This window comes from Engystomops pustulosus, chromosome 11 (genome assembly GCF_040894005.1).
Source record: "Engystomops pustulosus chromosome 11, aEngPut4.maternal, whole genome shotgun sequence".
Taxonomy (NCBI): domain Eukaryota; kingdom Metazoa; phylum Chordata; class Amphibia; order Anura; family Leptodactylidae; genus Engystomops; species Engystomops pustulosus.
The window spans coordinates 75471467-75592190 of NC_092421.1; the positions used below are offsets into that span (position 1 = coordinate 75471467).

The 120724-nt window shown below is 49.2% G+C and overlaps 6 protein-coding genes and 2 non-coding genes across 12 annotated transcripts; 1 reads left to right on the top strand and 7 right to left on the bottom strand.

Moving 5' to 3' along the window:
- Nucleotides 1–1751: 1751 nt before the first annotated feature.
- On the bottom strand, nt 1752–14728 carry CACUL1 (CDK2 associated cullin domain 1). Its single transcript, XM_072131186.1, has 9 exons — nt 14442–14728; nt 11438–11564; nt 11261–11363; nt 11062–11157; nt 10866–10968; nt 10404–10493; nt 9542–9680; nt 2977–3020; nt 1752–2496 (listed from the first exon to the last, which is right to left on the bottom strand). The coding sequence occupies exons 1-9, from the start codon at nt 14599–14601 to the stop codon at nt 2477–2479; spliced, it is 882 nt and encodes a 293-aa protein (XP_071987287.1). The 5' UTR covers nt 14602–14728; the 3' UTR covers nt 1752–2476.
- Nucleotides 14729–26546: 11818 nt separating this feature from the next.
- Nucleotides 26547–38478, bottom strand: EIF3A (eukaryotic translation initiation factor 3 subunit A). Its single transcript, XM_072130660.1, has 23 exons — nt 38320–38478; nt 34641–34831; nt 34410–34546; nt 34032–34195; nt 33749–33948; nt 33445–33653; nt 33036–33207; nt 32825–32929; nt 32641–32739; nt 32438–32554; nt 32046–32231; nt 31440–31787; nt 31219–31323; nt 31024–31137; nt 30736–30858; nt 29990–30143; nt 29679–29860; nt 29438–29520; nt 28232–29310; nt 27663–27789; nt 27476–27582; nt 27199–27371; nt 26547–26916 (listed from the first exon to the last, which is right to left on the bottom strand). The coding sequence occupies exons 1-22, from the start codon at nt 38366–38368 to the stop codon at nt 27199–27201; spliced, it is 4224 nt and encodes a 1407-aa protein (XP_071986761.1). The 5' UTR covers nt 38369–38478; the 3' UTR covers nt 26547–26916.
- Nucleotides 31883–32013, bottom strand: LOC140106804 (small nucleolar RNA SNORA19). The gene has a single exon (XR_011850863.1). It is a non-coding gene; the product is annotated as a small nucleolar RNA SNORA19 (small nucleolar RNA).
- On the bottom strand, nt 32280–32411 carry LOC140106802 (small nucleolar RNA SNORA19). The gene has a single exon (XR_011850862.1). It is a non-coding gene; the product is annotated as a small nucleolar RNA SNORA19 (small nucleolar RNA).
- Nucleotides 38479–41888: 3410 nt separating the features above from the next.
- SFXN4 (sideroflexin 4) lies at nt 41889–53188 on the bottom strand. Of its 2 annotated transcripts, none has more exons than XM_072130070.1 (14): nt 53091–53188; nt 51118–51183; nt 50950–51020; nt 49163–49189; nt 48981–49035; nt 44364–44389; nt 44232–44285; nt 44099–44158; nt 43971–44027; nt 43807–43894; nt 43614–43729; nt 42719–42792; nt 42519–42636; nt 41889–42429 (listed from the first exon to the last, which is right to left on the bottom strand). In XM_072130070.1, the coding sequence occupies exons 2-14, from the start codon at nt 51167–51169 to the stop codon at nt 42352–42354; spliced, it is 876 nt and encodes a 291-aa protein (XP_071986171.1). In that variant the 5' UTR covers nt 51170–51183; nt 53091–53188; the 3' UTR covers nt 41889–42351. The 2 variants fall into 2 exon arrangements, with proteins under 2 accessions (XP_071986171.1, XP_071986170.1); XM_072130069.1 differs by having other exon boundaries at nt 50950–51024; nt 53091–53182.
- Nucleotides 53189–55972: 2784 nt separating this feature from the next.
- On the bottom strand, nt 55973–63780 carry PRDX3 (peroxiredoxin 3). The gene is given in 7 exon segments (XM_072130793.1): nt 55973–56073; nt 56257–56422; nt 56562–56665; nt 56762–56900; nt 57140–57281; nt 57503–57584; nt 63661–63780. Coding segments are annotated over 7 exon segments (720 nt in total). The 5' UTR covers nt 63697–63780; the 3' UTR covers nt 55973–56022.
- A 4101-nt stretch (nt 63781–67881) lies between these two features.
- Nucleotides 67882–102262, top strand: GRK5 (G protein-coupled receptor kinase 5). 3 transcript variants are annotated; one of them, XM_072130790.1, is made up of 16 exons: nt 67882–68131; nt 75961–76056; nt 79515–79627; nt 82074–82151; nt 84042–84142; nt 86072–86164; nt 86241–86304; nt 89036–89176; nt 90914–91104; nt 91191–91228; nt 91475–91564; nt 91640–91848; nt 93045–93182; nt 95868–96005; nt 96754–96885; nt 101814–102262. In XM_072130790.1, the coding sequence occupies exons 1-16, from the start codon at nt 68080–68082 to the stop codon at nt 101910–101912; spliced, it is 1773 nt and encodes a 590-aa protein (XP_071986891.1). In that variant the 5' UTR covers nt 67882–68079; the 3' UTR covers nt 101913–102262. The 3 variants fall into 3 exon arrangements, with proteins under 3 accessions (XP_071986891.1, XP_071986892.1, XP_071986893.1); XM_072130791.1 differs by lacking the exons at nt 67882–68131; nt 75961–76056 and having other exon boundaries at nt 79566–79627; nt 86068–86164; XM_072130792.1 differs by lacking the exons at nt 67882–68131; nt 75961–76056; nt 79515–79627; nt 84042–84142 and having other exon boundaries at nt 82073–82151.
- Nucleotides 102263–106972: 4710 nt separating this feature from the next.
- TIAL1 (TIA1 cytotoxic granule associated RNA binding protein like 1) lies at nt 106973–115829 on the bottom strand. 2 transcript variants are annotated; one of them, XM_072131220.1, is made up of 12 exons: nt 115646–115829; nt 113727–113823; nt 112795–112944; nt 111796–111850; nt 111380–111467; nt 110142–110217; nt 109143–109251; nt 108963–109058; nt 108742–108826; nt 108539–108662; nt 107861–108000; nt 106973–107778 (listed from the first exon to the last, which is right to left on the bottom strand). In XM_072131220.1, the coding sequence occupies exons 1-12, from the start codon at nt 115672–115674 to the stop codon at nt 107658–107660; spliced, it is 1170 nt and encodes a 389-aa protein (XP_071987321.1). In that variant the 5' UTR covers nt 115675–115829; the 3' UTR covers nt 106973–107657. The 2 variants fall into 2 exon arrangements, with proteins under 2 accessions (XP_071987321.1, XP_071987320.1); XM_072131219.1 differs by having other exon boundaries at nt 108963–109076.
- Nucleotides 115830–120724: the final 4895 nt, after the last annotated feature.

Sequence of the window (120724 nt, forward strand, 5' to 3'; positions counted from 1 at the left end):
TAAATTGGGGGAGAAAAACTGAAGGGACGTGAATAAATTAGATTCTGACAGATCGGTGGTGCTCAATATTTCGAGCATACGTTTCCACCCAAGAAAGTCTCCAGTTTTTTCAGGTTCACTTAAAATGAAAAACACATTAAAAAAAAAAAAAATGTGTATTATATGTGGATTTCCAAGCAATTTTCTGCATGGCAATCTGCAACTTGTGTAGATCGCCTTATGGTATCAGCGTTTCGAGAAAACCTGTGAGTACTTCCCTTGCTCCCCTGTTGTGCCAGACAACCTTTGCCTAGAAATTTTGGCAAATCAATAGCCTCTTTGGACCCCAAGTTGTCACACAGATAAAAAAAAAAAAAAGTGACATTCAACCTGGAGCAGGGAACTGGCACCCACCAGCTCATTGTAGCCATTCTTAGGTGCCTCTTTGTTCTTAGAGGCCATGTCCCACCCAGTAACAAGGGATTGGGACCCAATCACAATAGTCAAGCAGAAACATTGTCTACACCAGTGATTTTCAACTAGTGTGCCGCGACACATGGTCAGGTGTGCCGCGGGGAAAGTTCCCCAAACTATGGTGCCCCCTGTGTTTTGTTTCCCGGCAATGTGCAGCGATGCGCAGTCACGGCTTCTTACAATGTAGTAGACGTGTACAATAACACATGCGCAAGCTTTGAAACTCGCGCGACAAAATGACGTCACCAAGACCGGCGCATCATCCTGAGAGCGGAGAGACTCTCGCATTTGCCCATCTCCAAGGTAATGCCTACCAATAATGCTGACTATATGAGCTTTTGCCTGAGTATATGAACTGTTGGCAGAATACTCAGCATATGAGCTGGTACTTGTAGTACTCCAGCAGTATACTGCATATAACAATGAGAAATGTAAAATAAGAAATACTATAGTCATGAGGCTGGAGTACTACAAGTACCAGCTCCTATGCTGAGTATATGAGCTGGCACTCGTACTCTGGCCTCATGGCCATAGTACTTCTCATTGTACCCCTTTATTTTGCAGTATATGAGCCACATAATAATCAGCACCATATAGCTTCGTGTGTGTCTTTCCACCATTTCTGCCAGGATATCCCTTTGTGTTTATCGAAACAGGCCCAGGTTTCACACTGAGTGAGTAAAATAAATTTAGAATCTATATTATTAACTATATGTATAATCAGACTGTTTCAGTGTCATTTTGTGCTATTTTGGTTGGTGGTGTGCCCCAGGATTTTCTAAGTATAAAAAGTGTGCCGCGGCTCAAAAAAGGTTGAAAATCACTGGTCTACACAGACCTAACACAAAGCCACATCATCAGAACTATATTAGGGCTCGTTCATGTGCATGGACCTCTGGACCACTTCATCAGGCAACACAAATACAGATGCCACCATATGGACCCTCAACCAAAAACACCAGAACTTGAGTTCACAGGTGCAAGCTCTTTGCTTGTTTAATGGAAAGATCCCTGCCCTAACAGCAGTGAGTTGTCACAATGAGCAGTACAGGAGGAGGAAATATGCTGCAGCTATGAGCTAACACAGCAGGTCTACAGTCCATTGAGCCCACGCACTTTCCCCAACGATAGCCCCTTATATAGTTCTATCTGTATAAGCCATGAAGAGTTGTAGACGGTGCATGCTTATCTGTAGACACAGGGGGGCGCTCTGGGGGCAGTGGTGCAGAGAGTCTTCTATCCCAGCCTCGAGCTAAGCAGAGCCTGCAGTATTTTGCAGACACACGACCGCAGCGGTACACGCTCAACAAGTTGGAGTTTAATTATGGTCCAGAGTGAGAAGTACAAGGATAAAAATATCAAACCTGAGAAGAAAAGAAAAAGCAAATTCTTAAAATAGGAAAAAGGGAAAGTAATGGCCCAGTGCAGAGGAAAGACTAAAACAGAAGATGTAACAGCCCTGACCCCAAGAATGGGGGATGAAACGTCCCAGAGCCCAGGAGACACAGGAACAGGGGAAGCAACGGCCCAAACCCCAGGGCACAAAAAAGACACAATACTGGGGGATATAACAGCCCAAACCATAAGTAAGAAACGAACAAGGAAAACAAAGGGGGGGGGGAATTAAAGCCCAGGCTTCAGGGAGCAGAAAACACATATGAATGGTGGCAGGGACAATACAAAGCAGCAGGACAATAAGAGACCACGGCCCGGGAAACACGTTTCTTTCTTTTCCGTTTTTTTACAATTTTTATACAAATGAAAAAGCAGCTGAAATGAGGCGGCACCAGGAGTGTGGAGCGCGCTGCCGGAAAGGGCGCCTCACAGTCCCGCACCCATCTGTTAGCAGCAACAGTTCAAGTCTTCTTCAAAACAAACAAAAATATATATATATATATTTATATGTTCCTATGTATATATACAGCCGGAGCGCCCGGCACTGGGGAAAAGTCCACATGGCTCCACAGAAGCCTCGGCACTCCAGTCCTCCAGGGGGAGCTGTACAGGACAACCCAAAACAGCCTTATCTGCTGCACGAACCATCTGCAAAACAGAATGGGGCGACCGTGAGGAAACAAAACTGAATGCATTCACATTCATCCGATATTGATATCTGGAATATTACTCTTCCCAAAAGATCTCCCAATGAATTCCCAGGTGTCGACAATGCCCCTGCTAAAACCTCTCTAATATTGCTTGTTCGGCAGACTCCCGCGCTAGTGCCTGCGCCTCCTCTCCTCCTGCACCTACACCACCCGCACCGCCTCGTCCCCCCCTTCCAACGCCCGCACCACTGCCGCCTCCTCCCGCACTGCCACAACCTCCCCTCCTGCACCACATCTGATATTGATGTCTGGAATAGCAATATTTGGCAGGCTCCCGCACTGGTGCATGTGCCTCCTCCCACACCTGCACCGCCTCCTCTCCCATTCTCACTGGACCTGCTCCTCTTCCTCCTCTCCTGCACTAAGAGCTCAGATTCCTTATAGTGTGCCTACATGGGTATCACACCCAGATACTTACTATAGGACAACTCCTCTCCTGCCCTTTTCCGGGACTGGTCGCCCCTGAGGAGGGAAAGAAAAAGAGTGGTGATACCAGGGTGAACAAGGCAGCACCACCACATCAGTCGCACCTTGATGGAGGAGATGCAGTTGCAGAACCTATTTTAGATGAGGTGGCTCAGGATCTAGGGTTCACTTTCAATGTGTGGCCCAGATTACACACCCCTGTATTCTTTTTGTCAGTATGAACACAGACACCAAAATTATATAGCTCTAGTAGGACTTAAAGGGAACCTGTCACCAGGAGACCCCTTTTTAGCATCCCCATAGAGAATTGCACATACACCGCTAAACATTTGTCTGAAAAAAAACAGTAGTTACTTACCGGTAATGATGTTTCCTCGAACCACGACGGCACCAACCAGAGAGAGGGATCCGCCCCCAGGGACAGGAAACCTGAGCATAAAAACATGCTCCTCCTATTCTGCCTCAGTGTTTACAGAGACTTGGAAGAGCCATATCATTAGTACATCAGAAACATATAATCTATATATCGTTTTCCATGTATGCGTAATATATATATATATATATATATATATATATATATATATATATATATATATATATATATATATAATATATATGTGTTTTTTTTGTTTTTTTTTTTTTTGTATGCAACACCCGTGAATTATCCTATAGAAACATAGATTTTAGGAAAGAACACCCTGGGTGGGAATATACCAGGTGCCGTCGTGGTTCGAGGAAACATCATTACCGGTAAGTAACTACTGTTTTCCCCTTCACCACGACGGCACCAACCAGAGAGATTTTCAGAGAAAAAGTATTAGGGAGGGATAACAGAGGAGAGAACCTTCCTCCCAAAAGAAAGTTCAGATGACCCCGCCACATTCACCCGATAATGTTTGAAGAAGGTGTGGGGGGTAGTCCAACATGCAGCCTGACAAATTTGGTCCAAGGAGGCATGTCTGAATTCTGCCCAAGAGGTGGCTAGTGCCCGGACAGAATGGGCGTGAATATTCTCTGGGGCAGATTTCTCAGCCAGTTCGTAAGCCAATTGTATAGTGACTCTAATCCATCTGGCGATGGTTGCAGATGAAGCCTTGGAGCCTTTGTTTCTTCCTGAAAAGAGAACAAATAAACTATCTGATTTTCTCCAGGATTTTGAAACCTCTAAGTATTGGAGAATACTGCGTCTAACATCAAGGTTATGAAAAGATTTTTCACCTTCTGACCTAGGATTTGTGCAAAATGATGGAAGTATTACCTCTTGGGACCTATGAAAATTAGAGACCACTTTTGGAAGAAACTCAGGGTCGGGTCTTAGAATAATCCTATCATGTAGGACAGAAAAGTAGGGGGGTCTACATGACAATGCCGCTACTTCACCTACTCTCTTTGCCGAGGTGATGGCTGTTAAAAATACTGATTTTAATGTAAGAAGCTTAATTGGGATACTTTCTAAAGGCTCAAATGGGGGACCAGATAATGATTTCAGGACCAAAGACAGGTCCCAAGGGGGGAGTCTAGATCTAATAGAAGGACGAAGTTTCACTGAGGCCTTAATAAATCTAGATATCCAGGGATGACTAGCTATATCCTGGTCATAAAGAGCTGCTAGGGCTGACACCTGAACCTTCAAAGTTGCTGGTTTTAACCCTTTTTCAAGCCCCAACTGTAAGAAGCCTAGAATAAGCTTAAAGTCTGGGTGATCTATGTATATGTCATGATTTCCTACAAATGAAAAGAAAGCCTTCCATGTTCTAAAATAAATTTTGTAGGTGATAGGCTTCCTGCTATTCTGCAGAGTGGATATTACCCGAGAAGAAAGTCCCCTCTTTTGTAAGATTAACCTTTCAAGAGCCATGCCGTTAAATGAAGCCCTTTCACTTGAGGATGACAGATAGGACCCTGGAATAACAAGTCTTTCCTGTCGGGCAGTATCCACGGGTCTGCGATTGACATATCCCTGAGACTTGAAAACCAAGCACGGCGTGGCCAAAACGGGGCAATGAGAATCACTCTTGCTTTGTCCCGTTTTATCTTCCCCACCGTTCTTGGTATTAACACCATGGGAGGGAAGGCATAGAGTAGATGGTAGTGTCCCCAATTTTGGGAGAATGCATCTATGGCCAGGGGATGGTCTCTGCGATTCAGGGAAAAGAAGTTTTTTACTTTTCGATTCCCTTTGTTGGCGAAGAGGTCCACTTCTGGATACCCCCACAATTTTGTTATCATGTGGAAAATTTTTTCGTTCAGAGCCCAATCTCCCTGGGAGATGAAATTTCGGCTCAGAAAGTCTGCCTGGACATTTTCTGTACCCCTTATATGTACTGCACTTAGGGATTTGAAGTGAACTTCTGCCAACTGAAAGATCTGGGAAGTAATTTGCATTAGGTGTAACCCTCTTGTGCCTCCCTGTTTGTTTATGTAGGCCACAGTAGTGGTGTTGTCTGACCTTACTAACACCCTCTGTTCCCGTAAGAGTGGAAGTGCTGCTTTTAGCCCTTTTAGTACTGCCAATAACTCTTTTGCATTGGAAGATAGGCCGTCTTCTTGTGGTTCCCAGTTGCCTTGAAAAGACTGATCTACTACTTGAGCCCCCCATCCCCAGGGGCTGGCATCTGTAGTAATTATTCTTTCCCAGTCTAACACCCATGGGAGACCTTGTGTTAAGTTTTGGGGAACTAACCACCAGTCTAGAGATTTTAGTACTATGTCGGGAATTCTTATTTTCTTGTCTAGGGATGTTGGACGCTTGTCCCATGTGATGAGGAGAAAATTTTGGAGTTCCCTTGTATAATACTGAGCCCAGGGGACCGCCTGAATGCTTGCCACTAAACAACCCAGAAGAGACATGGCCCCTCTGATGGAGATTTCGGGAGTGGAGATTAGGTCGGTTACTCCTTTTGTAATTTTCTCTTGCTTTTCTAGAGGAAGGAAAGTTTTTTGACACTGGGAATCCAGCAGCACCCCCAGGAAACTTTTTTGTGTTGACGGGGTTGTACAAGACTTTTCTAGGTTTCTGACCCAACCCAAGAAATCTAGGATTTTGCATACCCTGTCTACCTGGTTCCTTACTGCATGTTCTGAGGCGCCAACTAGTAGGAAATCGTCTAAGTACGGGATGAACAGACCTGGCTCTTTTCTTATAAAGGTTGCCATTTCTGAAATAACCTTTGTAAAAACCCTTGGTGCGATGGCTATGCCAAAGGGAAGTGCTCTGAATTGGAAATGCAAGATCCTTTGACCTACTTGAACCGCAAGTCTTAGGTACTTCTGGTATTCCGGATGAATTGGAATATGGTAATAAGCGTCTGCCAGGTCTATTGACGCCATGAAACATCCTGGGAATAGCAGATTTACCGCAGACTTTAAAGTTTCCATTTTGAAACTTGGGATCTGAAGATGTGAATTTAAACCTTTTAAGTTTATTATAGCTCTTAATGACCCGTTGGGTTTTTTCACCCAGAAAAGAGTTGAATAAAAACCTTGACCCTTTTCCCCCGATGGTACCTGACACAGTACCTTTTTGGAAAGAAGAGTAGCAATTTCTGACATCATTGCTAGTCCACCTTTTCCGGACGGGACTTTTGTAATTCTGAATCTCTGAGGAGGGAGCGTTGTAAAGTCCCAGGTTATGCCTTGTGAGATGGTACTTAGGATCCAGTTGCTGTCTGATATTGTTTTCCAGGCCGGGAGGAAAAAGGAAAGTCTTCCTCCTACCTGGGGCCTTATGTCATTGTGGATGGGAACGGGCCGGTTTGGACTGATTCCTAGACTGGTTAAATAAGAACCCTCTATTCCTCTGTGGTCTGGAGGAATTTGGTCTGGAGTCTTTCTCTCTCCTTTCAAACCTTGCCCTACGAAAGGACCGAAAGGATCTTGATTTATAAGGAACATAAGGGGAAGGGAATCCTTTCCTCTTATCCCCCGCTTTTTCTAGCAAATCATCCAGGACGGGACCGAATAAAAAATCTCCATTACAGGGTATATTACACAGTCTGCTCCTAGAGGCCAAATCACCCGACCAGTCTTTTAGCCAGAGGGCTCTTCTTGCAGAGTTTGATAGTGCCGCAGATCTTGCTGATAGTCTCAGACTATCAATCGAGGCGTCTGCTAAAAGAGCCGCTCCTTTCTGTATATTTGCAATAGAGGACTGCAGACTTTCTCTAGGGACTTTATTTTGTATATCATTCCCCAATTGGCCTAACCACATCAATACTGCTCGGGCCGTGCAAGCGGCTGCCACAGCTGGTTTGAACGCATTTGTCGAAGATTCCCAAGTTTTTTTAAGGTATCCATCCGCTTTCCTATCTAAAGGATCCTTTAGGGAACTAATATCTTCAAAGGGTAGGAAAGCCCCACGGCCCATTTTTATGATCGAAGCATCCACTTTAGGTGGAGGGCCCCAGGATGAAGTATTATCCAAATCAAAAGGGTATTTCCTTTTAATTGCTCTGGAAATAAAGGATTTCTTGTCAGGGTTTTCCCACTCCTTTGAAATTAATGTGGAAATAGTGTTATGAATGGGAAAAGTGCGTTTTTTCTTTTCCGCTAAACTTTCAAACATAATGTCCTGGACTGACTTTGGCTCTCTCTTTTCCTCAATGTCCATAGTGGCTCTAATCATTTTTAACAATTGATCAGTGTCCTCCGTTAGGAATAAAGGACGCCCCGTCAATTCCTCCTCAGAGAGCGAAGAGGTTGTTTCATCCTGAATAATACCCTCTTCTTCAGAGTTTGAAGGGTCTTCCGGGGCTGTTACAGTGGAAGGACCCGGAAAATTTTTATCCGGTAATATAGGTGCCGGATTAATCGTTTCTTTTACTGTCAATTGGACCTCTTCTCTAATTACCGAACGAAGGGTCTCCAGCCATGAGGAGGATTCCTCTGAGATAATCTTTCCAATACAGGAAGCACACGTATTTTTTTCATAACCAGACGGCAACTTCCTACCGCACATCCTACATTCCCTGTGGTGTGTTTTCCTAGTGGCTTTCTTGGGAGTTTCTTCTCCCTAAAACCATTAAGAATCAGAACATTAGTGTGTGTAAGTAAAAATGCCCCATCGGGTAACTCACCACACCTTCATTACCGGAGTTGGGTTCTTCAGGGGTTCAGGGAGCTCACGCTTATCCGCCATTCTCCTGGCCTGAGCTGCAAAGCACCAAATGCTTACTCCTGCATGGCGCTTAAATGTGAAGAGAATCCAGCCAGGCCACGCCCCCTTCCGGTTCCAGCTTTGCCGGCTCGTTCTTCTATTGCATATACACATATGCACAGAACGAGCCCAGCCAGCTCCACAAATACCCCGGTGGATATCTCACCGGTGGGTTTTCTCTTCTTTTCCTCCTGTCTTCACGCTGCCCACTCCGTTCCAGGCAGCGCCGATGCGACCCGGAAGTGAAGAGCAAGCGCTTCCGGTCGCGCGCATCAGCCACCACAGCGAGGCGCAACACAGGAGGAGAAGGACCACGTGGAGCCAGCCTTCTCCAGAGAGACGCGACGCGCCCCCCCGGTAAGTCAGAACTGCGGGCACCCGACGGAACCAACCAGAGGTTCCCTCAGCCCACGCTCAGGTCCCTTCCAGGGACAGGAAACCACTGAGGCAGAATAGGAGGAGCATGTTTTTATGCTCAGGTTTCCTGTCCCTGGGGGCGGATCCCTCTCTCTGGTTGGTGCCGTCGTGGTGAAGGGGAAAAATCGGTTTTACAGAACAAAAGATAACTTATATATTACCTTTGAATGACATGTGATGTGTGACTAGTGAAGTTAGGCGGGGCTGAAGAGGAGTAGTTTTCCACCCCCATCCTCAGGAAATTGCTCCTCCATGTGAGAATTTCAAGAGAATACGCCTGCCCCTCACGCTCCCTTCTCCATTCTTACGCCACCCTCCAACCCCCGACACACATCACCTCCCCACATCCCGCCCGCTGTCCCGATTTCTCGCTGACCTCGCATTCAGCATGTCTCGTAAAGTGCACACAGCTGTGCACCGGCCGCAAGGTCCCCGCATTAGTCTGCGCTTCACTGTACTGCCGACTCAGAGTAGCTACGTAGTTTGCGTAGCTACTCCAAGTCGGCAGTGTGGCGCCGATTTGTGCGCGCCGTGCTACGGTACGGCGGGCACACATTCATGTGAATTTAGCCTTAGAGTTTTCAACCTCTTATTTCGTTGTACCCCACTGTTTGTAACCTTTCATTTTCGGCAGGATGAACAGACGCTTTCATTGATACATGATTTTTTAATAAAATTATATGAAGCAATAGATGCGAATTGAACATTTAAACGTTATGTTCTGTTGCAGTGTTCACAACAAGTGATAAACTAAATTATATGTTGATTATGATGGCATTTTGTTATTCTTTTACCTGTGCTCTAGGAGGGTCACAGGGTGCGCAGATTTTTCAGTAAAATATATGATGATACTTGTGTCTTCCCACTTCCCCCCTACACGTGTCTCCCTGCTTGAATATTGAAGGTCAATATATTTAAGAAGCTGCCTCCAAAGTCAGGTCACTCATCCTGGTCATGTGACCCTGTGATACCCTGACTCACTTACCTATTGAATCCATTCTGCATGAGGTCCTGCTGCAGCTTCTGGTCCTGTGCCGCATAATCCTGCAGCTCCGACTCCATGGCTGGTGGCAGAATATTGGGGATGAACTTTGAGAACAGCGTCGGTGCGAGCTGGACCCATTCTGAAAGAGGATGGAGAGAGCATTCTAGGTACAGAAGCCCAGCACTGACCCCTACACACAGAAGCACCCATCACCACCTAGGTAATACAAGGGCCCAGCACTGACCACTACACACAGGAGCACCCATCACCACCCAGGTAATACAAGGGCCCAGCACTGACCCCTACACACAGGAGCACCCATCACCACCCAGGTAATACAAGGGCCCAGCACTGACCACTACACACAGGAGCACCCATCACCACCCAGGTAATACAAGGGCCCAGCACTGACCCCTACACACAGGAGCACCCATCACCACCCAGGTAATACAAGGGCCCAGCACTGACCCCTACACACATGAGCACCCATCACCACCCAGGTAATACAAGGGCCCAGCACTGACCCCTACACACAGGAGCACCCATCACCACCCAGGTAATACAAGGGCCCAGCACTGACCACTACACACAGGAGCACCCATCACCACCCAGGTAATACAAGGTCCCAGCACTGACCACTACACACAGGAGCACCCATCACCACCCAGGTAATACAGGGGCCCAGCACTGACCACTACACACAGGAGCACCCATCACCACCCAGGTAATACAGGGGCCCAGCACTGACCCAAACACACAGGAGCACCCATCACCACCCAGGTAATACAGGGGCCCAGCACTGACCACTATACACAAGGACCCCCAATCAGGTGACATGGGGTACTCCGCAGGCTGCAGTTACCTGGTCTCAGTGTGTACAGCCCCTTTATTATACTCGCCATGGTGGACGGAGTGATCTGGAACGGTGTGGACTGCGCCTCCAGTAACAGGGCTGCAAGAAGAAACAGATGGATGAACCTCCAGGACTGACCCCAGGCATAGCCGATGTCCAACAACAACCCCCAGCCATGCCCTGGATGCCCAGTAAAGAAGTCACTAAGCCCTTATCCTCTGCCATAGCTCCGGGAAGGATGTCACCAAGCCCCGCCCTCCCCATAACCCCCGGGACTGATTTCACTAAGCCCCGCCCTCCCCATAACCCCCGGGACGGATGTCACCAAGCCCCGCCCTCCCCATAACCCCCGGGACTGATTTCACTAAGCCCCGCCCTCCCCATAACCCCCGGGACGGATTTCACTAAGCTCCGCCCTCCCCATAATCCACAGGAAGGGAAGGATGTCACTAAGGTTCTCCCTTATCTTACGCATTAGGCTGTAGATGTGCTTCTCGGCCACGTGCTCAGTGAAGAGTTGGATGAGGTCGTCCTTCAGGTCCCTGTTCAGTTTTGTTTCTATATAAAACTTGTTCTGGTAAAAAGGTTTTAAAAAAAAAAAATAAAAACAAAAAACAGTCGGTGGCTGCAGGGGGCGGGGCCAGGAGCTGTTAGTGAGTGGACTTACCATATAGATGAAGAGGGGGACAATGCTGTGCAGCGCCCCCATATACTGGCTCAGAGCAAGATTAAATTTCTCTATATAATGTTCTGGAGAGGTCGCCTGCAACACAGGGAGGAAAGGGTTACTGCAGAATACAGGCCACCAATCGCCAGAGAGCAGCGGCGCCATCAAAGCCTGCAGCAGCGGGGTGAGGGCCACTTACCTGCAGCTCCAATGACACCTTCTCCAGGTGAGCGGTGATCTTGCACATGAGGTCGCTGTACATCTGCTCCGAGTGCTGCTGACACACACACTTATACACACAGCTGTAATCAGAGACACAGATCAGAGGGCGAAAGGGGGAGGAAGGGCAAGTAAGGGGGCCCCGCCATGACGTTACCTATAGATCTGCTCATACGAGATGGGGATATAGTCCCCCGGGCTCTGAGTCAGCAGCTGGTCAATGGCGCTATCCAGCTTCGGCCAATACGTATTCTTATAATCATCCACTGTAATCACATTCATCACTGCAAGAGCAGAATTATCCAATCAGATGAGGAGGAGGAGTCTGCAAATATTTTATACCACCACTCACATACACACTAATATAATATATATATATTATACACACACAATCACCAGATTACGTACAAGATAGGTTCTGTAGGTTTGTTCTTAACTTGAATTTGTATGTAAGTCGGAACTGTATATTTTAGAATTGTAGCTCCAGCCAAATTGTTTTCGGCCTGTGTGACAATGGGATTTTAAAAATGTTGGGTTGTCATAAGGTTTAACAAAAAAATCTTAAATTCAGACGCCTGTGATAACTGTTACAGCTGCTTATTGTAGCCTAGGACTAAAGTGCTGTTACTTACCAATTACCAGAGGTCCGTTTGTGACTAGGGGTTGTCTGTAAGTTGAGTGTTCTTAAGTAGGGGACCGTCTGTATCTGTCTTAGCACCAATACTGTGCCTGCACCTCGCAGGATCACACCATCTCTGCAGGCCTGATGGGCGCTCTGACCTCTCTGTGACTACAGCCCCCCATACACAGCAAGTTGCCATGTCCTGTGTGTCCTGACACCTTTCTATCATAGCCAGCAGTGGTCAGGGGTCAGCATGGGTGCTCTGACCCCTCTGTGACTACACCCCCCATACACAGAGAGCTGCCATGTCCTGTGTGTCCTGACACCTTTCTATCATAGCCAGCAGTGGTCAGCATGGGTGCTCTGACCCCTCTGTGACTACACCCCCCATACACAGCGAGCTGCCATGTCCTGTGTGTCCTGACACCTTTCTATCATAGCCAGCAGTGGTCAGGGGTCAGCATGGGCGCTCTGACCCCTCTGTGACTACACCCCCCATACACAGCGAGCTGCCATGTCCTGTGTGTCCTGACACCTTTCTATCATAGCCAGCAGTGGTCAGGGGTCAGCATGGGCGCTCTGACCCCTCTGTGACTACACCCCCATACACAGCGAGCTGCCATGTCCTGTGTGTCCTGACACCTTTCTATCATAGCCAGCAGTGGTCAGGGGTCAGCATGGGTGCTCTGACCCCTCTGTGACTACACCCCCCCATTCACAGCGAGCTGCCATGTCCTGTGTGTCCTGACACCTTTCTATCATAGCCAGCAGTGGTCAGGGGTCAGCATGGGCGCTCTGACCCCTCTGTGACTACACCCTCTATACACAGCAAGCTGCCATGTCCTGTGTGTCCTGACACCTTTCTATCATAACCAGCAGTGGTCAGGGGTCAGCATGGGTGCTCTGACCTCTCTGTGACTACACCCCCCATACACAGCGAGCTGCCATGTCCTGTATGTCCTGACACCTTTCTATCATAGCCAGCAGTGGTCAGGGGTCAGCATGGGCGCTCTGACTCCTCTGTGACTTCACCCACCATACACAGCGAGCTGCCATGTCATGTGTGTCCTGACACCTTTCTATCATAGCCAGCAGTGGTCAGCATGGGTGCTCTGACCCCTCTGTGACTACACCCCCCATACACAGCGAGCTGCCATGTCCTGTGTCCTGACACCTTTCTATCATAGCCAGTAGTGGTCAGGGGTCAGCATGGGCGCCCTGACCCCTCTGTGACTACCCCCCATACACAGCGAGCTGCCATGTCCTGTGTCCTGACACCTTTCTATCATAGCCAGCAGTGGTCAGCATGGGTGCTCTGACCCCTCTGTGACTACACCCCCTATACACAGCGAGCTGCCATGTCCTGTGTGTCCTGACACCTTTCTATCATAACCAGCAGTGGTCAGCATGGGTGCTCTGACCTCTCTGTGACTACACCCCCCCATACACAGCGAGCTGCCATGTCCTGTATGTCCTGACACCTTTCTATCATAGCCAGCAGTGGTCAGGGGTCAGCATGGGCGCTCTGACCCCTCTGTGACTACACCCCCCATACACAGCGAGCTGCCATGTCCTGTGTGTCCTGACACCTTTCTATCATAGCCAGCAGTGGTCAGGGGTCAGCATGGGCGCTCTGACCCCTCTGTGACTACACCCCCTATACACAGCAAGCTGCCATGTCCTGTGTGTCCTGACACCTTTCTATCATAGCCAGCAGTGGTCAGGGGTCAGCATGGGTGCTCTGACCCCTCTGTGACTACACCCCCCATACACAGCGAGCTGCCATGTCCTGTGTGTCCTGACACCTTTCTATCATAGCAAGCAGTGGTCAGGGGTCAGCATGGGCACTCTGACCCCTCTGTGACTACACCCCCCATACACAGGGAGCTGCCATGTCCTGTGTGTCCTGACACCTTTCTATAATAGCCAGCAGTGGTCAGGGGTCAGCATGGGCGCTCTGACCTCTCTGTGACTACACCCCCCATACACAGCGAGCTGCCATGTCCTGTGTGTCCTGACACCTCTCTATCATAGCCAGCAGTGGTCAGGGGTCAGCATGGGTGCTCTGACCCCTCTGTGACTACACCCCCCATACACAGCGAGCTGCCATGTCCTGTGTGTCCTGACACCTTTCTATCATAGCCAGCAGTGGTCAGGGGTCAGCATGGGCGCTCTGACCCCTCTGTGACTACACCCCCCATACACAGCGAGCCCCCATGTCCTGTGTGTCCTGACACCTTTCTATCATAGCCAGCAGTGGTCAGGGGTCAGCATGGGTGCTCTGACCCCTCTGTGACTACACCCCCCATACACAGCATGCTGCCATGTCCTGTGTCCTGACACCTTTCTATCATAGCCAGCAGTGGTCAGGGGTCAGCATGGGCGCTCTGACCCCTCTGTGACTACACCCCCCATACACAGCGAGCTGCCATGTCATGTGTGTCCTGACACCTTTCTATCATAGCCAGCAGTGGTCAGGGGTCAGCGGTGGTCAGGGCTCGGGGGTCACACATCTAGAGCCTGGTGCGGTGACACTCACAGAACTTGGAGGCGCTGGAGCTGATGCCCGGGAGTCCTCCTCCTCCGCTGCTGCTGCTTCCCCTAGCGGCCCCGTCCCTTCCCTTGCGGCAGACCTCGGTGGCCGGGGCGCAGTCAGGCCGCAGCTGCCAGTGATTGTGGTTCGGGTCCTCCTCCTCCATGTATCCGGCTCCGTCCTACCATCCTCGGCCCAGAAGCAACCACTTCCGGTTCGGCAGCAGTGTACGCCGGGACATGTAGTCTTCCGCTTTAGCAGCTCTGTAATAAGCCGTCACTGTACCGGAAGTAACATTTGTTGATTCCTGTGAATATGGCAGGTGCATGAATGGATCTGTGCGCCGTGACGTCACCCGGTCACGTGCCTGCACCTGTCACCATCATCAGCGCGGGAATACGAGCAGAGGCGGCAAATGGCTGAAGGAGCAGTAAGAGCGGCTGTGCTCCTGAGGTAACGGGGAGAAGAGGAGATGAGAGGGTGGTATACAGGAGGGGATGAGGAGCTGAGGGGGTGGTATACAGGAGGGGATGAGGAGCTGAGGGGGTTATACAGGATGGGATGAGGAGCTGAAGGGGGGTATACAGGATGGGATGAGGAGCTGAGGGGGTGGTATACAGGAGGGGGATGAGGGGGTGTGGTATACAGGAGGGGGATGAGGGGGGGTGGTATACAGGAGGGGATGAGGAGCTGAGGGGGTGGTATACAGGAAGGGATGAGGAGCTGAGGGGGTGGTATACAGGAGGGATGAGGAGCTGAGGGGGTGGTATACAGGAAGGGATGAGGAGCTGAGGGGGGTATACAGGAGGGGGATGAGGAGCTGAGGGGGTGGTATACAGGAGGGGGTGTGGTATACAGGAGGGGGATGAGGGAGGGTGGTATACAGGAGGGGGATGAGGGGGGGTGGTATACAGGAGGGGGATGAGGAGCTGAGGGGGGTGTGGTATACAGGAGGGGATGAGGAGCTGAGGGGGGGGTGGTATACAGGAGGGGGATGAGGAGCTGAGGGGGGTGGTATACAGGAGGGGGATGAGCTGAGGGGGGGTGGTATACAGGAGGGGGATGAGGAGCTGAGGGGGGGGGTATACAGGAGGGGATGAGGAGCTGAGGGGGGGTGGTATACAGGAGGGGATGAGGAGCTGAGGGGGGGTGGTATACAGGAGGGGGATGAGGAGCTGAGGGGGGTGGTATACAGGAGGGGGATGAGGAGCTGAGGGGGGGTGGTATACAGGAGGGGGATGAGGAGCTGAGGGGGGGTATACAGGAGGGGATGAGGAGCTGAGGGGGGGTGGTATACAGGAGGGGATGAGGAGCTGAGGGGGGGTGGTATACAGGAGGGGATGAGGAGCTGAGGGGGGGTGGTATACAGGAGGGGATGAGGAGCTGAGGGGGGGTGGTATACAGGAGGGGATGAGGAGCTGAGGGGGGGTGGTATACAGGAGGGGATGAGGAGCTGAGGGGGGGTGGTATACAGGAGGGGATGAGGAGCTGAGGGGGGGGTATACAGGAGGGGATGAGGGGGGGTGGTATACAGGAGGGGATGAGGAGCTGAGGGGGGGGTATACAGGAGGGGATGAGGAGCTGAGGGGGGGGTATACAGGAGGGGATGAGGAGCTGAGGGGGGGTATACAGGAGGGGATGAGGAGCTGAGGGGGGGGGGGTATACAGGAGGGGATGAGGAGCTGAGGGGGGGGGGTATACAGGAGGGGATGAGGAGCTGAGGGGGGGGTGGTATACAGGAGGGGATGAGGAGCTGAGGGGGGGGTGGTATACAGGAGGGGATGAGGAGCTAAGGGGGGTGGTATACAGGAGGGGATGAGGAGCTAAGGGGGGTGGTATACAGGAGGGGATGAGGAGCTGAGGGGGGGTGGTATACAGGAGGGGGATGAGGAGCTGAGGGGGGGTGGTATACAGGAGGGGGATGAGGGGGTGTGGTATACAGGAGGGGGATGAGGGGGTGTGGTATACAGGAGGGGGATGAGGGGGTGTGGTATACAGGAGGGGGATGAGGGGGTGTGGTATACAGGAGGGGGATGAGGGGGGGGTGGTATACAGGAGGGGGATGGGGGGGGGTGGTATACAGGAGGGGGATGAGGGGGGGGTGGTATACAGGAGGGGGATGAGGGGGGTGGTATACAGGAGGGGGATGAGGGGGGGGTGGTATACAGGAGGGGGATGAGGGGGGGGGTGGTATACAGGAGGGGGATGAGGGGGGGTGGTATACAGGAGGGGGATGAGGGGGGGTGGTATACAGGAGGGGGATGAGGGGGGGTGGTATACAGGAGGGGGATGAGGGGGGGTGGTATACAGGAGGGGGATGAGGGGGGGTGGTATACAGGAGGGGGATGAGGGGGGGTGGTATACAGGAGGGGGATGAGGGGGGGTGGTATACAGGAGGGGGATGAGGGGGGGTGGTATACAGGAGGGGATGAGGAGCTGAGGGGGGGGGTATACAGGAGGGGATGAGGAGCTGAGGGGGGGTGGGGGTGGTATACAGGAGGGGATGAGGAGCTGAGGGGGGGTGGTATACAGGAGGGGGATGAGGAGCTGAGGGGGGGTATACAGGAGGGGATGAGGAGCTGAGGGGGGGTATACAGGAGGGGGATGAGGAGCTGAGGGGGGGTGGTATACAGGAGGGGGATGAGGAGCTGAGGGGGGGTGGTATACAGGAGGGGGATGAGGAGCTGAGGGGGGGTGGTATACAGGAGGGGGATGAGGAGCTGAGGGGGGGTGGTATACAGGAGGGGGATGAGGAGCTGAGGGGGGGTGGTATACAGGAGGGGGATGAGGAGCTGAGGGGGGGTGGTATACAGGAGGGGGATGAGGAGCTGAGGGGGGGTGGTATACAGGAGGGGGATGAGGAGCTGAGGGGGGGTGGTATACAGGAGGGGGATGAGGAGCTGAGGGGGGGTGGTATACAGGAGGGGGATGAGGAGCTGAGGGGGGGTGGTATACAGGAGGGGGATGAGGAGCTGAGGGGGGGTGGTATACAGGAGGGGGATGAGGAGCTGAGGGGGGGTGGTATACAGGAGGGGGATGAGGAGCTGAGGGGGGGTGGTATACAGGAGGGGGATGAGGAGCTGAGGGGGGGTGGTATACAGGAGGGGGATGAGGAGCTGAGGGGGGGTGGTATACAGGAGGGGGATGAGGAGCTGAGGGGGGGTGGTATACAGGAGGGGGATGAGGAGCTGAGGGGGGGTGGTATACAGGAGGGGGATGAGGAGCTGAGGGGGGGTGGTATACAGGAGGGGGATGAGGAGCTGAGGGGGGGTGGTATACAGGAGGGGGATGAGGAGCTGAGGGGGGGTGGTATACAGGAGGGGGATGAGGAGCTGAGGGGGGGTGGTATACAGGAGGGGGATGAGGAGCTGAGGGGGGGTGGTATACAGGAGGGGGATGAGGAGCTGAGGGGGGGTGGTATACAGGAGGGGGATGAGGAGCTGAGGGGGGGTGGTATACAGGAGGGGGATGAGGAGCTGAGGGGGGGTGGTATACAGGAGGGGGATGAGGAGCTGAGGGGGGGTGGTATACAGGAGGGGGATGAGGAGCTGAGGGGGGGTGGTATACAGGAGGGGGATGAGGAGCTGAGGGGGGGTGGTATACAGGAGGGGGATGAGGAGCTGAGGGGGGGTGGTATACAGGAGGGGGATGAGGAGCTGAGGGGGGGTGGTATACAGGAGGGGGATGAGGAGCTGAGGGGGGGTGGTATACAGGAGGGGGATGAGGAGCTGAGGGGGGGTGGTATACAGGAGGGGGATGAGGAGCTGAGGGGGGGTGGTATACAGGAGGGGGATGAGGAGCTGAGGGGGGGTGGTATACAGGAGGGGGATGAGGAGCTGAGGGGGGGTGGTATACAGGAGGGGGATGAGGAGCTGAGGGGGGGTGGTATACAGGAGGGGGATGAGGAGCTGAGGGGGGAGGGGATGAGGAGCTGAGGGGGAGGGGATGAGGAGCTGAGGGGGAGGGGATGAGGAGCTGAGGGGGAGGGGATGAGGAGCTGAGGGGGAGGGGATGAGGAGCTGAGGGGGGGTGGTATACAGGAGGGGATGAGGAGCTGAGGGGGGGGGGTATACAGGAGGGGATGAGGAGCTGAGGGGGGGGGGTATACAGGAGGGGATGAGGAGCTGAGGGGGGGGGGTATACAGGAGGGGATGAGGAGCTGAGGGGGGGGGGGTATACAGGAGGGGATGAGGAGCTGAGGGGGGGTGGTATACAGGAGGGGATGAGGAGCTAAGGGGGGTGGTATACAGGAGGGGGATGAGGAGCTGAGGGGGGTGTGGTATACAGGAGGGGATGAGGAGCTGAGGGGGGGGGTATACAGGAGGGGATGAGGAGCTGAGGGGGGGTGGTATACAGGAGGGGGATGAGGAGCTGAGGGGGTGGTATACAGGAGGGGATGAGGAGCTGAGGGGGGGGTGGTATACAGGAGGGGATGAGGAGCTGAGGGGTGGTATACAGGAGGGGATGAGGAGCTGAGGGGGGGTGGTATACAGGAGGGGATGAGGAGCTGAGGGGGGGTGGTATACAGGAGGGGATGAGGAGCTGAGGGGGGGGTGGTATACAGGAGGGGATGAGGAGCTGAGGGGGGGTGGTATACAGGAGGGGATGAGGAGCTGAGGGGGGGGGTATACGGGAGGGGATGAGGAGCTGAGGGGGGGGTATACGGGAGGGGGATGAGGAGTCTCTGTACAGGGAGAATGGTGGGTCCAGCAGGATGACCTCCATAGATAATGCAGTTCTGTCCACACCTTTTTTTTCCCCCCCGCAGTTCCAAACAGTCAATGAATCGTCGCTTTACAATAGCGCTGAGAGCAGCATCTCTTAAGTTGCCTGGTACTGCAGGAAGATTCGGTAGATTTGTTGAACTCTGTCCTGGGGCGATGACCTGAGTGCCATCTCTGGCGCCCGTGCCATAGGCTCGCCACCACTGCCCTAGGGGGTGGTCTATAAAATAGTTTAAACAAACCTGCTTCCCAGTACACGGCATGGACAAGGACAATGTGTTACGTAGAAAACGAGCCTCATATAGCTCTGTACACGGAAAATAATAATAATCGTACTGACGCATAGAATAAAAATAAGACGTTTATTAGGCTATAAGGTGGTATACAGGAGGTGAACACTAAAAAAATAAAGTAAAAAAATCAATTACATAATTAATGGTTTTCTACTCTTCAACCCCCAAAAGAAGTTAATATGTTTTCAATAATAGGGGAAACCAACCCCAAAATGGCATCACTGGAAAATATATCTCATCCCGGAAAAAAAAATGCCCACACATGGCGCCAATAACGGAAAAACTAAAATGTTATAGCCTAGAAGAGGGCACCAATGTCTATAGGACCAAACGGGCAGCTGCAGGGCGCTCCAACGCTTCTGTGCCATAGAACATACATACAAGTGGCTGTGGGCACCGGAAAATCGCAGAGAAGACGGAAGAAGAGCCACGCCGAACATCGGGACCGCCTGAAGGTGAGATGTGTACTACAGGGGGGCTGGCCGGCCGTGTACTACAGGGGGGCTGGCCGGCCGTGTACTACAGGGGGGCTGTGACCAATGCATCTCCCACCATCGGCTTATACTCAAGTCAATAGGTTTTCCCTTGTATTGGTGGTAAAGTTGGGGGCCTCGGCTTATACTCGAGTATATACGGTAACAAGCTCATAATTAAAGGGGTTGTCCGAGTTTTTGAAAAAAAGCTAAAAGTGGCCGGGACAGGGCTGCTTAAAAAAAAATAAAGCTGTACTTACCTCCCGGTGCCCTCCCGTATCCAGCGCTGCTGTCACTCCATTCCGGGCGCCATGTAAACAAACCGGGCACGCCTATCCGTCCCTATACACAGCATTGTGTATGGGGGCCGGAAGGTTGTCGGAGTCCAGCGCTGCTCCGGCGGCCATGTTTGTTTACATGGCGCCCGGACCGGAGTGACAGCAGCGCTGGATACGGGAGGGCACCGGGAGGTAAGTACATCTTTATTTGTTTTTAAGCAGCCCTGTCCCGGCCACTTTTAGTTTTTTTTCAAAAACTCGGACAACCCCTTTAATTTTTTTTTTGAGAAATCACAGCCTACCATGTACACAAAAATAACTTCATCCACACTACCACCTTCATGCAACTTCACAGCAAGAAAAGCAAAATGCAAAAATGACACGAAGATTCAAAATTTCTTATAAAATATGTATAAATCCAAAATACTTATATACTTTCCTTAAAACAGTAAGATGTGGGGTATGTGTGATCTCCTCACATGTGTATATTCGCCAAAATATGTAGGGAACGTTAAATCTACAGGGGGCACCAAACATTTTTTGCAGAGTATTATTGTACTCTACTTTATACAACAGTAACCCGAATAACAAAACTAAATATCCATAATCCAAGCTGAGATAACAAAAGTCACGTTTAGATGTGCGCCATTGTATTATCCGCACAATAACAGAACCCTCCGCACTTCATAAGAATCTGAGTGAGAACGTCATAACATGGGTGTAAGTAATGGAGGATGGTGTGCAATACAAACTTTATTCAGGAATGTGTGAGTGTTCTTGGTGTTACATATAACTTTATGGACATGTTCTGGTTTGCGCTGTTAATATGTAGCCACATTAGGCGAAGAGGATCCAATGTTCATTGTTTTGCTCAATTTTTGTAAAACAAAAAAAAATGATCACGCCGTCAGAGAGCGAATGTGTTGATATTATCCTTATCAAAATTTAGTAACATATAAAGTCAATATTTACATTATCTATAAGGTGCAGCAGCTCTCCCTGCAGCCTGCTGGCCAAAAATCTGGAAAGGGGGGTAGGGGGTCTCAGAGAGCACCTATCCTAAAAACCAGGATTCGCCAGTCTGTGTCCAGCACTCCGATAGATGTGAATGGAGAGTGGCGCATGTTCCGGCCGTGGAAAGGAAGTCTTGAGACCTTTGTTTTCAATACGCGGCCATGTGACAGGTTATGGGATACTTAGACGTTGTGTATGGACCCTATTGTCAGATCAGTCAAAGAATCTACCACCAAAGTGCACAGTAAGGACATGTGTCAGTACTGGGAAATATGGAGGAAGTTGCCCAGGTCTATCATAGGGCAGTGACAATGGACTTTTCTGAAAGTTAATGTTCGCCAAAACACAGTTATTTATCACAAAGAGCAAACACAGCCATTTAACCTGCCAAATACTTGGCCACCCAATATTGTGTCTTTGTTGTATCTAACCGACTATGTAAAATTGGGAAAAAGACTTTCTGAAGCCCCCTGGTTGACCATTTAATTAAAAAAAAAAAATCCTCATCCGGAAACTAGTGCACGGATCTGAACATGAAAAGATTTAAAAAGTTAATAAAATTAACAAGGGGAAGTGGCTTGCAATGCAAGGTGGTGGATGCTGGTGAAGAGAGCTACATTTTGGGCTTCAGCAATAGGGACTTCTATCCTTCTAAAGGGGAAATCTGGTTCTAGAATGTCTACTAAATGCCTTCTGAACCAATCGGTATCTATCACACCAATATTTAACTACTTCACGCCGCTACAATATCACTGCATCCCTTGACTGAAGTGTCCAGCCACCGTGCACCAACCAGCTCACCTGCCTCAGCACCCGGCAAGGAGAACACAGGGCGGTCGCAAGCCATTAAATCTTCTCAGGAGTAAACCTCCTCTCCCCAGAAGTGCAAGACTTCTGCCTCAACTACACCTTGTGCTGCCCTGACTCTGCCTCAGACACCGGAGTGCCATCCTCCCTTGCCTAATTCCACAACCCGCCTGGATCCTCCTCAACAGGCATACCGCGGCTTTCACTATTTTGACCTCCAGTGAATCTGCACCCACAATTTGTTCCTGCGACAGGGAAAGGGGAAAACAGTGCAGCACCATGATGTCTCCTATTCCTTAAACTCCAGGCTTGGTGACCCAGCTAACAGCCCCCTACAAGTGATCTTTATTTAAACCTGAGAAGAGGTCTTCTCCCAGACCACCAACCACAGAGGCTAAACCATTCTCTTTCCAGACTACCCCTGTAACATGTCCGTTCAACAACTAACTATTGCCAACAGTCCTGCTGAATTTGCCTGTTTACACTCCAATCTACCACCAGAGGTCGCTGTCCTCACCCCTAAGGGAAATCTTAACCTTCAAGCGCCCTACTTCCCTCTAAGAGGGACATGGACACTGTTGCAATGGATCCCAAAGGAATAAATACCAGGAATAAATGTAGAAATGGACGTTATCTTCACCAGGACAGAATTGAGGCCTAGATCTGAAATCTCTGCAGATCTTGAAATCAAGGAGAAGGCTGATGTTGAGGGTGCGTTCACACGTTGCAGTTAAAACTGCATCGCAATCAGCTTTGAGGTGGTTTTAGGTGCAGTTTTGTCAATTGAACAGGTGAAAGACATGAACTGAATGAGTGAATGACATTTGTGGGGCAGGTTTCTCCTTCAAAATCACATTCACCCATTCAGTTCAGGTCTTTCACCTGTTCAATTGACAAAACTGCACCTAATACCACCTCAAAGCTGATTGCGATGCAGTTTTAACTGCAACGTGTGAACGCACCCTGAAGCTGTTCACCAACGTCAATTGGCTTCACACCTAGATTGATTTGGATGAATAGGAACAGATGGAACAACATCCTGCTATTCCCTGAAGGCTACAAGGAGAGGAGCTTTGGACTGATGGAGCAAAGATGTCTTTATTCCTAGACTTATCATCTGCCCTCCTCTCACTCTACTCCAAGAAAGGAACATCTCCTTCAGATCGGGTTTTTCCTTTGCACTCCATGCCCACTTTGGAAGCGGCCAAGTATCTCTGGTTCACCCCGAAAGACAACATACACAGAAAAGGTCCATGAATGGTCAAATAGCTACATATACATAATAAATAGATGACAGAAACCTGTATAGAGGTGTAGAAGGTCTAGTCCTCAGAACAAGTCAAGGTATTTGCTTACAAAAAAAAAAGTACTGCCCATTTCCTAGAGGAATAACTCAGGACACATACACAGGTATATACACACATACCCCTGATGAAGACAAAACATGTGTTAGGTGGAGCCCACCCTTGGTCTCTATATACCTATGTAAGTGTTTCTTGTCCTCTTCTGGATAAGGTGCAATACTTGTTTTTGAGAAAATACCTTGAATGTTTCTGAGGACTAGACCTTCTACACCTCTATACAGGTTACTGTGATCTATTTATTATGTATATTTAGTTATTTGACCATTGAAGGACTTTTTCTGTGTATGTTGTCTTTTTAGTAAGAGCTAGTGCTGTTTAAGAGCTGGCTCTTGTTTGTGAATGGAGGGAGCCGGCTCCCCTTAGTGAGCTGATGGCTACCTAAGCACTGCCCCTAACCATCTCACCACACCCCCTTTAACTCGATACAATTGGGTTATAAGTGGAGTGGCGTGAGATGATTGACTGGCCTGTGGCTCCCTATTATATATTTCATTGGGAGCCAGAAGAGCCGGCTCTTCTTAGTGAGCGGAGCCTGAGGTGCCAGCTCACTAAGAAGAGCCGAAATTCCCATTACTAGTTAAGGCTCGTGGCAGGATATGGCAGCCATGAGGCAAACAGCTGAGAGCAGGGAGGGTGGGTGTCTCACATGTACATTCTCACTACATATTCAGCCCAGTGAGGGCGGGAAGTGCCTAACAACATCCATCTGAGGCATCACTGATAACAGGGGGAGGTTTGCTGAATAGCAAAGAACAGAGCAAGATTAAAGAATCCAATTGCAAAAGGGCTCAAAATTGGCTGCCCTACAACATGCAAGACCAGCTCTGCCAGACTAAACTCAAGCAAATAACCCTGCAGTTCATCAAAGGGAGATATTGAAACATAACCTCCGGGGAACATTGATCAAACACAGGTCGTGTCTTAAAAATCCATCTGGTTCTTAGTGACATTCCCTCCTATCTTATCCTTCATAGCCTGGAGGCTAATCACACGCAGTCCGTGCAGCATTTTACCGTCCGGGAATTTACGAGTCAGACGTGAACTCAAAAGCCTCATTGATACCAAACAACAAATACTCCACACACTTATCATTCTATCAATGCGGGAACAAACCAGGTAGACAGATAGCACGAGCCCTCCGAGACAGAAAAGCCTCTCCATGTATTGTACTGGGTAAGAACCAAGCAGGGATCCCAGTCCATAACAGCAGCTTCGCAAATTATTACCACTCTTTATATAACCTCTCTCCATCTTTAACCTCAGCCTCCTCGAACCCGAGCGCAATGTATTCCGGAAACTGCTCTGCCTACTCTGGCCCAGGCACATTCAGCATGAACACACTTTTACACTTGTGGAACTCCAACCAAGTCACTATTTTCATTAGTAATGGAACCAGACACGGATTTCTCCTGTCCCCCCTCTTATACGCCTTGGTGATTGAGCACTTGCGGACAGCAATGCACTTTTGTGCAGATATCACTGGTGTGTCAATAGGTGGGCAAGCCTGTAAGTGCTCAACAAACCTGTCTACTTCCCTTCCCCCCTCATTAAGGTTCTTGAGACCTTTGGCCATTTTCCCAATCGTTAAGTTAATGTCCCCAAAAGCATTGCCATGAGGCTTGGCCTCCCCAACTCTATCATCTGAGATTTATGTAGTCAATACCCTCACCTGGATCTCGACAGCTCCTACCCTTGTGTAACCTCCTCTGTACTTACCATTCCCCTGCATATAATCTCCCTCTGTACTCATCCCATCCCCGTGTATTATCATCCTCGGTACTCAATCCTTCCCTGCATATTATGCTCCATACTCCTCATCCTGTTCCTGCGTTTTTTCTCTGTTCTCCACATCCCATCCCTTTATTATCCTCCAAAGTACAAATCCCATCCAAGCCTATTATCCTGTATTCCCTTATCCCATTCCTGCGTATTATCTTAAGTACTCCAAGTATTATTGTCCTTGCTCATCCCACTCCTTGTGTATTATACGCACTACTCATCCCTTAATATTAACCTCCACACTCACCCTGTCCCTGCATATTTTCCCTAGTACTCATTCCTTTCCCGCGTACTATCCTCTGTAGGCATCCCAACACATTATCCTCCATACTCTTCCCATCTCCACATTTTATCCTCTGTACTCCTTATCCCATCCCATCATATTATCCTCAGTATTCCTCATCCTGTTCTTGCAGATTCTCCTCTATACTCATCTCATTGCCGCACATTATCCTCTCTACTCCTTATCCCATCCCTGCGTATTATCCTTCATACCACTTATCTCACCCCCGCAGATCCTTTATAGTACAGATCCTACCCTTGTGTGATATCATCTATACTAACCCAACCCTGCGTATTATCCTCCTCCATACTCGTCACATCCTCATGTATTATTCTCAGTTTTCCTTTCCTGCGTACCATCAGTATTCCTCATCCAGTCGCCAAGTATTTCCCTTACTCCTCACCCTGTCCCTGTGTATTATCTTCTGTATTCCTTAACACATTCCTTATTACTATCTTCTATACTCCTCATCCAGTCCCTGTGTATTATTGACCTTACACTATCCCATTTCTGAGTATTCTCCGTACTCATTCTGTCCCCACGTATTATCACCTGTACTCCTCATCCCATTCCAGTGTATTATCCTCCAAACTCATCCTGTTCCCGCACATTTTCCTCCATACTCCTGTCGTAGTATTATTGCCCTTACTCCTCATCCCATCCCCACGTATTAACCTCTTCCTGTCCCTGTATTATTCTTCTGCCTCCTCATCCTGTACCTGCATTTTATCCTCCATACTCCTCATCCCATCCCCATATATTACCCACCACAGTTCCTGTGTAGTATCCAATGTACTCCTCAGCCAGTCCCACTTTATTATCTTTCAAACATGTGAAGACAAATCCCAAATTTCTCTTTTTCTGTATCTGGGCCCCTGTAGGATTTGTCTGGAAGAAGCATTTTTTTTGCAGGGAGTGTATAGATAATCCTGGGTGCTGCAAATACTTATCCAGCGGGGAATACAGATTCAAGTCAGTTTGATTTAGGAATATTTATTGAACCATATGACCATGCAAACTGCTTATATGAACCCAACAGCAAAAATAGAACATACCAAAAGCAGTAGCAACCTCATCGTGAATGAGACAAAAGACACATTTTTGCCAGCCTTTATTTCTTCAATAAGCAGCACAAAGTCCTCCATTGGCCAAATGACATTAAATTGTATAACTACGTGATACAAGCCAACAAAAGGACCCGTAGGCAAAGGCTAAAATCTTAAACTAGAATTCCCGCACACAGATGATTATGTGAGGACTTCAGTCTCTTGCGGGAAACATGGAGAAGCTCAGCAGAAAACCTGCCGAGTCAGAGATGTCGCTCCAGTAAAATGAGAGAAGTCATGATGGGATGTTTTTCACACCACAAGCAGTTAAGGCTCTTCATGATGTTCATGTCTCTTCTGGGTGCAAATCGTTGAAGAGCCGCAATGCAACAAAACTTAGTAAATTGTGACCACACAGCCCTAGAAAATTAAAAAGAACAGGAGGTTATTAATGGAGAAAGGACCTTATCCTGCCATCATGGAGCATACGTACATGAAGAGGAAAGACCTGCTGGGACCAGAGCGACACAGGCTCTAGTGATTCCACCCACGCTGCCAGGAGCATTGTCATCACCGAGATAGATACTACTAACTTAAGCAATATACAGAGGACCTCTGTATGTCTCTTAGGTGTAATCACTGGGTCTGGTCTACAATTTATTAAACACATCTATAGGACTAGCAGAGCATGACGAGATTTACCTAGCGGCGTACGGTCGTCCAGCCTTCCTCATCTGTCTCGTTTTTGGTACGACGAGCAGCTTCTTTCTCGTCTTTCTTGTCTGTGCGCCATGCACTCTTCTCCTTTTCTGGAGCTGGTGCTCGTCGTGGAGTGCTGCGTTCTTCTTTATCCTCTCCTCTTCGCCACTGACTCGCTGGAACAGAGAAAGCCGGAACGTAAACACTGGGAACTCCCCCAAAACACCAAGTGGTACTAACGTGTCAGAATTAAGCCTATAAAACTAAGCAATTGACTTACGTTCATCCCTTAGTGGGCGTCGTCGCTCCTCTTTCTTGTCTTCATCCTCAGGTGAGCCTTTTCTGGCAGACAAACCACCTTCCCCGCGCCTCCATGCAGTCTCCTCTCTAAAACATATAGAAGAAATTAGCAACTAATTCTAACCACAGGGAAGGTTCATCTCTTCACCATTGGCCACCAGACTCACCGGACTGGTTGTCTCTCGCGCTCAGCATCTGGATCTCTCTCAGTCCGTGACCGTTCTTCAGAAGGCTTAGCTTCCCGAGGAGGCCCCCAGCTGTCTTCACGAGCTTTCTCACGTTCACGCCAGCCCCCTAAAAAGAGAACACATTGCTTAAGTATATGCGAGAGGCTTCACAATTCACTCCCACTCCTTCTAGAAGGTTTCTACATGCCACTGCTACCTTTGGGGTCCCATAATGTATTTTTTATAAAAGGAACAGCACAGAGTTCCAGCACAGCCCTGTAATTATACAGCACAGCGTTTGACTTCCTGTAATTATACCCAGATCTTCCTCTAAATGATTTCCCTGAATCATCACTTAGAGATAAGGAGTGGAGGCTGAACCCACAGATCTATATTAAAATACCTTTCTTGATGGTCAATTAAATCCAACACTACACCACCAGCAAAAAGATGGCCAAATAACTTATCCCCACGTGCCCCCTCACATTCTCATTTTAACGATCTATAGGCGGTCAATTATCTTTCCAGGCTAATCCTTTTAACAATCATCTTAAAGGCCAGAATTTTACCTGGACGAGTTGACCCATAAGGTTTCCAGGGAGTTTGTTCATCATCATCCTCGTCATCACCACCACGCCTGAGGCCTCTGTCTTCATCTGCACCTCTTCTCTGAACTCTGTCATCTTCTCCACTCCTCCATGAACCACGGTCTTCTTCAAATCCCCTACGAGGAGTCCTATCATCGTCAAAGCCACGTCGAGGGCCACGATCATCGTCAAAGCCGCGTCGAGGGCCACGATCATCATCAAGGCCTCTCCGGGGCCCGCGATCCTCGTCAAAGCCTCGTCGAGGCCCGCGATCCTCGTCAAAGCCTCTGCGGGGCCCGCGGTCATCGTCAAACCCTCGTCGAGGTCCACGATCCTCGTCAAAGCCCCGTCGGGGCCCGCGGTCATCGTCAAAGCCCCGTCGGGGCCCGCGGTCATCGTCAAAGCCTCGTCGGGGCCCGCGGTCATCGTCAAAGCCTCGCCTGGGGCCACGATCTTCATCGAAACCTCTCCTGGGCCCACGATCTTCATCAAAGCCACGCCTGGGGCCACGATCTTCGTCAAAACCTCTTCTGGGGCCCCGATCTTCGTCAAAACCTCTCCTGGGGCCCCGATCTTCGTCAAAGCCACGTCTAGGGGCACGATCTTCGTCAAAGCCACGTCTAGGGGCACGATCTTCGTCAAAACCTCTCCTGGGCCCACGATCTTCGTCAAAGCCGCGTCTGGGCCCACGATCTTCGTCAAAACCTCTCCGGGGCCCGCGATCTTCGTCCAAGCCACGCCTGGGTCCGCGATCTTCATCAAAACCGCGCCTGGGGCCGCGATCTTCATCAATGCCGCGCCTGGGTTCATCGTCAAAGCCCCTCTTTGGAACACGATCCTCTTCTGCCCCTCTCCACAACCCTTTGTCTTCTTCAGTATCCCGCTTTGGTCCTCTCTCGTCTGTTGGCCCACGGCGTGGAGTTGCACGATCCTCCTCATATCGTCCTCTACCCTTGTCTACAGCATCCTTTTTGAAAGAAGGACCGTCTTCATGGGTAGGAACATGCTCATCATCCTCTGCCTTGGCCGATTTGTTAGGCTCCTGTTCTTTGCGCCATTCTCTGAAAAAATTAAAAATTTAATTACCACCAGAACTTTACTTTAGATCATTTATATCACTGGGTATGACTCAAAGAGCAGAGGAGAATGCATTCACTAAATATGTCTGACAAAAGGTGGATGACTTACTTTTCCAATGGCTTACTGCGGTCATCACCTTCTGCTCGTCTCCAGCCACTGTCAGCCTCCCTATCAGCCCAACGACTAGAATCCTAAAATAAAGAACAATACTGATCTGTGAGACAATGTGAAGATGCCCCAGAGCCAGGACATGAAAAGTCACTTCAGATAAGCAATAAATTAGTTTCTACAGATCTGGGTGTGACTTGAGCACATATATAATCTACCACATTAATAAGAAAGTACTCGCCTTCCTGAATGTATCATCGCCTCCTCGCCGCTCCTCATCTCGCCGCCGCTCTCGCTCTTCAATCTCCAGTTCTCGTTGCCGTTTCTTGCGCTCCTGCTCTTCAAGCTTCTTGATGCGCTCTTGATATTCTCGCTGCTCGGCCTCTCTCTTTTCATTTTCAATTCGCTCTCGCTCTTCTCGCTCTGGAACAAGGAAGGTTAAAAGGAGGATGAGTTGTATTGCAAATAAAGAAAACCCCGAATTCTCTGCTCTCCCCCAGGTAGTAGGTGATCTGGACATATAGTGACGGCTACCAGGACCCTGGCACACACCTTTATTGAGCTGTTCCTCCTCTATCCTCTGCTTCTCCTCCTCTTTCCTCTGGTAGTAAGCGATGCGCCTCTCCTCTTTGCGCTGTCTTTTGCGCTCCTCCAGACGCGCCTTCTTTTCCTCTGACAGTCTCTCATTGAACTGCTTTAATTTTTCCTAAAGTTTAAAAAAATAAATAAATCTAAGTATAATGGAGATCAAATCTTATAAAGTACGGCTGCAGCATATCGAACCAGCTCAAGCGTCCACATGGAGAGAATCGCTTGTGGAGACATTGAGGGAGATGTATTAAACAGTCTATGCCAAAAAAAAAAAACTTGAGTAATTTCACCCTTAATGCTGTGCACCACATTTACTGAAGGCTTTAGACCATTTTTACGCGGTTTTCCAAATCGACGTAAAATGGGGCGTGGCCTTAGTAATTAGGGGGAATTACTGGACATTAAAGGGCATCTACCATCAGGATGAAGGACTGTATGCAAATGAGCCTGAAGGGCTCCAGGTTCCATTAACACCTATGGAGTCTGGAGCCCTTCAGGCTCATTTACATAAAGTCCTTCATCCTGTTGGTAGATGCCCTTTAAATTATTGTGGTGCAGCAACTAATGGGAGGCGTAACCAGCCTTCTACTGCACCAGAACAATGACACATTATTGCATCTCCCCCACTGACACAATTTTACACTGGCCAAGATGTAACATCTGTATGGCGGCCACTGGTGACCAGCAGAAAACAGATGGAGACTAACCTCATACACCGAGCGCCGGGCAGACTTCAATTTAGAAACAAAAGCATCTCGATCTTCCAGCATCCTAGACATCCTGTTCTTGTGCTCCACCGCTTTCTCCCTCTCCAACATGAGGGTGTTAATCTATTGGGCAGAGAAGAACGTCAACTCTATAGATGGAGCCATGACCTCCATTGGCACATGACGCCCCACACCTAGACAATGTTTTGTAGGAGACTGATGGAGCGAAGTTATCCCCACACAACATCAGAAAAGTCTCCTACAAAGAATAACCTCAGAGGTCCATACCCGCTCAGCCTCCTGCTGCTCCCACAGCTCCATGTCCATGATCCTTTGCTCCTCATAAGCCTTCTTAATGAGGGGAATTTCTTCCAAGCGTTTTGCTCTCTCAAAATAATCAATCTGCACAGACAAGCAGGAAACCAAGGTCAGTACCTTAACTCAACCACAGACTTTGTCACAACCAAGAGCACAGTCACTTACCTTCTTTTCTTGATTCTTAAGACGCTCCTGCAGCTCCTTCTTCTCCTTCTCCAGCTGTTCGACCTGTTTGGCCATAATGAAGTCTGGATCGAGCTCCTCCAGGTTCTGCAGAAGGTTTAGAGAAACAAAAATGGTGAGGAATAAAGACATCAACAAAAGGTGCAGCACAGGCGGTAATGTGAGAAGGTTCCCACAGGCTGTGGGACTACAATCATCTCTACCTCAATGTCTATATCCTTGAAGGCTTTGGCGCCCAGCTCGGTTTTCTTGATCTGTTCCAGTCTCTCTCGCACAGTCTTCTTCTTGATCTGTTCATGTTCCTGAAGGATCCTCTCCTTCTCCCTCTCTTTGGCCTCCTGGCGCAGGCGCTCCTCCTCTGCCTTGCGGACCTTCTGGAGTTCAGCTTCTCGCTGCTCCAACTCTTCCTTCTCTCTCTGGATATTGAGATTTTCCAGACGTTCCTTTCTCTCTTCGATGGTCTGACGACGGGCCAGGATGCGCTGATGTTCTTTCCTTGAGTTCTTCAGGTAGGAGGTGATGGCAATCTGCTGCTGCTCCTCTTTTTCTTGCTGAAAAGAAAAAAACAGATCTGGTTAGATTTGTGACAGCTATTACTGGAAATGAACGCTTTAGACACCCAGCTGAGGTCTCAATATACATGGAAAGATGTTTGAAGGAGACTGGCAGCAGTGACTACATTGGAGTCACACTGCTAATTTGCCTTCAGCTTGGTCTGGCACATAAGAAATAACTTGGCTCCTTGAGAATGGAAGAGCAAGTCAATGAAATGTGCCGCAGGTGACGTAAACAGAGTGAAAGACACTAACCAGGATATGAGCAGGCTTAATGGTGGCCACAGCCTTGGATAGGACTGAAGACATGGCGGTCAGCTGGTTTCGGATATGCTCTGAGGGCATATTCTGCAGGAAAGGACCAACTGGGGCGTCCTCCCGCGTAGAGTAATTCAGATCTGAGCCAAAACTCAGCGTCCTGGAGGAATGATCTATACGGACCTGTAGAGAGCAAAGATGTAAGAACAAGAGCCGCCAGAAAAGGTCAGGACATGTATGAAGGGGACTGGCAGCAGTAACAATGTAACACGTTACACTGCTAATTAACCTTCAATCTGTTCTAGCACATCAGAAATAACATTGCTCATCAGAGCATAGAGAGCAAGTCAATGAGATGTGCATGGAGCCCGACGTCCCTAATCACCTACCTGCAGGTCACAATGACGGGCAGCATCAACGATGGCTCTCTCCAACAGGAAGGCATCCACAAAAGGCACGAGTGATGTGAGGCGCGAGAACTCGATGCTCTGATAGATCTGAGCCACCTGGGAGAAAAAGGAGAAGAACAGATGTGTCCCGAGTTCATTGTGTGTCACCAAAGAGTAGACAAGGACACCGGGCGATGTATCACCTGCTGAAGGAGACGCAGGATGGTGTTGTTCTGGAGTTGTGCCACATACTGCTGAAGCTCGGGCTCCTTCTCCGCTTGTTCTTTAACCCAGTCCAAAACCTTCAGGGAGATAAACCGTTAATAGGTGGGCACCAATGATACAATGGTGGCAGCACAGGACATCATAGCCAAGCAGTATAGGTACCTTAGTGACCCGGCCAGAAAGCTTCAGAGGGTGAAAATCCACTTCCAACCAATTATACAGCTCCTTCACCTCCGGGACTACATGCTGGAGAACATTGAACCGAACCTACAATGGAAGATACATTAGGTCATCGGCACATCACTACATACACAAAGGTGACCATGACCCCCCAGGCATCTAATCAAAAACCTGCCCCCAAAATCCTCCTTACCATGTCATTGATGAGGGCAACACGGGTTGGTGGAGCTTGCAATCCCAATAGTGTGGCCAGACGCCTCTGCTTCTCCACAATGATCCCATCCATATCCAATAGACGAGCAATGTCGGTGCGTTCGGGTGTGATGGGGATAGACAGCGTGGCCAGCAGGACCCTGGTCGACATCCTGAGAGGTAAAAGAAAACATGACCCGTTTATCAGCCGGTGCTACAGCTTTCCTCAGATGCATCATACATCCCACGAGATACCGGCCTTGTATGAAGGTGACTGACAGTGCGGAGCACCACGCCTGCTGCACTGCTAATTGTCCTTCCATTTTTCTGTGGCACATACATCCCTTCAACCTCATGGGAAGAGGAGAAGACAAAGAGATGTGCCAACACCACAGATGCACGGCCCTTACCTCTGCATCTCCTCCTGGGTCAGGTTCTTCCTCATCTCCCTGGACAGGTGGTACAGTCTGTGCAGGGTGGAAGCATGAAACAGGGCATTTCCAGACTTCCAGAAGACTGTGGACACCTTGTTGTAGTAATTTGCCATCAGCTGAGGTTTTGGTGGCTTTTTGGACAAGGCAAAGAGTCCATGAATGTCCTCCACAGCTTTAAAGGCCTCCTGCAGAAGGAATGAGACAGAAAGGCATGAAACCAGAAGATCCCACAGATTCCCATCACCTTCTAAGACAAAAGTGTGCAGGGGTAACGCCGTACCTGCCAGAGCTCCATGCTGATGGCACTGTCTAGCTGAACTAGCCGGGTCTCCAGGTGCATGGACTGACTCTCAGGATTGTTCAGGTTAATGGCCGTGCTCTGATTGTGGTGGCGCTGGATCTGCCCCAGGTGCATCCTAAGATTATCACACAGCTTCCGGAACTCGGCCTTCCTGGTGTACAGCAGGCAGAACTTGAAAGCTGCAGAAAGAAAAAGGATAAAACATGAGTGTTGCTCTCGTCACATCAACTCCCCCCTAACCATCCCAGACAGCAGCACTCACCTTGCTGGGCAATATCATGGTATAAACGCTCCACCTTAGAGTTATTCCTCAGCAGGTCCAGACATTGTCTGTAAGATTCCCAGAGGAACTTCACCCATGGAGTCAACAGCAGACGGTCAGTACGGTCCTGGGTGTCCTCTCCGCTCACCGCGCTCAGAAGAACACTGTCAAACAGAAGATTCAAAAAAATGAGAGCACATTCACCCATCCTTCCCGTGAAGAGATGGAGCCGGCTCATCCCCCTGCAGCCAGCATCCTAACCCCACCGCATTGCTCCCACTGCATCCTCAAATTCTCACTTTCCCTCCTAAACACGTTGCAGGAACACATAACCTGTCTACAAATGTGCCACAAGAGCGCACAATCTCTCATAATCACCTCTCTGGAGTCTGGATGTTGTCCAGGTCTTCGATGTCCAGGACCATTTGCTGTGAAGATTCCTTGGCAGCCTCTGTCCTCTCCTCGGCCAGCTTCAGATAGGCTCTGACTACATCTTCCAGGGATTTGATGTTAACCTAGAACAGGAACCAGGAATAAAGTCAGCACCACAAACTGCAAGGCCATCATGGGAATCAGAATTTGGGAGCTCTGCGCTGCTTCACCCCTCACCTGCTGGCAGATGTTCTTGTACTGGTACAAGCCCTCCTTGGCCAGATGGCTCTTGCGTAGATCCACGCACAGCTCCAGGTACTTGAGCATTATGGGCTCGTGAATCTTCTGCCATGTTCGATGCTTCTTGCTCTTTATCACGTCATATAACACGTCTAGAGCTGGCTGCTTCTTCCCAACCTCAAGGAATTCTGTAACAAGAAGAAAAATATTAATCACGAGAAGCCAAAAAAAACTCCAAGAACTGGAAAGGGAAAAAAATTAGATCGAAGAGTCAGTCTGTCAGTGCTCAAGATCATATCTAGTGGGTGTATGCAGCAATGCTGGGGGCTCTCAGAGGTTACAGGGGTAAGAGGTCAGCCTGGCAGTGCTCAGCATCAGATCTAAGGGTTGTATGAGAGGCCCCAGCATTGCTGCAGAGGTGAAAGGTCAGTCTCTCAGTGCTCAAACCATAGGCTGCACATTGCATGGCTGTTATCTCAGAAGGAGCCTCTTCTGTATGTGATGCACAAGAAGCTGTAGACAAGCAGAGACTGAGCATGGATTACAAGACCCACAGCAAGATCTGAGGAGACCAAGAGAAACTTATTTGGTTCAGATGGTGTCAGGCCTAAGGCAGCTGAGGGTTCTTGTGTCACCCCCTCATCCTCATAGACTGTAAGCTCTTGTGTCACCCCCTCATCCTCATAGACTGTAAGCTCTTGTGTCACCCCCTCATCGACTATAAGCTCTTGTGTCAGCCCCTCATCCTCATAGACTGTAAGCTCTTGTGTCAGCCCCTCATCCTCATAGACTGTAAGCTCTTGTGTCAGCCCCTCATCCTCATAGACTGTAAGCTCTTGTGTCAGCCCCTCATCCTCATAGACTGTAAGCTCTTGTGTCAGCCCCTCATCCTCATAGACTGTAAGCTCTTGTGTCAGCCCCTCATCCTCATAGACTGTAAGCTCTTGTGTCCCCCCTCATCCTCATAGACTGTAAGCTCTTGTGTCACCCCCTCATCCTCATAGACTGTAAGCTCTTGTGTCACCCCCTCATCCTCATAGACTGTAAGCTCTTGTGTCACCCCCTCATCCTCATAGACTGTAAGGTCTTGTGTCACCCCCTCATCCTCATAGACTGTAAGGTCTTGTGTCACCCCCTCATCCTCATAGACTGTAAGCTCTTGTGTCACCCCCTCATCCTCATACACTATAAGCTCTTGTGATCAGGGCCCCCACTCCTGTGGTTCCATATGACTGTCTGTACTCTGATGTAATATTATATTTGTATATTTCCCTATGATTTGTAAAGCTGCAGAATATGATGGCGCTATACAAATAAAGATTATTATTATGGACCAGTGTTTCCTCCCTACAATCCAGGATGATATGGGGGGGCGCTACAGGTCATTGAGGGAACTGAAAACCACAATGTCTAGTGATATACTGAAGCAGAGCAGGGCCGCCACTACCCTGGTAAAAAGAGTAAAGATTCTGGACTCCCCTTCTGTGTCCCCAGACCTAAACCCTTTGGAGCTCCTGTGGGGCCTCCTCATATCCAGCAGCTCCAGGATTGTGTCATTTATGGAGGAGAAGAAGAGAATCCATAAGATGGAGTCGTGCCTGGAGCTTCCACAATACAGGATGGACCCTGCAGGCAGAACCTCAGCCCCAGGGGTCGTGTTCTCTGATGAGGTTTAACCCCTTATACCCAATACTAGAATTGTCTCAATTGTCACAGACACACAGAAAAGATTTCCTTGTATAAACATCTGTAGTAACACTATATTCAGCCACGAGTTACTTCTATTATCATTTCATACTACTCCGCAGGAGGATTATTGCCCGAGAAACAGTTTGTGCGACCTCTAGCGCCCCCTATCGTCCAGCACAACCAATCATGGACAGGGAGAGTTGGATTCTGGACATTCAGCAGAAGGTGAGGGCGGCCGCCCACGTCCTCAGACTGAAGGGGAAGGGGTTATCAAACTCTTTGTCTGTACCTCTTTCGTGCGACTTTTTAGCATCTGATTTAACAAAACTTTCAGATGACGCCTGAAATTGTAAATTTTTGTGCAAAAAACCCCCCACATAACTCCATAGCAGACGCAGGCAAGGAGTCACTCAAATATTTGCAACTTCTGTGCAACTTCCCAGACAAAAGTCTCAAAAAAAACAACAAACGCACCGGCCTCATGTATCCACCATGAAGATAATCAGCCACAAAAGCAAAACTAGCAGAGCAGGAGGGAAACAAATACTGATGTGTGGATTCACTACTCCCTGATGTTACCAACTTGTCTGTTAAAAGTTTTAATGAGAATTCATCCCTGTGGACTTGCTGGTTCATTTCAACAAGCTTCTCCTACAAGTACCTATGTCACAGATCACATGATATACATAGAGGAGGCGGGGGGTCAGTGTATATAACGTGATCTGTGACATCACAGTCTTGTAAGTGGTGGGCAGTGTATAAACCGTATTTGTGACATCACAGTCCTGTAAAGGGGAGGGGGCAGTAAATATCACATGATCTGTGACATCACAGGCCTATGGAGGGGCAGTATATAACAAGTGATCTGTGACATCACAGTGCTGCAGAGGAGGCAGGGGGTAGTATACATCAGGTGATCTGTGACATCACAGTGCTGCAGAGGAGGCAGTATACACCAGGAGATCACAGTCCTGTATGGGGGGGCAGTATATATCAGGTGATCTGTGACATCACAGGCCTGTAGAGTGGAGCAGTGTATAACATGTGATCTGTTGCATCACAGTCCTGTATGGGGGGGGGAGGCAGTAAATATCAAGTGATCTGTGACATCACAGTGCTGCAGAGGAGGCAGGGGGTAGTATACATCAGGTGAACTGTGACATCACAGTGCTGCAGAGGAGGCAGTATACACCAGGCGATCACAGTCCTGTATGGGGGGGCAGTATATAACAGGTGATCTGTGACATCACAGTGCTGCAGAGGAGGCAGTATACACCAGGAGATCACAGTCCTGTATGGGGGGGGGGGGGGGCAGTATATATCAGGTGATCTGTGACATCACAGTCCTGTATGGGGGGGGCAGTATATATCAGGTGATCTGTGACATCACAGTGCTGCAGCGGAGGCAGTATACACCAGGAGATCACAGTCCTGTATGGGGGGGGGGCAGTATATATCAGGTGATCTGTGACATCACAGTCCTGTATGGGGGGGCAGTATATATCAGGTGATCTGTGACATCACAGTGCTGCAGCGGAGGCAGTATACACCAGGAGATCACAGTCCTGTATGCGGGGGGGGGGGGGGGGGGGGGGCAGTATATATCAGGTGATCTGTGACATCACAGTGCTGCAGCGGAGGCAGTATACACCAGGAGATCTGTGACATCACAGTCCTGTATGGGGAGGCAGTATATATATCAGGTGATCTGTGACATCACAGGCCTGTAGAGTGGAGCAATGTATAACATGTGATCTGTTGCATCACAGTCCTATATAATGTAAGTACCCGGGTGGGAAGGTGGTGCCTCTCCTGTATGGGGGGGGGCAGTAAATATTAAGTGATCTGTTGTATCACAGTCCCATATAATATAAGTATGACGTGTAGATGAGCGCGCTGTGCCCGGGCGGGTAGGTGGCGCCTCCTCCGTGTGAGGAGCGGGGGCAGACACATGGGGCGGATTAGGGAATTTTGCGTCTTTACTCACCGTTCGCCCTTTTCAGGGCGTTCTCGGGGCGCTGGAAGTAGGCCGGCATGTCTGCGGGGGAAGAGCGACGGGAACCAGACGGAGGAGAACCGGGAACAGCAGCTACAGCATGGCCGCCGCGCTACAGAGAAAGAACGAGGGCGGAGCCGGGGACACGTCACTTCCGCCAGCGACGTCACTAACCAGGAAACAGTTACCGCTCCCAGCGGCCACACAGAGAACTGCACCTCTATACTGCTGCCTCCAGTGTACACACAGAGAACTGCACCTCTGTACTGCCTCCAGTGTACACACAGAGAACTGCACCTCTATACTTCCCCCAGTGTACACACAGAGAACTGCACCTCTGTACTGCCCCCAATGTACACACAAAGAACTGCACCTCTATACTTCCCCCAGTGTATAAACAGAGAACTGCACCTCTGTACTGCCCCCAGTGTATACACAGAGAACTGCACCTCTGTACTGCCCCCAATGTACACACAAAGAACTGCACCTCTATACTTCCCCCAGTGTATAAACAGAGAACTGCACCTCTGTACTTCCCCCAGTGTATACACAGAGAACTGCACCTCTGTACTGCCCCCAGTGTACACACAGAGAACTGCACCTCTATACTGCTGCCTCCAGTGTACACACAGAGAACTGCACCTCTGTACTGCCCCCAGTGTACACACAGAGAACTGCACCTCTATACTTCCCCCAGTGTACACACAGAGAACTGCACCTCTGTACTGCCCCCAATGTACACACAAAGAACTGCACCTCTATACTTCCCCCAGTGTATAAACAGAGAACTGCACCTCTGTACTGCCCCCAGTGTATACACAGAGAACTGCACCTCTGTACTGCCCCAATGTACACACAAAGAACTGCACCTCTATACTTCCCCCAGTGTATAAACAGAGAACTGCACCTCTGTACTTCCCCCAGTGTATACACAGAGAACTGCACCTCTGTACTGCCCCCAGTGTACACACAGAGAACTGCACCTCTGTACTGCCCCCAGTGTACACACAGAGATCTGCACCTCTGTACTGCCCCCAGTGTACACATAAAGAACTGCACCTCTATACTGCCCCCAGTGTACACACAGAGAACTGCACCTCTGTACTGCCCCCAGTGTACACATAAAGAACTGCACCTCTATACTGCCCCCAGTGTATACACAGATAACTGCACCTCTATACTGCCCCCAGTGTATACACAGAGAACTGCACCTCTATACTGCCCCCAGTGTATACACAGAGAACTGCACCTCTATACTGCCCCCAGTGTATACACAGAGAACTTCACCTCTATACTGCCCCCAGTGTATACACAGAGAACTTCACCTCTATACTGCCCCCAGTGTATACACAGAGAACTTTACCTCTATACTGCCCCCAGTGAAGCCAGAGCGCAACACCCCAGCTTCATTCTACACGTACCGCAACTATGGCGTATGCGCAGTAATCCCAGGTGTAGTCGCCGGCTTCACTGCAGGACTATGCAGGCGTGGGAAGCAACGGAACACCGGAATGAAGTAAGCATAAAGTTGTAAAAGTGTAAAATAAAGGGGCTGTTTAGGACACTAAACCGCTGCTCCATAAGGACATGTGGGTGGTTTAGTGTCCCAAATCCCCCCTGATAGATCTTCTTTAAAGAGAACCCGTCATGCAAAATAACCCCCCTAAACTAAATATATTTTCATAAACTGCCATTAGAGAGCATTGCCTGTATCCCTTCATTGTCCCTCTACATGCCTGTAAACCTAAGCAATGAGGTCCTAAAGCTGTATGCAAATGACCTGTGAAATGTCCAATGAAGCATTAGCATATTCAAGCTGTCCACTCTATTCATGAGTGGGAGGCACAGCCACACCCCCAGCGCTTGACTGACAGCCTGTATAATGATGTGAGGCTGTATAATGATGTGCTTCCTGGTGATGGTGGCCACGCCCCCAGTGCATGACTGACAGCCTGTATAATGATGTGAGGCTGTATAATGATGTGCTTCCTGTTGCTGGTGGCCACGCCCCCTGCAGCCTGTGTGTGTGTATAGGAGATATACAGCAGCTCCAGGCAGCCATGTTACAGCAGAACATGTCAGATTCATGTGTAGCTGATGTCTGTGTCTCTCACCTGTATATTAGGAAGATGCAGCATGTCAGCAGATGCAGCACTCACACTAGCCATGCTTTACTATACATTACACACAGACCTGAGCAGGGGGAGGAGAGGGGAGGGGTAACCGGGGTGACATCACTGCCTCTGACCATGTGACCAGCCTCATTTACATGATAAAGAATAGATGATTTTACAATGAATAATGTATGAAATAACTAGATAAACGCTGGGATGGGATCCTTGTGAGCTGCTCCAACAGGTAGAGGTGACAGGACAAGTGACACAGACCTGATGACAGGTGTCCTTTAAGGTAGATCTGATGGTAGGTTCCCAGTGACCCTCTAAACCAGTCATGGCAAACCTTTTAGAGACAGAGTGCCCAAGCTGCAAAGCAAAATCCACTTAATTACCGTTAAGCGCCAACATGGCATTTTAAGCTGCAACCTATTGCTACCAGTTCTTCCACATCATTCAATCGTATCAGCCCCTGAGGACACCAATACAGTTGAAGGAAGGAGGACAAATTCAAACTCTTGTTGTAGCTTCTCTCCAGGGTCTCTGTGCAGGAAGAATGGCAGGTCCAGCAGGAGGACCTCCAAAGATAATGCACTTCTGTCATCACCTGGGGCGATGGCCCGAGTGCCCACAGAAAGGGCTCTGAGTGCCACCTCTGGCACCCGCGCCATAGTTTCGCCACCACTGCACTAAACCCTATTCTATATTAAGCTAATCCTAGGATACTTTCTACAGTTTATCTACTTAATATGAAAAGGCTACTGGGGGGTGGAGTAGCCTCTCCAGACAGCGGGAGCAAAGGCTACTCCACGCTCCCATAGCTTCTGCTGTCCTTGGGCGCTGGTGCTCTGCTTACACATCCTCAGCTCTTCTGGATCTCTGCGGATGCCTAGTAGATCCAACTTTGGAGTCGACAGAGCTCCGCCATGCAAGTCTATGCACGCATATAGCAGCGCCAGGAGGATAGATCGACCTTGATGGCGAGTGATCATTTCTATCCAGTTCCGATATCTCCAAAATGTTTAGAAATGCGTCAGGTCTTTCCAACATATATTTTGGGACTCATTGCTGAATATACAACATTCTCTGGTTTACAATGAAGCGTCTTATCTCACACCTACTACCAACAATCTCGAATCGATTTTGGGTTTCGGGTTTGTCCCGAGGGTTTTGGCCACATCTAAATGTTACATTTGACCATCTGATCAAATGATTTCAAGACTTTAAAGGATATGAAGAAGTCTTTGTTAATAATCTTAGCCCAATACCTCTGAAGGAGACGCCGCACATCATTGGTGTCCATCGTATGGACCAATACACCTTGTTTTGAGCATCAAACTTTATCGACAAATAAACCGATACTGACAAACACAATAAGGTGTATCGGCTGTATACAATGGGCAAACCAATGTGCGGAGGAGGAGGAGCCACCAATGAAGTTTGACGTGGAGAAAAAGAACTTTTATTAGGACTTATTCATCTTTTCCTTGACATGATGGGACCTTGAGTCACATGACTTGATATGAGGCCTCTCTATCGTGTCGTCCGGATACTTCCCCTCCTGAGTAATACTATATAGGCCAGGTGTGCTTAAGGTCTGAGATATTATAAGTAGTGATTATCATTTTTGTCCATGTTTTTATAGTTTTAATGACTTGTGAATAAATCCAGGAGTATATGAAGCAGAAGGAACCTCCTGAGGGCATGACCGTGCACCACACAATCCCACCGCCGGGACCTGAGAAGACCCTATTGGGGTGAATCCAGGCCTGTACTTCTGGTTATAGAGGGGGGTCGCATCCATTTGGGACAGAGTAGATTCTCTCTTCCAGCCTCATAGAAGCTAATTACATTTTATAGGAAAATCTAGCAGCAGCAGCGCCCCATCTGGTGCCCGGGCCACCCAGTATCACAGCCCACGGTTATAGAAGACAATAGGTTCTGACGTCTTCTCCTTCAGTTCTTCCTCCAGGTCCTCTCGACTGATCTGTAATACATTGTCATTAGACATAAAGCGTTTGTGAATTGTGTACCCCTCCGGCCCAGCGTCACTTGGTTCCAGTAACAGATACGCACCGATCCTTTATGTGGGAAGAGGCTGAAGGACACAGGGACCATCATTCCAAAAGTGACAACAGCAGCTAGGTTTCTGAGCAGCGTGAGCATCCGTGGGTTCCTGAGCATATGGGGAGAACTACAGAGAGACTCAGGGTTACTCCCCCAGAACTATGATACTGCCCCAACCCCAGGCAGGGGCATAAGAGGATAGTACTCACTGCCGCATCAGAGAGGGGACCAACGCCGTCACTCCAAACAATGCTGACCGGGACAGCACCGTCTCCTTCATGGCCTGAAAGATGGGAGGAGATGGGGGGCGGGGGGGGGGAGACTATTATTCTGTATTCTGCCATGGCCTTCTGTATGTCCCCAATATCAATTGTGTCCTCTAGTAAGATCTCCATATTCCTTATTAATACTGCTTGGAGTAACTTGTCTCATGTCCTACATTAGAAAAGACTAGGTGTCCTGTAGCGTCTCCCTTAGCGCCCCCCCCCCCCTTTTCATGTAGCGTCTGCTTGAGCCCCCCCGTCCTGTAGCGTCTCCCTTGAGCGCCCCCCCCCCCCCCCGGTCCTGTAGGGTCTCCCTTGAGCGCCCCCCCCCCCTGTCCTGTAGGGTCTCCCTTGAGCGCCGCCCCCCCTCCCCCCCCCCCCCCCGTCCTGTAGCGTCTCCATCCCCGTTTCCCTGAAAGTAGGACACCCCCAAAAAATAAAACCTAGTGCAATTTCTTTTCAGGCTTAGAAATATAAGGCCTCCACTGTAAACAAAGCCTAGCAGCAGTCATTGCTACAGCACCCTATACATTAGTATTAGTAGGGCATTAAGACACTACAAGAGGTTGTGACATGGGTGAAGAATTCATAGGATCAAATGAATTGCTTTGAAAATGAGTAGGCTGCCTAAGTCACATGAAATTCAGGGTTCGGAGAGTTATCCAACCATCTTAAAAAGCTGGGATCCTATGTGCCACTTGTCTTGTGTCCTGTAGCGTCTCCCATGTGCCATGTGTCCTTTAGTGTCGCCCTTGTGTCCTGTAGTGTCTCCCTTGTGTCATGGTCATGTACACAGCATGGGGGTGGGGGTGGGGGGGGTCTTGAGACTTGCAGAATTTACCTTCTCTGCAGCTTTGTGGGAGACTCCCAGTACATTTCCCTCTTGATCCATGATCTGAACCCCACGATCCACTTCAGAAAATCTCACGAGAGCCACGCTAAGTCCTCCGAGCAGCGCTGCAATTCACACAGATGCCTATTAGACATCCCTTGCGGTCACAGCTGGGGAGGAGACTGATCCTCTGGTTACTTACCGTAGAGCGGAGGTGAAAGAATTCTTAAGACACTGCGAGCAGACTGACTGCTGATCCCGAGTCTCTTCATGGCAAGGGCTGGAGCTGCCTGTAGGGGAAGACCACAATGAGGGACTTCTATAATGATGGGGCATGGGATGTGACCTCCTGACACCAATACGTACCCCCATACTGGTGAGGTAGAGCACGGAAGCGGACAGGTAGAGGGGATGGTCGGCCTTCTGCAAGAAATAGAGAGAAATATATTCTCCTTCCTTATGGACCAGGCCTGTCCCTCATGCCAAGAACCTACCTGCATCGAGAGGTTTCTGTTCACCAGACTGAAGCCAACATTGTACGTTTGGAAGGGAAGCTGCAGGACATCAACATGATTACAGGATGAAGAGCAGCCGAGCGCTGGAGCCTGGAACCAGGAGACGACTTACCTGACAGATGAAACTGGATGCGACCCTCACATGTGGAATCAGCGCTGCCATCGCCTGTTACACATATGACACGTGTCATCCATTGTGTGTGCAGGAAGCAGCCAGAACCCACCCATGTACCAAGCAACTCACCAGCGGAGCCCCCAGCAATACATACACTGCAATACAGAAAAAAGACTTCTTACAACAGGCAACGACAACGTGGGAACAAAACGTGATAAAATAAGTGGATATAATATCCTGTATTCCCCTTAACCAGATGTCTCATTGCGATTTACATAGGAGGCTGCCCTCAACGTAGTGGTAGGTGTCGTGTAGCAGCGTTAGTAGTGGAGGGCGTCCGTAGTGTTGGGTGTCAGCTTCAGTAGTGGAGAGCGTCCGTAGTGTTGGGTCTCAGCTTCAGTAGTGGAGGGCGTCCGTAGTGTTGGGTCTCAGCTTCAGTAGTGGAGGGCGTCCGTAGTGTTGGGTCTCAGCTTCAGTAGTGGAGGGCGTCCGTAGTGTTGGGTCTCAGCTTCAGTAGTGGAGGGTGTCCGTAGTGTTGGGTCTCAGCTTTAGTAGTGGAGGGCGTCCGTAGAGTTTGGTGTCAGCTTCAGTAATGAAGGGCGTCCGTAGTGTTGGGTCTCAGCTTCAGTAGTGGAGGGTGTCCGTAGAGTTTGGTGTCAGCTTCAGTAATGAAGGGTGTCCGTAGTGTTGGGTCTCAGCTTTAGTAGTGGAGGGCGTCCGTAGAGTTTGGTGTCAGCTTCAGTAATGAAGGGCGTCCGTAGTGTTGGGTCTCAGCTTCAGTAGTGGAGGGTGTCCGTAGAGTTTGGTGTCAGCTTCAGTAATGAAGGGTGTCCGTAGTGTTGGGTCTCAGCTTTAGTAGTGGAGGGTGTCCGTAGTGTTGGGTCTCAGCTTCAGTAGTGGAGGGAGTCCGTAGTGTTGGGTCTCAGCTTCAGTAGTGGAGGGCGTCCGTAGTGTTGGGTGTCAGCTTCAGTAATGAAGGGTGTCCGTAGAGTTTGGTGTCAGCTTCAGTAATGAAGGGTGTCCGTAGTGTTGGGTCTCAGCTTCAGTAGTGGAGGGTGTCCGTAGAGTTTGGTGTCAGCTTCAGTAATGAAGGGTGTCCGTAGTGTTGGGTCTCAGCTTCAGTAGTGGAGGGCGTCCGTAGTGTTGGGTCTCAGCTTCAGTAGTGGAGGGCGTCCGTAGTGTTGGGTGTCAGCTTCAGTAATGAAGGGTGTCCGTAGAGTTTGGTGTCAGCTTCAGTAATGAAGGGTGTCCGTAGTGTTGGGTCTCAGCTTCAGTAGTGGAGGGCGTCCGTAGTGTTGGGTCTCAGCTTCAGAAGTGGAGGGTGTCCGTAGAGTTGGGTCTCAGCTTCAGAAGTGGAGGGTGTCCGTAGTGTTGGGTCTCAGCTTCAGTAGTGGAGGGCGTCCGTAGTGTTGGGTCTCAGCTTCAGAAGTGGAGGGCGTCCGTAGTGTTGGGTCTCAGCTTCAGTAGTGGAGGGCGTCCGTAGTGTTGGGTCTCAGCTTCAGTAGTGGAGGGTGTCCGTAAAGTTTGGTGTCAGCTTCAGTAATGAAGGGCGTCCGTAGTGTTGGGTCTCAGCTTCAGTAGTGGAGGGTGTCCGTAGAGTTTGGTGTCAGCTTCAGTAATGAAGGGTGTCCGTAGTGTTGGGTCTCAGCTTTAGTAGTGGAGGGCGTCCGTAGAGTTTGGTGTCAGCTTCAGTAATGAAGGGCGTCCGTAGTGTTGGGTCTCAGCTTCAGTAGTGGAGGGTGTCCGTAGAGTTTGGTGTCAGCTTCAGTAATGAAGGGTGTCCGTAGTGTTGGGTCTCAGCTTTAGTAGTGGAGGGCGTCCGTAGAGTTTGGTGTCAGCTTCAGTAATGAAGGGCGTCCGTAGTGTTGGGTCTCAGCTTCAGTAGTGGAGGGTGTCCGTAGAGTTTGGTGTCAGCTTCAGTAATGAAGGGTGTCCGTAGTGTTGGGTCTCAGCTTCAGTAGTGGAGGGAGTCCGTAGTGTTGGGTCTCAGCTTCAGTAGTGGAGGGCGTCCGTAGTGTTGGGTGTCAGCTTCAGTAATGAAGGGTGTCCGTAGAGTTTGGTGTCAGCTTCAGTAATGAAGGGTGTCCGTAGTGTTGGGTGTCAGCTTCAGTAATGAAGGGTGTCCGTAGAGTTTGGTGTCAGCTTCAGTAATGAAGGGTGTCCGTAGTGTTGGGTCTCAGCTTCAGTAGTGGAGGGCGTCCGTAGTGTTGGGTCTCAGCTTCAGAAGTGGAGGGTGTCCGTAGAGTTGGGTCTCAGCTTCAGAAGTGGAGGGTGTCCGTAGTGTTGGGTCTCAGCTTCAGTAGTGGAGGGCGTCCGTAGTGTTGGGTCTCAGCTTCAGAAGTGGAGGGCGTCCGTAGTGTTGGGTCTCAGCTTCAGTAGTGGAGGGCGTCCGTAGTGTTGGGTCTCAGCTTCAGTAGTGGAGGGTGTCCGTAAAGTTTGGTGTCAGCTTCAGTAATGAAGGGTGTCCGTAGTGTTGGGTCTCAGCTTCAGTAATGAAGGGTGTCCGTAGTGTTGGGTCTCAGCTTCAGTAGTGGAGGGTGTCCAGTATCAGGAGTGGTCAGTGTCAGTAGTGGATCCTGGCTGGCTTCTGACACCCAAACCATCTCAGATGCACAAGAATTGGTGTAAATGGATTCCAGCTTTATCGGAACAAAGGAAGACATTTTTAAAAGGATCAACGTAACTCAGCTCTCAACTGGACGCTCCAACGGCTCATAAACCATTTTTCTTTATTACAACATTAAAAAGTAGACTCAGACTTTGATCAACGTGCGAGTCTTATAATCACAAGTAATATTTAACACTCCCGGCTTGTTATGTCACACAAGAGCGCAATGACATTGTGACACGGACCCCTCCCGTGTGACTACAAGACTGGGTAACAGTAAATATAAACATGTGGGACAATGATAACTGAACTATTATAAACAAAACAGAAATCTTGACATTTATCATAAATGATCACTTCATGTATTTCCTTTGTGGATGTTATACAGGGGAGGAGGAGAGAGGTAAAAACCAGCAGACAATTCTCTTTGATAAGAAAAAAAAAAATATATATATAAACCAATTTTATTGAAAGATTCTGTTTGAAAGGGAACCCGTCACCATATTTTTCATAAATCCAGCTAGTGACAGGTTCCCATAGAGCCCTACTGACCAACACCCTTCTACCCTTTCCCTAAAAATTGTTTCCCTCACATCCCCATAAAATCAACTTTATGTTATTCTTACCTGGCCACAGAGAGGGCATGTCCTGCTTGGCCAGACCCTCTTAAGTAGTCAAAAGCCTCTCACTCCCAAACCAGTTCCCTATACTGTACTGACGAGATGCAGAGGCATCAAACAGTGCTGTCTACAGATGGGAATCTGATCCTTCTGGAATACATGTAGTGGTTTGGCTTTAATCCTGCATCATGTCATTAGGCTTCCTGAAAGTCATGCTTGATGCTAAGGGAGCTGCCTTACAAGGTAGCAAGAGAGGCAATGTTTTCCTTATCACATACTGAAAAACGTATTTGCATATTTACCCAGAATCCCTTAGTGGAGCGTTAATGGTTATAAGTCACTACACGCCTACAAGGCGGCCTTAATTGGCAAATTAAGGAGAACTCTTACATCCTGACCATGTATGAAGTTACACACAGGTTTTATACATATTTAGGAATACGTGCGTTTCTACAGGAAACCATGCGGCACATACAGGTCTTCATTTTTAGGGAGGCCTCCTTTGTAATATAATCATATTGGTGGATATTTTTACTTTATAAATTAGGGTGAAGCTTAATCTATCTATAAGGTCTTTAATAGATGAATTTGTACGATTGTTATGGCCGCTCATACACATAAAGTTATCATCGTTTATGATAAAATGTCAAAATTTCTTTTGGTTTATTATAATTCAATTATCAATGTCATACACTACATGTTTTCTATCGATATTGAAGTTGTTCATTGTTACCCAGTCCTGTAGCTTCACGGCAGGAGTCCGTCTCACATGATGGAGACACAGGAAGGACCGTCCTCTCGTGTGACATAACAACCTGGGTGTTTGGAATATTAGTTGTGTTCACGTGTATAACACGGCTGACACCCGTCTCTAACTGCCACGGTCGTTGTGTCTGCCATCTGTTAAGTGCAAGGCTCAAATGCGACTATATGACCTAACCCCATTGCCAGGGGCGCCACCATCTTGAATGTCGGATCTGCACCCTCCAATGACTTAGGGGGAGTATGTTGGTGGCATGGTGGGCAATCGGCCACCCAAGATGGTGGCAACCACTGGAAATGCTGCGTAACAGTCGGAGGAGAGTGTCAGCGGTCTCAGAGACTTGCAGGTCGGTCTTGGATAGCAGCTGCCAGCTATATATACCGCAATACAGTAGCATTGTATTATATTGTATGAGTGATCGGACCCCTGGGGGGGCCTGAAATAAAACTAAGGAAAAAATGGAAAAGTTTAAGATCACCTCCTTTTTCTAAGACCTATGGAGAGGTAAGGGGGGGGGGGGGGGGAGGCGCTAACCCTTCCCCTTAATAATAATAATTCTTTATATAGCGACTGAAGATCCCGTAGAGCTGTTCAGAGTTTGTCAAATTGGTCCCTGTCCCTTTTGGGCTCACAATCTAATCAACCTACCAGTATGTTGTGGAGTGTGGGAGTAAACTGGAAGAAACCCACGCAAACACGGAGAGAACATACAAACTCTTTGCAGGGAGTAGAAAGTGGTACAAGACTGCGCTCACCTGATGGTCTGAAGATCAGGGGGAGAACCTGCCCAGAGTCCGGGTGCACAGAGGCCTGAGGACCAAAGAAGAGAGATCAGAACCAAACAAATGGGGGATCCCTCGCACCCCCCAACAGAGACACAAGACCCCCATATGCCGACCACACCCAAAAACTATCAGAGACCAAAACCCCAACTTGCCTCACAGAGTCTCCGAGCCTCCAGCAGCTGCAAGACACAAGCAAAGAGGAATCAATGGAGACCGACACCTGATATCATGACTTCCCACATAACGCACAGTACAACTTCTCCTGTATATATATGGACAGTGCACAGTACTACTTCTCCTGTATATATATGGACAGTGCACAGTACAACTTCTCCTGTATATATGGACAGTGCACAGTACTACTTCTCCTGTATATATATGGACAGTGCACAGTACTACTTCTCCTGTATATATATGGACAGTGCACAGTACTACTTCTCCTGTATATATATGGACAGTGCACAGTACCACTTCTCCTGTATATATATGGACAGTGCACAGTACTACTTCTCCTGTATATATATATGGATAGTGCACAGTACCACTACTCCTGTATATATATATGGACAGTGCACAGTACAACTTCTCCTGTATATATATATGGACAGTGCACAGTACTACTTCTCCTGTATATATATATGGACAGTGCACAGTACTACTTCTCCTGTATATATATGGACAGTGCACAGTACTACTTCTCCTGTATATATATATGGACAGTGCACAGTACTACTTCTCCTGTATATATATGGACAGTGCACAGTACTACTTCTCCTGTATATATATATGGACAGTGCACAGTACCACTACTCCTGTATATATATATGGACAGTGCACAGTACAACTTCTCCTGTAGATATATATGGACAGTGCACAGTACTACTTCTCCTGTATATATATATGGACAGTGCACAGTACTACTTCTCCTGTATATATATGGACAGTGCACAGTACTACTTCTCCTGTATATATATATGGGCAGTGCACAGTACCACTTCTCCTGTATATATATATGGGCAGTGCACAGTACCACTTCTCCTGTATATATATGGATAGTGCACAGTACTACTTCTCCTGTATATATATATGGACAGTGCACAGTACTACTTCTCCTGTATATATATGGACAGTGCACAGTACCACTTCTCCTGTATATATATGGACAGTGCACAGTAACACTTCTCCTGTATATATATGGACAGTGCACAGTACCACTTCTCCTGTATATATATGGACAGTGCACAGTACTACTTCTCCTGTATATATATGGACAGTGCACAGTACCACTTCTCCTGTATATATATGGACAGTGCACAGTACTACTTCTCCTGTATATATATGTACAGGGCACAGTACCACTTCTCCTGTATATATATGGACAGTGCACAGTACTACTTCTCCTGTATATATATGGACAGTGCACAGTACCACTTCTCCTGTATATATATGGGCAGTGCACAGTACTACTTCTCCTGTATATATATGTACAGTGCACAGTACTACTTCTCCTGTATATATATGGACAGTGCACAGTACTACTTCTCCTGTATATATATGGACAGTGCACAGTACCACTTCTCCTGTATATATGGAGAGTGCACAGTACTACTTCCTTGTAGACGAAAAGAAAAAAACATATATCCACTTTATCCGCACTGGTAAAAGGTAAAAAAGTTCAGCAGAAGTTTATTAAGTTCAGTGATACATAAAAAAGCAAAAAAACATGGCTCTTAAATGCATGACCTTTTTTACCTTTTACCAGTGCAGACAAAGTGGATATATATTTTTTCTTTTTGTCTACATACTTACCTTGGATCCAGACCATATGGCTTCTATCCGGCTTCATGTCCAGCACTGGGCAACAATCGATATGCAACTTTGTGTGTGAGCATTAGCACTTATTCTTTTTCTCTTTTTATCTATTACCACTTCCTTGTACCTGTTCATTGTTCTCGCTCGCTGTACTTGCTGCACCAGGCGCTGCCAGTAGTGTTTTGGATTTGAGAATTTCTGCCTAAATGAAAAGATTCTGGTCACAAGGTCATATAGCAGCCAATCACAGCCACAGAAACCAATGACTCCCTCTCTGAATGGTGCCACGACTTACCCGAGATGCCAGTAACCTGCTGGGGTCCAGCACCTCGTGCCAGTGTGCGCATCTCTGCAGGAAGGACTAGAGAACAGAGGCTCATTAGCATAACCCCGGTGACACCCCCACACCCCAGCTTCATTACACCCACCAGCACAGTAAGTCACAGTAAGAGGGGGAGCTGGGGGGGGGGGGGTCACAGTAAGAGGGGGAGCTGGGGGGGGGGGGGTCACAGTAAGAGGGGGAGCTGGGGGGGGGTCACAGTAAGAGGGGAGCTGGGGGGGGGGTCACAGTAAGAGGGGGAGCTGGGGGGGGGGGGTCACAGTAAGAGGGGGAGCTGGGGGGGGGGTCACAGTAAGAGGGGGAGCTGGGGGGGGGTCACAGTAAGAGGGGGAGCTGGGGGGGGGGTCACAGTAAGAGGGGGAGCTGGGGGGTCACAGTAAGAGGGGGAGCCTGGGGGGGGGGGTCACAGTAAGAGGGGGAGCTGGGGGGGTCACAGTAAGAGGGGGAGCTGGGGGGTCACAGTAAGAGGGGGAGCTGGGGGGGTCACAGTAAGAGGGGGAGCTGGGGGGGTCACAGTAAGAGGGGGAGCTGGGGGGGTCACAGTAAGAGGGGGAGCTGGGGGGGTCACAGTAAGAGGGGGAGCTGGGGGGGTCACAGTAAGAGGGGGAGCTGGGGGGGGTCACAGTAAGAGGGGAGCTGGGGGGGTCACAGTAAGAGGGGGAGCTGGGGGGTCACAGTAAGAGGGGGAGGTGGGGGGGGTCACAGTAAGAGGGGGAGGTGGGGGGGTCACAGTAAGAGGGGGAGCTGGGGGGGTCACAGTAAGAGGGGGAGCTGGGGGGGTCACAGTAAGAGGGGGAGCTGGGGGGGTCACAGTAAGAGGGGAGCTGGGGGGGTCACAGTAAGAGGGGGAGCTGGGGGGGTCACAGTAAGAGGGGGAGCTGGGGGGGTCACAGTAAGAGGGGGAGCTGGGGGGGTCACAGTAAGAGGGGGAGCTGGGGGGGTCACAGTAAGAGGGGGAGCTGGGGGGGTCACAGTAAGAGGGGGAGCTGGGGGGGTCACAGTAAGAGGGGGAGCTGGGGGGGTCACAGTAAGAGGGGGAGCTGGGGGGGTCACAGTAAGAGGGGGAGCTGGGGGGGTCACAGTAAGAGGGGGAGCTGGGGGGGTCACAGTAAGAGGGGGAGCTGGGGGGGTCACAGTAAGAGGGGGAGCTGGGGGGGTCACAGTAAGAGGGGGAGCTGGGGGGGGTCACAGTAAGAGGGGGAGCTGAGGGAGTCACAGTAAGAGGGGGAGCTGGGGGGTCACAGTAAGAGGGGGAGCTGGGGGTCACAGTAAGAGGGGGAGCTGGGGGGGTTACAGTAAGAGGGGGAGCTGGGGGAGTCACAATAAGAGGGGGAACTGGGGGGGGGTCACGGTAAGAGGGGGAGCTGGGGGGTGTCACGGTAAGAGGGGGAGCTGGGGGGGTCACAGTAAGAGGGGGAGCTGGGGGGGTCACAGTAAGAGGGGGAGCTGGGGGAGTCACAGTAAGAGGGGGAGCTGGGGGGTCACAGTAAGAGGGGGAGCTGGGGGGGTCACAGTAAGAGGGGGAGCTGGGGGGTCACAGTAAGAGGGGGAGCTGGGGGGGGTCACAGTAAGAGGGGGAGCTGGGGGGGGTCACAGTAAGAGGGGGAGCTGGGGGAGTCACAGTAAGAGGGGGAGCTGGGGGGGTCACAGTAAGAGGGGGAGCTGGGGGGGGTCACAGTAAGAGGGGGAGCTGGGGGAGTCACAGTAAGAGGGGGAGCTGGGGGGGTCACAGTAAGAGGGGGAGCTGGGGGGGTCACAGTAAGAGGGGGAGCTGGGGGGGTCACAGTAAGAGGGGGAGCTGGGGGGGGTCACAGTAAGAGGGGGAGCTGGGGGGTGTCACGGTAAGAGGGGGAGTTGGGGAGTCACGCGTTGCATTCTATTCTTTCTGCTTTATCACAAAATCTAAATTTAAGGAATCTTCGACCAACCCGAGTGTCCGGAGCCGGCAGCCAGGGCGCAGCCATCTTATGTGCACTGCGATCCCCGGTCCCGCGGAAACTACTGCGCGGGGAAGAAAGGTTCCGCCTGCTTCTTAAACAACATTCCGTCCTCTGCCAAAATATTCACCCCCCGCTCCTATATCATACATAAGCATTCACTTCTCCCCTTGTGTGTATGAGGCTCCTCCCTCGTCTATACATTACAGGCAGTCCCCGGGTTACATACAAGATAGGGCCTGGAGGTTTGTTCTTAAGTTGAATTTGTATGTAAGTCGAAACTGTATATTTTATAATGGAAGTTCTAGACAATTTTTTTTCTTTTGCCCCAGTGACAATTGGAATTTCAAAATTTTTGGTGTAATTGGACCAAGAATTATCAATAAAGCTTCATTACAGACATCTTACAGCTGATCATTGCAGTCTGGGACTATAGTAAAGCATCCAGAGAGCTTCACCAGAGGTCACAGTGGGCAGAGGGGTCCGTCTGTAACTATGGGTTGTCTGTAAGTCGGGTGTCCTTAAGTAGGGGACCGCCTGTATAGTCATATTACAGTCTGCAAGCAGAGCTCCCTGCTGTATACATGTATATACAGGGGGCAGCCATCAGATAGTCTGCAGGTTCCTCCCCCTTGTATATGTCGCTATTATCCGCCTACAGACTGCTCACCCCTGTTTATTTATAATCTATACAGGACAGTCATCAGACAGGCTCCTGTGAAGGCTTCTCCCCCTTGTATATATATTTATATACAGGGCAGTGATGAGTCTGCGGGCTCCTCTCCCTTGGATATACATTTATATACAGGGCATTTATAAGTTTGCAGGGTCCTCCTCATTGAATAGTTGTATACAGTGCAGTCAGTAGTAATCATTAGACAATCTACAGGCCCCTCCCCTTCATATATATATATACACAAGCTCTTACATGCAAGTTCTACACTGTCTCTTTATTCACCCATCCCTTCTTCCGCTTAGACTGTAAGCTCTTGTGTCACCCTCTCATCCTCATAGACTGTAAGCTCTTGTGTCACCCCCTTATCCTCATAGACTGTAAGCTCTTGTGTCATACCCCCATCCTCATAGACTGTAAGCTCTTGTGTCACCCCCTCATCCTCATAGACTGTAAGCTCTTGTGCCCCCCCTCATCCTCATAGACTATAAGCTCGTGTCACCTCCTCATCCTCATAGACTGTAAGCTCTTGTGTCACCCCCTCATCCTCATAGACTGTAAGCTCTTGTGTCAACCCCTCATCCTCATAGACTGTAAGCTCGTGTGTCACCCCTCATCCTCAGACTGTAAGCTCTTGTGTCACCCCCTCATCCTCATAGACTGTCAGCTCTTGTGTCACCCCCTCATCCTCATAGACTGTAAGCTCTTGTGTCAACCCCTCATCCTCATAGACTGTAAGCTCTTGTGTCAACCCCTCATCCTCATAGACTGTAAGCTCGTGTGTCACCCCTCATCCTCAGACTGTAAGCTCTTGTGTCACCCCTCATCCTCATAGACTGTCAGCTCTTGTGTCACCCCCTCATCCTCATAGACTGTAAGCTCTTGTGTCACCCCCTCATTCTCAGACTGTAAGCTCTTGTGCCCCCCCTCATCCTCATAGACTATAAGCTCGTGTCACCTCCTCATCCTCATAGACTGTAAGCTCTTGTGTCACCCCCTCATCCTCATAGACTGTAAGCTCTTGTGTCAACCCCTCATCCTCATAGACTGTAAGCTCGTGTGTCACCCCTCATCCTCATAGACTGTAAGCTCTTGTGTCACCCCCTCATTCTCAGACTGTAAGCTCTTGTGTCATCCCCTCATCCTCATAGACTGTAAGCTCTTGTGTCACCCACTCATACTCATAGACTGTAAGCTCTTGTGTCACCCCTCATCCTCAGACTGTAAGCTCTTGTGTCACCCCCTCATTCTCATGTCACCCCCTCATCCTCATAGACTGTAAGCGCTTGTGTCACCCCCTCATCCTCATAGACTGTAAGCTCTTGTGTCACCCCTCATTCTCATAGACTGTAAGCTCTTGTGTCACCCCCTCATCCTCATAGACTGTAAGCTCTTGTGATCAGGGCCCTCACTCCTATTGTTTCATGACTTTGTACTCTGTAATGTTTTATTTTATTCCTATATACCCCCCATGATATGTGACTGCAGCTCTGACTGTGACTGGAGTATAAGAAATGGTGTAACATCACATTGATATTCCAGTCACATCCTGAGCTGCGGTCAATTGAGATTATAGAACGGTAGATAAATGATTAGGATGTGACTGGAGTATGAGAGATGATCCTCTGCCTGTACAATAACCCTGGCTAAGCCTTGCAATTGAAATCATATTAACTCACTCAAAAATAATGTCCTTCGTTGCCCATAGCAACAAGGCTCATATTAACCCTTTCTGCCAATAGCCTTTGTGGGACTGTATGACCTTTTGATTACTTTGTATTTGTATAAGTTTCAAAATTTGAAAAAAGTAGCGATTTGGATATTTGTGCACTATATACCATTACGGGGTTCACCGCCAGGAATAAGTTTTTTTTTTAATATTGATCTGGACTTTTTGCACATTTTTATGATATTTAATGTTTATATCTATATCAGTTCTAGGGAGAGGAAGGGAGTTATTTGACCTTTGTTGTTTTGAAATCTTTATTATTATTTAGACCCCTTAGGGTACTTTAACCCTAGGGGGTCTGATTGATAGTATCAAATACTGTACATTTCCACTCAAAGCGAGTCACAGGAGGAGTCTGTGAAAAATGTCATGATTGTAACCATGGTGTGGATTCCCTTAGTGTGTATGTATGTATGTATGTATGTATTTTAGATGGCACTTGTATATATGAGGCAGTCACTACACAGGGAATATCAGAGAGCAGATTTTATTGTCTTGTACATAATACGGGCCCGCTCGCTTCAATTCACTTTCTCAAAGTATTCTCTGGATCCTTCTGGGTTGGGCTTAATCTGTAAGAGAAGAAGAGGGAAGATCAGACAAGGCCGTCTCTCTACCACCCCCCCCCCCCCCCCCCAAGGTTCCCATTCTCACAACCGCTGCTGTCAGACAATGAAAATGGAAACCGTGATAACAGACTGTCCCAGCAATACACTCCCATTCACTGACAGCAAACAGATGGTGGAGATACGTACCGTGGGAGAGTGGGGGGTCCAGTTGGCTGGGCAGACCTCGCCATGAGTCTCCACAAACTGGAAAGCCTTAACCAAACGCAACGTCTCCTCCACGCTCCGCCCCACCGGCAGGTCATTCACGCTCATGTGCCGCACAATCCCATTAGGATCAATGATAAATAGACCCCTGCAAGAGAGAACGAGAGAGAGCGCATGCATCAAAGGGGTTTCCTCATGGAGTCTCCTGGAGTTACGGTGTGTTTGGATGAGATTAGACAATCATAACCCCTTGGATGCGGTGGTGGTGCAGCAGCCACTGCAGTTACCTGAGTGCGATCCCCGGGGTCTCCAGGAGGACTCCGTAATCGCGAGAAATCTGTTTAGATAAGTCAGACAGCAACGGGATGTTCATGTGTCCGAGGCCTCCGCTCTACAACATAGAAAAGAAGCACGAGGCGTAGTGAGGTGCCACATCTCATCACTCACAGAAGATGGGGACATATCATTGCTGTCAGAGGGGTGCCACTTACCTTACGAGGGTGTTGGTCCAGGCCAGGTGGCAGAAATGAGAGTCCACAGAGACAGCAATGACCTCACAATTCACATCATGGAACTCATTGGCCTTATCACTGAACGCCACAATCTCAGTAGGACACACAAAGGTGCTGGAAGAGAGAAGGTGGCAATGATGCCGAGCAAAGGCGATGGCTCGGCGCACAGCAGAGGCGCATCCCCCCTCCAACCCTGGCGCACACCAGTGGCGGCCCCCACCCTGGCCGGAGCACAGCAGAGGCGGCCCCCCCCCACCCTGGCCGGAGCACAGCAGAGGCGGCCCCCCCCACCCTGGCCGGAGCACAGCAGAGGCGCCCCCCCCCACCCTGGCCCGGCATCACCCGCTACTCACAAGTCTAACGGGTAGAAGAAGAGCACCAGGTATTTGCCTTTGAAGTCGTCCAGGCTCAGCTCCTTGAACTCCCCATTTACCACGGCCGTTCCTTTAAAGTGAGGTGCATGCTGGGTAACAGCAGGAAGGAACCTTGTCAAACCTAAAATGGAGGCGATGAAGATATTAAGTAAGGCCGCAGACATCACAGACCTCCAGTCACTGGACGTCATAGATCGCCTCAAGGACTGGGTATAATGAGGGTGTTCCCTCTTCTGGGTCATGTGATTGTCTATAGCACCTGGTATAGCGAGCACAGAGCCCCTTGTGGTCATACTGCAGTACTGTTATGGGGTAAAATAACCATGACCCCAAAATACTCACCAGTACTAAAGCTCCGCCTCAGGGTGGGACAGGTGACCCGAGCTGCACCACTGCAGAGACTGGAGGCTGCGGGGCGAAGGACCTGAGAAACACAGGGGCCACAGTGAGGGAGAGAAGAGGCTTGGGAGCGGTCAGGTATAATCAGGAATGAGGCGCAGGTTAGGAGGAGGGGGGAGGTATAATGGGGTATGAAGTACAAGTTAAGAGGAGGATATGTAATGAGGCACACATTTGGAAGAGATGGTATAATGAGGTATGAGGTACAGGTTAGGAGGTATAATGAGATGCAAGATAGAAGGAGATATAGTGAGGTATGAGGTACAGGATAGGAGGTAGAGAGGTATAATGAGGTAGGGCTCTGGGGTCTGAATTGGAGACAAATTTCAGTAGAGTCAGAATAAAATGGACCGCTTCCAGCTCCAAAAATATATAATAAATTGTTACAATTAGTTCACTTATTATGGAACGTCCTATAAATGTCTGTTCTATTCCTGATCAAAGATGTCGGCTTTCAGTTGAGACGAATGTGACTGCTCATTATGTACATGCTCAGTAGCTAAGTTCCTCCCCTACAGAGCAGAGGGGAAGGAATGGCTGCACTTATGTTCCATCTGCTAGAGTGATCAGGAACACTGGATGGTGGCAGGATTGTCCGGGGTATGTTCTCGCTCTATACTGCTTTATGCTTTAGTTTGCTTTCCCTGAGTCCACGTTTGCTGCTCTGTCTGTAATTAAGAACCAGGATTAAACCAACAAAAAAATTTTGTTACAATTATAAAATATACAGTTCCAACTTACATACAAATTCAACTTAAGAACAAACCTACTGACCCTATCTTGTACATAACCCGGGGATTGTCTGTATCCGGAAATTGTTAGAGATGTTGCCCGTGTGGTTACTGCATTGTTACCAGCACCGTCGGACCCTCCTTTTCACCATCTGTTGGGGTCTCAGCATGGATAGGGCCTAACTTGAGTTAGTGGGAAAACCCCTTTAAGAAGGATTTGATCGCCTCAAATTCATAGACTCACTAATCAGATACATCGCTACATTTTTGTTAAAGATTGTCTGTTTTATACTCAGTGTTTTACATAGTTACAATTTAGTAAAGCTAAAGTTCCGAGTTTGTATTCCAATAAATATTTTATGTTCCACTGAAATAACTTGGTTATTGTATCAAAGTCTCAATATTACTGTAAATGTAAATCCATCCTGATAACCCAGAGACATCGCTCATAGATCCAGGCACCGGGACTGTGGTATCTTCTTATATTTGTTACCATGGCCTCCTTTTTAAAATTTTGCTAATGAGATTGGGGACAGAGCACTTCAGAGCCACTGTGTGCTGTAGCTTCACAGGATGTTACAATGAGCAGAGCAGGTCTCCGCTTCCTCTGCACTTCCTGCTGTTACAGTAGATTACACAGGCAGCGGGAGAGAGAAGAGAGTTGGGCGAGACATGTTCTGGTAATTGTAACAGTCTGTGAACCTACAACTTGGAGGGGCTCTGGTAACACCCCCAAAAGCCATTCTGGCTCATTAGCATAAATATAAAAGTTGATATTAGAAGGAAGGAGGTCATGGATAACAAATATAAGTAGATAGCACAGTCACGGGCCTGGAACTATGAGTAAGTGTCCCCGTTTGTGTCCTGTCCAAATCAGGATGGATTTTGATGGTAGATTTCCTTTAAACGTGCCCAATGGAGTTTACCAACTATACAGGCCTGGTATGAGGCAGAGGATAGGAGAGAGGGAGGTATGAGGAACAGGTTAGGAGAGAGAGGGAGGTATAATGAGGTGCAGGATAGGAGAGAGGGAGGTATGAAGAACAGGTTAGGAGGGGGGAGGTATAATGAGGTATGAGGTGCAGGTTAGGAGGGGGGAGGTATAATGAGGTATGAGGTGCAGGTTAGGAGGGGGGAGAGGTATAATGAGGTATGAGGTGCAGGTTAGGAGGGGGAGGGGTATAATGAGGTATGAGGTGCAGGTTAGGAGGGGGAGGGGTATAATGAGGTATGAGGTGCAGGTTAGGAGGGGGGAGGTATAATGAGGTATGAGGTGCAGGTTAGGAGGGGGGAGGTATAATGAGGTATGAGGTGCAGGTTAGGAGGGGGGAGGTATGAGGTGCAGGTTAGGAGGGGGGAGGTATGAGGTGCAGGTTAGGAGGGGGGAGGTATGAGGTGCAGGTTAGGAGGGGGGAGGTATGAGGTGCAGGTTAGGAGGGGGGAGGTATGAGGTGCAGGTTAGGAGGGGGGAGGTATGAGGTGCAGGTTAGGAGGGGGGAGGTATGAGGTGCAGGTTAGGAGGGGGAGGTATGAGGTGCAGGTTAGGAGGGGGGAGGTATGAGGTGCAGGTTAGGAGGGGGGAGGTATGAGGTGCAGGTTAGGAGGGGGGAGGTATGAGGTGCAGGTTAGGAGGGGGGAGGTATGAGGTGCAGGTTAGGAGGGGGGAGGTATAATGAGGTATGAGGTGCAGGTTAGGGGGGGGAGAGGTATAATGAGGTATGAGGTGCAGGTTAGGGGGGGGGGAGGTATAATGAGGTATGAGGTGCAGGTTAGGAGGGGGGAGGTATGAGGTGAAGGTTAGGAGGTATAATGAGGTATGAGGTGCAGGTTAGGAGGGGGAGGTATAATGAGGTATGAGGTGCAGGTTAGGAGGTATAATGAGGTATGAGGTGCAGGTTAGGAGGGGGGAGGTATAATGAGGTATGAGGTGCAGGTTAGGAGGGGGGAGGTATAATGAGGTATGAGGTGCAGGTTAGGGGGGGGAGAGGTATAATGAGGTATGAGGTGCAGGTTAGGGGGGGGGGAGGTATAATGAGGTATGAGGTGCAGGTTAGGAGGGGGGAGGTATGAGGTGAAGGTTAGGAGGTATAATGAGGTATGAGGTGCAGGTTAGGAGGGGAGAGGTATAATGAGGTATGAGGTGCAGGTTAGGAGGTATAATGAGGTATGAGGTGCAGGTTAGGAGGGGGGAGGTATAATGAGGTATGAGGTGCAGGTTAGGAGGGGGGAGGTATAATGAGGTATGAGGTGCAGGTTAGGAGGGGGGAGGTATAATGAGGTATGAGGTGCAGGTTAGGAGGGGGGGGGGTATAATGAGGTGCAGGTTAGGAGGGGGGAGGTATAATGAGGTATGAGGTGCAGGTTAGGAGGGGGGAGGTATAATGAGGTATGAGGTGCAGGTTAGGAGGGGGGAGGTATAATGAAGTATGAGGTGCAGGTTAGGAGGGGGGAGGTATAATGAGGTATGAGGTGCAGGTTAGGAGGGGGGAGGTATAATGAGGTATGAGGTGCAGGTTAGGAGGGGGAAGGTATAATGAGGTATGAGGTGCAGGTTAGGAGGGGGGAGGTATAATGAGGTATGAGGTGCAGGTTAGGAGGGGGAGGTATAATGAGGTATGAGGTGCAGGTTAGGAGGGGGAGGGGTATAATGAGGTATGAGGTGCAGGTTAGGAGGGGGGAGGTATAATGAGGTATGAGGTGCAGGTTAGGAGGGGGGAGGTATAATGAGGTATGAGGTGCAGGTTAGGAGGGGGGAGGTATAATGAGGTATGAGGTGCAGGTTAGGAGGGGGGAGGTATAATGAGGTATGAGGTGCAGGTTAGGAGGGGGGAGGTATAATGAGGTATGAGGTGCAGGTTAGGAGGGGGAAGGTATAATGAGGTATGAGGAGCAGGTTAGGAGGGGGGAGGTATAATGAGGTATGAGGTGCAGGTTAGGAGGGGGGAGGTATAATGAGGTATGAGGTGCAGGTAATGGGGGGAGGAATAATGAGGTATGAGGTGCAGGTTAGGAGAGGGGGGAGGTATAATGAGGTATGAGGTGCAGGTTAGGAGGGGGAGGTATAATGAGGTATGAGGTGCAGGTAATGGGGGGAGGAATAATGAGGTATGAGGTGCAGGTTAGGAGGGGGGAGGTATAATGAGGTATGAGGTGCAGGTTAGGAGGGGGGAGGTATAATGAGGTATGAGGTGCAGGTTAGGAGGGGGGAGGTATAATGAGGTATGAGGTGCAGGTTAGGAGGGGGGAGGTATAATGAGGTATGAGGTGCAGGTTAGGAGGGGGGAGGTATAATGAGGTATGAGGTGCAGGTTAGGAGGGGGGAGGTATAATGAGGTATGAGGTGCAGGTTAGGAGGGGGGAGGTATAATGAGGTATGAGGTGCAGGTTAGGAGGGGGGAGGTATAATGAGGTATGAGGTGCAGGTTAGGAGGGGGGAGGTATAATGAGGTATGAGGTGCAGGTTAGGAGGGGGAGGTATAATGAGGTATGAGGTGCAGGTTAGGAGGGGGGAGGGGTATAATGAGGTATGAGGTGCAGGTTAGGAGGAGGGAGGTATAATGAGGTGCAGGTTAGGAGGGGGGAGGTATAATGAGGTGCAGGTTAGGAGGGGGGAGGTATAATGAAGTATGAGGTGCAGGTTAGGAGGGGGGAGGTATAATGAGGCATGAGGTGCAGGTTAGGAGGGGGAGGTATAATGAGGTATGAGGTGCAGGTTAGGAGGGGGGAGGTATAATGAAGTATGAGGTGCAGGTTAGGAGGGGGGAGGTATAATGAGGTATGAGGTGCAGGTTAGGAGGGGGGAGGTATAATGAGGTATGAGGTGCAGGTTAGGAGGGGGGAGGTATAATGAGGTATTAGGTGCAGGTTAGGAGGGGGGAGGTATAATGAGGTATTAGGTGCAGGTTAGGAGGGGGAGGTATAATGAGGTATGAGGTGCAGGTTAGGAGGGGGAGGGGTATAATGAGGTATGAGGTGCAGGTTAGGAGGGGGGAGGTATAATGAGGTATTAGGTGCAGGTTAGGAGGGGGAGGTATAATGAGGTATGAGGTGCAGGTTAGGAGGGGGAGGGGTATAATGAGGTATGAGGTGCAGGTTAGGAGGGGGAGGTATAATGAGGTATGAGGTGCAGGGAGGGGGGAGGTATAATGAGGTGCAGGTAATGGGGGGGAGGTATAATGAGGTATGAGGTGCAGGTTAGGAGAGGGGAGGTATAATGAGGTATGAGGTGCAGGTTAGGAGGGGGAGGTATAATGAGGTATGAGGTGCAGGTTAGGAGGGGGGAGGTATAATGAGGTATGAGGTGCAGGTTAGGAGGGGGAGGGGTATAATGAGGTATGAGGTGCAGGTTAGGAGGGGGGAGGTATAATGAGGTATGAGGTGCAGGTTAGGAGGGGGGAGGTATAATGAGGTATTAGGTGCAGGTTAGGAGGGGGAGGTATAATGAGGTATGAGGTGCAGGTTAGGAGGGGGGAGGTATAATGAGGTATTAGGTGCAGGTTAGGAGGGGGAGGTATAATGAGGTATGAGGTGCAGGTTAGGAGGGGGAGGGGTATAATGAGGTATGAGGTGCAGGTTAGGAGGGGGAGGTATAATGAGGTATGAGGTGCAGGGAGGGGGGAGGTATAATGAGGTGCAGGTAATGGGGGGAGGTATGATGAGGTGCAGGTTAGGAGGGGGGAGGTATAATGAGGTATGAGGTGCAGGTTAGGAGGGGGGAGGTATAATGAGGTATGAGGCGCAGGGAAGGGGAGGTATGAGGTGCAGGTAATGGGGGGAGGTATAATGAGGTATGAGGTGCAGGGAGGGGGAGGTATAATGAGGTATGAGGTGCAGGTTAGGAGGGGGAGGGGTATAATGAGGTATGAGGTGCAGGTTAGGAGGGGGAGGTATAATGAGGTATGAGGTGCAGGGAGGGGGGAGGTATAATGAGGTGCAGGTAATGGGGGGAGGTATGATGAGGTGCAGGTTAGGAGGGGGGAGGTATAATGAGGTATGAGGTGCAGGTTAGGAGGGGGAGGGGTATAATGAGGTATGAGGTGCAGGTTAGGAGGGGGAGGTATAATGAGGTATGAGGTGCAGGGAGGGGGGAGGTATAATGAGGTGCAGGTAATGGGGGGAGGTATGATGAGGTGCAGGTTAGGAGGGGGGAGGTATAATGAGGTATGAGGTGCAGGTTAGGAGGGGGGAGGTATAATGAGGTATGAGGCGCAGGGAAGGGGGAGGTATGAGGTGCAGGTAATGGGGGGAGGTATAATGAGGTATGAGGTGCAGGGAGGGGGAGGTATAATGAGGTGCAGGTTAGGAGGGGGAGGTATGAGGTGCAGGTTACGGGGGAATATAATGACGTTTCCATGGGGTCGGGGCCCTCACCCGCACTGTCAGTAACCTTCCCCAGGTCGCCGCCATCTTGCTCTTGTCACGTGGTCACTGTCATCAAGTTGAAAGTGCAGGCCTATCAGCGGAAAGCAGAGAGTAAGCCCCGCCCCTTCAGCCCCGAAGGCGGAGTCATCAGAGAAAATGATAAGAGAATTGGCGGGAGGTGCTGTATTACCAGCACAGACGGGGCGGAGCGTAAGGTATGACATCATCACTCTGTACAGGAGGAGGTGACAGATAGCAGTGATATAATACAGGAGAAGAAGGTGACAGATAGCAGTGATAGTATACAGGAGCTGACAGAAGTGAAATTATACAGGAGGAGGTGACAGATAACAGTGATATTACACAGGAGGAGGTGACAGATAGCAGTGATATTATACAGGAGGAGGTGACAGATAGCAGTGATATTATACAGGAGGAGGTGACAGATAGCAGTGATATTATACAGTAGGAGGTGACAGATAGCAGTGATATTACACAGGAGGAGGCGACAGATAGCAGTGATATTATACAGGAGGAGGTGACAGATAGCAGTGATATTACACAGGAGGAGGTGACAGATAGCTGTGATATTATACAGGAGAAGGTGACAGATAGCAGTGATATTACACAGGAGGAGGTGACAGATAGCAGTGATATTACACAGGAGGAGGTGACAGATAGCTGTGATATTATACAGGAAGAGGTGACAGTTAGCAGTGATATTATACAGGAGGAGAGGACCGATAGCAGTGATACTATACAGGAGGAGGGGACCGATAGCAATGATACTATACAGGAGGAGGGGACCGATAGCAGTGATACTATACAGGAGGAGGGGACCGATAGCAGTGATACTATACAGGAGGAGAGGACCGATATCAGTGATATTACACAGGAGGAGGTGACAGATAGCAGTGATATTATACAGGAGGAGGTGACAGATAGCAGTGATATTATACAGGAGGAGGTGACAGATAGCAGTGATATTATACAGGAAGAGGTGACAGATAGCAGTGATATTATACAGGAAGAGGTGACAGATAGCAGTGATATTATACAGGAGGAGGTGACAGATAGCAGTGATATTATACAGGAAGAGGTGACAGATAGCAGTGATATTATACAGGAGGAGGTGACAGATAGCAGTGATATTATACAGGAGGAGGTGACAGATAGCAGTGATATTATACAGGAGGAGGTGACAGATAGCAGTGATATTATACAGGAAGAGGTGACAGATAGCAGAGCTGGTCTCCTTCCTTTCTCCTCATTGCCGGCCTCTTTCCTTTTTCTCTCTTTCCTCTCTCCTTGGTGCCAGTGTTTTTGCTCCTTCCTTCCACCCCGGTGTCATCCACTTATTTCCTTCCTTGCTTTCTCATTGGTGTCGGTCTCTTTTCTCCCTCCTCGGTGCCAGCCTCTTTCCTGCTTCCTTCCTCCCTCTCTCCACATCTTCCCTCCTCGGTGTTGGCCTTTTTTCTCGTTCCACCCCTCCTCTCTCCCTGGTGACAATCTCTTTTCTCCTTTCTCTCTCCCTTTTACCAGTCTTTTTCCTCCTTTCCTCTCTCCTCGGTGTTGGCCTCCTTCCTCCTTGGTGCCAACCCTTTTTCTTCTTCCTCCCTCCTTGGTGCTGGCCTATTTCCTCCTTCCTCCCTCCTCAGTGTCGGCTTCTTTCCTCCTTCATCCCTCCTCTGTGCCGGCCTCTTTCCTCCTTCTTCCCTCCTCAGTGTCGGTCTCTTTCCTCCTTCTTCCCTCCTCAGTGTCAGCCTCTTTCCTCCTTCTTCCCTCCTCAGTGTCGGCCTCTTTTCTCCTTCTTCCCTCCTCATTGTCGGCCTCTTTCCTCCTTCCTCCCTCCTATGTGCCGACCTCTTTCCTCCTTCCTCCCTCCTCAGTGTCGGCCTCTTTCCTCCCTCCCTGGTGTCGGCCTCTTTCCTCCCTCCTTGGTGTCGGCCTCTTTCCTCCCTCCTTGGTGTCGGCCTCTTTCCTCCCTCCTTGGTGTCGGCCTCTTTCCTTGGTGTCGGCCTCTTTCCTTGGTGTCGGCCTCTTTCCTTGGTGTCGGCCTCTTTCCTCCCTCCTTGGTGTCGGCCTCTTTCCTCCCTCCTTGGTGTCGGCCTCTTTCCTCCCTCCTTGGTGTCGGCCTCTTTCCTCCCTCCTTGGTGTCGGCCTCTTTCCTCCCTCCTCAGTGTCGACCTTTTTCCTCCTTCTTCCCTCCTTGGTGCCAGCCTCTTTCCACTTTCCCTATTTCCCTGCTCCCTTCTTCCCTCCTCAGTGTCAGCCTCTTTCCTCCTTCCTCCCTCCTCGGTGCCGGCCTCTTTCCTCCTTCCTCCCTCCTCAGTATCGGCCTCTTTCCTACTTCCTTCTAGGTGCCAGCCTCTTTCCTCCTTCCTCCCTCCTCGGTGCCGGCCTCTTTCCTCCTTTCTCCCTCCTCGGTGCCGGCCTCTTTCCTCCCCTCCTTTCTCCCTCCTCGGTGCCGGCCTCTTTCCTCCTTCCTCCCTGCTCGGTGCCGGCCTCTTTCCTCCTTCCTCCCTCCTCGGTGTCAGCCTCTTTCCTCCTTCCTCCCTCCTTGGTGCCGGCCTCTTTCCTCCTTCCTCCCTCCTTAGTGCCGGCCTCTTTCCTCCTTCCTCCCTCCTCAGTATCGGCCTCTTTCCTACTTCCTTCTAGGTGCCGGCCTCTTTCCTCCTTCCTCCCTCCTCGGTGCCGGCCTCTTTCCTCCTTTCTCCCTCCTCGGTGCCGGCCTCTTTCCTCCTTCCTCCCCTCCTTTCTCCCTCCTCTGTGCCGGCCTCTTTCCTCCTTCCTCCCTGCTCGGTGCCGGCCTCTTTCCTCCTTCCTCCCTGCTCGGTGCCGGCCTCTTTCCTCCTTCCTCCCTCCTTGGTGCCGGCCTCTTTCCTCCTTCCTCCCTCCTCGGTGCCGGCCTCTTTCCTCCTTCCTCCCTCCTCGGTGCCGGCCTCTTTCCTTCTTTCTCCCTCCTCGGTGCCGGCCTCTTTCCTCCTTCCTCCCTCCTTGGTGTTGGCCTCTTTCCTCCTTCCACCCTCCTAGGTGTCGGCCTCTTTCCTCCTTCCTCCCTCCTCGGTGTCGGCCTCTTTCCTCCTTTCTCCCTCCTCGGTGTCGGCCTCTTTCCTCCTTCCTTCCTCCTCGGTGCCGGCCTCTTTCCTCCTTCCTCCCCTCCTTTCTCCCTCCTCGGTGTCGGCCTCTTTCCTCCTTTCTCCCTTCTCGGTGCCGGCCTCTTTCCTCCTTCCTCCCCTCCTTTCTCCCTCCTCGGTGCCGGCCTTTTTCCTCCTTCCTCCCTGCTCGGTGCCGGCCTCTTTCCTCCCTCCTCAGTATCGGCCTCTTTCCTCCTTCCTCCCTCCTCAGTGTCAGCCTCTTTCCTCCTTCCTCCCTCCTCGGTGTCAGCCTCTTTCCCTCCTTCCCCCCTCCTCAGTATCGGCCTCTTTCCTCCTTCGTCCCTCCTCTGTGTCAGCCTCTTTCCTCCTTCATCCCTGCTCGGTGCCGGCCTCTTTCCTCCTTCCTCCCTCCTCGGTGCCGGCCTCTTTCCTCCTTCCTCCCTCCTCGGTGCCGGCCTCTTTCCTCCTTCCTCCCTCCTCGGTGCCGGCCTCTTTCCTCCTTCCTCCCTCCTTGGAGCCGGCCTCTTTCCTCCTTCCTCCCTCCTCAGTGCCGGCCTCTTTCCTCCTTCCTCCCTCCTCAGTGCCGGCCTCTTTCCTCCTTCCTCCCGCCTCAGTATCGGCCTCTTTCCTCCTTCCTCCCTCCTTGGTGCCGGCCTCTTTCCTCCCTCCTCAGTGCTGGTCTCTTTCCTCCTTCCTCCCACCTCAGTATCGGCATCTTTCCTCCTTCCTCCCTCCTCGGTGTCAGCCTCTTTCCTCCTTCCTCCCTCCTCGGTGCCGGTCTCTTTCCTCCCTACTCGGTGCCGGCCTCTTTCCTCCTTCCTCCCTGCTCAGTGTCGGCCTCTTTCCTCCTTCCTCAGTGCCGGCCTCTGTCCTCCTTCCTCCCTCCTTGGTGCCGGCCTCTTTCCTCCCTCCTCAGTGCTGGTCTCTTTCCTCCTTCCTCCCGCCTCAGTATCGGCATCTTTCCTCCTTCCTCCCTCCTCGGTGCCGGCCTCTTTCCTCCCTACTCGGTGCCGGCCTCTTTCCTCCTTCCTCCCTGCTCAGTGTCGGCCTCTTTCTCCTTCCTCCAGTGCCGGCCTCTTTCCTCCTTCCTCCCTCCTCGGTGCCGGCCTCTTTCCTCCTTCCTCCCTCCTCAGTGCCGGCCTCTTTCCTCCTTCCTCCCTCCTCGGTGCCGGCCTCTTTCCTCCTTCCTCCCTCCTCAGTATCGGCCTCTTTCCTCCTTCCTCCCTCCTTGGTGCCAGCCTCTTTCCACCCTCCCTCCTTCCCTGCTCCCTTCTTTCCCTTCTTGCCGCCTCTGAAGCTGCTGCATTACTTCCTTGCACTCAGCCTGTCAATGGAGCTGGAAAACATTGTGGCAAACACTGTGCTGCTGAAAGCAAGAGAAGGTAAGAGCGTTTGGCGGCCGCCTCCTCCCGGTCCTGCAGGATGCTCTCTGCTATGATGGATGATGACTGTGGTATTGTCTATGCACCTGTTCTCTGGACCCATCATCTGTGACATGACAGGCGGCAGCATCTCCAGCCGTCAGCAGCAGCATCTGACAAAAAACGACCCCCCCCCTCCCTCCTGCTATCAGCACCGGCTCCAGTCATGGCTTATTAACCCTTTTATAGCTGCAGTGCATTTGTTTTCTCTAACCCTTATGTGGATGGCTTCTTCATGTCTCCGTCCTGCTGTGTTTGTCTTATTTTGGGTTGTATTGTGTGTATGTGTGGGGAGGTCTTTTTTGTGCTGCAATGATCAGATAGGTAGAGATTTGTTTATGTTCTGGAGAAGGCCCCATTGACATGTACAGAAGTATCGCTGGAGATGTGGGGGGTCTTCCAGGCTGGAATATGTGTGGAGACACCTCTGACACCATTACACCTCTTTTACAGGTAAATCGTTGTCAGATGAGGTTTCTGCTCCTCCTTGCTTGTTTAGGATTCCCTTTTGCAGGGATTTTTGGAAGGGAATGGGGGGTTGTAACACTCTCATCAGTATAATATTTCATCAGTCAACGAGCCAAGGTTCTGGCTGCTAGAGTAGAATTACTGGTGGCTGATCTCTAACTGTGGAGGGATCACTACACCCTCATGGATGCAATAGACCTGAGGGTCTACCCTGAGGGTCTGAGACAGGTGTGAGCAGCCACCATTCATCAGCTGCTAAATTTCAGGGATACAATACTTTGTTCCCCACAATTTGAGGTGACAACAATCACTACTGTTTACCTCTCCAATTCCAACCTCTCTGGACAAAAAGTGAAGAAAGGAAAGTAGTAAGTGAAGAAAAAGGAGATGGAAGCATAATGGAAGGAAGGAGAGCAACAAAGAGCAAACAAAGTCGAGAAAACAAAGAGAGGAAAAGAAAACCAGGGACAGAATAAGAAGGGAAAGTGAGGGAAGAAAAAGAGAGAATAAGAGAAGATACAGCAAAAGAAAAGACTAGGCAATAGAAGAAGAGAGCAAATATAAGGAAATGTGAGAAAATAAGAGGAAGAATGATGATGATGAATGAGGGAGAAGAGAGAAATAAAAGAAAATTCAGGTAAATCAGAAGCAAAGAGGAAGGGGTAAAATGGGGAGACACATAAAAAAGGGTAGGAGATGTTAAAGAAGTGATGGAATTTGAGGACAAAGGAGGAAAGTGAAGAACAGTAGAAAGAGGGAAGAGAGAGAAGGTAAAGTGGGGAAAGAAAAATAGAAAGTGCAAAGTAGAGGAGAACTGTCTGAAGAAAGAAAAGAAATGGAAGGAAGTAAAAATTTAATGCAAAGTCGGGGGGGGGGGGGATGTGAAGGAAAATTTTTAGAAAAGCAAAAAAGACCGGTCATGCAATTTATATATTGCAATCTATTTATATTACCAAAATCTTCTAACTATAGCAAACCTATTCATCTGTTTTTTTTAGCACTTTGGACCCCACAGTTACCTTATAAAAGGGATTTGCTACATATGCTAATTTCACTAATGACATTGCACTGGTGATGTCACAGCTTGCATCTCTTTTGTTTCCACCTCCTCTTTCATCTGTAATTTCATCTGTAATCTCAGATATGGCTCCGCGGGTAGAATTCACCTCTGTCCGGGTCCATGGCGCAAGCTCCACGGAGTCTCCTATAAGTCGACGTCACTGGAGACTCTTTACATGCACAGGAAGTTTAGCAAATCATCGAGAGGAAGTAGCACCAAGCATTGCAAGGCGGCATGCATAAAAAGGCCACCACGCCCCAAAACACAACCGTGCACAGGAAGCCGCACTTGTACGAAAATTAGTGGCAGAGGCGGTCCAGGGAGCAAGCAGGGTGGCCCTCTCGTGAATACCCTGGACCACCGGAAGACACAGTGTGGCACAGTCATATTTGGGAAAGGGCTACGGAGAGTAAATGTCCTTTAAAGATAAGAAGGAAAAGGTGAAAGAAGAAGGAGGGAAATAAGAAGAATCATAGTTAAAGAGGACGAAACAATGAAGATTAGAACAGAGGAAACATGAGGAAGAAAGATGCAGAGAAGTGGGAGAGGAAAAAGATGGAGTAGATATAAAGCGGAGAGGAGGGGAAAATAAGAAATCGGGAAAAATATAAAAAAGACAAAACAGAAATGGAGGAGGTGAAGAAACACATCGCAGAAGAGAGAAAAGTGAGGAAACCCATGGAAGAAGGAGGAGAAATATGTGTGCACTACATACAAGCAAGTTGAGTATTTGGAATCTCCGGCCATGAATCTTAACAGTCAACTGGCAACACTGAAGGGCATTTTGCTCCTGGAGTAGGGTCTAGATCATATAGATGTCCTAATTGCACGATTTCCTTTTCTCACACAAGGGTCTAGATCAGACGCAGTTGGCACTGGTTGGGATCAGTGAAGATGAGGTGGGTGGAGGGGGACAAGCTCAGGGCTCACAGTTTGGTAGCTGGATAACAGTGACAAAAAGGAATATAGAGAACAGTGCCAGGAAGTCCTAGCTAGTCCTGACCAACCCTATTAAATATGCATGTTTGGCTGATATTAGGGATGCAAGAAAGTGCATATATAAGGAGTGCAGAAAGGCTTAGGCAGATGTTGGTGGTAGGGGATTATATCATTGGGTGGACAGATAGGGTTATCTATCACCAGGATGCCGAACAGTATGTTGGGAACTAGGTAGAAAGCTCAAGTCAAGGACCTCCAAGGTAGTGTCTTCAGAAATGCTACCCGCGCCACGAGTGTCACTAGAGAGACACTGGGGGCAGAAACCTGCAGGTCCTTCAAAGCAGAAGGTTTTTGGCATAAGCAAAAGACAATAACCTGTCGTAACTAGTCCTGGAACCAGCAAGGGTGGGAGCACTCCAAGACCTTATCTTGACCAATAGACCTGACAGGGTATAAAAATTATAGGTTGAAGGTCACCTAAGTAACAGTGACCACAACATCTTTCACTTTGAATTATTCTTTAGAAGGACAAATTTTCAGCAACTCAGGGATAACCTTGAGGGAATAAACTGGGAAAATGTTCTCAAAATACAAGCAGAGAAAATAAATGGCAATTTTTTTAGGACATAAGGACATGTGAAAGACATGGATTTTAGCACATCGGTGCCGACTTTCATGCGACAGAAATCGGGTGGCAGTGCCGTCATACAATCCAACGGATTTTTGGACTAAGCTTGGGATTTAATATTTAAATTTGTGTCGCATCCAATGCACTTACATGCACCAGAAAGATGGTGAACTCCGGTGGACCTGAGCGGGGAAGCGACACAAGCAGGAAATCGGGGGCACAATCTTCTTAAATCGCGGCAGATGTGCATTCCAGCGGACATTTGGGATTGGGGATCGAGCAGGACCGGGTAAGTAAATGTGCACCAATGTGGATGAGAAAAAAAAAATATGGAACTTGGGGAACTAAAGAAAGAAGGGGGAGCAAAAAGTATATGGAGGAATGAGGAGAAAAAAGGAAATACAGAAGAAAAAAATAGCAGGGAAGAAAGAGGGAAAAAGAGGAAACCAGAAAGAAGGAGGTAAAAAGAAAATGGGAGAAATGAGGGAAACGTGGAAGCAGCAGGAGAAATGCAGGAACACGGAAAAAGGAGAAGAAAGGAGGAAACACAGGAAAGGAAGAGGAGAGAGATGAATAAAAGGAAGATTGAGCCAAAACGAAGGAAATCACATGGAAGATGGAAGAAAAGAGGAAACGAGCATGAAGATGGAGAAAACAGTAAACACAGGGAATTGGTAGAAGAAAATTGAAATGCCAAGGAGAAGGAGGAGAGAAAATCCAGAAAGGGGAAGAAAGCAGTCAAAATAGTGAAGAGGGAGGAAAGATTGTACTCAGGGAAGCGGCTGTCCAGTCCATACACAATGGTGCAGATTTACTTACCTGGTCCATTCGCGATCCAGCGGCGCGTTCTCTGTGCTGGATCCGGGTCCGGCCGGGATTCATTAAGGTAGTTCCTCCGCCGTCCACCAAGCATCGTAACGCGCTGGAGTTCACCGGCTCGGGCTGAGTGAAAGTAAGTGCAAGCTCCGCGGCAGATTTTTTTTTTTAAAAGCGGCGGTTTTTCCGAATCCGTCGGGTTTTCTTTCGGCCACGCCCCCGATTTCCATCACGTGCATGCCAGCGCCGATGCGCCACAATCCGATCGTGTGCGCCAAAATCCTGGGGCAATTTGGGGAAAATCGGTGCAAATCGGAAATATATTCGGGTAACACGTCGGGAAAACGCAAATCGGGCCCTTAGTAAATGACCCACAATATATACGATAGCTTGTCTAAAAACAATCCGAAAGGGGGCGCTGTGGGGGTGAGCCAGGTTTGAAGGATACTTTGCAGCCCGCTGCCGCCACTGCTGTACAAGGATGGACCTCTGTATCTACATACCCAAAGATTGCCTTCATTAGATCTCTAGGGACAGAAAGGCTGGATAACTGGACACGCTCACGTGCATTGATAAAGGCCGGCTCCCTCACCGTAACACCTTCAACGTGACATTGTTTAGTATATGCCCGTGTGAAACCCTCTAGCTGGAGTGTTATAGGAGTGGGGTTCCAGTCATTATCATTCAGCATATTGTGAAGCCTTCATGTATGGAAAGAATGCAATCTGCAGGTCAGGGAATTTCTCCGGTAGTGCTGCAATTGCAAGAATTCGTTTGTCAGTATCAACTGCGCCACCATAAGAATTCCACCCCTAAACCACGTAAAGAAATCGGATGGGTAATACAACAGGTCAAGGTCGAAATGCCGTCACACCCTTGACCATGCGCGCCAAGTGGACATTGGTAAGGGGTTAGTTGTCGCCTGGGTGGTCTGGCAGTCATATGTGGTGTATAACAGGTTAGTCAGACCCACACCTTCAGCAAAGTATTGAGGTGCTGTGTATTACTGTAATATTCTGTAAGACCTACCCTCTGCGGCTGACTCCAGAACAGAAGAAGAGAGGAGAATCTATATCCATAAAAGACACCTTAGCATCCGATTTAATGAAGTCAATTATTGATGACAATGGTCTCAACATCATATAAATATGTCAAACTGAAAATACGTTATTTACATTGGTTCCTCTTTATGTTCCTAATACTAGCAAATGCTCTTTTGGTATGGAACTACTAGAATGAATGAACAAAGTTAAGCAGAGACACTTATTATACTACAGAGATTTAAACGTAGATCCCTTTTTTTTTCGTAAGACAAATCTCCACCGCAGAATCCTAAAGCCAATATAAACCACACTAGCCACAGATTCTCCCGAGCTTTTACTCTCAGGGGAATTATTTGTACACCTGGAGAGTTTTTCATGCTTCTAAAAAAGATTTTACGTTCTTTTCCAATCCACACAATTCTTTCTTCAGAACTGATTTAAAGGGGTTATGCGAGTGTAATAAATAACTTAGTGTTGGACTGGGCGGGATATTTAAAAAAAAATAAGTGTGTACAGCCGGTCCCCTACTTAAGAACAGTCGACTTACATACAACCCCTAGTTACAAACGGACCACTGGATATTGGTAATTTATTGTGCTTTAGTCCTAGGCTACAATAATCAGCTATAACAGATATCACAGGCGTCTGTAATGAAGCTTTATTATTAATCCTGATTCTTATGACAACCCAACATTTTTAAAATCCAATTGTCACAGAGACCAAAAAAGTTCGGGCTGGGATTACAATGATAAAATATACAGTTCCGACTTACATACAAATTCAACTTAAGAACAAACCTACAGACCCTATCTTGTCTGTAACCCGGGGACTGCCTGTACTTACCTCCTCCAGCGATGCTGATGTCCTGCGCCGCGGTCCGTCTGATCCTTGATCCTTGCCCCTGTTTGTTTGGGAAGCCGCACACAGGGAGCTTCCGGACGGCCAACTCTCAGCCATCCCTATTTCACAGCATTGTAGGGCGCTAGGAGATGGTGTAGGGTGAGAGCTATCGGCTGGCCCGAACTGGGGCACAGATCAGATGGACCGCAGCGCAGGACATCAGCAGCAATAGAGGAGGTGAGTACACAATTATTTTTTTTTAAATAACTCGTCCAAGCCCGACCATAAATTATTTCTTAAACTCGGATAACCCCTTTAATTATAGTTTACAAATGGCTATAAAAAATGGCCAAAAAATTTCCTCCATCACTCCATCGGTCTAATCACATGGTCAGACCATGCCCCAATCATAATCACTCCAGGGAGAATAACTCTACCTATATCTGGAGATTAAACAATGACATCCTTTGTAAACCTAATCATATCAACAACCTAAAAACTAAATTGAAAGAATTCATCTACTTTAACGACTACCCCAGACACCTCTATCACTTACCTGTGGTGCATCACAGGTCCTCTCCATCACATAGCCACCTGAGACAAAAAATAAAAACAGAAAAGCCAAAACTACCTCATTTATAGATTTAATAATTTAGAAACCCCCTGTCACGGATTCACCTGGGATCCTTGTTGCGGATCGCGGGCACAACCGTGCCCCCTGACGTGGCGCTGCACTCCCCGGCCGGACTTGCCTCTCCATGAGCCTGCTTCCCGACTAGGCCGCATCCGAACTCCTGCTGCCAAGGCCCCGCGCTCCCGCTCCTATGGCGTGCGTGCGCCCTCTCTCCCAACCTTAAAGGGCCAGGGTCCTCCTGCTTGGCGCTGGCTAATCCGGCTCAGACCTTATAATCCGGCACCTCCCTTCCTTCCTGGCCGGATCTTCAGCATTCTAATGGAATTTCCAAGGTTTTCACACCTCGCTTCCCACAGTGGTTCCTGTGGACCAGTGGTCCAGAGGGTCCACTGGTCCACAGACTCCTCCCTCCGGACTCTTCCCATAGAGACTTTCCTCCCGGGTACTCCCAAGTACCTTCAGTTGTCTGTGTGACCGTTGCACTCCCAAAACAAGGAAACCCCTTCTCCCACCCTTTCTAACCAACTACAAGATTTAAGATACAAACTTTACCAAATCCATAAACTAGAACTAGAATTCAACATGAAGAAAAGTGGTACAAAATTTTATTGGCAAGGAAGCAGAGCAGGGAAACTCCTAGCGAATAAAATAAAAAATATCCGTCAAAAAATTCCATTCTCTTAGACAAAAATAATAAACGCACAATCCTTCTTTGCTGATTATTACACTTCATTATACAACCTAAAGATACAAAGACATAAAAAACAGCTGGACAAACGTAACCTTCCTATTAGAGAAACCGAGATCCTCGGCGTAACTAGAAGCTGATGGGCCTCAGTGCAAAGTGTGTGCCAGGCCCCCGACTATAATGTATGGTTTATAGTAATAGTCTTATCATATGGGAAAGTGACACCATAAGGGCCCCCTAAACCTCTTGGGCCCTTTCATATCAACTCAGTTATAACCAATTAATCTATCCCAGAAAAAAACACTTAACGCCCTAATCATAACAATCCCCAAGCCCGGTAAAAATCCGATAAACTTTAGACCAAGTTCTCTATTAAATTTGGACCTGAAAAATATGCAAAAATCCAAACTCTCTTACAAACGGAACCAGACAGGCCTGCCCATTATCTCTTTTACTTTTTATATTATTTATAGAGCTCCCAGCAGAAATGATCAGATCCCCGGGAAAAAAATACCTCATATCTAACCCCAACCCGTATAATGTGCCCCTGGTCTAAAATGCATCCTTACCTTAATTTGCCCCCTTTTCTGTGGCTTCCCCCACTAAACTCAGAGCCCTTCCCCTCTCAGATTTGGCAAGAACTTGTTACTTATACTTTCTTATGTCTCCTCTAGGGGGTGGTGGAAAACGTAAGGGGAAGAGCAAGAAGTGGAAAGAAATCCTGAAGTTTCCACACATCAGCCAGTGCGAGGAGCTGAGGAGAAGCACAGGTCAGCATGGGGCCTGAGGTCCCTAATCCTATGGTCTCATCACACACTGACATACAGTGACCAGAAATGCTGGCTTATCCACAGGACTTTGTTCTGTAATGTAAAATCACTATCCAGTTGAGCTGCCATTACTTCTGCTGCTAGGGGAGATACTTATCTAGTAAAGTCCTGCATAGTAGGGTCCTACATGGTATCTCCTCTTCTAGTCTCCTGCATGGTGTCTCCTCTTCTAGTGTCCTGCATGGTGTCTCCTCTTCTAGTGTACTGCATGGTGTCTCCTCTTCTAGTGTCCTGCATGGTGTCTCCTCTTCTAGTGTCCTGCATGGTTTCTCCTCTTCTAGTGTCCTGCATGGTGTCTCCTCTTCTAGTGTCCTGCATGGTTTCTCCTCTTCTAGTGTCCTGCATGGTGTCTCCTCTTCTAGTGTCCTGCATCATTTCTCCTCTTATAGTGTTCCACATGGTGTCTTCTTTTCTAGTGTCTTGCATGGTGTCTCCTCTTCTAGTGTCCTGCATGGTGTCTTCTCTTCTAGTGTCCTGCATGGTTTCTCCTCTTCCAGTGTCCTGCATCATTTCTCCTCTTATAGTGTTCGCATGGTGTCTTCTCTTATAGTGTCCTGCATGGTGTCTCCTCTTCTAGTGTCCTGCATGGTGTCTCCTCTTCTAGTGTCATGCATGGTGTCTCCTCTTCTAGTGTCCTGCATGGTGACTCCTCTTCTAGTGTCCTACATGGTGACCCCTCTTCTAGTGTCTTGCATGGTGACTGCTCTTCTAGTGTCCTGCATGGTGACTGCTCTTCTAGTGTCCTGCATGGTGTCTCCTCTTCTAGTGTCCTGCATCATTTCTCCTCTTATAGTGTTCCACATGGTGTCTCCTCTTCTAGTGTCCTGCATGGTGTCTCCTCTTCTAGTGTCCTGCATGGTGTCTCCTCTTCTAGTGTCCTGCATGGTGTCTCCTCTTCTAGTGTCCTGCATGGTGCCTCCTCCTCTGGTTTTCTGCATGGTTTCTCCTCTTCTAGTGTCCTACATTTTTCTCCTCTTCTAGTCTCCTGCAAGGTGTCTCCCCTTCTAGTGTCCTGCATGGTGTCTCCTCTTTTAGTGTCCTCCACAGTATTTCCTCTTCTAGTGTCCTGCATGGTGTCTCCTCTTCTAGTGTCCTGCATGGTGTCTCCTCTTCTAGTGTCCTGCATGGTTTCTCCTCTTCTAGTGTCCTACATGGTTTCTCCTCTTCTAGTGTCCTGCATGGTGTCTCCTCTTCTAGTGTCCTGCATGGTTTCTCCTCTTCTAGTGTCCCACATGGTTTCTCCTTTTCCAGTGTCCTGCATGGTTTCTCCTCTTCTAGTGTCCTGCATGGTTTCTCCTCTTCTAGTGTCCTACATGGTTTCTCCTCTTCTAGTGTCCTACATGGTTTCTCCTCTTCTAGTGTCCTGCATGGTGTCTCCTCTTCTAGTGTCCTGCATGGTTTCTCCTCTTCTAGTGTCCCACATGGTTTCTCCTTTTCCAGTGTCCTGCATGGTTTCTCCTCTTCTAGTGTCCTACATGGTTTCTCCTCTTCTAGTGTCCTACATGGTTTCTCCTTTTCTAGTGTCCTGCATGGTTTCTCTTCTAGTGTTCTACATGGTGTCTCCTCTTCTAGTGTTCTACATGGTGTCTCCTCTTCTAGTGTCCTGCATGATGTCTCCTCTTCTAGTGTCCTGCATGGTGTCTCCTCTTATAGTGTTCGCATGGTGTCTTCTCTTATAGTGTCCTGCATGGTGTCTCCTCTTCTAGTGTCCTGCATGGTGTCTCCTCTTCTAGTGTCATGCATGGTGTCTCCTCTTCTAGTGTCCTGCATGGTGACTCCTCTTCTAGTGTCCTACATGGTGACCCCTCTTCTAGTGTCTTGCATGGTGACTGCTCTTCTAGTGTCCTGCATGGTGACTGCTCTTCTAGTGTCCTGCATGGTGTCTCCTCTTCTAGTGTCCTGCATCATTTCTCCTCTTATAGTGTTCCACATGGTGTCTCCTCTTCTAGTGTCCTGCATGGTGTCTCCTCTTCTAGTGTCCTGCATGGTGTCTCCTCTTCTAGTGTCCTGCATGGTGTCTCCTCTTCTAGTGTCCTGCATGGTGCCTCCTCCTCTGGTTTTCTGCATGGTATCTCCTCTTCTAGTGTCCTACATTTTTCTCCTCTTCTAGTCTCCTGCAAGGTGTCTCCCCTTCTAGTGTCCTGCATGGTGTCTCCTCTTTTAGTGTCCTCCACAGTATTTCCTCTTCTAGTGTCCTGCATGGTGTCTCCTCTTCTAGTGTCCTGCATGGTGTCTCCTCTTCTAGTGTCCTGCATGGTTTCTCCTCTTCTAGTGTCCTACATGGTTTCTCCTCTTCTAGTGTCCTGCATGGTGTCTCCTCTTCTAGTGTCCTGCATGGTTTCTCCTCTTCTAGTGTCCCACATGGTTTCTCCTTTTCCAGTGTCCTGCATGGTTTCTCCTCTTCTAGTGTCCTGCATGGTTTCTCCTCTTCTAGTGTCCTACATGGTTTCTCCTCTTCTAGTGTCCTGCATGGTGTCTCCTCTTCTAGTGTCCTGCATGGTTTCTCCTCTTCTAGTGTCCCACATGGTTTCTCCTTTTCCAGTGTCCTGCATGGTTTCTCCTCTTCTAGTGTCCTACATGGTTTCTCCTTTTCTAGTGTCCTGCATGGTTTCTCTTCTAGTGTTCTACATGGTGTCTCCTCTTCTAGTGTTCTACATGGTGTCTCCTCTTCTAGTGTCCTGCATGATGTCTCCTCTTCTAGTGTCCTGCATGATGTCTCCTCTTCTAGTGTCCCGCATGGTTTCTCCTTTTCTAGTGTCCTGCATGGTGTCTCCTCTTCTAGTGTTCTACATGGTGTCTCCTCTTCTAGTGTCCTGCATGGTTTCTCCTCTTCTAGTATTCTACATGGTGTCTCCTCTTCTAGTGTCCTGCATGGTTTCTACTCTTCTAGTGTCTTGCATGGTTTCTCCTCTTCTAGTGTCCTGCATGGTTTCTCCTCTTCTAGTGTCTTGCATGGTTTCTCCTCTTCTAGTGTCTTGCATGGTTTCTCCTCTTCTAGTGTCCTGCATGGTCTCTTCTCTTCCAGTGTCCTGCATGGTTTCTCTTATAGTGTCCTGCATGGTGTCTCCTCCTCTGGTTTTCTGCATGGTGTCTCCTCTTCTAACGTCCTACATTTTTTCTCCTCTTCTAGTGTCCTGCATGGTGCCTCCTCCTCTGGTTTTCTGCATGGTGTCTCCTCTTCTAGTGTCCTACATGGTGTCTCCTCCTTTATTGTCTTTATGGTTTCTTGTTTGCTGGTGTTCTGCATGTTGTCTTCTCTGCTGTTCTTGGTCTTGGATGTTGTCTTCTCCTGCCATTGTTCTTCATGCTGTATCCCCTTTTTTAAGGTATCTTCTCTACTGATCATGTTCTGCATATTCTTGTATATTAAGATGCCAGTAATTTTAACTTTATTACAGATGAGGACTATTACAACCTGTGTGAGAAGCAGCCCATAGGAAGGCTCCTGTTTCGTCAGTTCTGTGAGTCGCAGACAGAGCTGGAGTGTCTAATCCACTTCTTGGATGCCGTGGTAAGGTGGAGCACACAGATAGACCATGCACACTTAATGTCTTTTCTCACTATACTTGAGAATGTAGAAACACTCTTGTGTGGGCCAAGTGGTTGCATTATCGTTCAGCATTTCCAGAGCTCGTAGACGATAAACAACAATGTTACAGATTATTATATCAGAGCGCTCTGGTACCAGTCCACATGTCAATGAAGAGTCCAGGCACCTGTAAATAGTCTAGGTGTCAGAGAAGAATCAGTAAAGAACCCTTGCAACAGCAAAGAACAGACAATATTTAGTGTAGGTAAATGAAGAGTTCGGACAACAGTAAGGCTATATTCACACTAACGTATGGAGGACATATATACGGCCGACGTATATACGGCCGATATACGTCCTCCATAGACGTGCGCCATTACTTCCTATGGAGAGGGGCGGGGGTGAGCTGCGCTCACCTCCTCCTCCTCTCCCCGTGCACTGCGGTTGCCCGCTATGGTACGGGCGGGCAACGGCAGTGTGAATATAGCCTAAAGAGAGCGGGCGCTGGTAAAGATCACAGACATTCGTAAAGAGTCTATGGGGCACATTTACTGAGGGTCCGCTGAACGCATTTCCGTCTGGTATCCCGAATTTTTCTGTTTTGCGTCAAATTGCACATGGGTTTTTTGGCACACGCGATCGGATTTTGGCCCATTCGTGCCGGCTTTCATCCGACACAAATCGGAGGGCGTGGCCGTCGGACAACCCAACTCATTCAGACAAACCGCGGAATTTAATATTCAAATTGTGTCGCAAGATCAGCACTCACATACACCAGGAAGAAGAAGGGGAACTCCGGCGGACCTCAGCGGGGGAAGTGACACATGCAGAAAATTGGGCGCACAATCTTAGTGAATCTCCGAATCCTCGTCGGACAACGCACCTTGGGGATCGCGACAGGATGGGTAAGTAAATGTGCCCCTATGTGTCATTGAATTGTCTGGGTATTAGTAAATTGTCCTGGCGCCAGTGCAGAGAATGGGTAGAAGTAAATTGCTGTGCGACAGTTAAGAGACTGGGCACCAGTACAGAACGGTGGTACCGTTACAGATTTTAAGACCTGATAGGGTGGCCAATGACATGGGTAATATGTTCTAGCTACTAAGAGCCATAACTTTGCATTGGTGGCACCAGCACCTCCTCTCTCATGTTATACCAGGATCGTGTGATCTTAAATATATAGATCCTACCCATCTTCCACCCATTCTCCGCACCAACACGCTCCTAGTAGTGTGTGGGTCAGATAATGGTCAAGAAAACTGGCTAAGAAGCCATAATGAATCCCCCCTAATATCTCTGGTACCTAGAAATACTATCATGGTATGGGGGAGACTTTACTTCATCAGGTGACACCATATTGTAATTTTAGGTGACACCGATCCAAATTTATAGCCCCTTGTATTGTACCCCCTCCCCTCCAGCCTCAGAGAAGAAGAGAGGAGCAGCTACAGAAGCAGCTAAACCTGCGGGAGGGGTAACATGTACTTACTGTATGTTCCTGTTATTAACCCACTCCTTCCCAAAACAATCAGAGCACACTTGCCTCTCTGATTGTCATATATTGAGTGTGATCATTTCATCCTCCACTCCTTTTGCAGTTTTAGCTATTTTATGATTAATGACTCACAAATACCAGATGGACCCCCCCCCCCCTCTCTCCAATAGATCCCACTACCGGTACTCTCCCCTCTTTACATCATCTGGCCTCAAATCAACGCCAGATGATGTAAAGAGGGGACAGTATTGGTAGTGGGATATTTTTTTGGGGGGAGGGGGTGGTGGTTCCATCTGGGATTTGTGATGGAACAATCCTACGGCAGTGAGCATAGCCTAAGATCCCTTTCTGTCCATCACATATTACACCTTGTTGGACCTTTAAAACATTTGTATATTCGTTACACAGATATAATTGATTCATAGGGGCACATTTACTTACCCGGTCCGTTCGCGATCCAGCGGCGCGTTCTCTGCGCTGGATTCGGGTCCGGCCGGGATTCATCAATGCAGTTCCTCCGACGTCCACCAGGTGGCGCGGCTGCGCTGAAGTCCGCTGGAATGCCTCGAAATACACCGGCCTACCCAGGATGAAGGTGAGTGAAATTTTCGCGACACAATTTTTTTTTTAAATGCGGCGGTTTTTCCGAATACGTCGGGTTTTCGTTCGGCCACGCCCCCCGATTTCCGTCGCGCGCATGCCGGCGCCGATGCGCCAAATTCCGATCGCGTGCGCCAAAAACCCGGGGCAATTCAGGTACAATCGGCGCAAATTGGAAATATTCGGGTAACACGTCGGGAAAACGCGAATCGGGCCCTTAGTAAATGACCCCCATAGTGTCACTGGACCCAACAGTCACTGTGATTCTCCATCTGTACATGACCCGCTCTGCCCCTGAGACTCTGCGGCTCAGACATTGCTCTCTTTTTTCAGGCAGAATATGAAGTCACTCCAGACGATAAGATGGGCGAGAAAGGGCGAGAGATTATTCTGAAATATCTTACACCAGAGGTAAGTGAGCAAGGAGGAATACAAAGGATCACAAGCTCCAACATATGTGCCACTACCTTATTACAGGATACCTGCCTTAGACATTCACACCAAATGTATGCCCATATAACGGCCTTCTTGATCCAATATGGTGCCTGGTGTGACTCCATTTACTTCTGCATGGAAGGAGGCAGCTACAGTATTCACCAGTCTAACCCTCTCCCTGGTGGCCCAGTCGGATATTGCCCTCTCACCTGGTGAACTGGTCAGTTCTTGTCCTCTCCCTGGTGGCTCAGTCAGTTCGTGTCCTCTCTCCGGTGGCCCAGTCAGTTCTTGTCCTCTCTCTGGTGGCCCAGTCAGTTCTTGTCCTCTCTCTGGTGGCCCAGTCAGTTCTTGTCCTCTCTATGGTGGCCCAGTCAGTTCTTGTCCTCTCCCTGGTGGCTCAGTCAGTTCGTGTCCTCTCTCTGGTGGCCCAGTCAGTTCTTGTCCTCTCTCTGGTGGCCCAGTCAGTTCTTGTCCTCTCTCTGGTGGCCCAGTCAGTTCTTGTCCTCTCTATGGTGGCCCAGTCAGTTCTTGTCCTCTCTCTGGTGGCCCAATCAGTTCTTGTCCTCTCGCTGGTGGTCCAGTCAGTTCTTGTCCTCTCCCTGGTGAACTAGTCAGTTCTTGTCCTCTCCCTGGTGGCCCAGTCAGTTCTTGTCCTCTCCCTGGTGACCCAGTCAGTTCTTGTCCTCTCCCTGGTGGCCCAGTCAGTTCTTGTCCTCTCCCTGGTGACCCAGTCAGTTCTTGTCCTCTCCCTGGTGACCCAGTCAGTTCTTGTCCTCTCCCTGGTGGCCCAGTCAGTTCTTGTCCTCTCCCTGGTGGCCCAGTCAGTTCTTGTCCTCTCCCTGGTGGCCCAGTCAGTTCTTGTCCTCTCTGTGGTGGCCCAGTCAGTTCTTGTCCTCTCTCTGGTGGCCCAGTCAGTTCTTGTCCTCTCTATGGTGGCCCAGTCAGTTCTTGTCCTCTCTCTGGTGGCCCTATCAGTTCTTGTCCTCTCGCTGGTGGTCCAGTCAGTTCTTGTCCTCTCGCTGGTGGCCCAGTCAGTTCTTGTCCTCTCGCTGGTGGCCCAGTCAGTTCTTGTCCTCTCCCTGCTGGCCCAGTCAGTTCTTGTCCTCCCCCTGGTGGCCCAGTCAGTTCTTGTCCTCTCCCTGGTGGCCCAGTCAGTTCTTGTCCTCTCTGTGGTGGCCCAGTCAGTTCTTGTCCTCTCTCTGGTGGCCCAGTCAGTTCTTGTCCTCTGCCTGGTGGCCCAGTCAGTTCTTGTCCTCTCCCTGGTGGCCCAGTCAGTTCTTGTCCTCTCGCTGGTGGCCAAGTCAGTTCTTGTCCTCTCCCTGGTGGCCCAGTCAGTTCTTGTCCTCTCCCTGGTGGCCCAGTCAGTTCTTGTCCTCTCCCTGGTGGCCCAGTCAGTTCTTGTCCTCTCGCTGGTGGCCCAGTTAGTTCTTGTCCTCTCGCTGGTGGCCCAGTCAGTTCTTGTCCTCTCGCTGGTGGCCCAGTCAGTTCTTGTCCTCTCCCTGGTGGCCCAGTCAGTTCTTGTCCTCTCCCTGGTGGCCCAGTCAGTTCTTGTCCTCTCCCTTGTGGTCCAGTGTAACTTTTTCAGACCAAAAAAAAAATTGTAGGCTGCGGAGGCAACACCATAAAACGCCTTGAGTGTTTTCATCTACCCACAGGTGTAGGGTAACAGTATAGAGACAACTCTAGTTATAAAGTGTAAAAATAAAAAATCCAAATAACTCTGTTTCAAAAAAATTGCTTCATTTAAACTTTATGCAAGAAGCCTTAAAAACAAAAACTTAAACATAAGAGAGGAATTGATCATTAAAGCTTTGTCCTTGGCAAGTGGATGGGTAGAGTGCGCTTAGACGCTTCTGTCTCTTACAGTCACCTGTGTATGTCTCTGAGGTTGGCCAAGACATTGTGCACCAGATGGAAGAAAAGCTGGAGATTAGTCCATTCAAAGAGCTCTTCTCCCACTGTGCAAAGTAAGTGTCATGAGTGGACAACATGATGATATAGAGGGTAAAGAGTCTGGACATGACAGAGGAGTTTGGAGAGGACAGAGGAGTCTGGAGGAGACAGAAGAGTCCAAAGAAGGACTGAGGGATCTGGAGGAGGAGAGTGGGGTCTGGAGGAGACAAAAGAGTGTGAAGGAGGTCAGATGGATCTGAAGGAGGAGAACAGGGGGGTGTGGAGGAGACAGAGGAATTTGGAGTGGGAGCATAGAGGGGACTGGAGGAGGAGGACAGAGAGGTCTGGGAGAGGTGGACAACAGAGTCTGGAGAAGGACAGGGGAGTCTGGAGGAGGAGGAGGAGGACAGAGGGGTCTGTAGGAAGAGGAGGACAGAGGGGTCTGTAGGAGGAAGAGGACAGAGGGGTCTGTAGGAGGAGGAGGACAGAGGGGTCTGTAGGAGGAGGAGGACAGAGGGGTCTGTAGGAGGAGGAGGACAGAGGGGTCTGTAGGAGGACAGATGGGCCTGGAAGAGGAGGAGGAGGACAGAGGGGCCTGGAGGCGAAGGAGGAGGACAGAAGGGCCTGGAGGCGAAGGAGGAGGACAGAGGGGCCTGGAGGCGAAGGAGGAGGACAGAGGGGCCTGGAGGCGGAGGACAGAGGGGCCTGAAGGCGGAAGACAGAGGGGCCTGAAGGCGGAAGACAGAGGGGCCTGGAGGCGGAGGACAGAGGGGCCTGGAGGCGGAGGACAGAGGGGCCTGGAGGCGGAGGACAGAGGGGCCTGGAGGAGGAGGGCAGAGGGGCCTGGAGGAGGAGGGCAGAGGGGCCTGGAGGAGGAGGGCAGAGGGGCCTGGAGGAGGAGGGCAGAGGGGCCTGGAGGAGGAGGGCAGAGGGGCCTGGAGGAGGAGGGCAGAGGGGCCTGGAGGAGGAGGGCAGAGGGGCCTGGAGGAGGAGGGCAGAGGGGCCTGGAGGAGGAGGGCAGAGGGGCCTGGAGGAGGAGGGCAGAGGGGCCTGGAGGAGGAGGGCAGAGGGGCCTGGAGGAGGAGGGCAGAGGGGCCTGGAGGAGGAGGGCAGAGGGGCCTGGAGGAGGAGGACAGAGGGGCCTGGAGGAGGAGGACAGAGGGCCCTGGAGGAGGAGGACAGAGCGTATCTGGATGAGGTCCACAGAATGTCTAGAGGAGGAGGACAGAGGAGTCTGGAGGAGGAGGACAGAGGGGTCTGGATGAGGTCCACAGAATGTCTAGAGGAGGAGGACAGAGGAGTCTGGAGGAGGACAAAGCAGTCTGGAGGAGGACAGCAGAGGTTTCTAGAGGTGAAGGGCCGAGGGGTAGGAAAGAGAACTGAGGAATCTTGCATGGGAGTACAGAAGAGTCTGGTGGAGGAGGACAGAGGGGTCTAAAGGATGAGTACTGGGGGGTTTGATGAAAGAGGACAGAGAAGTCTGAAGATGGAGGCGGAGGATGGAGGCCTCTAGAGGAGGAGGATGGAGGTGTTTAAAGCAAAAGAACCAAGGGGCCTGGAGGAGGAGGACAGAGGATTCTGGAGAAGAAGGGCCTAGGAGCCTAGAGGATGAGGATGGAGGGGGTCTATAGGAGGCGGACCGAGGATTCTGGTGAAGGAGGACAGATGGGTCTGGAAGAGGAGGATTGAGGGGTCTATATGAGGATAGATGGGGTCTAGAGATGTGAATGAGCAGGGGTGTGGAGGTTTTTTGTGCCTGCCATCATTCTGTAGACCCTATATTATTGATGATTTATGTACAAAGAACACAATCTCCTGATTAGTGAGGTCCAGAAGGAGGCAGAAGATGTGGCAGGTGTTGTGCACAATGCTCTGATCTCCATTTCTGATTGGGACTGTTGGATACCTTTGAGGGTCTCTCATATAAATGGTCAGTACACTATATATCCCTATATGTCAGGATTTCACTCTATAAAATGCCTTTTTTTTTTCCCGTGAGACAGATCTGTGTATGATTTCCTAAGCCGGGAGCCCTTCCATTGCTATCTGGACAGCATGTACTATGACCGCTTCCTGCAGTGGAAATGGCTGGAGAGGTAGGAGATCTGGATACGATGAACCCATTGTGGTGCGCTCCTCAGCTCTACTGACCAATCACTTGTCTTCTTCTAGGCAGCCGGTCACCAAGAACACATTCCGCCAGTACAGGGTCCTTGGAAAAGGCGGCTTTGGGGAGGTGAGTCTGAGGATTTGCTCTGTACAGCAGTATATTATAGCGGCTTGGAGGTTTTTGGAACTTTATAATTTTACCTGATATCCAGGGATATCTATATCAAGTTGAAGGGGGCGTGGCCTCCTTGGGCTGACATAATCACAGATCCTTTAGCCTTTTCAGCTCATCCCTTTCTCAGCATTCAGGAATAATGTCACGTGACCAGGGTCCGTTAGCCTCTTAACATTAGCAAACTGTACTCCTTGGATATATATCTGATCAATGAAATCACAGCATGCCTGCATGAACTCCATGTAGGCAAGCTGTGATTTCATTGATCAGATATATACACTCACCGGCCACTTTATTAGGTACACCTGTCCAACTGCTCGTTAACACTTAATTTCTAATCAGCCAATCACATGGCGGCAACTCAGTGCATTTAGGCATGTAGACATGGTCAAGACAATCTCCTGCAGTTCAAACCGAGCATCAGTATGGGGAAGAAAGGTGATTTGGGGCCTTTGAACGTGGCATGGTTGTTGGTGCCAGAAGGGCTGGTCTGAGTATTTCAGAAACTGCTGATCTCCTGGGATTTTCACGCACAACCATCTCTAGGGTTTACAGAGAATGGTCCGAAAAAGAAAAAACATCCAGTGAGTGGCAGTTCTGTGGGCGGAAATGCCTTGTTGATGCCAGAGGTCAGAGGAGAATGGGCAGAATGGTTCGAGCTGATAGAAAGGCAACAGTGACTCAAATCGCCACCCGTTAGAACCAAGGTAGGCAGAAGAGCATCTCTGAACGCACAGTACGTCCAACTTTGAGGCAGATGGGCTACAGCAGCAGAAGACCACACCAGGTGCCACTCCTTTCAGCTAAGAACAGGAAACTGAGGCTACAATTTGCACAAGCTCATCGAAATTGGACAGTAGAAGACTGGAAAAATGTTGCCTGGTCTGATGAGTCTCGATTTCTGCTGCGACATTCGGATGGTAGGGTCAGAATTTGACGTCATGAAAGCATGGATCCATCCTGCCTTGTATCAACGGTTCAGGCTGGTGGTGGTGGTGTCATGGTGTGGGGAATATTTTCTTGGCACTCTTTGGGTCCCTTGGTACAACGCCACAGCCTACCTGAGTATTGTTGCTGACCATGTCCATCCCTTTATGACCACAATGTACCCTGTAACATCTGATGGCTACTTTCAGCAGGATAATGCGCCATGTCATAAAGCTGGAATCATCTCAGACTGGTTACTTGAACATGACAATGAGGTCACTGGACTCAAATGGCCTCCACAGTCACCAGATCTCAATCCAATAGAGCATCTTTGGGATGTGGTGGAACGGGAGATTCGCATCATGGATGTGCAGCCGACAAATCTGCGGCAACTGTGTGATGCCATCATGTCAATATGGACCAAAATCTCTGAGGAGCTTCCAGCACCTTGTTGAATCTATGCCACGAAGAATTGAGGCAGTTCTGAAGGCAAAAGGGGGTCCAACCCGTTACTAGCATGGTGTACCTAATAAAGTGGCCGGTGAGTGTATATTCATGGGGTACAATTTGATAATGTTAATAGGATAAAGGACCTGTGATTATGTGAACCCAATAAGGCCTGGCCCCCCCTTGACTCGCTATAGACATCCCTGAATACCAGGTAAAATTATAAAGTTGATTATATGGGGATCTGAGGGAAACAACTTTTAGCAGATTTATCAAGCTGTCTAAAAGTAAGAATGTTGGCAACCAATTACAGCTCAGCTTTCATCTTACCAGAGCTCATGAATATTTTAAATGGGAGCTGTAATTGGTTGCCAGGAACAACTAACAACATTCTTACTTTTAGATAGCTTAGAAAATCTGCCCTAGTATGTCTTTCCCGACCTCAAAGTAAGAAGAATAATGGTTGGAACCAGGTGCAACCAAAATTGTATACAGCAGGACTGATACAGTGATGGGTTGAAATTATATCTGTGAAATGCTGTATTTTTGTATATTTAAAAATCTTGACTTTGTGGGAAGACCCCTTTAAGATTGTACTTCTTTTTCCTCCAAACCCAGCAAGTGTAGTTGACTCTCAAAAGTTCTATTTTCGTCTCATCTGACCACATGACCTTCCCGTATGCCTCTTCTTCATCCAGATGGTTAGTGGGGAACTTCAAACGGGCCTGGGCATGAGCAGGGGGACCTTGTAAACCCTGCATGAGCTAATCCGTGACAACATAGCGGGGCTTATTTACTAAGGATCGCACGCTGCTGTTTCCTCGGACTGTTTGCTGTTTTCGGGAATTGCACGGCTTGGACAGATATTTAACAGGTGTCTGCACTGGCTTCATGCAGCACAATTTAGGGGTTGTGCCGTTAGACAATCCAACTTATTCGGACTGAGCACGGGATTTAACTTTGTGTTGCAAGACAATACACTGGGGACCTGAGCGGGGAAGCGACAGATGCAGGATATCGGACGCACAATCTTAGCGGCATGATCGTCTGACAATGCACTTTTGGGGAACTTTTTGTGCCCTAACGATAATCTATGAGACTGTGTTCCTAGATGCTTTAGGTCCTACATGTAATGAGTGCAGAGTAGGAGGAGCTACAGAGAATGAGTGTACCCCACCCCATATACTAACCCCATACCATATACTAACCCATATCATTACCTGACCCCCTGTACCACACCGCCGGTAACAGGGCCACAGTGATATCTGGTGAGGTCATGGAGGACATGACTGTGCTCTGTATCCGCCAGGTGTGCGCTTGTCAGGTGCGGGCCACCGGAAAGATGTACGCATGCAAACGCTTGGAAAAGAAGCGCATCAAAAAGAGGAAAGGAGAGTCAATGGCGCTCAACGAGAAGCAGATCCTGGAGAAAGTCACCAGCAGATTTGTGGTAAGAACCGTGTTGGGTCCTACACATGTATACACTGAGGTCATACAGGACACATGTATACACTGAGGTCACACAGGATACATGTATACACTGAGGTCATACAGGACACATGTATACACTGAGGTCACACAGGATACATGTATACACTGAGGTCCCACAGGATACATGTATACACTGAGGTCACACAGGATAAATGTATACACTGAGGTCATACAGGATACATATATACACAGAGGTCATACAGGATACATGTATACACAGAGGTCACACAGGATACATGTATACACTGAGGTCATACAGGATACATGTATACACTGAGGTCACACAGGATACATGTATACACTGAGGTCACACAGGATACATGTATACACAGAGGTCACACAGGATACATGTATACACTGAGGTCATACAGGATACATATATACACTGAGGTCACACAGGATACATGTATACACTGAGGTCATACAGGATACATATATACACAGAGGTCATACAGGATACATGTATACATAGAGGTCATACAGGATACATGTATACACTGAGGTCATACAGGACACATGTATACACTGAGGTCATACAGGATACATATATACACAGAGGTCACACAGGATACATGTATACACTGAGGTCATACAGGATACATGTATACACTGAGGTCACACAGGACACATGTATACACTGAGGTCACACAGGATACATGTATACACTGAGGTCACACAGGATACATGTATACACAGAGGTCACACAGGATACATGTACACACTGAGGTCACACAGGATACATGTATACACTGAGGTCATACAGGACACATGTATACACTGAGGTCACACAGGATACATGTATACACTGAGGTCACACAGGATACATGTATACACGGAGGTCACACAGGATACATGTATACACTGAGGTCATACAGGATACATGTATACACAGAGGTCACACAGGATACATGTATACACTGAGGTCACACAGGATACATGTATACACTGAGGTCACACAGGATACGTGTATACACTGAGGTCATACAGGATACATGTATACACTGAGGTCACACAGTATACATGTATACACTGAGGTCACACAGGATACATGTATACACTGAGGTCACACAGGATACATGTATACACTGAGGTCACACAGGATACATGTATACACTGAGGTCATACAGGACACATGTATACACAGAGGTCACACAGGATACATGTATACACAGAGGTCACACAGGATACATGTATACACAGAGGTCATACAGGATACATGTATACACTGAGGTCACACAGGACACATGTATACACTGAGGTCACACAGAACACATGTATACACTGAGGTCACACAGGATACATGTATACACTGAGGTCACACAGGATACATGTATACACAGAGGTCATACAGGATACATGTATACACAGAGGTCATACAGGATACATGTATACACTGAGGTCATACAGGATACATGTATACACTGAGGTCATACAGGATACATGTATACACTGAGGTCACACAGGATACATGTATACACTGAGGTCACACAGGATACATGTATACACGGAGGTCACACAGGATACATGTATACACGGAGGTCACACAGGATACATGTATACACTGAGGTCACACAGGATACATGTATACACGGAGGTCACACAGGATACATGTATACTTGTCATATGATACGATTACCTTCAGATCAGTCTAAATATTTTAGGGGAATGCTGTGAACTCTAGTTTTGTCCCCATTAGGTGAACCTCGCTTATGCCTATGAGACGAAGGACGCCCTGTGCCTGGTGCTGACGCTGATGAATGGGGGGGACCTGAAATTTCACATTTACAACATGGGGAACCCAGGATTCCAGGAGCCGAGAGCCTCCTTCTATGCAGCGGAGATACTGTGCGGCCTCGGAGACCTTCATGGGGAGAGTATTGTGTACCGGTGCGTATGGGACCATCACCGCCATACACCGCAGAATCCTCAACCATCACTCCATCCATCACTTATTTACCTTTTGTTTTCTTTAGGGATCTGAAGCCAGAAAATATCCTCCTGGATGACTATGGTGAGGAATATGTACTAGTAATTGGGGGTCTCTGGAGGGGGAAGTAGAGAAGTTTGGGGGGGGAGCATAGGTCTCTGGAGGTAGGGCATAGAGGTCAAGTCAGACCCTCTCTATAGAATTGTCGCAGACACATGAATGCTATCAGAGGGGGAGGACACAGGATAGGGACCGAGCAGCCATGTCTGCAGATGAGACCCAGGCACATGATACCTCTCTCCTCAGTCTTTGTGCTTTGTGTCATGGCAGGTCACATACGGATCTCAGATCTGGGGCTGGCTGTGAAAATCCCAGAAGGAGAGTCCATCCGTGGCCGTGTGGGGACAGTGGGATACATGGGTGAGAACATTTGTATGTAGCATGCAGCTTCTGAGGGGGGTGCTCTATATCACCTGACAGTAATCTTCCCTCCAGCCCCGGAGGTGCTCAATAACCAGCGCTATACCTTCAGTCCGGATTTCTGGGGCCTCGGATGCCTCATCTATGAAATGATTGCTGGCCAGTCTCCATTCCGGGGAAGGAAGGAGAAGGTGAAGCGGGAGGAGGTGGACCGACGCGTCCTGGAGACTGAGGAGCTCTATACACACAAATTCTCTGAGGAGGCCAAGTCTGTATGTAAGATGGTGAGTGACAGCCACGTGTCTCCTCCGCCTTCCCTAGATCCTGCATTCAGGATTCCTCCACTCCTCTTGTACCTCCCCATTAATGAGTGTAGGCTCCTCGGGTCAGGACACCTCCTCCGTATAGAGTGTAAGCTCCTGTGGTCAGGACTCCTCTCCCTCCTCTTGTACCTCCTCCTTGTAAAGTGTAAGCTCTTGTGGTCAGGACTCCTCCCCCTCCTCTTGTACCTCCTCCTTGTAAAGTGTAAGCTCCTGTGGTCAGGACTCCACTCCCTCCTCTTGTACCTCCTCCTTGTAAAGTGTCAGCTCCTGTGGTCAGGACTCCACTCCCTCCTCTTGTATCTCCTCCTTGTAAAGTGTAAGCTCCTGTGGTCAGGACTCCGCTCCTTCCTCTTTACCTCCTCCTTGTAAAGTGTAAGCTCCTGTGGTCAGGACTCCGCTCTTTCCTCTTGTATCTCCTCCTTGTAAAATGTAAGCTTCTGTGGTCAGGACCCCTCTCCCTCCTCTTGTACCTCCTCCTAGTAAAGTGTAAGCTCCTGTGGTCAGGACTCCTCCCCCTCCTCTTGTATCTCCTCCTTGTAAAGTGTAAGCTCCTGTGGTCAGGACTCCTCTCCCTCCTCTTGTATCTCCTCCTTGTAAAGTGTAAGCTCCTGTGGTCAGGACTCACTCCCTCCTCTTTACCTCCTCCTTGTAAAGTGTCAGCTCCTGTGGTCAGGACTCCTCTCTTTCCTCTTGTACCTCCTCCTTGTAAAGTGTAAGCTCCTGTGGTTAGGACTCTGCTCCCTCCTCTTGGACATCCTCCTTGTAAAGTGTAAGCTCCTGTGGTCAGGACTCCACTCCCTCCTCTTGTATCTCCTCCTTGTAAAGTGTAAGCTCCTGTGGTCAGGACTCCACTCCCTCCTCTTTACCTCCTCCTTGTAAAGTGTAAGCTCCTGTGGTCAGGACTCCACTCCCTCCTCTTTACCTCCTCCTTGTAAAGTGTAAGCTCCTGTGGTCAGTACTCCGTTCTTTCCTCTTGTACCTCCTCCTTGTAAAGTGTAAGCTCCTGTGGTCCAGACTCCTCTCCCTTACAACCATAAGACGTGTCAGACTTTGGCGCAGCTCAGCCCTTTTTTGTGGCATTTTGTGTCTAAGGTCCTATACATGTGACTCCCCCTGCAGACAGAGGCAGATATCTGCCCCACTATTTCTTCTCACAGCTCCTCACTAAAGATGTGGCTCAGCGTCTTGGGTGTCCCGACGGGAGGGTACTGGAGGTCAAGCGTCACCCCTTCTTCAGGGTCATAAACTTCAAGAGATTAGAAGCTGGAATCATGGATCCACCATTTATACCGGATGTGAGTGTCACCTAACAGTACACGACTGTATCCTGGATGCTGGTGATCCCAGGATGTTGTGGTCTCTCCTGTGGATGCTGGGTGTCCTCCTCAGTATGTTGTGGTCTCTCATGTGGCTGCTGGGCGTTCTCCTCAGTATGCTGTGGTCTATCCTGTGGATGCTGGGTGTTCTCCTCAGTATGTTGTGGTCTCTCATGTGGATGCTGGTGATCCCAGGATGTTGTGGTCTCTCCTGTGGATGCTGGGTGTCCTCCTCAGTATGTTGTGGTCTCTCATGTGGATGCTGGGTGTTCTCCTCAGTATGTTGTGGTCTCTCATGTGGATGCTGGGTGTTCTCCTCAGTATGTTGTGGTTTCTCCTGTGGATGCTGGGTGTTCTCCTCAGTATGTTGTGGTCTCTCCTGTGGATGCTGGGTGTTCTCCTCAGTATGTTGTGGTCTCTCCTGTGGATGCTGGGTGTTCTCCTCAGTATGTTGTGGTCTCTCCTGTGGATGCTGGGTGTTCTCCTCAGTATGTTGTGGTCTGTCCTGTGGATGCTGGGTGTTCTCCTCAGTATGTAGTGGTCTCTCCTGTGGATGCTGGGCGTTCTCCTCAGTATGTTGTGGTCTCTCCTGTGGATGCTGGGTGTTCTCCTCAGTATGTTGTGGTCTCTCCTGTGGATGCTGTGTGTCCTCCTCAGTATGTTGTGGTCTCTCCTGTGGATGCTGGGTGTTCTCCTCAGTATGTTGTGGTCTCTCATGTGGATGCTGGGTGTTCTCCTCAGTATGTTGTGGTCTCTCATGTGGATGCTGGGTGTTCTCCTCAGTATTTTGTGGTCTCTCCTGTGGATGCTAGGTGTCCTCCTTAGTATGTTGTGATCTCTCCTGTGGATGCTGGGTGTCCTCCTCAGTATGTTGTGGTCTCTCCTGTGGATGCTGGGTGTCCTCCTCAGTATGTTGTGGTCTCTCCTGTGGATGCTGGGTGTTCTCCTCAGTATGTTGTGGTCTCTCATGTGGATGCTGGGTGTCCTCCTCAGTATGTTGTGGTCTCTCATGTGGATGCTGCGTGTCCTCCTCAGTATGTTGTGGTCTCTCATGTGGATGCTGGGTGTCCTCCTCAGTATGTTGTGGTCACTCATGTGGATGCTGGGTGTCCTCCTCAGTATGTTGTGGTCTCTCCTGTGGATGCTGGGTGTTCTCCTTAGTATGTTGTGGTCTCTCATGTGGCTGCTGGGTGTTCTCCTCAGTATTTTGTGGTCTCTCCTGTGGATGCTGGGTGTCCTCCTTAGTATGTTGTGATCTCTCCTGTGGATGCTGGGTGTCCTCCTCAGTATGTTGTGGTCTCTCCTGTGGATGCTGGGTGTTCTCCTCAGCATGTTGTGGTCTCTCCTGTGGATGCTGGGTGTCCTCCTCAGTATGTTGTAATCTCTCATGTGGATGCTGTGTGTCCTCCTCAGTATGTTGTGGTCTCTCATGTGGATGCTGGGTGTCCTCCTCAGTATGTTGTGGTCTCTCATGTGGATGCTGGGTGTTCTCCTCAGTATGTTGTGGTCTCTCCTGTGGATGCTGGGTGTTCTCCTCAGTATGTTGTGGTCTCTCATATGGATGCTGGGTGTTCTCCTCAGTATGTTGTGGTCTCTCATGTGGATGCTGGGTGTTCTCCTCAGTATGTTGTGGTCTCTCATGTGGATGCTGGGTGTTCCCCTCAGTATGTTGTGGTCTCTCATGTGGATGCTGGGTGTTCTCCTCAGTATGTTGTGGTCTCTCATGTGGATGCTGGGTGTTCTCCTCAGTATGTTGTGGTCTCTCATGTGGATGCTGGGTGTTCTCCTCAGTATGTTGTGGTCTCTCATGTGGATGCTGGGTGTTCTCCTCAGCATGTTGTGGTCTCTCCTGTGGATGCTGGGTGTTCTCCTTAGTATGTTGTGGTCTCTCATGTGGATGTTGGGTGTCCTTCTCAGTATGTTGTGGTCTCTCATGTGGCTGCTGGGTGTTCTCCTTAGTATGTTGTGGTCTCTCCTGTGGATGCTGGGTGTTCTTCTCAGTATGTTGTGGTCTCTCATGTGGATGCTGAGTGTTCTCCTTATTATGTTGTGGTCTCTCCTGTGGATGCTGGATGTTCTCCTCAGTATGTTGTGGTCTCTCATGTGGCTGCTGGGCGTTCTCCTCAGTATGTTGTGGTCTCTCCTGTGGATGCTGGGTGTTCTCCTCAGTATGTTGTGGTCTCTCCTGTGGATGCTGGGTGTTCTCCTCAGTATGTTGTGGTCTCTCCTGTGGATGCTGGGTGTTCTCCTCAGTATGTTGTGGTCTCTCCTGTGGATGCTGGGTGTTCTCCTCAGTATGTTGTGGTCTCTCCTGTGGATGCTGGGTGTCCTCCTCAGTATGTTGTGGTCTCTCATGTGGCTGCTGGGCGTTCTCCTCAGTATGTTGTGGTCTCTCCTGTGGATGCTGGGTGTTCTCCTCAGTATGTTGTGGTCTCTCCTGTGGATGCTGGGTGTTCTCCTCAGTATGTTGTGGTCTCTCCTGTGGATGCTGGGTGTTCTCCTCAGTATGTTGTGGTCTCTCCTGTGGATGCTGGGTGTTCTCCTCAGTATGTTGTTCTCCTCATGTGGATTCTGTGTGGTTTTGCACTGATGACCAAGGCTCTTCTCTCTAGGTTTTGTCCCTTTCTGTACATTGAGTAAAATCTTGACCTTGTATTGCTGTAGCCTCGAGCAGTGTATTGTAAAGATGTCCTAGACATTGAACAATTTTCTACTGTGAAAGGCGTCAACCTGGACCAGACAGATGACGATTTCTACACAAAGTTTTCTACTGGTTCCGTATCTATTCCGTGGCAGAACGAGGTAAGAACACAATAGATGCCACCTCCACAATACACAAGAGAGACAGACACCTAGAGGAGATACCACCACCACCAATACACAGGAGAGACGGGGACCTACAGGAGACACCACCAACACCAATACACAGGAGAGACAGGGACCTACAGGAGACACCACCAACACCAATACACAGGAGAGACAGGGACCTACAGGAGATACCACCACCACCAATACACAGGAGAGACGGGGACCTACAGGAGACACCACCAACACCAATACACAGGAGAGACAGGGACCTACAGGAGATACCACCAACACCAATACACAGGAGAGACAGGGACCTACAGGAGATACCACCAACACCAATACACAGGAGAGACAGGGACCTACAGGAGATGCCACCAATACACAGGAGAGACGGGGACCTACAGGAGACACCACCAACACCAATACACAGGAGAGACAGGCACCTACAGGAGATGCCACCAATACACAGGAGAGACGGGGACCTACAGGAGATACCACCACCACCAATACACAGGAGAGACAGGGACCTACAGGAGATGCCACCAATACACAGGAGAGACAGGGACCTACAGGAGATGCCACCAATACACAGGAGAGACCGGGACCTACAGGAGATGCCACCAATACACAGGAGAGACAGGGACCTACAGGAGATGATACCACTTCTACTCTTACACACCACACAGCGCAGAATACTTCATATAATCAAAACTTTTTCATATCTTTCTTTTTTCTTTTCCAGATGATAGAGACAGAATGCTTTAAGGAATTAAATGTTTTTGGACCAAATGGCACCCTGTCACCAGATTTAAATCGATGTCACCCCCCTGAACCTCCCAAGAAAAGTTTGTTGCATCGTATTTTTAAGCGTCAGGTGAGGAGTCTGCGAGGTGTCTGTATCCCACCACTGAGGTGTCCTAGACTGTATCCCACCACTGAGGTGTCCTAGACTGTATCCCACCACTGAGGTGTCCTAGACTGTATCCACCACTGAGGCGTCCTAGACTGTATCCCACCACTGAGGTGTCCTAGACTGTATCCCACCACTGAGGTGTCCTAGACTGTATCCCACCACTGAGGTGTCCTAGACTGTATCCCACCACTGAGGTGTCCTAGACTGTATCCACCACTGAGGTGTCCTAGACTGTATCCACCACTGAGGTGTCCTAGACTGTATCCCACCACTGAGGCGTCCTAGACTATATCCAACCACTGAGGTGTCCTACACTGTATCCCACCACTGAGGTGTCCTAGACTGTATCCCACCACTGAGGTGTCCTAGACTGTATCCCACAACTGAGGTATCCTAAACTGTATCCCACCACTGAGGTGTCCTAGACTGTATCCCACCACTGAGGTGTCCTAGACTGTATCCAACCACTGAGGTGTCCTAGACTGTATCCCACCACTGAGGTGTCCTAGACTGTATCCCACCACTGAGGTGTCCTAGACTATATCTCACCACAGAGGTGTCCTAGACTGTATCCCACCACAGAGGTGTCCTAGACTGTATCCCACCACAGAGGTGTTCTAGACTGTATCCCACCACAGAGGTGTCCTAGACTGTATCCCACCACAGAGGTGTTCTAGACTGTATCCCACCACTGAGGTGTCCTAGATTCACTGAGGACTGGTTATGTTCCACAGGAATGGCGCATAGCAAATGTGGTACCAATATACAAAAAAGGATCAAATAGCGATCCTGGAAACTACAGACCCGTAAGTCTAACTGCTGTGGTGGGGAAAATATTTGAGGGGTTTGTTAGAGATGCTATCCTGGAGTATCTCACTGTGCACAACCTTATAACCCAGCGTCAGCATGGGTTTATGAGAGATCGGTCCTGTCAGACTAATCTGATTGGTTTCTACGAGGAGGTAAGTTCAAGACTGGATCTGGGGGACGCTGTGGATGTTGTATATCTGGACTTCGCAAAGGCATTTGACACCGTGCCACATAAAAGGTTGGTATACAAAATGAGACTGCTGGGAATAGGAGAAAATCTGTGTATCTGGGTAAGTAATTGGCTTAGTGATAGAAAACAGAGGGTGGTCATTAATGGCACATTCTCAGATTGGGTTGATGTTACCAGTGGAGTGCCACAGGGGTCAGTATTGGGGCCACTTCTTTTTAATATTTTTATTAATGACCTTGTAGTGGGTTTACACAGTCAAGTTTCAATATTTGCAGATGATACTAAGCTGTATAAAGTAATAAATACTGAGGTCGATAGTTTAGCATTACAGAGGGATTTGTGGAAGCTTGAGGGATGGGCAGAGAAATGGTTGATGAGGTTTAATGTAGATAAATGTAAAGTTATGCACTTGGGCCATGGAAACAAAAAGTATAATTATGTGCTAAACGGTCAATTACTTAGTAAAACTGAAGCTGAAAAGGACTTGGGGGTATTGGTGGATGGTAAACTTAATTTTAGTGACCAGAGCCAGGCGGCTGCTGCTAAAGCAAATAAAATAATGGGATGTATCAAGAGAGGAATAGATTCTCATGATAAAGACATAGTTTTGCCCTTATACAAATCCCTGGTCAGACCACACATGGAATATTGCGTACAGTTTTGGGCACCAGTGTATAAAAAGGATATAATAGAGCTGGAACGGGTGCAAAGGAGAGCAACCAGGATTATTAGGGGAATGGGGGGATTAGAATACACTGACAGATTACAAAATTTGGGATTATTCAGTTTAGAAAAAAGACGACTGAGGGGAGACCTCATTACAATGTACAAATACCTGAACGGACAGTACAAGGATCTCTCCAAAGATCTTTTTATACCTAGGCCTGTGACCAGGACAAGGGGACATCCTCTACGCCTAGAGGAGAGGAGGTTCTACCATCACCATAGACAAAGGTTCTTTACTGTAAGAGCAGTGAGACTATGGAACTCTCTGCCGCAGGAGGTTGTTATGGCCGACTCTATGTACATGTTCAAGAGAGGCCTGGATGACTTTCTGGAGAGAAAAAATATCACGGGTTATGGGGATAAAACATTTATTTAATTCTTGAAGGTTGGACTTGATGGACTTGCGTCTCCTTCCAGCCTTATATACTATGATACTATGATACTATGATACTGTATCCCACCACTGAGGTGTCCTAGACTGTATCCCACCACTGAGGTGTCCTAGACTGTATCCACCACTGAGGTGTCCTAGACTGTATCCACCACTGAGGTGTCCTAGACTGCATCCCGCCACTGAGGTGTCCTAGACTGTATCTCACCACTGAGGTGTCCTAGACTGTATCCCACCACTTAGGTGTCCTAGACTGTATCCCACCACTGAGGTGTCCTAGACTGTATCCCACCACTGAGGTGTCCTAGACTGTATCCCACCACTGAGGTGTCCTAGACTGTATCCAACCACTGAGGTGTCCTAGACTGTATCCCACCACTGAGGTGTCCTAGACTGTATCCCACCACTGAGGTGTCCTAAACTATATCTCACCACAGAGGTGTCCTAGACTGTATCCCACCACAGAGGTGTCCTAGACTGTATCCCACCACAGAGGTGTTCTAGACTGTATCCCACCACAGAGGTGTTCTAGACTGTATCCCACCACTGAGGTGTCCTAGACTATATCTCACCACAGAGGTGTCCTAGACTGTATCCCACCACAGAGGTGTCCTAGACTGTATCCCACCACAGAGGTGTTCTAGACTGTATCCCACCACAGAGGTGTTCTAGACTGTATCCCACCACAGAGGTGTCCTAGACTGTATCCCACCACTGAGGTGTCCTAGACTGTATCCACCACTGAGGTGTCCTAGACTGTATCCACCACTGAGGTGTCCTAGACTGCATCCCGCCACTGAGGTGTCCTAGACTGTATCTCACCACTGAGGTGTCCTAGACTGTATCCCACCACTGAGGTGTCCTAGACTGTATCCCACCACTGAAGTGTCCTAGACTGCATCCCGCCACTGAGGTGTCCTAGACTGTATCCCGCCACTGAGGTGTCCTAGACTGTATCCCACCACTGAGGTGTCCTAGACAGTATCCCACCACTGAGGTGTCCTAGACTGTATCCCACAACTGAGATGTCCTAGACTGTATCCCACCACTGAGGTGTCCTAGTCTGTATCCCACCACTGAGGTGTCCTAGACTGTATCCCACCACTGAGGTGTCCTAGACTGTATCCCACCACAGAGGTGTCCTAGACTGTATCCCACCACTGAGGTGTCCTAGACAGTATCCCACCACTGAGGTGTCCTAGACTGTATCCCACCACTGAGTTGTCCTAGACTGCATCCCACCACTGAGGTGTTCTAGACTGTATCCACCACTGAGGTGTCCTAGACTGTATCTCACCACTGAGGTGTCCTAAACTGTATCTCACCACTGAGGTGTCCTAGACTGTATCCCACCACTGAGGTGTCCTAGACTGTATCCACCACTGAGGTGTCCTAGACTGTATCCCACCACTGAGGTGTCCTAGACTGTATCCCACCACTGAGGTGTCCTAGACAGTATCCCACCACTGAGGTGTCCTAGACAGTATCCCACCACTGAGGTGTCCTAGACTGTATCCCACCACTGAGGTGTCCTAGACTGTATCCCACCACTGAGGTGTCCTAGACTGTATCCCACCACTGAGGTGTCCTAGACTGTATCCCACCACTGAGGTGTCCTAGACTGTATCCCACCACTGAGGTGTCCTAGACTGTATCCCACCACTGAGGTGTCCTAGACTGTATCCCACCACTGAGGTGTCCTAGACTGTCTCCCACCACTGAGGTATCCCAGACTGTATCCCACCACTGAGGTGTCCTAGACTGTATCCCACCACTGAGGTGTCCTAGACTGTATCCCACAACTGAGGGGTCCTAGACTGTATCCACCACTGAGGTGTCCTAGACTGTATCCCACAACTGAGGTGTCCTAGACTGTATCCCACCACTGAGGTGTCCTAGACTGTATCCAATCACTGAGGTGTCCTAGACTGTATCCCACCACTGAGGGGTCCTAGACTGTATCCCACAACTGAGGTATCCTAAACTGTATCCCACCACTGAGGTGTCCTAGACTGTATCCCACCACTGAGGTGTCCTAGACTGTATCCAACCACTGAGGTGTCCTAGACTGTATCCCACCACTGAGGTGTCCTAGACTGTATCCCACCACTGAGGTGTCCTAGACTGTATCCAACCACTGAGGTGTCCTAGACTGTATCCCACCACTGAGGTGTCCTAGACTGTCTCCCACCACTGAGGTATCCCAGACTGTATCCCACCACTGAGGTGTCCTAGACTGTATCCCACCACTGAGGTGTCCTAGACTGTATCCCACCACTGAGGTGTCCTAGACTGTACCCCACAACTGAGGGGTCCTAGACTGTATCCCACAACTGAGGTGTCCTAGACTGTATCCCACCACTGAGGTGTCCTAGACTGTATCCAATCACTGAGGTGTCCTAGACTGTATTCCACCACTGAGGGGTCCTAGACTGTATCCCACAACTGAGGTATCCTAAACTGTATCCCACCACTGAGGTGTCCTAGACTGTATCCCACCACTGAGGTGTCCTAGACTGTATCCAACCACTGAGGTGTCCTAGACTGTATCCCACCACTGAGGTGTCCTAGACTGTATCCCACCACTGAGGTGTCTGACCTCTAAGTCTCCTCACTAGTTATGACATCATCACGTTTTAGAAGACATACGTGACCTTTTATCCATCAAACACGAGTATGTGTGATGTCTCCATAAAAGCTTCTAGAACACCCCTGTGGCCCATGTATTGGGCCCACACTTTGTAGTAATGTTCTTGTCTTTTCCCTCTTCAGCACCAGAATAACGCTGGCATATCAGCCGACACCTCGACCTCCCTGATCTGTCACCACAACACAAACCACATCAATTCCAATTCCACTGTGAGCAGCTAGTAGAAGCGGTGCTGGTCAGCGGAGAGGACTCGCTCATGGATGATGATACCAGCAGAGAGGGGGAACCTCACAGGGGCCTCCAACAGGGAAGTCTGTGTCCTACCCGGAATAACAGACACATCCTGAGTGGAAGGAGTAACATGAACTCAGGGGAGGGGGTGCCAGACCCTTCGATCACCAATGATGATGCCTCCCACAGTCACATTGCTACTGCATGTAACAGGTAATCCCATAGAGTCATGTATGAGCGGAGGACTGACCCCGCACCTCAGGTGCCGACGTCCTGGACTCGCACAACAGCTCATTTTTGTCCTTTTATTACAACTAAAAAATATATTTATTTTTTTAAATCTCTAGTGGTTTTTCTTTGTTCTGGCACTTCTGGGAGTGTGTACATACTTACTGGATCTCCTCACCATCCCAGTCTCTAGAATGTATATGGTACAGATGTGATATACAGTAGGTAGGATGTTCTGACACTTCTGAGCAAGGGGATCACCAGAAGAGGAGGAAGCCGCAGTATGGTGAAGGCTAGGGGGCACTCCTGGTGTATGCCTGATGTAGGGATCCTTGGGTAGATAGTAGAAGGGAGGCCTTTGATGTTAGTGGCAGCCAGGGATCACACGTGGAGACACGGTGAAGAACCTTAAACTCACAGTCTCTTTATTCCAAGACTTCAATGAAAGGTAACAGGCTGAGGTAGATGGTTGGATGCAGTCTAGTAAAGTAAACTCAAAGCCTAGATTCAGGAACATGGGGCTGTAGAAGGTAGAAGCTGCAGGGAAGCAAGTTTAGGGCAAGCTCTGCACTATCATTTTTTTGTTTTTTTTTTAGTGGTTGATTTCCTTAAAATGAAAAAGTCCTGTAGAAATTACAGATTGTAGGATTAGCTGGCCAAACTTTATCTACATCTGGAGGACCTATAACCTCTATGCACTGGCTGTTATCAGCTTCGTTTTTAGAAGAAAATTAAATAAAAGTTGTGTTTTAGGGGTTGTGGTCTGGCTGAGGAAGTATTCCCGCTTAGCTCCTTCACCAGCCATAGTTTTATGACACAAAATCTACCATCACCCTGCCCTTTCACCTGCTTCATGGGCTCCGGGAGGAGAAACAGAGGCCACTGCTGCCTCGCAATCACTATCCTCATCAAGAGGTATTGGGAAACTTTGTGTGCTCCAGATTGCTCCTGACGAAAGCCCCCATCATGGAGGCACAAGACATCATAGATCCCTCCCATCTTTTTGCCAGGCCTTGATACCACCCTTGGGCCTCACCAAGGTGGAGAGTCATCCGGTATAGCTCCCAGCATGCAGTGCAGAGAAAATTGTGCACAGAGCGGCCTCATCATCAGTCATATTAAAGAATGATATTACTTTGATATCAAATTGTGGTCACTTCTTTTTTTTTTTTTATACATCCAAAGAAACAAAAGGAAAAGTCGTCATTAGTAACATATATATAAGCATTCATGAGATAAGTCCCAGTTTCCCATTTCCCCTCCCATAACTCACCCCTTTTCCCTCCTATCTAACTGATGTATTTTTATTCACTCCTTTTCTCTTTTTCCCTTTTGTTTTTGTACCTCTTCTTAGCCAGTTATACTTATCCATATATACTCGAGTATAAGCCGTCCCAAGTATAAGCCGAGACCCCTAATTCTAACACAAAAAACAGGAAAAACCTATTGACTCGAGCATAAGCCAAGGGTGAGAAATGCATCGGTCACAACCTCCCCAGTATATAGCCAGCCCCTGAGTATATAGCCTGCCAGCCCCTCTAGTATATAGACTGCCACCCCACTGTAGTATATAGCCTGCCAGCCCCTCTAGTATATAGACTGCCAGCCCCCTGTAGTATATAGCCAGCCAGCCCCTGTAGTATATAGCCTGCCAGCCCCTCTAGTATATAGACTGCCAGCCCCCTGTAGTATATAGCCTGCCAGCCCCTCTAGCATATAGCCTGCCAGCCCCTCTAGTATATAGCCTGCCAGCCCCATTAGTATATAGCCTGCCAGCCCCTCTAGCATATAGCCTGCCAGCCCCTCTAGTATATAGCCTGCCAGCCCCTCTAGCATATAGCCTGCCAGCCCCACTAGTATATAGCCTGCCAGCCCCTCTAGCATATAGCCTGCCAGCCCCTATAGTATATAGACTTCCAGCCCATGTAGTGTATAGCCTGCCAGCCCCCTGTAGTGTATAGCCTGCCAGCCCCCTGTAGTGTATAGCCTGCCAGCCCCCTCTAGTATATATAGCCTGCCAGCCCCTTCTAGTATATAGCAAGCCCAGCCCCCTGTAGTATACAGCCTGCTCAGCCCCCTGTAGTATACAACCTGCCCAGCCCCCTGTAGTATATAGCCTGCCCAGCCCCCTGTAGTATATAGCCTGCCCAGCCCCCTGTAGTATATAGCCTGCCCAGCCCCCTGTAGTATATAGCCTGCCCAGCCCCGTGTAGTATATAGCCTGCCCAGACCCCTATAGTATACAGCCTGCTCAGCCCCCTGTAGTATACAACCTGCCCAGCCCCCTGTAGTATACAACCTGCCCAGCCCCCTGTAGTATACAGCCTGCCCAGCCCCCTGTAGTATATAGCCTGCCCAGTCCCCTTTAGTATATAGCCTGCCTTGCCCCCTTTAGTATACATCCTACCCAGCCCTTGCCCGCAATATAATTCCTGTAGGAAAAAAAAACAAGCACTGTACTCACCTTCCGACAAACCCCCCCCCCCCCAGTAGGGGTCTCAGTGCTGAGACCCCCACAGATCGGCTCCGTGTCCCCGTGCGGTCTATCACAGGGATCGTGACGTCAGGCACTCGCTGACATCATAGTGTGTGCCGAATGGCTGACGTCTCAACCCCTGCAACGGACAGTGCAGGGACACAGAGCCAATGCCGGAGCATTGCGATATAGAAGAGGACCTGCCGGGGGGCGTCAGTGGGTGAGTACAGTGTTTCTTTTTTCTCATGACTCCACTATAAGCTGAGGTGAAGTTTTTCAGCACATTTTTTTATCCTCGGGTATATACAGAATATTGGGCTTCTATCTCTGTTAATTATACATTTGATTTTTGTGCTTGATGTAATGTTGGTGGTTTAGCCATTGTGTCTAATAAGCCGTTTTCACAGCTAAAAGTTTTCTATGGATTTTATCTAAGAAAGTATGGGCAGGGCTGTAGTGAAATCTGCACATGACCGGGGATCATTCAAAATTTTGTTCATACTATCGGAATTAATATTATCTACTATGTCTGCCCAAAAGCTTCCCAAAACTGGGAATGTCCAAAAGCAATGGCAGATGTTTTCCTTTGTAAGGCCGCACTTTTCGACAGAGATTTATGTTATTAATGTATCTCTCAGTGTTGAAAGCCCTATAGGCCCTATGGACAATTTGGAGTTGGATTTCCCTCTATATTTCAGATTTAAAGGTTTTTTTTTCACCCCAAAGATTTATATAACATTTGGGAGTGTCCAGCTCAGATGGAACATCCAACCGGCACCTCTGTACTACGTAACAAGAACCAAGCATCCTATTGGTTACACAATTACATCTTCCTTCTCAGGCAGCTGCATTACCAGGGGGCTCACAAAGGTGATCAATTTTTATGCTTATATCTATTGGATGCATTGGCAGGGGTGTTACATACCTACTTCCCTAAAGTCATTTTTAAGAACCTTCCATCTTCCGCTGACTTAATCATTGGTACCGATGTGGACCATGACCGCTGGACCTTCTCCAACCCCACCCAGCAATCTGTATATCCGATCCGCAACATGCCGAACCCGAGCACCCAGAAGGCAACATACTGTTCAGCATTCACCATCCTGGTGACAGATTACCCTATCTGTCCGCTTAATTATAGAATCCCGTATCATCAACATCTAACACTTTCTGCCTGATGTACTGATGCTTCTCCTGGGCTCACATCCCTAATACCATCCAGTCGTGCATATTTACAAGGGTTGGTTGTCTCAGGACTCGCCTCCCTGGCACTTTTCCCTCTAGTACACTCCCACAAAAGCTCAAATTATACATAGAAAAGTAAAAAGATCGTGTAACCTCAGAAGCGGCTACTCCACGCCCCAGTAGCCGGATAATAAAATTAGCATAAACGTTAGATAAAAGTTACCAAAAAATTGCGGGGACGTGAGGATTAGCCCTTAAAAGGGCTATCCTCGCGTCCCATTGATCCACCTACCACCCGATCTACCTTTATAGGTAGATTTGTGGTGGTAGGTTCCCTTTAAAGGTGTACATATTTTTTTAAACTCTGTACATATAGATGGCGGCTCGTGATGGATCATGTACCATGGACTCTGTACATAAATATAGTGGCTTGTGATGGATCATGCACCATGGACTCTGTACATATAGATGGCGGCTGGTGATAGATCATGTACCATGGACTCTGTACATATAGATGGCGGCTGGTGATAGATCATGTACCATGGACTCTGTACATATAGATGGCGGCTGGTGATAGATCATGTACCATGGACTCTGTACATATAGATGGCGACTGGTGATAGATCATGTACCATGGACTCTGTACATATAGATGGCGGCTGGTGATAGATCATGTACCATGGGCTCTGTACATAAATATAGGGGTTGGTGATGGATCATGTAGCATGGATCCTGTACATATAGATGGCGGCTAGTGACGGATCATACACTATAGATGTTGTACGTATAGATGGTGGTTGGGGATGGATCAGAGACTTTCTATTTTTCCATATAATTGTTATTTGTAATATCCGATTATATTTGTATATGTAGCACTTGATCTGTGCAGCGCACTGGAACATGATGGGCCTGTAAAAATATAAATGACTAAATGTGGACGACTATGAACATTCCCAGGGATCTCTAGTCAGGATAAGTGACTGTAGGATCAGATTGAGGGATTTGCTCCCAATCACTCAGGAGAGCAGGAGGCCCCGCCAAACGCTGGACTCCACACATCCAGGGCCTCGGCAATAATGGAGACGACTACAAGGCAGGGACGGGAGACAGACATTCTTCAGACATTGGATAATTTAGTCATATTGAAGGACAGCATCATAGTTTGGTTCCATCATTAAAAATTTATTGGCAAGTCATAAATGGGTCCAAAAAGAAAATCACCAAATAAAATTTGGTTCAGTGTTTGTAGGTTATAATGTAGCGGTCTCCACCACATGATGGGGGGGGGGGAAGGGGACCAACTAAAATAAAGGCTTCTCCTGGGGCACCAGCTCTGTCGTTACCATCCAGTAGAGGAGGACAAGCGATGGCCGTAGAGCAGCATACCAGGAACGTCTATATACACACACAAAGGATAACACTGCCCCCATACACTGACCGCAGCAACTGTACAGCACTGCATACAAAACCTTCCCGCTATATACATACACAAGACATATTGCTACAGAGCGAGTTACGCTGAGCCCTCTTCCACAGCAACCGCGACCATCGCTATGTCCTGGTCAAGAACAGACTTACAAGATTGGGTGATTGTGCGGCCACTCCAGGCCCCCGCAACCACGACATCTCTATACACATCTCTGAAATTACTTTATTGTGTACAGAAGGAAAAATAATTAAGACCGGTCCGGATCCTCTGGTTATAAGAAAAAAAAAACCCTCTTAGGACGAATTCTTTACATGTGAATGGCGCCTGGAAATAAATATTGTGTCTATGGATTCTCTCCTCCTTCCATCATCCTCCAGGTAACACCGCTGTGGAGTACAGACTTTAGGGAAAGTTCTCTCATTGTGTTTGATAGCTGGTCACACTGTACCCTGGTGGGTTCTGTATCACTGGTGGACCCTGTGCTTGAGGTGGAGGCTGGGTGCTGAAGCCTCCCATCCACGTGGCCGACTGGGATTGTCTGCAATAGAAGACATGGGAATGAGAACAAAGAAAACCTCTTCTTCATCGTAACCCCCCGACTACGTACCCCAAACACTTACTCTACTCCGAAGTTTTGCTGGTTCCATGCCTGTCCGTACATGCTGTATGATGGCACCTGCCAGCCATTGGTGACGTACTGCCCATACTGCTGAGGGCTGCTATACATGGGGCCCCACTGACCCCACTGATTGTAGTCCACCTAAAAGACATCAAAAAAGTTACTGCCACTCAGCCAAGCACTGAGACATGATAATGGATGTCTGAGGGTCCCACTGCTGGAGGATTTAAATATCCGACATCTTTCCATGGATTTAGGGAATACAGGCGGTCCCCTACTTAAAAACACCCGACTTACAGATGACCCCTGGTTACAAACAGCCTTCTGGAAGTTGGTAATTTACTGTAGTTTAGTCCCAGGCTACAATAAACAGCTATAACTGTTATTACATATGTCTGTAGTTAAGATTTATTGTTAATCCTGGTTCTTATGACAATCCAACACTTTTAAAATCTAATTGTCACAGAGAACTAAAAAAATTTGGTTGGGGTTACAATTATAAAATATACAGTTCCGACTTACATACAAATTCAACTTAAGAACAAACCTACAGACCCTATCTTGTATGTAACCCGGGGAACGCCTGTATAGTGTCAGTTGATTCAGGAGCTGCCGCTCTCACTAGTCACAGAACACCGATCCTATAAAGCATTACACAGTATCACCACTTGTCTCTTACCTGCTGGAAATTTTTTGTCATGTCTGGTGTCTCTTTGCCCCAATAACACTTCACCACGTGACCCTCTATGGTGGTCCCATTAACGGACACAATGGCATGTGCAGCACTGTCGTGGCTAGAGAACCTGAAAAACGACAAAGGGAAGGAGGTTACTGGCAGCTCTACGTAATATACTGAGTGTGCGCTGCCTCGGATACACTCACCTGACGAAAGAATAGCCTTTTTCTGGAAAAACACGGATCTCCATTATCTGACCAAACACCCCAAATGTCTGTCGCATCAACTGATCTGTAAGACATGTGCAAAATGATGACCCAAACAACAAACCCCAAAATGAATAGCCCAAGTAAGGACGTCACATAAAGACAGGTAAATGTATGTGTACCCCATGGCTGCATGCACGCCATAAGGTCGGAGGACTTACCAGTTAGACCAGAGCCTATGCCCCCGCAGTAGACGGTGCAGTTCTTTGGACTGGATTGATTGACAACATCCTCAAACCTCAGCTGCTTAGAGTTATCTGATGAGAGAAAAGAACCTGCACATTAATGGTCAAAGCTGTGCTCAGAAATACTGCTCGCCGATGGACGATCACCGAACTCACTTTCTTGTGTGCTTTTAGGTGCAGGGGGTTTACGCGTTGCCCAATTGGTTCTAATCTGCCGTCCACCCAACCACTGACCTCCCATGTGGACAATGGCATTCTCTGCATCCTAAAAAATTAAGATCATGGATTAGATACAAGAGCCAGGGAGGCCAGAGCGCGCGGGACGCGACAAGAGCCAGGGAGGCCAGAGCGCGCGGGACGCGACAAGAGCCAGGGAGGCCAGAGCGCGCGGGACGCGACAAGAGCCAGGGAGGCCAGAGCGCGCGGGACGCGACAAGAGCCAGGGAGGCCAGAGCGCGCGGGACGCGACAAGAGCCAGGGAGGCCAGAGCGCGCGGGACGCGACAAGAGCCAGGGAGGCCAGAGCGCGCGGGACGCGACAAGAGCCAGGGAGGCCAGAGCGCGCGGGACGCGACAAGAGCCAGGGAGGCCAGAGCGCGCGGGACGCGACAAGAGCCAGGGAGGCCAGAGCGCGCGGGACGCGACAAGAGCCAGGGAGGCCAGAGCGCGCGGGACGCGACAAGAGCCAGGGAGGCCAGAGCGCGCGGGACGCGACAAGAGCCAGGGAGGCCAGAGCGCGCGGGACGCGACAAGAGCCAGGGAGGCCAGAGCGCGCGGGACGCGACAAGAGCCAGGGAGGCCAGAGCGCGCGGGACGCGACAAGAGCCAGGGAGGCCAGAGCGCGCGGGACGCGACAAGAGCCAGGGAGGCCAGAGCGCGCGGGACGCGACAAGAGCCAGGGAGGCCAGAGCCCGTGGGACGCGACAAGAGCCAGGGAGGCCAGAGCGCGCGGGACGCGACAAGAGCCAGGGAGGCCAGAGCCCGTGGGTTGCGACAAGAGCCATGGAGGCCAGAGCCCGCAGGAAGCGAGAAGAGCCATGGAAGACAAAGCCCGCAGGAAGCGAGAAGAGCTATGGAGGACAGAGCCCATGTGAAGAGACAGAAGGACAAATCCCAAGAGATGAGGATGCAGTGAGGGTGGAGTGAAGCCACTTACCAGTTTATTATAGAAGGACACAAAGCCGTAGCCTTTGGACTTTCCAGTGGCCATGTCCTTCACCACTCTGGCATCACTGCGAGAAGAGAGCACAGACCGATGAGATGAAGTAAGCATCAGGAGAGCAAGGAGTAAATCATCAGTACAAATCTATAAGGAACCACACACACTGTATTGTGTAGACTTCCCTGGCCTAGACCTGCCGGCTATCCTTCATGACTAGCCTCCTAGCCCAGCCTGCCACAATGTACATACTAGCTACAGCACACAGCTCTAAGATAACATGGAATAAACATGCAACCTAGAATTACATAGACATTAGATGGCTGGCTCTAGTCTACGCACTCAACACTCCGACCTCACCATGCACTCACTAAAATCAATGGCTGCAGAATATATCAAATATCAAAATTGAAAAAGAGGAAAAAATAGGAATTAAAAGGCATACATGGCCTGTTAACAGATCTCTTTATTTTTCTTGGTCAATTCTTTACCACCATTTTGGAGTTTGGGCAGCTGTAAATTTTGAAAAATTGACATTTTCAGAAAATTTAAGAAAGGAGAATAATACTAAAGAAGAACAATAACTTCAGCACACCAGTACAAAACAACAAAACTTACACAGAGATGTATTGTGTAATATCAATCTGCACTGCATAGAGAATACGAGATATACGAGCAATAAAAGGAAAATAAATAGAAAGGAGAATAAAAAAATCTACAACTGAGTCCAGTGTGCACAGTTCCTTGCTGAAAGCCTTCAAGATTCTGTCCATCTACCAGCAATTCTGCAAAATAATCAGAATGCTATTCAGTTTAATGGCGAGCGGGAGTGAGGAAAGACTTACACCCGGCTAAACAGTCCGACTTACCCAGACACAGAGGCAATAAATACAGATATGTCACGGCTTATAGCGGACCACCAGCTGCCCAGACTGGGGACCCGGAGCCGCCTCGGTGCAGGGAACTGGCAGGCAGCACATCCAGACAGCAGAAGACGCTGCCACCAGTCATCTCCTGCACCACAGGGTCCGAAATGTCACACTCTACATACAAAGTCATGAGCAAACAAATCGCCAGCCCAACCCTCCCCCAATACTTACAGAACCAGCAGCAATGTGCTATGTCTACAGGGGGTAGCCCAGGGCAGAGGATGGGGAGGGGACAGAGGTGCTGAATATTGGATGAAACAGACAGGAGCTTGAACCCAGCGGGTGCCTGCGACACTCAATACTTACGATATTTTACCAAATGGAGCAAAGGCTGATTTTATGTCTTCTGTGGTGATTTCTGGGCTCAGATCTCCAACAAACACATGAAAGTGATCTATAAGAGAAAAGAAAAAAAAAAAAGACTCTGTTAACCTAAAATACCTGACCAAGGGGTCCAGTACATTGTGAGGGGCTACACAGGACTGGGTGCTACGTGACACACGAGTATGAGGCGAGCAGCCGCGCTCCAGCAATGACCAGTCACATAGAGAAGAAGTGCTTAGATAAATGAGAGAGAATACCAAGAGAGGCAGCCTAAACAGCACAGGGACTCGCCCAGAGCCTGCTGGAGGGGCCTGCAACAAGAAGGGATTAATAGCAGCATCATACAGTCACAAGAAGGACAAGATAGTGGAGGAGAGCACCAAGGAACCTCAACTTACTGGATGTGTCCTTCTTCTGGCTGCTCGGGGTGGTCGCCCAATTCACTTTTACTTCCTGCAGGAACACAGAGGAGAATGTAAGAAATGCAGCCAAGAGGACGACTATACAAGAACCAATACCAGGCATAGGTGACATGATGAGGCCATGACATGTGCACCAGACACAGGGACAATAAGGAACGTGGACAGAAACATGTGGGGACATTCTCTACACCAGGGCTCACTAGGGACCTAGTAACTTTCAAATGGCCAATGATACATGTAATACAGATCATGTCGCATAAGCAACATTCTCCCAATAATAAAGTATCTAAATCCCTACCTACCACCATAACATTCACTTAACCATCTATTTTCCCATTCTCCACCAACGGCAGCACGTTGGGAGGACCGTATTGGAGGCACTCTTATGTGTAAGGGCCCTTGTAGGTCCTGGGACAGAAGCTCCACAAGAGGTCTGGCCATGGCTGTTGCAGGCCTAGAAGGCTATATATAAGTTGGAGGTCCTCAGTTTTTACATGTGCGGTCTACACGTATAGGAAAGACGCATCATCATGGACTAGATTCTTTACTGTCCATGGACCTCTCAGCCATGGGATGATGGGATGTCTGATCCATGATCTGGTGTGTAATATCTTGTACTATGGACGAAGCATCATCCGCATTACTTTGCCTTCTTATGGAGCTGCTGCTTATACACTACAGTACTTCTCGCTCCTGTGACATGAAGGGAAATCGTCACTATGAAAACACTGTGACAGACAAATGATATCCTCGATTAATCTCAGAAAAGATCGGTTGGAGGCTCTCACTATGCCGTGCCATAAGCAGATGGCTCCACCCCCTATTTAGTGGCTGAGCTGCGTTACTACAATAGCAAACATAGATATGGGCAGAGAGGGAGGACAGGACCTAACAAGAAGCCAAAGTGACAAACAACTAAGGGTATGAGCAGTGGACGACTGTGGACAACTCCCAGACGTATGTCTGGCTACTTACCTTCCCCAAAATCTTTCGGCCATTCATGGCAGCTAATGCAGCGGCTGCATCTCTATGTTCAAAAAACTCCACAAAACAATAGGGGTCATTGCTGGCGTTTGGCAGGACAGAGAAGCCGACCGATGCCGCCACTCTCCGGCTGTCGTTTTGCTGTAGATGGAGAAATGAAAGTTACTCTTCATGTGCCCAGAATGCCACAGACAAGTGCATGCAAGGGACCCTTTTAGGACATACAATAGGGGAAAATGTATAGGTGTGTAGTAGGTTTTTTTGGGATCTACTTATTAAGACAAAAACATAACAGACACAGAGGTCAGAGACCAAAGTTTTAAAGGAAACCAACCATGAAAATCCATCCTGATAAACCAGAGACATTACTCATAGATGTATGGCCTCCATCCTTCTAAAATCAACATTTGAAATGATGCTAATGCATCTAAAGTGCCCTGTTGGGTGTTTCCAGAGCCCCTCAGTTCTGTAGTTCCACAGGCTGTTACAATAAGCAGGTCTCCCCTTCCACTGCATTTCCTGCTGCTGCTAGATTACACATGCCGAGGCAAAAGGGAGAGAGCATGGGGTTTGGAGAGACATGTTTTGTTCAGCCTGTGAATCTACAGCACAGAGGAGCTTTGGTAATGAGCCCAGAGCCTTTTAGGGTCATAAGCAAAAGTTTAAAAGTTTAAAGGAAGGAGGACACAGATAACAAATATAAGAGGATTAACATAGTGAGGGTACCTGGATCTATGAGTACTGTCCCTGGTTTATCAGGATGGATTCTCATGGGAGATTTCCTCTGATCTGTTTAGCAGTGGGAGGGGGCACCTACTTATCTATGATCTCTCCAGGTCACCCACCCCCCAGACATGGAGTGGATATATAGATATACGTCATGGTCCTTAATCCACGACCCTCGTATGTGGATTTGGCCGTACCTCAGTAATCATTTTACAGCTTTTACATGGTCCAATCTGACTGAATAACTGGAGGATGAGGACTTCTGTCACGTCTCTGGAGAGATTTCCCACATACCTAAGAATTGAAGATGAAAACATAAGCTTGGAACAAAGATCACCTCAAGAGTGAAGAAATAGCACAGAAGCAAATGTGTTTTTTTAAAATTGATGATGTTTAGCCCCTTGAAGTGATTTCAGGAAATGATGGGTTCATCACCTGAGAAAAGCTACTACTCCAAACAAATGCAATATACAAGCTCCGTCTTTTTAGCTTAGGCTGCATTCACACACATGTATGGGGGATGTATATACGGCCGATATACGTCAACCATACACTTCAATGGGCTCACAGCACCGTACCGCTCTGTAGCCCGGGGCATGTCCTATCTTTTCCCGTATTACGGCATCATGGCCTATATGTTCCTATGGAGAGGGGCAGGGGGGGGGAGTGCACTCACCACCTCCTCCTCCTCCCGCGCGCTGCTGTGCTACGGCAGTGTGCATGTAGCCTTAGTGTGAAAACTGGTCTAGTTGCACAAGGCTCTCAGTCCATCCATTACAATACTCAGACCATACATATATTCAATACTCCTTTTATATATGGCTTGATTCAAAGACATCAGTCCGAGGAAGGAGGAACAAAACGTCACAGGACACAGGACAGTGTCTCAGTGGAAGCCATGGATGTTTAGTGTGGACTCATACGTAGATTATGGCATACCTAGCCAAAGTATGGCAAGGTATTTATGCCGTTATGTCTATAATCATGCTACAGTATATATAAAATGAGTATTGGATATATGTATTGACTGGAGCGGATATCGTCATCCAGGTGGTGTCGCTCTGAAGGCTTAGGCTCCATTATCTTGGCCTTGTGAATGCCAATGTTGCTACTGCCATGCTGCCCTCTCCTGTCCTCCACTCCTCCCGTCCAGAGCAAGACAGCCTTTCATCTGGATTACCTGAACCCATACAAGGTGTATATCTGCCGTATAATGCTTTGCTGAGTGAATTGGGTGCTATGGACACTGCTGCGCTGCACACACTGCTGTGTACTATACTCCTGCTGAATTCTCAGAGGCCTCACCTGCGCAGCTTTCTACAAGGATTCAGTAACGTACGGTACACACGGAAAATTATCATTTTACAATCATAACATACTGCTTATACAGGCACAGATAACACAACAGACAATGGGGCTTGTACACCAGTTCTGAAGACAAGAAGACAACTCCCTGCAAGAGGAGAGAACGGCCAGTTTAGCACAGACATATGTTCATATATTACGTAGGACGCGTCAATATACACATATGCTCTGGGGATTCTGTGCTACCGTGCCCCACAGGAGCCGGCCCCCGCCGCCACGCCACTCAGGAGCCGGCCCCCGCCGCCACGCCACTCAGGAGCCGGCCCACGCCACTCAGGAGCCGGCCCACGCCGCCACGCCACTCAGGAGCCGGCCCACGCCGCCACGCCACTCAGGAGCCGGCCCACGCCGCCACGCCACTCAGGAGCCGGCCCCCGCCGCCACGCCACTCAGGAGCCGGCCCCCGCCGCCACGCCACTCAGGAGCCGGCCCCCGCCGCCACGCCACTCAGGAGCCGGCCCCCGCCGCCACGCCACTCAGGAGCCGGCCCCCGCCGCCACGCCACTCAGGAGCCGGCCCCCGCCGCCACGCCACTCAGGAGCCGGCCCCCGCCGCCACGCCACTCAGGAGCCGGCCCCCGCCGCCACGCCACTCAGGAGCCGGCCCACGACCCTGGCCTTATGGCTTCATACTCCATGTAGGATTTCATAAAACACAAGTCAAAGATAATCCAGGGGGACAATTACATCACTACACACAACCATGAATAGAGGATTAGAGGGGCCGCAGCTGGGCCCCGCCGAATACTCACAGGGTCCGGGGCTGTCCGTCATCGTCCATATCTGCTCCGGGAAACGTCCTCGCAGATAATGCTGCAGGCTAAGGTCTGGGCCTCGGGTCCCCGGAGCCAGCACAACACCTCGTCAGACTCCGTCCGGCGCACAGCAAAATGGCGGCCGCCGCCAGCGACCAGGGTATAGCGACTCACTGCGCAGGCGTCAAACCCGACAAATGCGCGTCCACGTGACGTAACCCAGGAGCCTGCGCGGCCGCGCGTCGTGCACACGGAGCATGCGCGGTCATTAGACGGGTTATGCTACGTGTCATAACCTAGGCGGGAAAATGTGCGAGCGCCGCAGTCTGAGGGGAGAAGGAGGAGGCACAGACTCCACTCCATACACAACAGCTCATGAGTATAAGTGCACCCTCACAACTGGTGGAGGATTGAAGCTCAGGATGACCAGAACCTCAACAGTTATGGAAGATAGAAGCTCAGGATGACAAGGTTCACACCAATGATGGAGGATAGAAGCTCAGGGGCAAAATGTTTTCACCAGAGATGAAGTGTATAAGCTCAGGAGGACAAAGTCCTCACCAGTGATGTAAGATAGAATCTCAGGAGCACCAGGTCCTCGCCTGTGATGGAGGATAGAAGCTCAGGAACACCAGGTCCTCACCAGTGATGTAAGATAGAAGCTCAGGAGCACCAGTTCCTCACCAGTGATGTAAGATAGAAGCTCAGGAACACCAGTTCCTCACCAGTGATGTAAGATAGAAGCTCAGGAACACCAGGTCCTCACCAGTGATGTAAGATAGAAGCTCAGGAACACCAGGTCCTCACCAGTGATGTAAGATAGAAGCTCAGGAACACCAGGTACTCACCGGTGATGTAAGATAGAAGCTTAGGAGGACTAGGTCCTAACCAGTGATGTAAGATAGAAGCTCAGGTGGACTAGGTCCTCACCAGTGATGTAAGATAGAAGCTCAGGTGGACTAGGTCCTCACCAGTGATGGAGGATAGAAGCTCAGGAGGACTAGGTCCTAACCAGTGATGTAAGATAGAAGCTCAGGTGGACTAGGTCCTCACCAGTGATGGAGGATAGAAGCTCAGGAGGACTAGGTCCTAACCAGTGATGTAAGATAGAAGCTCAGGTGGACTAGGTCCTCACCAGTGATGGAGGATAGAAGCTCAGGAGTACTAGGTCCTCACCAGTGATGGAAGATAGAAGCTCAGGTGGACTAGGTCCTCACCAGTGATGGAAGATAGAAGCTCAGGTGGACTAGGTCCTCACCAATGATGGAAGATAGAAGCTTAGGAGGACTAGGTCCCCACCAGTGATGGAGTATAGAAGCTCAGGAGGACACGGTCCACAACAGGGATAGAGGTAGAAACTCAGGAGCATCAGAATCTCACCATTAATGGAGGATAGAAGCTACAGAGGACAAGGTCCACTCAAATAATGGAGGATAGAAGCTCAGGAGCAACGGGTCCTCATCAGAGATGAAGTGCAGAATATCAGGAGCACACAATCCTCACTAGTGATGAAGAATTAAAGCACAGGAGCACCTGGTTCTCACCAGTGTTGGAGTATAGAAGCTCGGGAGGACTAGGTACTCACCAGTAATGGAGCATAAAAGCTCAGGCACACCAGATCCTCAACAGTCATAGAAGCTAAGGAGGACTAGGTTCTCTCCAGTGATGGAGGATAGAAGCTCAGGGGCACCAGGTCCTCACTGGTGATGGAGGATAGAAGCTCAGGAAGATTAGCACCTGACCGGTGATTAAGGACTGAAGCTCAGGAGGAATATGACCATACCAGTGATGGAAGATAGAAGCTCAGGGGCATCAGATTCTCACTACTGATGGAGGATAGATGCTCAGGACTGCCAGGTTCTCAACAGTAATGGAAGATAGAATCTCTGGAGGACTAGTTCCTTACCAGTGATGGAGGATAAAAGCTCAGTGTGTGCTAACTGGGACTGGATCCTGGACAAGCAGAGGTCTGGGTGGAAAAGTGGAGGAGGTTAAATGCTTCTCACCCTTCCCTCCATTGAAACATCAGTTGCCACAACACTGTATGCTCACTGCACCGAGTCCAGGTACCATAGACCTTAATAGGGGCACGATTTGATGTGCGGCCAGATAACGGTCACCATTATGGTCATGTGAATGAGGCCTTACTTGTATAAAGGATATTTGTCCACACACTCATTCAATCATACTCCAACCTCTCCACCATGATCAAGAGCTGTCTAAGGAATATGTAGACCTGCACAAGGTTGAGATAAACTACAGGACAATAAACAAGCAGCTTGGTGAGAAGGTAACTAAACACAATTATTAGAAAATGGAAGAAACACAATAATTTGCTTGCCTCATGGGTAAAGGATGATTCTGTGAAAGGTCAGGAATACATCAGAGGGCCTGGTCTATGAATTGACGCGAGCTAGAACCACAGTCGCCATTGGTAACATATTATGCCGTTATGAAATAAAGTAACGTAGGGCATACCAGGTACCGATTCTCCCACCAGTACATGCAAGTCTTCTGGAGAGTATTGTAACAGAATAGCTTCAGTAACTTTGTTCAAACCATTTGGGCTCTAACTGTTAAACATATAAATCCTTCGGACTAGTGCTGAAGAAGTTCCTGGGGCTTGTGCTAAAGAAGTGCCTAGGGCTTCTGACCTACATGGATGACCCCCAGTAAATATTCCCCTCAGGTCCCTGATTTTATGACCAGTCCTGGGTTACACAGAGACACGGAAGGGCTCAGACCAGTGGACTTTTTAAGTCCATAAAAGGGTGGCGTGCAACACAATAGCGGTGCAGACACTTCTTAAATACCAGTGCAAGGCGTTTTAGCCTAGACCAGTGGTTCTCAACCTTTCTAATGCTGTGACCCTGCAATACAGTTCCTCATGTTGCGGTGACCCCAAACTATGTACAAGAATATTGTATTCGTGCCAAAAAATGCAATAAAATCGTGGCTCCCATGGCGTTAGGCGACCCGTTTTGGTTGTTTGACCCCCGTCGGGGTCGCGACCCACAGGTTGAGAACCGCTGGCCTAGACGAAGGTGCACAGTCAACAAAAGTGCGGTGCAAAGCCCTTAGTAAATGTGCTCCATTGCACCACACCCTGATGTTCCACATGGTGATGAGTAGGATGTGCTTGGGAGCCATCCATAAGTTTTTGCTTTATGCTGACAATGCACAGTGCCCATCCAGAGATGACTCCAGTTATGATCGCTTATATAAGGTCAGGCCCATTTTAGACTATGAGTGCCAAATTTATGGAAGTATATACCCCCAGAAAGCACCTATCGACAATCCCTGGTACATTTCAAAGGGAGACTTAATTTCTGCCAGTAAGGCAAGGGCAATGTATAGGCCAAAATGTATAAGCTGTGTGAGAGTGCTTCAGGGTACACATATAAGTTCAGAGTGAATGAAGGGAAGGACTCAAGAATATTGCTCCCAGAATGCCCCCCCTTCCTGCGAATTTCTAGAAAATTAGTGTGGGATTTGGCTTACCCACTACTTGACCAGGTCAACCACTTCAACGTAGACAATTTTTGTATCGGCTCTACACTGTTCAAGAGCCTTGTTTCCAGACAAACTGCGACATGAAGCACTGTTAGAAGGAATCTGAGAGGTCTCCTGAAGGCGCTGCTAGCGGAAAAACTTAGAATGCACAAGAGATGGGCAGTACAAAGACAGTAGAGAGGTCCTTGTATTAACAATACATGAGCATACCTTCACCCCTGTCCAAGTACATGATAGCAGTACAGAAATCCTCAAGCCTGACTGCATTTTGGATTACAATAGGTACATGGGAGGGGTTTACTTGTCAGACCAGGTGCTTCAGCCATATAACGAGATGAGGGAATCAAGGATGTGGTACAAGAAGCTGCTGTACATATCATGCAGATGGCACTGTATAATACATGGGTGTTACAGGTGCAGGCCAGACGGGAACTTTCCTGGAGTTTCAAGAGGTGGTAGTGAAGCATTTGATTTTTGGGGACCAGGAAGGGGGGAGTGGTAGTGCGTGGCACTAAGTCCTGGAAACTAAGACACTAAGTCCTGGAAAGTGCTGCCACTACTTAAAAACGGGTTCAAAACGCCAAGTGTGGCATCACCCTAAGGCACTTTGGGACAGTTGGGTCATTATGTTTGTTGACAAACAGGGGAAAGACTGAATCCAAAGTGTTGTACATATAGATATACACTCACCGGCCACTTTATTAGGTACACCTGTCCAACTGCTCGTTAACACTTAATTTCTAATCAGCCAATCACATGGCGGCAACTCAGTGCATTTAGGCATATAGACATGGTCAAGACAATCTCCTGCAGTTCAAACCGAGCATCAGTATGGGGAAGAAAGGTGATTTGAGGCCTTTGAACGTGGCATGGTTGTTGGTGCCAGAAGGGCTGGTCTGAGTATTTCAGAAACTGCTGATCTACTTGGATTTTCACGCACAACCATCTCTAGGGTTTACAGAGAATGGTCCGAAAAAGAAAAAACATCCAGTAAGCGGCAGTTCTGTGGGCGGAAATGCCTTGTTGATGCCAGATGTCAGAGGAGAATGGGCAGACTGGTTTGAGCTGATAGAAAGGCAACAGAAGACCACACTGGGTGCCTCTCCTTTCAGCTAAGAACAGGAAACAGGCTACAATTTGCACAAGCTCCTGAGTATTGTTGCTGACCATGTCCATCCCTTTATGAGCACAGTGGGGGACATTTACTTACAGTGTCGGTGTCTGCATTGGCTTTGTTACCGACCTGCTCTCGGAAAGAAGACACACATTTAATATTGTAGAGCTGTGCAGAGACATTTCTGGCGCCGAGACCATTTTCTGTCCCTGGGACAAAATCTGTCCCGAGCACCAGAAATGTGTCCAACAGTCCCTGCTAGACCAGTTTTCTTTTGGTCTACTTTCCGTCAGTTTACACCGCCCAAAAAGGGCTGCGACACATAGTAATTGTGTCTGAGTTTCCACTCCGCCAAAGCCACGCCCCTTTTCGGAGAAGAGTCGGAGCAGACGGAAAAAGGCATTTTTTCTGTCCCCGACAGCTAATAAATAGGTCGGAGAGCAGAACAT

What these genes read in the sequence shown, in the direction of transcription:
- EIF3A (XM_072130660.1), bottom strand. Translation starts at nt 38,368, where the DNA reads ATGCCGGCCTACTTCCAGCGCCCCGAGAACGCCCTGAAAAGGGCGAAC. An exon ending in AGCAGCAGGAGGCTGAGCGG is followed by an intron (nt 30,859 to 31,023) that starts GTATGGACCTCT and finishes TCTGCCCAATAG; the next exon opens with ATTAACACCCTCATGTTGGA. An exon ending in GGAGGAACAGCTCAATAAAG is followed by an intron (nt 29,861 to 29,989) that starts GTGTGTGCCAGG and finishes TCCTTGTTCCAG; the next exon opens with AGCGAGAAGAGCGAGAGCGA.
- GRK5 (XM_072130790.1), top strand. Translation starts at nt 68,080, where the DNA reads ATGGAGCTGGAAAACATTGTGGCAAACACTGTGCTGCTGAAAGCAAGA. An exon ending in AAGTCACCAGCAGATTTGTG is followed by an intron (nt 89,177 to 90,913) that starts GTAAGAACCGTG and finishes TGTCCCCATTAG; the next exon opens with GTGAACCTCGCTTATGCCTA. An exon ending in CCAAGTCTGTATGTAAGATG is followed by an intron (nt 91,849 to 93,044) that starts GTGAGTGACAGC and finishes TTCTTCTCACAG; the next exon opens with CTCCTCACTAAAGATGTGGC.
- CACUL1 (XM_072131186.1), bottom strand. Translation starts at nt 14,601, where the DNA reads ATGGAGGAGGAGGACCCGAACCACAATCACTGGCAGCTGCGGCCTGAC. An exon ending in GCTGTACACACTGAGACCAG is followed by an intron (nt 9,681 to 10,403) that starts GTAACTGCAGCC and finishes ATCCTCTTTCAG; the next exon opens with AATGGGTCCAGCTCGCACCG. An exon ending in AGGAGAGGAGTTGTCCTATA is followed by an intron (nt 2,497 to 2,976) that starts GTAAGTATCTGG and finishes TCTGTTTTGCAG; the next exon opens with ATGGTTCGTGCAGCAGATAA.
- TIAL1 (XM_072131219.1), bottom strand. Translation starts at nt 115,674, where the DNA reads ATGGACGATGACGGACAGCCCCGGACCCT. An exon ending in GCCGAAAGATTTTGGGGAAG is followed by an intron (nt 111,851 to 112,794) that starts GTAAGTAGCCAG and finishes GTGTTCCTGCAG; the next exon opens with GAAGTAAAAGTGAATTGGGC. An exon ending in CAGCAAAACTTCGGAGTAGA is followed by an intron (nt 107,779 to 107,860) that starts GTAAGTGTTTGG and finishes CTTCTATTGCAG; the next exon opens with ACAATCCCAGTCGGCCACGT.
- SFXN4 (XM_072130069.1), bottom strand. Translation starts at nt 53,126, where the DNA reads ATGGCTGCGCCCTGGCTGCCGGCTCCGGACACTCGG. An exon ending in GCAGGTTACTGGCATCTCGG is followed by an intron (nt 51,025 to 51,117) that starts GTAAGTCGTGGC and finishes CTTTTCATTTAG; the next exon opens with GCAGAAATTCTCAAATCCAA. An exon ending in CCCACAAAGCTGCAGAGAAG is followed by an intron (nt 42,793 to 43,613) that starts GTAAATTCTGCA and finishes CCCATCTTTCAG; the next exon opens with GCCATGAAGGAGACGGTGCT.